We start from the raw sequence: 121,852 nt of genomic DNA, 5'->3' as shown, positions 1-121,852 counted from the left end.
ATCGGATTAGCTGTGCAAGAGATTTATTGAGAGAAAGGCTTGTGAGGGAATATTGGGGAGGGGCAGCACAGGAGAGTCTAGGAGAGCTGTCAGACTGAGGATATCTGATCTGACTCCCTGTAGAGGAGAGAAGAAGGGAAGAAAGTTTAGGTGGAAGTGTCTTAGACTTCAGTGCAGTTTACAGAGACTTCAACAAGGTTCTTCAGGGGTCCTTGAGCCAAAGTTGTCCTATCATAGGAATCCTACCTCTGCCAGGAACTTGCCTGCCTTAGTACTCCTACCATACTCACTCACTGGCTGGGAGCCAATGGGCTATGGGTTTGCCTTAGTATTCCTATCTTGCCTGCCTTAGTATTCCTGCCTGCCTTAGTATTCCTACCATACTCACTCACTGGCTAGGAGCCAATGGACTATGGGTCACTTCTACACCCTACAGTCAGAGATCTAAAAAGGGCATTCTCATGGCTGCCTGTGTACTTCTCGTACTACACAGAACTACCTCACACAAATTCAGAGAACAGATACTCCATGGTGACCATGGGCCATATTTCCTGAGGGGAAATATCAGAAAAGAAGGGTTAGTGGGCCAAATTGTAACCCCTGTTTCTACAGTTGGTCTTGGACCTGCAATTAGAATTTATCATCTCTCTTCTCTACTATCCACTCTAAATTTCTCTCACCCTCAACTATGATCTCTGTTAGGTCTTACTGGCTTTACCTGATGGTATAACCAAAGCTTTCACTCCTGAGATATCTAAGCCTTTGGGAATCATACTCTTCTGAAGCTAGAATTGCTACACTTGCCTATTCATACTTATAGTCGGGTAAAAGCATACCAAGAGGTGCCCAAGTGGTTCTCCTGGGTAACACACATATTCCTCCCTACTGCCATAATGTAAAAGCAGCCCTACTTCCTCCTGATGATCAGTGTCTGTTACTTTTGCCATGACTGTGACCCCTCTTCTTGCCTTCTGATCTCTGGGCACAGGAAGTTCACAGTGTCCTGGTAGTAGCCATAGCTTAGAGTTCAGTGGGACCCTTCCTGTATCCTCTGGCAAGAGCGTGCCCCACCTTTTTTTGTTTAAAGATTTTATTTATTTATTCATGAGAGGCACAGAGAGAGGCAGAGACATACACAGAGGGAGAAGCAGGCTCGGTCCCAGGACCCCGGGATAATGACCTGAGCCAAAGGCAGATGCTCAACCCAAGAGTGTGCCCTTTTTGAGGATCATGGCCACCAATCTTGTCATTCCCAGAGCTGATGGGCCTGGAAGCAGAGTCCTCCAGTGGTAAGCACATACTTCCACCCCTTAGCCTCTGGATCCATGTCTTCCTTTTTTTATTATTATTAATTTTTTTTTATTTTTAAAGAGGGAGGAGGGGCAGAGGGAGAGGAAGAGAGAAACTCTAAGTAGACTCTGTGCACTGAGTACAGAGCCTGACGCAGGGCTTGATCTTACTACCCTGAGATCACAACCTGAGCTGAAACCAAGAGTCAGACGCTTAACCAACTGCACCACCCAGGTACCCCTGGATCCATGTATTCTTCCTACTGGGGACACAGCACCAGATAGAGTTCTCTGATTTAATATAAACACTGTGTCCTGAAGGTCCCCCTTCTTTTAGAGTATTGCCTCAAAACTGGCACTTTAGTTACTATTTTCAAAAGCAATTCCAATGTTCTATGAGGCTGGCTGCTTCTGGATAATATGGTGCATTGTATGACCAGTGAATCCCATGGTCATGGGCTCATTTCCACTCCACCTTCACTCTAAAATGAGTCCCTTGGTCAGATGCTATGTTGCATGCTTGTGGATTGGTCCTTACATGATACCCTGGATAGTGCTACTGACTGAGGCTCTATAGGCAGGAAATATGAACCCATACCAACTCTTCCAGGATGTAATGACTTAACACCAAATGACCAAGGGATAGTGCCATACCTGAGAGTTCAGTATGGGTCTCTGTTGCCAACACGTTGGATATTCAGCAGCAGTAATTAGATCAGCTTTGATAAGTGGGAATCTATGTTTTGGGCTTATATCTTGGTCACCATGGCCATTTCATGAATATGCCTATCATGCCAATTCTGAGGTGGCTGATGACAAAGGCTAGCTGATGTCAACTAGCTGAGTCATTTTGCCTCCTGGGTTATTGATGCCTCTTCTGCGGTGTATGCTTTCTGGTGGACATTTACATGTTACACAAAGATCTCACATTTTATACCCACTCCTATATTTCCATCCATATTGCTCTACCCCAGAACTCCTTGTATTTGATCTTTGAGTCTTTCCTCTGAGGCCATTGGTCACTGCCCATGAATCTAAATATTCTCATCTTAGACCATTGTTCTCTCCACATGAAGTGGATGACCTGTTGTACCACTTATTTTCTACTCATTGGGAAAATTCTTCCTCTCACTATTATTCAGGGATATTCCTAAATATAGTGTAATATAGCCACCATCCATTTTCAGGTTTCATTCACACACTGAACCAAACTATCTATAAACCAAGCAAGAGCTTTATTCTCTTCCTTCAGCTGGTCATATGAGAACCTCCCCCATATGGCTATAGGTTCAAGCCTTGGTAGGGCACTGGTACAACTCTTATGGGTGACATGGGCATCTGGGATGCTCACTTATGGAGTTTATTTCTTTCCTCTCATTTTGCCCAGGTCCTATCCTGTATGTACCACTTCCATGTTGTTATGGGCTGATGCTAGGCCTATCTGACTTTACAACTTGACAGTTCAGAAAAAACTCAACTCAATGAGTAGCTCCAGCTGCATTGTCACTTAGTACCTGTAGTCAAACATTTTGTTTCTACTAGGGCCCAGTGACATATCAGGACTTGTTTCTTAAAAGGCATACCATATTCTGCTATGAATGGCCCTTGCTTCTGATTCCCAGGGTCTGCATTGCTTTTCTCCTGTTGGAGTTTACATAAGTTCCATAACCGTATCGTTTTCCACCTCTGATACCTGTAACATTATAAGGTCTTTCCACTTGGGCTATACAATCCAGCAGACCTTATGGTGTTACAAAAACCTGGAGCTGCTGCAGAACCCTTTTCTTCTCTGGACCCTACTGAAAGCTGGCAGTCGTTAAGTTACTACTTTGTGCCAGCAACAGTCTGTGTCCCACCTACCAACTAGGACAGTGTCATATTCAACTGCAGGGCAGTGAAAGAGTTTTAATTATATGTCTTACTGCCTATACTCTCAGACTCCTGGTACTACTTATATAGGCCTCATGAGAAGTAGATGCCACATGAGAAGTAGATACCCAATGGAACTGGCCACATAAGAGATTTATTAGGGACTGTGCCTGTGAGAGGAAATAGGGAACTGGGAGGGGCTGGAACCCTCAAAGCAGATCTAACTCTGGGTGAAAGAGAGAGAGAAGGAAGAAGGAAGGTAGGACAGTTGGGTCTTAGACTGCAATGCAGTTCTGAAGGCATTCTGCAAAGCTGTCAGGGAGTCCTTGAGCCAGAGGTACCATCAGAGAGGTCCTGCATCATTGGCTTGGAGCAGGCCATGGGAAGCATGGCCTTGGCATCAACACAGTCATAGATTTCAGAGTGCAGCAGCTAGAACCATCAGTCACTTACTTATGTTCCTTGCAGTGGATTTGAGAGGTCCATTTTCATGGCACAAATGCTTTGTTACCCTTCACAGAAAAATACTAATATACATGAAAAATGTGTGTAACTTCGTGGGGTTCATGGACCCCTTCAAGTCCATTTGTTGGGCCATGTGGATGGTTAAGAACACCTGTTTACAGAATTTATTGCTGATCTCATTAAAAGGAGACTTCTGTGAGCCTTTATCTGAAAGATAACACATCTTCAAAAGACACTAACTTTCTTAAGGATGTATTCCTCTTCATTCAAAAGGGAAGAGCCGGAGGAGGGGCAAGATGGCGGAAGAGTAGGGTCCCCAAATCATCTGTCCCCACCAGATTGCCTAGATAACCTTCAAATTATCCTGAAAATCTATGAATTCGGCCTGAGATTTAAAGAGAGACCAGCTGGAATGCTACAGTGAGAAGAGTTCGCGCTTCTATCAAGGTAGGAAGACGGGGAAAAAGAAATAAAGAAACAAAAGGCCTCCAAGGGGGAGGGGCCCCGCGAGGAGCCGGGCTGAGGCCGGGGCGAGTGTCCCCAGGACAGGAAAGCCCCGTCCCGGAGAAGCAGGAGCTACACCAACCCTCCCGGGCGGAAAGGCCTCACAGGGAGTTGGAGCAGGACCCAGGAGGGCGGGGGTGCCCTCGGGCTCCCTGGGACATTAACAGCACCTGCGGCACATGCAGGAGAGTGCGCCGAGCTCCCTAAGGGCTGCAGCGTGCATGGCGGGACCTGGAGCAGCTCGGGGGGCGCTCGGGCGGCGGCTCCGTGGAGGGGGCTGCGGGCCAGGAGCAGCTCGGAGGGGCTCGGGCAGAGGAAGAGGCTCCGCGGAGGGGGCTGCAGGGCCGGGAGCCCGAATCCAACAGCGCAGGCCCCGGACCACAGGGCGCCGGGACACAGCCCAGGATCCGGCCTCCCCCCGGGACAGGCAGAGGCCGGGAGGGCCCAGGACCGCAAGGACGCTCCTGCCCCCTGCCCCGAGCTGACCAGATCAGCGGCCCTGCCTCGGAGCCTCCAGGCCCAGTTCCTGCGGGAGCTGAATCCAGGTTTCCAGAGCTGGCCCCGCCACTGGGGTTGTTCCTCCTGGGGCCTCACGGGGTAAACAACCCCCACTGAGTCCTGCACCACCAGGAGGCACAGCAGCTCCCCAAGTGCTAACACCTGAAAATCAGCACAACAGGCCCCTCCCCCAGAAGACCCCTAGACGGACAAGTTCCAGGGGAAGTCAAGAGACTTAAAGTATACAGAATCAGAAGATACTCCCCCGTGTTTTTTTTTCTTCTTGATTTTTTCTTTTTGATTTCTGATTGCTTCCCCCACCCTTTTTTCCACCTTTCTTTCTTTTTCTTTCTCTTTTTCTTCTCTTTTTTCCTTTTTTTCTTCCTCTTTTCTTTTTTCTTTCCTTCTCTCTCTCTCTTTTTCTACTTTTCCCAATACAACTTGTTTTTGGCCACTCTGCACTGAGCAAAATGACTGGAAGGAAAACCTCACCTCAAAAGAAAGAATCAGAAATAGTCCTCTCTCCCACAGAGTTACAAAATCTGGATTACAATTCAATGTCAGAAAGCCAGTTCAGAAGCACTATTATACAGCTACTGGTGGCTCTAGAAAAAAAAGCATAAAGGACTCAAGAGACTTCATGACTGCAGAATTTAGATCCAATCAGGCAGAAATTAAAAATCAATGGAATGAGATGCAATCCAAACTAGAAGTCCTAACAATGAGGGTTAACAAGGTGGAAGAACGGGTGAGTGACATAGAAGACAAGTTGATGGCAAAGAGGGAAACTGAGGAAAAAAGAGACAGACAATTAAAAGACCATGAAGACAGATTAAGGGAAATAAACGACGGCCTGAGGAAGAAAAACCTACGTTTAATTGGGGTTCCCGAGGGCGCCGAAAGAGACAGAGGGCCAGAATATGTATTTAAACAAATCCTAGCTGAAAACTTTCCTAATCTGGGAAGGGAAACAGGCATTCAGATCCAGGAAATAGAGAGATCCCCCCCTAAAATCAATAAAAACCGTTCAACACCTCGACATTTAATAGTGAAGCTTGCAAATTCCAAAGACAAAGAGAAGATCCTTAAAGCAGCAAGAGACAAGAAAGCCCTGACTTTTATGGGGAGGAATATTAGGGTAACAGCAGACCTCTCCACAGAGACCTGGCAGGCCAGAAAGGGCTGGCAGAATATATTCAGGGTCCTAAATGAGAAGAACATGCAACCAAGAATACTTTATCCAGCAAGGCTCTCATTCAAAATGGAAGGAGAGATAAAGAGCTTCCAAGACAGGCAGGAACTGAAAGAATATGTGACCTCCAAACCAGCTCTGCAAGAAATTTTAAGGGGGACTCTTAAAATTCCCCTTTAAGAAGAAGTTCAGTGGAACAATCCACAAAAACAAGGACTGAATAGATATCATGATGACACTAAACTCATAACTGTCAATAGTAACTCTGAATGTGAACGGGCTTAATGACCCCATCAAAAGGCGCAGGGTTTCAGACTGGATAAAAAAGCAGGACCCATCTATTTGCTGTCTACAAGAGACTCATTTTAGACAGAAGGACACCTACAACCTGAAAATAAAAGGTTGGAGAACCATTTATCATTCGAATGGTCCTCAAAAGAAAGCAGGAGTAGCCATCCTTATATCAGATAAACTAAAATTTACCCGAAGACTGCAGTGAGAGATGAAGAGGGACACTATCTCATACTTAAAGGATCTATCCAACAAGAGGACTTAACAATCCTCAATATATATGCCCCGAATGTGGGAGCTGCCAAATATTTAAACCAATTAATAACCAAAGTGAAGAAATACTTAGATAATAATACACTTATACTTGGTGACTTCAATCTAGCTCTTTCTACCCTCGATAGGTCTTCTAAGCACAACATCTCCAAAGAAACAAGAGCTTTAAATGATACACTGGACCAGATGGATTTCACAGATATCTACAGAACTTTACATCCAAACTCAAAACTGAATACACATTCTTCTCAAATGCACATGGAACTTTCTCCAGAATAGACCACATACTGGGTCACAAATCGGGTCTGAACCGATACCAAAAGATTGGGATCGTCCCCTGCATATTCTCAGACCATAATGCCTTGAAATTAGAACTAAATCACAACAAGAAGTTTGGAAGGACCTCAAACACGTGGAGGTTAAGGACCATCCTGCTAAAAGATGAAAGGATCAACCAGGAAATTAAGGAAGAATTAAAAAGATTCATGGAAACTAATGAGAATGAAGATACAACCGTTCAAAATCTTTGGGATGCAGCAAAAGCAGTCCTAAGGGGGAAATACATCGCAATACAAGTATCCATTGAAAAACTGGAAAGAACTCAAATACAAAAGCTAACCTTACACATAAAGGAGCTAGAGAAAAAACAGCAGATTGACCCCACACCCAGCAGAAGAAGATAATTAATTAAAATTCAAGCAGAACTCAACCAAATTGAGACCAGAAGAACTGTGGAACAGATCAACAGAACCGGGAGTTGGTTCTTTGAATGAATTAATAAGATAGATAAACCATTAGCCAACCTTATTAAAAAGAAGAGAGAGGAGACTCAAATTAATAAAATCATGAATGAGAAAGGAGAGATCACTACCAACACCAAGGAAATACAAACGATTTTAAAAACATATTATGAACAGCTATACGCCAATAAATTAGGCAATCTAGAAGAAATGGACGCATTCCTGGAAAGCCACAAACTACCAAAACTGGAACAGGAAGAAATAGAAAACCTGAACAGGCCAATAACCAGGGAGGAAATTGAAGCAGTCATCAAAAACCTCCCAAGACACAAGAGTCCAGGGCCAGATGGCTTCCCAGGGGAATTCTATCAAACGTTTAAAGAAGAAACCATACCTATTCTCTTAAAGCTGTTTGGAAAGATAGAAAGAGATGGAGTACTTCCAATTTCGTTCTATGAGGCCAGCATCACCTTAATTCCAAAACCAGACAAAGACCCCACCAAAAAGGAGAATTACAGACCAATATCCCTGATGAACATGGATGCAAAAATTCTCAACAAGATACTAGCCAATAGGATCCAACAGCACATTAAGAAAATTATTCACCACGACCAAGTAGGATTTATCCCCGGGACACAAGGCTGGTTCAACACTTGTAAAACAATCAATGTGATTCATCATATCAGCAAGAGAAAAACCAAGAACCATATGATCCTCTCATTAGATGCAGAGAAAGAATTTGACAAAATACAGCATCCATTCCTGATCAAAACTGTTCAGAGTGTAGGGATAGAGGGAACTTTCCTCCACATCTTAAAAGCCATCTACGAAAAGCCCACAGCAAACATCATTCTCAATGGGGGAGCACTGGGAGCCTTTCCCCTAAGATCAGGAACAAGACAGGGATGTACACTCTCACCACTGCTGTTCAACATAGTATTGGAAGTCCAGCCTCAGCAATCAGACAACAAAAAGACATTAAAGGCATTCAAATTGGCAAAGAAGAAGTCAAACTCTCCCTCTTCGCCGATGACATGATACTCTACATAGAAAACCCAAAAGCCTCCACCCCAAGATTGATAGAACTCATACAGCAATTCGGTAGCGTGGCAGGATACAAAATCAATGCCCATAAATCAATGGCATTTCTATACACTAACAATGAGACTGAAGAAAGAGAAATTAAGGAGTCAATCCCATTTACAATTGCACCCAAAAGCATAAGATACCTAGGAATAAACCTCACCAAAGATGTAAAGGATCTATACCCTAAAAACTATAGAACACTTCTGAAAGAAATTGAGGAAGGCACAAAGAGATGGAAAAATATTCCATGCTCATGGATTGGCAGAATTAATATTGTGAAAATGTCAATGTTACCCAGGGGAATTTACACGTTTAATGCAATCCCTATCAAAATACCATAGACTTTCTTCAGAGAGTTAGAACAAATTATTTTAAGATTTGTGTGGAATCAGAAAAGACCCCGAATAGCCAGGGGAATTTTAAAAAAGAAAACCATATCTGGGGGCATCACAATGCCAGATTTCAGGTTGTACTACAAAGCTGTGGTCATCAAGACAGTGTGGTACTGGCACAAAAACAGACACATAGATCAATGGAACAGAATAGAGAACCCAGAAGTGGATCCTGAACTTTATGGCCAACTAATATTTGATAAAGGAGGAAAGACTATCCATTGGAAGAAAGACAGTCTCTTCAATAAATGGTGCTGGGCAAATTGGACATCCACATGCAGAAGAATGAAACTAGACCACTCTCTTTCACCATACACAAAGATAAATTCAAAATGGATGAAAGATCTAAATGTGAGACAAGATTCCATCAAAATCCTAGAGGAGAACACAGGCAATACCCTTTTTGAACTCAGCCACAGTAACTTCTTGCAAGATACATCCACGAAGGCAAAAGAAACAAAAGCAAAAATGAACTATTGGGACTTCATCAAGATAAGAAGCTTTTGCACAGCAAAGGATACAGTCAACAAAACTAAAAGACAACCTACAGAATGGGAGAAGATATTTGCAAATGACATATCAGATAAAGGGCTAGTTTCCAAGATCTATAAAGAACTTCTTAAACTCAACACCAAAGAAACAAACAATCCAATCGTGAAATGGGCAAAAGACATGAAGAGAAATCTCACAGAGGAAGACATAGACATGGCCAACACGCACATGAGAAAATGCTCTGCATCACTGGCCATCAGGGAAATACAAATCAAAACCACGATGAGATACCACCTCACACCAGTGAGAATGGGGAAAATTAACAAGGCAGGAAACCACAAATGTTGGAGAGGATGCGGAGAAAAGGGAACCCTCTTACACTGTTGGTGGGAATGTGAACTGGTGCAGCCACTCTGGAAAACTGTGTGGAGGTTCCTCAAAGAGTTAAAAATAGACCTGCCCTATGACCCAGCAATTGCACTGTTGGGGATTTACCCCAAAGATTCAGATGCAATGAAACGCCGGGACACCTGCACCCCGATGTTTCTAGCAGCAATGTCCACAATAGCCAAACTGTGGAAAGAGCCTCGGTGTCCATCGAAAGATGAATGGATAAAGAAGATGTGGTTTATGTATACAATGGAATATTACTCAGCCATTAGAAACGACAAATACCCACCATTTGCTTCAAAGTGGATGGAACTGGAGGGTATTATGCTGAGTGAAGTAAGTCATTCGGAGAAGGACAAACAGTGTATGTTCTCATTCATTTGGGGAATATAAATAATAGTGAAAGGGAATATAGGGGAAGGGAAAAGAAATGTGTGGGAAATATCAGAAAGGGAGACAGAACATAAAGACTCCTAACTCTGGGAAATGAACTGGGGGTGGTGGAAGGGGATGAGGGCGGGGGGTGGGGGTGAGTGGGTGATGGGCACTGAGGGGGACACTTGGCGGGATGAGCACTGGGTGTTATTCTGTATGTTGGTAAATTGAACACCAATAAAAATTATTTTATTAAAAAAAATAAAAATAAATAAAAAGGGAAGAGCCTATATCCTCTTAATATAAAATATAGTTCTAAATACATTATAGGTAATCTAAATATGTTGGATGGGTATCCAATAAGGATCCCAGCCAAAATAGTCCCATTCGGGGGGTAGTTTTAACACTAGGATTGGGAAACAGCAATGGCTTTTCAATTTTGAAGCCCTCTCTTGTTTCATAGTTTGGAAGAGCAGAAAGTTGGTCAATCTACCAATTGCAGAAGGTTCAGGCTTTCATTCTAATACAGATGACCAATTTCTGTAATCAAATAAAATGTTTTAAAAATATAATTCCACTTTGGTAAACAGTATAGTCTAAGCAATGCAGTGGAATACATATCCAAAGCCGAAGGATGACCTTGGGCAACTCATTTAATTCCTGTGCTTTGGATCCCCCTACATTTTTAATGTTTAAAAATATAAATACATTCATTTATTTTTAATTGTAATTGATTAAAATTTATATGCTTCAAAGTGCACAAATATTAAAAGAATGGCAGTGAGTTTTTACATAACACCTATGTAACCACAATCAGGACAAAATATAGAACATATCGAAAACCCCCAAGGTATTCTCATGCTCCTTCCCAGTCAGTACCCATCCATGTAAAAGTAACCACTATTCTGACTTTTATAACCATATATTAACATTGCCTGTCCTTTAATTTTATGAGCTACTTTGTGCCTGGGTTCTTTGACATTGCATTATGTTTGTCAGTTTCACTTTTTATTTTTTTAAAAGATTTTCTTTATTTATTCATAAGAGACACAGAGAGAGAGAGAGACAGAGACACAGAGGGAGAAGCAGGCTCCATGCAGGGAGCCCGACATAGGACTCGATCCTGGGTCTCCAGGATCAGGCCCTGGGCCGAAGGTGGCGCTAAACCATTGAGCCACCTGGGCTGCCCCACACTTATGTTTTTTTAGGTGACTGTACTTCATTTCTTTTCATTGCTATGTAGTATTACATTGCATAAATATGCTATCATTTACTGACCCATTTTACTGTTGATGAATCTTATGGTTATTGCCAGTTTGGGGCTATTATAAAAAAAGCTGCTCCAGATTCTTGAACATGTCTTTTGATGAACATGAACACTCATTTCTCTTGAGTGCATATCCAGAAGTGAAATTGCTGGGTCATGGGACATAGTATGTTTGATTTTGTTAGATATTGTCAAATAGTTCTGTAATGTGGTAGCACCAGTTACATTCCCATCAGCAAGGTATGAGAGTTTTAGTTATTCCTTATCCAATCTGAGCCTCACAGACAAGAAGTACTATAATTCCTTTAAATTTTAGCCATTCTGGCAGAGATTCTCCACTTTTAAGTAAGACTAACTGGGCTATTACTTGGCAATAAAAAGGCATGTTAATGCTCTCAGAACCTCTTAGAGAGCTTGGTCTGGTTTTACCCTGCTAGATATACAGGGTTTTGATGTAGATTTATTTTATTGACTATTTATTACAGTATTCTTGGTTCTTTGGAAGCATGCCTTTAGAAATAACAGTTTTACAAATACAAAGGCCCTTAGAAATGCCACTGGATATGATTCCCGGATACTGAAATTTGAGTCTATGGCCCAAACTGAAGTGGGATGAGGGGGAAAATGGTCACCTTAGGGATCAGAGAAGGAGCCATCGTCAGAGGAAAAAATGGACCCTGTATTTTAAAACTGAGAATAACTGTCCACTCTTACTTAAAAATGTATAAGTTCTTCTCAATGGCAATTAAAGGATCAATAATTTAATTATCAAAGAACTTGGACTTTGTTAGGTCAGAGAAACAGATGAGGTCCATGAGGTTTATATCCATGAGTTTCTGCTGTTCTGATCTTTTACTTAAGAAAGAGGAAAGTCAGGGAAACCATTAATAATTATAACTAAGTAGTTTCCCTACTTTATTCTACTCAGGCCCATGAGCAGGAAATATATTTGTTTCATCTATTAATCTGTAAATGGGGATTTGAAGGCAAGAAATACAGACTTAGCATTTCTTTTAATCCTTTTGATCTAGTGCTACTGTATAAAACTGGCTTGATTTGAATATGGGGCTCTATTTCTAAGGTATCAAAATAACTAAAAATGAACAAGTGTTTATTCATTGCTTTTCTTGTCCTGGGCAAGGGGCTAGGGGTCCTTGCATCTGCTTTATTTATGCTTCACACTGAGTATCTTAAGTTCTTCTCATCCCTGTGTAGCTGAGAGAGGAGATGTTATTAACACTGCTTTAAAGATAGAATTACAGAGGCAAAGAGGCAAAGCGACCTGCTTTTATATGTTTCATAATGATTTCAAGTTCAAAGTGTTTCTTGTTCTTCTTTAACTTTTATTTTTATTTTTATTTTTTTTAACTTTTAGATTCAATGGCCAAATCCTGTCCATTTTCTCCTAGATCAAATCTTCCATTTCCCCAACTGCTACTCCAGTTCAGGCAGTAAAATAGCCATGAAACTAGTTTCTCAAATAAATCTACATAGTATCCTCAGATCCATATTGCTGAAAGACTCCTTTCATTATGTCTCTCTCGCGTGTCAAACTGTCCAATGGCACTCCGAAGCCTGCAGGAAAAATTCTAAACTTAGTATCTTATTGATGAAGGTGCTCCTCAGTTTTGCACCAACATACTTTTCTGAATACCTCCACACACAAATTCTCCATTTCTAATAATTTGGACTATTCACTGACCATCAAATAAGAATTCTCATCTTGCACTTTCTCAACTCACACATTTGATTACAATCCTGTCAACTTGAATGCCTTTTTTGTCTTTGCCTATTCAAATGTTGCCAGCTCTTCAGTGATGGAGTCATATCCATCTACTCACCTGAAGGATTTTCTTACCCGTCCTAAGAGAGGTATTTTCTCCCTTCTCTGAAGTCTTTGTGGCATTTCACAGTTCTATCAAACAGACAGCAAATTATTTACAGAGTAATAACAGAGTGAAAGGTGGCATGATAGATTTGAAAATAAATTATGTACTCATTAAACAGAAAGAACTCGATATGTGAGAGGACAACATAAATGGAAAATTTAATTAGAAAATTAGAGATATATTAGTAATATTTTTGAGCAGGTACTATGCAGCAGGCCATACATTGTTTTCCCTGAATTTGCACGTATATATCTGTAAGTAGGCACTATTATTATCCTCTATTTACAGATAAGGAATCTGAGACTTAGATATGTTATAGGTCATCCAGCTAATAAGAGGAGAGGTAGGATTTGAATAGCCCATATCCCTTAGGCTATAGTGCATTTAAAATGTGTTCTCAAGGGGGAAGAAAGGGAGATTGGGAGAAGTAACCCATTGAAAGACTAATAGAAAGATGAATACAGAGAAACACAATGCAAGAATTAACGATGGAGAAATAAAAAGATGGAGTGACACATAAGTTAATAAAATGGAGCTTAGGATTCTGGAGCTGGTTCTGTTAACATTTGTCTTCTACGGTCCTCCTTTTAGAAGCAGATCTGTTGTAGATTCTTCAATGGCTCAAATTCAGTCAGATATTTAGTTTTCAGCTTTAAAGCTGTAGATATGCCATCTTATTGGTTTGTCAATAGTTGAGTAGACTTTAAGGACTAATAAATACCCACCAAGTATCTAAGAGATCCATGGATAAGCCAGATACCAGCGTATTTATATACAGCAACACTATTTTACAATACATTCAACTCATAGCTGTCATCACAGAATACCCATAATGGCTATGTCCTATCATTGGCTTCTCATTGCATTTAGAATAAAAGCCAAAATCCTTGTATTGGCCTCAAAGACCTACATGGGCTAACCTCAGTTGAACTTTCCAGACTTGTCTTGTGTTCCTCTCTCCCTTGCCCACTACACTCTGGCGATGGCCATCTTCTTCAAGTTCCTTGAAGAAGCCAAGCCCCTTTTCTCCTCAAGGCCAAACCTGTATACTATTTCTTCTAGCTGGAATATTCTTACCCTCCATTTTTCACTTAATTATATGAGGATCAGAAATTAAATACCTTAATTTCTTTTACTGATTTTAGTTAAAGAAATGTAATTTTTACAATTATATTTAATGAAAAGCCTTGAGGGGAGATAATCTTATTAGCATAAGTACTCTGAGAATTAATTCAAAGTGTCATGATGACTGTACAATTCTCAGGAAGATAACAGAAGTCAGAGGCCTTTTACATTCCAGTGACCATGTAAAAAGGCACTGCTGGAAAATAGCCAGTAGGGGCATAAATTTTAAAAATAAAGATATGTGCTGTGTCCCTTGTTAATGGGATAAGATCTTCAGAGAGATGTTCTATGACAAGGCTTGTAAATACAAAATGTCTAATGTAACCACTTCTGCTCATAAAACTGTTTGTTATAGGAACTTATAGTTCACTAAAGTGATAAAATGTTTTTGTAATAAGAAATAAAATGGGCTTACTTAAGCAATAAATGAACTTACCATCCCTAAAGCTCAACCTACAACTGTAGAAGAATTGGCATCACCTCAGACAAATCTGATCCCAATACAGTGAAAAGTCTATTCACCCCTCTCCTCCAATTATTCTCATCAGTCAGGGCTCAGTTTTAAGATCATCTTCTCAGGGGATCCCTGGGTGGCACAGCGGTTTAGCGCCTGCCTTTGGCCCAGGGCGTGATCCTGGAGACCCGGGATCAAATCCCATGTCGGGCTCCCGGTGCATGGAGCCTGCTTCTCCCTCTGCCTATGTCTCTGCCTTTCTCTCTCTCTCTCTCTCTGTGTGTGACTATCATAAAAAAAAAATTAATGTCATCTTCTCAGAGGCTTTCTCTGGACACTGTATTTAAAGCAGCACTGGGGATCCCTGGGTGGCACAGTGGTTTGGCACCTGCCTTTGGCCCAGGGCGCGATCCTGGAGAGCCGGGATCGAATCCCACATCGGGTTCCTGGTGCATGGAGCCTGCTTCTCCCTCTGCCTGTGTCTCTGCCTCTCTCTCTCTCTGTGACTATCATAAATAAATAAAAATTTAAAAAAATTAAAAAAAAATAAAGCAGCACTGCTCAAATTTTAGAAAATCACTTGGTAAAACTACAGAGGCCCAGGCCCTCCCTGCTTCAATAAATGAGGACCTCTGGATTCTTTATTAGCTCTTCAGGTCATTCTGATACTCACCAAAGCTTGAGAACTTCTGATTCAAATGTGTATCATTTCTTTCATATCTTTGTACCCTATTAGAACATCCCATTTGCTTCCTTTAGCTCTATGCAGAATCTGTTTATATGTTGTTGTCTGCGTCTCCTGCTAGACTATAAGCACCATGTGGGCAGGGACCGTGTTCTTATCTTCAGTGTCCAACACAGTGCCTGGCACAAAGCAGGAACTCAAAATGATAGATAGATTGGTATGCACAGGATGAATAAAAAGTATTTTATTTTTTAAAAAAGATTTTATTTATTCATTCATGAGAGACACAGAGAGAGAGGCAGAGAGGCCGAAGGCAGGCACCAAACCACTGAGCCACCAGGGATCCCCAGTACTTTCTTTTTTATTTATTTTTTTAAAAGATTTTATTTATTTATTCATGAGAGACAGAGAGACCTAGAGAGAGAGAAGCAGACTCCCTGCAAAGGAGCCCAATGTGGGACTTGATCTCGGACCCCAGGATCACAGCCTGAGCCAGAGAGATGCTCAACTACTGAGCCACCCAGGCATCCCAAAATTTCTTAAAAAAAAAAAAACAAAAAACAAAAAAACTCAACAGTTGAGTGTCTGCCTTTGGCTCAGGGTGTGATCCTGGAGTCCCAGAATCAAGTCCTATGTCGGGTTCCCTGCATGGAACCTGCTTCTCCCTCTGCCTATGTCTCTGCCTTTCTCTCTCTGTGTCTCTCATGAATGAATAAATAAAATCTTAAAGGAAATTTCAATATGGATTTTAGCCATAGTTAGTACAGCCAAGACTTGCTTTATAGAAGTGAGTCATAAATTTTTTATTTTCCACCAGAATCTTTTTAGTGATGTTACTAATTAATCAGAGTACAGTCAGCTGTTGTGATTTAATCAGGAATAAGTGTTTCAAAGTTCTTCCCACTTGGCCTTCCTTGTATTCCCAAAAACCCTATAGGACCTTGCTTCACAATGGTTGGTCTCTGGACCAGCAGCATCAATGGATGGTACAAAAGGAATGGTAGGTAAACTGCTGACACCTTAGCACAAATCAAAGCAGTAGAACCAAAAGTCATTTTATTCTTCACTAGCACATTCAGGCAGTGCTTTTAAAAACCAGATTCACGGGGATCCCTGGGTGGCTCAGTGGTTTAGCACCTGCCTTCGGCCCAGGGCATGATCCTGGAGTCCTGGGATCAAGTCCCACATTGGGCTCCCTGCATGGAGCCTGCATCTCCCTCTGCCTGTGTCTCTGCCTCTCTCCCTCTCTCTCTCTGTCTCTCATGAATAAATAAATAAAATCTTTAAAAAAACAGATTCACTTATGAATATCCTTGATGAAGCGGTAAATATTATTATTTATAATAATATTATTAATATTAAATTTCAACCCTTGAATACATGTCTCTTTAATATTCTGTATAATGATATAAGACACAAGCATTACAAAATATTGTAATTGTCTTGAAGAAAAGCACCTGTGCAATTCCTTGAGTTGTGTGTTGAACTAGCTGCCTTTTGCATGCTACACCAGTTTTAATCACGAATAAAAAACAACAACAACAACTGACAAACTATGGTCATTAGGTCTTGGATATTTGGCAGACAGCTTGAAAATGAATGAGGTAAACCTGTCACTTCAATGAAACTAACTGACAGTGTTTATTGCCAAAGACAAAATTTAAGCTTTCAAGAGAAAATAAGATTTGTATAAAATTTGTATCTGCTTTGTAATACCTAAAAGATTTTTCTAATGGGAGAGGTGGTTATCTTAGTCTATTTGGGCTGCTGCAACAAACCACTACATACTGGGTAGCTCATAAACAGCAGACATTTACTACTCAAAGTCCTGGAGGTTGGGAAGTACAAGGTTAAGGTGCTGGCAGATTCAATGTCTGGTGAGGGCCCACTTCTCAATTAATAGAAGGCTGATGTCTGGCTGTGCTCTAAAGGTAGAAGGGGCTAGGGAGCTCTGTAGGGTCTCTTTTTATCAGACAGTAAGTAATTCCATTTGTGAATAGAAAAGCCTCGTGACTTAAATACTTCCCAAAGGCCCCACCTCCTAATACCATAATCTTTAGGGGTTAGGATTTCAGTATATGAAATTTGGGGGGACACATTCAGACCATAGCAGTGGTGATATTAACAAATGTGATTTTAAAAATTTTATGTGATGTGGGACACCTGGGTGACTCAGTGGTTGAGCGTCTGCCTTTGGCTCAGGATGTGATCCCGGGGTTCAGGATCGAGTCCCACATTAGGCTCCTGCATGGAGCCTGCTTCTCCTCCCTCTGCCTATGTCTCTGCCTCTCTCTGTGTGTCTCTCATGAATAAATAAATAAAATCTTTAAAAAAATTTATGTGATGTAATATGCCATCATTTGGGAAGATCTGCATAATTCAGTGAACTAATATTTTCCAAATGACCAATGTGGAATCACACACATATAAAAATCTATTCAAAGTGTAAGACAGGCATGAAACTTAATATAATGGTGTAGAAAATTTCATTGATGTGGTTTCAAATTCCAAATTGCAATTAATCTTTAAGGAGTTATGACTTGAGGAGTTTCAGTGTAACATCAAAGAATATCCATGATTATTTGAAAATGCTATTAAAATTGCCCTCCGTTTTCAACTACTTATCTGTGTGAGGCTGGATGTTCTTCCTATACTTCAAACTAACATAGCACCACAGATGGAATACGGAAGCAGATATGAGAATTCAGCTGTCTTCTATTAAGGCGAGCATCAAAGACATGTGCAGAAGTATAACACAGTATTAGTCATTCTATTCGTTAACTTTGTTTTGGAAGATATATTTGTATAAAGATATATTATTTATGTTAACCTGTAATGGGTTTACTATTGTTATTTTAAATGACTAAATAATTATTTCTAAAATTTCTGTCTTAATTTCTGCTGTGTGTATGAGATACATATATCCCACACAAACAAAACCTCTTTGAGATTTTAATAATTTATGAGAGTGTAAAAAGGTCCTAGAACAAAATGTTCAAGAACTGCTACCTTAACAGTTTGAAAACTTCTTTCTGTGAGGAGCTCTAGTCTCAGAGATGGATAAATCCTGAGGAGTTCTTTCTAATCCCTTTCTCCTTTTATCAACTAGACCCAAAGTCTGACAAGTACAGAATACCTCTGGTTTATTTCACATAAAAATACATTCCTATCATGCTTTCCTAAGCAAAATCTAATCAAAATGATTAGATTTTTGAACTTGTTGGCATCAATTATTTGACTTGGCAAAGAGCCAGGTTCCTCACCTGTAACATATTCACACACCAGCTCATAGACATAGCTCAAATGAAACATCATCTGGGTTCTGCCAACTTCAGAAGGCAAGCTGATTCCTTGCAATTGTTTTGGATACTAACTGTTCTATTCAATATATTTCTGATGGTGGAATATAATTTTGTTATGAAGGGCCAAAGAAAAATATAAAGTATTAGAAATAATAGATCAAATAAAAAGAGGCTAATATTTATTTAGCACTTGCTCTAATCCAAATACTCTTATATGTGTTACTTCATTTAATCCTCCCAACATCCTATAATGCCCATCCTATGAGCATTATTATTCCCATTTTACAGATAAAGAGAGCAGAGAGATAGCTGTTATATAGCAGAGGAGGGATGAAATACAGGCCTCAGTAGCTCCAAAGATAGATTAATAGAGGATCTGGGTTGTGTCATATGCTTTATGGTGGTGCTTTGTGGTTGTGGGGATAAAAATACTTCAAATAAGTCTTTAGAATTGCCTCAGACCAATGATTCTCAAAGTATGGTCCCTGGACCAGCAGCAGCAGCATCTTTGGGAACTTGTTAAAAACACAGATTCTCAGGCCCCAATCCAGACCTGCTGAATAAGAAGCTTTGGGGGAAGGCAAGAAGCAAACACAAAGGGCAGACCAACTAAACTAAATCTATAAAGATACTAAAATATTACAGAAATAAACCAGAAATATTGTGTCAGTTAAGTCAGCTCTACTCTTCTGTGGGGAAAGCAAATTGATCTCCTATTCCATGCAGCTAATAAATTCCTTATTTTGAATTTGAACATGTGGCAGAAAAATAATATTTGCTATGTATAATGTTCTGCTTCCTTCTAAGAAAGGCTGATCCTGGTAACCAGAAAACTTTTTGCTTGCTAAGCATGAGCTCTTTACCATTTTTCCAGTGGTTTCTCAACTCCCTACTCCTTCTTTGATGCCTGAAGGATGAAGTCTGTATTGTACTGCTCATCCTTCAGGCATCAAAGGAGGAGTAGGGGGTTGAGATTATTTTAGATCAGATTCCCTATAAGCAGAGGCTGTGAGAGAGGGATTCTTGTGCAAGTTATCTATTGAGGAAGCATTCTCAGGAGAAGGAACACAGAGTAAGCAGCAGGGGAAGCTAACCAAGGATGTGTTCTTAAACAGATACTTGCTTCAGCCTGGTCCCATGGGGATCTCTAGAGCACTAATTTTACCAGAATTGGTCCTACCTGGAGGGAAGAGAGCCAAGTCATTGTACACCCCTCTCTTAGTCACTCATTGATGATAGGTTGCTGGTGATGGGATGAGGGTGAGAGTCTAATTTCCTGGGCTAAGTGGTTCCTGGTAGCTGAGGGTAGCACTTCAGAAAAAGGGGCAGCTGTGAGACATTAGCAAACAACCCTGACAGCAAGTGGAGGAATGGGCAAACTTGGACAAAAGGGATCTGGATGGGGCACCAACAGTATCTACTACATCAGTGTTTTTTAGATCTCTGTTGATATCCCTGGATATCTATATCCACGCCTGCCTTGAGTATGAACTCTCCTCTCTATGCCTTGGCCTCACAGAACCATAATCCTAGACCAACCAGCTTTCTGTTCCCCTCTCATCCTATAAGATAAATCAGGTCAAGTGGCTACATTTGTAGGATCCTGGATAATTTGCAGAGAGTGTTAAAGATATATGCACTATCCCTCTCTGTAGAATATATTTCCATCCTAGAAACATTTGGTTTTTATTTCCTATTTTCTTTTTCTGCAAAATGAAAGGATAGCCTGGCTTATTTCTAAACTTTATTCCAATTTAAAAATTCATTTGTCTAATGATTTTGCTCCAGAAGGCAGTTGTGCTTGCATTCTTTGGGAACACGTTTTACAAAAGCATTGATTAGAAATTAAGTCTGATGTCACTGATAGAACTCAGGCACTATTGAAACTGAGATTTCATTTGTATCAGGAATTCACTTCCATTTGCTGTGGCCAAGATTTTTTTTTAAGATTTTATTTATTTATTTGAGAGACAGAGCATGAGTGGGGGCAGTGGGCAGGCAGAGGGAGAAGGAGAAACAGGCCTCCTGCTTAGGAAGGATCCCAGGACCCAGGGATCATGACCTGAGCCGAAGGCAGATGCTTAATAAATGAGCCATCCAGGCACTTCTTTTTTTAAAAAAATTTTAACAGGAAGGGATGCTGTATTTTATCAAGTGCTTTTTCTCCATCTATTGATGTAATCATATACTTCTTATCCTTTTGTTTATCAATATGGTGTATCATGTTGATTGATTTGCAAATACTGAATCATCCCTACAACCCAGGAATAAATCCTGCTTGATTGTGCCAAACAATTCTTTTAATGTACTGTTGAATTTGATTTGCTAGTATTTTATTGGGAATTTTTGCATCTGTGTTCATCAGGGATATTGGCCTGTAATTTTCCTTTTTAGTGGGGTCTTTGTCTGATTTTGGAATCAAGGTAATGCTGGATTCATAGAATGAGTTTGGAAGTTTTCCACTTCTTTTTTGTTTGGAACAGTTTGAGAAGAATAGGTATTAACTCTTCTTTAAATGTCTAGTAGAATTCTCCTGGGAACCATCTGGCCCAGGATTCTTGTCTATTGGGAGATTTTTTGATTACTGAGTCCATTTGTTTGCAGGTTATAGGTCTGTTCGGATTTTCTATTTCTTCCTGTTTCAGTTCTGGTAGTTTGTAAGGTTCTAGGAATTTGTCCATTTCTTCCAGATTGCCCAGTTTGTTGGTATATAATTATTCATAGTATTCTCTTATAATTGTTTCTACTTCTGTGGTGTTGATTATGGTCTCTCCTCTTTCATTTGTGATTTTATTCATTTGGGTCCTTTCTTTTTTCTTTTTGATAAGTCTGGCTAGGGGCTTATCAATTTTATTTTTTATTTTTTTGAAGAACCAGCTCTTATTTTCATTAATCTGTTCTACTAGGGTTTTTTTTTTTTGCTTCTATATCATTTATTTCTGCTCTAATCTTTATTATTTCCTTTTTCTGCTGGCTTTAGACTTTATTTGCTGTTCATTTTCTAGCTCCTTTAGGTGTAAGGTTAGGTTGTGTATTTGAGACTTCTTGCTCTTTAAGGAAGGGCCATACTGCAATATATATCCCTCTTAGGACTGCCTTTGCTGCATCCCAAAGGTTTTTTAAAGATTTTATTTATTTATTCATAATACACACACACACACAGAGGCAGAGAGAGACAAAGACACAGGCAGAGGGAGAAGCAGGCTCCATGCAGGGAGCCGATGTGGGACTCAATCCTGGGACTCCAGGATCGCGCCCTGGGCTGAAGGCGGCGCTAAACTGCTGAGCCACATGGGCTGCCCTGCATCCCAAAGGTTTTGAATTGTTGTGTTTTCATTTTCATTTGCTTCCATGTATTTTTAAATTTCTTCTTTAGTTCCCCATTTAACCCATTCATTATTTAGTCAGATGTTCTTTAACCTCCATGTAGTTGAGGTCTTTCCAAATTTTTTCTTGTGGTTGAATTCAAGTTTCATAGTGTTGTGGTCTGAAAATAGGCATGGTATGATCTCAATCTTTTTTTTAAAATAATAAATTTATTTTTTATTGGTGTTCAATTTGCCAACATACAGAATAACACCCAGTGCTCATCCCGTCAAGTGCCCCCCTCAGTGCCCATCACCCATTCTCCCCCACCCCCCGCCCTCCTCCCCTTCCACCTCCCCTAGTTCGTTTCCCAGAGTTAGGAGTCTTCATGTTCTGTCTCCGTTTCTGATATTTCCTACCCATTTCTTCTCCCTTCCCTTCCATTCCCTTTCACTATTACTTATATTCCCCAAATGAATGAGAACATTCAGAGAAGGACAAACATTATATGATCCCAATCTTTTTGAGGGCTGATTTGTGACTCAGTGGTTATCTATTCTGGAAAATGTTCCATGTAGACTTGAAAAAAATGTGTATTTTGCTGCTTTAGTTTGAAATGTTCTGAATATATCTGTGAAGTCCATCTGGTCCAGTGTGTCATTCAAAGCCATTGTTTCCTTGTAGTTCTTCTGCTTAGATGATCTGTCCATTGCTGTGAGTGAGGTGTTTAAGCCCCATGCTATTATTGTATTATTATGATCAATGAGTTTCTTTATGTTTATTGTTAATTAATTTATATATTTGGGTGCTCCCAAGTTGGGGGCATAAATGTTTGTAATTGTTAGATCTTCTAGGTGGATAGATTCCTTAATTATGATATAATGCTCCTCTTAATCTCTTGTTAAAGTCTTTGTTTTAAAGTCCAGTTTGGGGGTATCTAGATGACTCAGTCAGTTAGGTTTCCATCTCTTGGCTTTGGTTCAGGTCGTGATCTCAGGGTTGTGGGATCCAGCCCCACACTGGGCTCTGTACTCAGGATGAAGTCTGCTGATTATCTCCTCTCCCTCTCTTCCTCCCCTGCTTGCTGCTTTCTCTCTCTCTTTAAATAAATAAAATCTTTAAAAGAATAAATAAAATCGGGCAGCCTGGGTGGCTCAGCGGTTTAGTGCTGCCTTCAGCCCAGGGCCTGGTCCTGGAGACCCGGGATCGAGTCCCACATCGGGCTCCCTGCATGGAGCTTGCTTCCCCCTCTGCCTGTGTCTCTGCCTCTCTATCTCTCTGTGTCTCTCATGAATAAATAAATAAAATCTTAAAAAAAAGAATAAATAAAATCTAGTTTGTCTTATGTAAGTATGGCTTATATTTGGCTTTCTTTTGACATCCATTAACCTGATAAGTGGTTTTCCATCCCCTCACTTTCAATCTGCAGGTGTTGTTAGGTCTAAAATGAATCTCTTTTAGGCAGCATATAGGTGGATCTTGATTTTTAAAATCTATTCTGATACCATGTCTTTTGATTGGATCATTTAGCTCATTTACATTCAGAGTAATTATTGAAAGATATGAATTTACTGTCATTGTATTATCTTTAGAGTTGGTATTTCTGGTGATGTTCTCTTGTTCTTTCTAGTCTCTGTTTCTTTTTTTTTAAGATTTTATTTATTTATTCATAGAGAGAGAGAGAGAGGCAGAGACACAGGCAGAGGGAGAAGCAGGCATCATACAGAGAGCCGACGTGGGACTCGATCCAGGGTCTCCAGGATCACGCCCTGGGCTGCAGGCGGCGCTAAACCGCTGCGCCACCGGGGCTGCCCCTCTGTTTCTTTTATATCCTTTTTTTCTCCACTCAGAGAGTTCCCCTTAAAATTCTTGCAGTGCTAGTTTAGTTGTCACAAATTCCTTTATTTTTTGTTTGTCTGGGAAACTCTTCGTTTCTCCTTCTATTCTGAATGACAGCCTTGCTGGATAAAGAATTCTTGGCTGCAGGGGTGCCTAAGTAGTACAGTCAGTTAAGCATCTGACTCTTAGTTTTGGCTCAGGTTATGATCTCAAGGTTATGATATTGAGCCCTTCATCAGGCTCTGTGCTCAGCATGGAGTTTCCTTGCTCCTCTTCCTCTGCCCCTCATGCTCATGGTCTCTCTCTCATTCTCAGATAGATAGATAGATGATAGGTAGATAGATAGATAGATAGATAGATAGATAGATAGATAGATAGAAAGAATTCTTGGCTACTTATTTTCCCCATTCAGCACCTTGAATATATCCTGCCACTCTTTTCTGGCCTGCCAAGTTTTTGTGGGCAGATCTACTGCAAACCTGATCTGTCTTCTCTCATAGGTTAAGGGCTTTTTTCCCCCTTGCTGCTTTCAGGATTCTTTCTTTGTATATTTTGTAAATTTGACTATGATATGCCTTGGCAATGGTCAGCTTTTGTTGAATTTAATGGGAGTTCTCTGTGCGTCTTGGATCTTGATGTCTGTGTCCTTCCACAGATTAGGGAAGTTTTCATCTATAATTTGAATAAACCTTCTGCCTCTTTTTCTTTCTCTTCATCTTCTGGGGCTCCTATGATACAAACATTATTACATTTTAATAAGTTATGATTTTCCTGAATCTACATTTGTGATCCATTGCCTTTCTTTTCCTCTCTTTTCAGCTTCATTACTGACCAAGATTCTTATTTTTTTTTTCAAGATTCTTTTACCTTTAATTGATACTAAATTTTCTGGACAAGGGATCAATTTATTCAAAAGATTAAAGAATTGCAGAGTTGATCTCAAACTCCTGCTTTAATGATCTGTGTTATGTTTACCACACAAAGATAAACAGACACTTCCATTTCCATTGTGAAGTCTTAATAAAACTGTGGCAGAAACAGGCAAGACACTGAAGTGTCCATATGTGTCTTATTTCAGCCAAGTATAAGGTAGTATCGAAAGAAATTCTTCATGTAAATAGTTGACGGTAGGGCCACCCCTACCAGATACTGGCCCTTTGTGTGACTTAAAATAAAACACCTATTCAGGTTTATGAAATGCTGAAAAGTGCCCCCCCCCCCCCGGGTGGACAGCTTTCAAATAAGTCACTCCTTCCTCCTGGCTGTCAGGCCTGTAAGGAAGCACAAGACTCAGTAACTGAAGTACAAACCATGTTTCAGCCCTACTCAAACCTTTCACCTGACACCTTTGCACAGAGTACAACTTTCATATCAGTATACGGTATTCCTAGTTGTAGGAGTCTGATCATTGTGACTGAACTGGTCTTCCATTCTTTGATACAACCTTTTATATTTGTCAAATGACATCAGTCCTACAAAATTGCTGAGTGGTGCCATGTCTCAAGATATGCCTCAACCACCTCCATAATCTAGATATTGATGAAAGCTTCCAAAACAGAAAGGCACCCCCCAAAAATGTATTCTGGATATACCTTCTCTGTATGTATTCTTTGCTTATTTTTATCATATGAGGAGACTTGCCTTGAAACTTTGGCATGCAAATCGAACTTAAATAAAAACAAATGTAAAAAAAAAAAAAAGAAACTTTGGCAGTAGACCAAGGAGCCTCTGCCCTTTTAACTTAGGTTCTAGGGTCACTTGCTTGTGTAGAAAGTCTAATGTGGCATTGCCATGCTAATCTGTGCAGCTCTGCCTGGGGATTTTACAGTAGTCAAATCATTAGTGCAATATCCATTAGAAATATTTGACAATGAATTACTTTTCTAAAGTCCCTAGAAACTTATAATTGGAAAAAAACCTGTTGATTCCTCTCTGACACTGAAATCATTGCAGTGTAATTACTTGATGATTTATTTACAATGTTGCAGTAAAGAAACTCTGGAAGAAAGGAACTCTTTGTCTAGTTATATTAAGTGGATAGGCTCTATTATGTACACCAGAGACACAGGGTCATTGCTGGAGTTTTTGTTAATCTTTGTTGATGCAGTAGTTATATAGGAAAGGTGATGAAGGAGGAAAGCATAAAAAGAAACAGGAGATTAAAAATAGCTTTGGAAAAAAGTTAAGGCTAAATCTTCCTTCCCTGTTTTCTTTATTCCTAATATTACAAATAATGTCTTCTTAAGATGAAAGTTAAGTAAGTAAAGAAAGTCCTGAAGATTGGGGTTGAGAAAGATACTAAGTTGTGTGCATACAAAAAAAAAAAAAAACCTTTGGGGTTTTTGAGGTAAAGTGATTATATTATGACAAGAAAATGATTAGAAGTTCTTTCTGATTGAATGAAGATTATACCTTCCATTTGATTCTGAGAGTAACCAGTAAAGAGAATAGAGGTCATTATCACTGGCAACCATTTACAAAGGAGAAGGATACTCAGGATTATGACCTTTATATGTAGGCAATTTGAGGGACGGCCTCCACAGTCTATATGGCACCTTCTGGTTAAATCATTCTATACTCTCTGCTGAAACAAGATAGTCTGTTAAACTCCACTCTTTCTTTCTTAAGTGGTCCCAAGTAATTACCTATAGACAAGAAAGTCAAACTGTGATATTTACTAGAAAAGTTGATTTTTCTCTTATAAATTATCAGCCTTCTTCCCCCTAAAATATGTTTTATTGCATGTTCATTACAAATCTAATTTATAATTCATCTCTTACTCATTTAAGTCATAGCTATCAGTTAAAGAATATCTGTCAACCAGCTTGGAAACATTCTTCTCATAGTAGAGGTGGAATGTAAAGATGGTTACTTTTTTTTTTGTCCTCTGCAAAATACATTATTTTCTTAAAGTTCCTCTTATGTTATTTAATATTTTAACTAAAAATGTTTAATTTGTATCATAATAATTCAACAATACAAATTTCAGTCACCCACAAAAGTATGTAGCTTTAATTACATTATAATAATCCAGTAATGCAAATTTTTATTTTCCTGAACAAAAGTTGGAGAGAAAAGAATGGATTGAAATGTGGCAAGCAGTAGATTTATAGAAACATCCAGCCTGTGGTATGAGTAGATATATGATAAGCATAAACATGAAAAAATTAAATCACTCCTGCTGGAGAATTTGAACCTACAAAAATATCACTCTGTAATGGATCTTATGTTCCTAGCTAGGTTTCCATGGTTTTGCCACTTGTTCACAAAGGCTTCTTTAGGCTTTTGATATTAAGTATTCATTACAGAGAAGAGACGTGTGCTCTTGAAAAATCCTCCTTCCCACCTATGATCGGAAAAAAACTCTTAGAGTTTGGGCACAGTTATAGCTGTTTTTTTTGAGAATTTCATCATTTGCTTCTATAAGTGAGTATCTGCCCACTTCATTTGCCTGAAAATTGTACTACATCAGCAAGATGGATCATTTGGTTTCCTTGTTGGTCCTGGGGGATCTGAACACAGCCCACACATCTACCAGCAGCTGACTGCCTGGTAAATGTTTACTTATAAATTAGCATGGGTGATAATTTATTAAGGTAATAAGCATAGATTACATTTAATGGCTTAGACATTATGCATTATGAACACAGTATTTTATGTTCAGTTGAAGCAAATGTATATGACTATTAATATGATACCCAAATGTAACTCAGAAATTGTGCATTAGAGAATTTAAACCAAGTCAAGCCATGTACTGTAGTGCCTCGGCACTTTAACTAAGGCCTTCAGGAAGGTTTCACAATGATAAAGTAATATCATATCATTCACCTATACTGTGTATCAGGATTTGTTTATTTCTTAGATTCTCTTCTTCCTCCATAAATTGACTCATTCAGTTACTGAAGAACATTGTTTCTCTCTTGACAAACATCACTCCATCAAAACTTCGGTTTCTGAAGCTGAGGTGAATAATCTGTCAGCAGGGACACCATGACAGCCTGGATAACACAACAAAGAAAAAGAAAGAAATGGGTAAACATTAGCAAGAGTCTGCTTAGGGACCTAAGGAACTGGATTGCCGCTTTGAAGGCCTGTGGTTAAAATGTGTTTTCCCAAGGAAATGATAAGGGGACAGTTCTGAAATAATACTTTTTTATTTAAATTCATTTAGCCAACATACAGTACATCATTAGTTTCAGATATAGAGTTCAATAATTCATCACTTGCATATAACACCCAGTTATTTTTATTTGGAGAGAGAAAGGTCAGGAGGGATCAGGCTGACCCAAATATATGCAGAAATACCATGCTTACTTAGGCATGGTATTTGGAATGACTAGCAAGGGAGAGAGTTGAAATGAGACACCATGGTGGTAGCCATGATTGGATTTTCCAGGCATAAATGAAACCTAGTATTGGCTGGTTTTAGAGAAATATAATCCCTCTCATCCTCATGTTTATGCTGTGGTTTGGTCACTTGTAGCCTAGAGAAGTTTAGAATCAATCAAATATAGAGTAAGAAAAGTAAATCATTTGGGCCAATGAATAATGTCTATCTGAATCTGGGTCCTCATGAAGGAATATTTATAACCAAGAGTATATAGCTTCCCATTAGGCTGTCACTCACAAATGGTAAGCACTTTTACTATTCCCAATTTCTACAATAATGACAATAGTAATAGTATTAGAAACAACCATGAGGAATGCTTACTGAGTGCTTACTATGTACCAGACTGAGTGCCTTATCATGTGTTGGTCACGTAAAAAATATTTGCCAGGCACTGTGCTAGCTGCTGTTAGGTTAGAGAGAAATGTCTATGCATTATCTCATTTAATGCAACAAGCTTCTAAGGTAACTTCTGTTATTATCATTTGTAGATGGGAAAATCAATCCTGGAAATAACAGGTAGTACACAACTGGGTTTGGACTCAGGTTTCGCTGACTTCACCCTTAGGAGGTGGTTTTACTGCCTTATGGCTACTTACTCTCTCCTTTTGACTGTACCATACATGTGTGTCCCTAGCATATATCAGAAATGCAGGTCTTATATTTTGTAGGTATTCATTGAATATATTTATTGAACAGATACCATGTTGGGCCCTGTACTGAATGCTTTATGTGCATCATGCCATTTAATATCCTTCCCCACTTGTGTGAGGTGGTAAGAGAGAAAATCCAGAGGAGGAAGATATAGGTATTTTCCTGGGGATGGTAGTAGGGGGTGGATCCTTTCTCTAAAAACTTAACCACTATGCTCAGATGACTCTTACCCCCATTTAATCCTCATAAACTTATGAAGTTGTCCCTATTTTTATCTCCATTATCATATGAATAAACTGGACTTATACTTGCTCAAAGTCACACAGAGGGCCAGAATTTTAACTTGATTTCCAAAGTTTGTGTACTAGAACCAATACCCTATATCGCCTTTTAAGCTACAAAAATGTATTGGGCACATAGAGTGTCAGGCACCATTCCAGGTATAATGAAGAACTTATCAAGTTTTCATATGGTAGGGGGACAGGCAACAAACAAAAAAAAATCAAATAGTGATAAATGTCATTAGAATATAAAACAAAGGACAGCAGGGCATCTGGGTGGTTCATTTGATTGGGCATCTGCCTTCGGCTCAAGTCATTATCCTGGGGTACTGGGGTAGAGTCCCTGTGTCAGGCTCCCTGCTCAGTGAGTGGTCTGCTTCTCCCTTTCCCTCTGACCTTCCCTCCTGCTCTCACTCGTTCTTTCTCTTTATCTCTCTCAAATGAATAAATTTAAAAATCTTTTTAAAAAAATAAAATAAAATAAGAAATGGGATAAAGGAGGCTGGAGACCCTCTTTAAGAGTGGGTGGCCAGGGAAGGCTTTGTTAAAGGAATGACATTTGAGATCTGGATAACAAGAAGAAACTAGGAAGGCCAAACTCTGTGATAAGAGCATCTTCCTGTTAAAGTATTTTAAGCAGCTTTATGGATTTCTAGGATCACATCTCAGGTTTGGTTTTATTGTTAATCATCTACATGTGTCAAATTTATTTTCAAATGTAAAATCTTAGGAAGTCAGCTTGGAGCACCGTTGCTGGATTTGGTTAAATAAATAAAAAGACAGTTAAATTGGCATTTCAGGAAGCAACTTTAAAAAAAAAAAACTGTAAGCATGTTCCAGTAAGCACAGGACGTACTTACTCTAAGAAATTATTTTTTATTTATCTAAAATTCCAATTTAACTGGGTACCCTATATTTGATATGGCACCCCTAACATGAAAAGAAATAAAGGACTGAAATGCTTGGATTAGATTTGCAGTGGTGTTATATGTCTAAGGACCATCCTGATAGCAGTGCTTTGAAGTGTCAGCTCTTTTGCAGGGTCCCTTTAGGTTACTTTAGCTCCATAGCAAAAATTGTAGGCAGAGGAAGAAAGGTACCTGACATTTTATGAGTCCTACAGCCTTACTAATTATTGAAAAATGCAAAAGCAACCTTTGTGGGGGAGGAGAGGGAATATTTAAAAAACAAAACAAAGGGATCCAAAAGCTTGTGCACTATGGAGAGAATGATGTGATTGCTAGGGTGTTCTGCACAGCACAGCTGGAATTCACCCAACATGGAGGCCTTGAAAAGCTCCTCTAAGTACTGAAAGAGTATGCATTTGGTTTAAAAATGTCATATGCTTTTAGAACAAGTCCCACCCTATATAGTTACATACTTGCCATCAGTCATTATGGGCACATTAGAACTTGAGGTATTTTTCCTTTCTTCTTCCATCCTGATTTTATTTTATTTTTTTCCATCCTGATTTTAAATGAAATTGTGTGTGAAAATCATTCTCTAGACAGTAGTTCTGTCCAGTAGAACATTCTGCAATGATCGAAATATTCTGTGTCTGTGATGTCAAATACAAATAATGTAGCCACCAGCCATGTGTGGCTATTGAACACTTAAAATGTAGTTAGTATGTCTAGAGAATTGACTCATGTATAATATTATATTTTAATTAGTTTAAATTTAAATAGAAATAGCCACATGTGCCTAGTGGCTACTGTATTGGATAGGGAAGTTCTAGAGGAAAACATGTATTGTACCTTTAAAACATCCCAGAGAAATATGTCTCAGCAGTGCTGAGCCTGAATGCCATTCTAAATAAGCTATCTAAGAATAATTTCTTTGCACATAAAATAGGAATTTAGACTAGATAATCTCTAGGGTCTCATCTCTTTTGAAAATGCCATATTCCTATGAATTGTACAGGCTGAGTGGGGGCTGCATGCTATTCATTTTTTAAAATCTCCAATGCCTGGCAGAGGGACTAGCACACAGTATATGCACAGTATATGATTGCCAAAATGAATTTAACTCAAAGAGATCTCCAGTCGTCTAGCTCAGAGAGCTAGAGCAGAGTGCAGAGCAGCTCCATAAATGAATGAGTGTAGCATGTGTGTCACCACCTCCCTTCCAGAATCCATGTCAGGTATCACTAGTCAGTTACACCATTTTCTTTCTGAGACCACAGGCAGGCTTAGAACCTTCTGAACATTGGACTTCAAGTTGCCTGTTGGTGAGATTGAGGACCTAAGATTAAAAATCATTTGCCATCTATATAGCTTGATCTGTTTATCTTATATGTGAGGAAACCAGGACCCAAAGAGGTAACGCTTATCCAAGATAGCACAGCTGACTAGTACTAAACACTACATAAGGTATATAAAGTATGCAGTATATAAAGAATGCAGCTGGGATACAAGTCTCCTCACTCCCAGACAAGTATTCTTTCTATTTTAGATGCTCTACCTTCTTTTTAACATGGCTATGCCTCTTGTTTTCTTTTAAATATGTGTTTCCATGATAATAGTGGGCACTTCAGGAAGGTGGGGTATGGAGAGATGGTGGTAGGGCTTAGATGGATGGAAAATAGGTGGGCATAAGATTTCACTTTGTGTATGTATGTGTGCATGTATATACACACACACATATATATACAGATATGTATACATATATATTTATCCTTGCAAGCATTTCAACAATGTGAATATATGATGTATTTATTTTTTTGTATACTTTTTATTGGAGTTCAATTTGCCAACATATAGTATAATACCCAGTGCTCATCCCAAGTGCCCACATCAGTACCTGTCATCCAGTCACCCCATCCACCTGCCCAATTTAATTTTTTAAAGTAAATTCAATTTAAATATGTTGTTTAATAAGCTTTCCAAAAATTTGAAAGCTCAGAGCATCTCCATAAATGATATTTTAACATTTCTTTTAATTTTTCTCCACTGAATTTCTACAAAGATCATATTTTAACAGATTTAGGTTGATTTATCTTTGTAACTTCAATCATCTTCTGAGAAAGAATAGAGCTTGAGGAAAATTTTTGCCATGTCTCTTCCTGAGGTATAGGGTTGGAGAGCTCCCATCTTCTTTTTTGTCATCTAGATCTTTGCTACTCAAAAAGTGATCTACAGGACAGCAACATCTGCATTACCTAGGTGCTTGTTAGAAATGCTGAATCTTGGGCCTCAATGTCAGGCCTACAGAATCTGAATCTGCAGTTTTAACAAGATCCCTAAGTGATTCAAATAGACATTAAAGCTCTAAAAGCACAGGTCTAGATAACATGGCAATTGCCATTTTGGCCAAAGCTAGTGTCCTGAGGTGGCAAGCTAGAAGGTATAGTAAAAAGGAAAGAAGCATCCCTCTTATTAGATATGACATATAACTTTTCATTGGAAAGGGAGTCATGATTGGCTTTCAAGCAGCCATAGTGGAGCTCAAACCCCTGCTGGTCACTGTATTAAATCAACAATGAAGATGATGTCAGTGATAATAATTATAATAATATTTACAGTGTATTAGATACCATACTAAAGGCTCTACATGTATTATTTCACTGTTCACAATAACCCATTTCTAGATTAGATTTAAAAATTACCAGAATCTTTCCAGCTTGTTTTTTGTACTCCAGAAGTTGAAAGCTATAAACTACATTTCCAAGAAGCTAAAATGTAGACATACCACTCAACTGTACCTACTCAAGATTTAGAGCCATAAGTGAATGATACTTAGTGGAAGCCATCCTCTGGGAGATTAGATCTTCTTGTCTATATATAGGCGAGGGCATCTAGTTCGGCTGGGGCAGCAATAATGGAGTATCTGGCATTTAGTTTCATGGGCCTTAAGTACCAAGCTTTGGGTAGCTGTGTAAATGGGTTTGGCTACTAAAGAATCACAATGTTATTGGGGGATTTTTCTGCCTGTGTTGTTTCTATGTGGTATCCAAGAATGATTTGCTGCACCTTCTTTCCCCAGAGATTCTAAGTACTGCTAAATGTCTTTTAATAAATTTATATATTATCCTTTTAACTTTCCTAGAGTAGACTCTGTTTGCCAGTAAGACCCCAACTGGTACAATAATTGAGATCAGTTAAATCACTAAAAACTAAAAAACGGTGGTGCTAAATTATGACCCTTGAATATCAGTTTTCCAGAGAAGAAGGTGATGTTTGGAATTTTGTAACACACAGATGTAAAGTTAATATTTCCTAGAATAGCAGTGATAAAGATGAAACTTATGTTAAAGGGACCAGTAGTTTTTAAGATTAGTTTTGCTGCAATTCTGGAAATGTTCAGTATCTAAAACAGATGTATCTCTCAGGCCAAGCCAAGTAGAGAACCAAAGCAACTATCTAGGTAAGTCGTGAAAGGAAGAAAGAGAAAAGAAAGGAAAAAAGATTTTTTTGGAATACACATTTTGTGCCAGGCACTGACCTTGTGGCCTCTATAAACATTAGCAAGGGGATTGTAAAATAAGAATTATAAAATATAATGGTTAGCAGGCAGTAGTGGCTGGCATTCAGGCTCATCAAAAGCAGTCAGAATTTTTATTAAAACAGATATATTTGGGGGCATATGAGTGGTTCATTTGGTTGAGCATCCAATTCTTGATTTCAGCTCAGGTCATTATCTCAAGATCATGAGATTGAGCTCAGTGTCAGGCTCCGTGCTAGATGTAAGGCCTGCTTGGGATTCTTTCTCTCTTCCTCTACCTCTGCCCCTTCACCCTGTGCATGCCCCCCCTCTAAAAAGTAACAAAATGAAATAAATATATTTGGAAGGAGATCAGTTTTATCACATTAAAAATATACTATAAATGCTAATAAGCAATAATTATAATGAACTTTTTGGGAAAAAATAGATGCCATATGAGCAAGTCATGTGCATGGATAATCTTGTTTATGATTTACCAAAAGGCATAAATGGCCAAGTTAGGGCCACATAGAGAACCCATTCTAAGCTTCCATTCCCCCATTGCCTGCTTACCATGATTGTCCACTTCCTGTTTTCAGCCTCTGGGAACACTAGTGATCGTGGAGAATAAAACACTTCATCATCCACTTCTTCTGGCTTTCTGGGCAAGCAGTGTAAAAATGTCCAGTCAGAGGCAGCAACTTTAGCAGTCTAAAGAAAAGATGGAATGAGACAATGTTTGACTAGTATATGGGGCTATCAAATTTGTCATCTTCAATATTTAAACACACATGTGATGTGGAGTCAGAAACCAAATGCAAAGGGAGAGACAACAAGGCAGAGTGGCGGTTTAAATTCAAGGCACCAAAGGGAAACGTAAATGGTACTTTCAACTTATGGAATTTTATAGTCATTTTTGTTTGATTTGGGAGATCATCACTCCAAACTAAATCACTGACTCAGTTGCTGGTCCTCTGTCTAGAAGGATTGTGGACATTTCAGTAAAGAGCTCTAGTGGTACAATATGTGGCTGATAACAAAAGTCACCTATTTTACCCCAATATATTTTTTATTTATTTATTCATAGAGACAGAGAGAGAGAGAGAGAGAGACAGGCAGAGACACAGGCAGAGGAAGAAGCAGGCTCCACGCAGGGAGCCCGACGTGGGACTTGATCTCGGGTCTCCAAGATCACGCCCCAGGCCAAAGGCGGTGCTAAACTGCTGAGCCACCTGGGCTGCCCTACCCCAATATATTTTAAAAGTTGCTCTTATGGTATTGTTATATTTTGAACTTATCTCCAAGTTATAGTTTTTGTGGTTGAAGCATACTTCACTAATTTAAACACTTTTGAAAGAGAGCATGCGGAGAGAGGAGTGCATTAAACAGGATTCTTAATGCAAAAGTCCTAATAGTTTTTTTCTCCAGCTATTAATTCTGAAAGCTACAATTTTCCATCCATTTCTGTTGTTCACTTACATATTCAAAACTTCATTCCCTCATAATTTCTTACTTCAAAATTATTACCTTTGTACTACAATTTTGTTTTACTTCCCATACTTGTTCTAGGTTCAGAACCTTCTGAATTTCTAAAATAATGGCAAAGTAATATGGGAAAGGACTAACATTTGAACCAGTCACACATCACTGAAATGAATGTTCTTCAAGCCTGCAGTTTCAACACCACAACAATGCCTATGGTTGATCAAGGCAAGTACAAGGTAAACTGCAAGGAATTTAGAATTTCTCCATGAACATATTTGCCACATATATAACAATGGATTAACCATTATATGTAAATAATTCCTATAACCAATAATGGCAAAAAAAAAGAAATGAGTAAAGGATATGATAGCATTTTATAGAAAAACACACAGAAATGCCCAATAAACATGAAAAGATGTTTAGCTTTATTAGTAATAAAGGAAATTCAAAATTTAAAAAGCATGAGATACAGATTTTTTAAATTAGAAATGAGAATAACAAGGGGCACTTGGGTGGCTCAGTGGTTGAGCATCTGCCTTTGGCCCAGGTCATGATCCTGTGGTCCTGGGATCAAGTCCACATCAGGTTCCCTGCAGGGAGCCTGCTTCTACCTCTGCCTATATTTTTGCCTTTCTCTCTGTGCCTCTCATGAATAAATAAATAAAATCTTTTTAAAAAAAGGAAATGAGAATAACAAGAATGGAAAGAGTGTGGAGAGAGTATAAAGTATCGATTCTTTTTGCATGGCTATTTAGCAGCATTTATCATATTTTTAAAGTATATACCACTTTACCCAGAAATTCTTTTTCCAGGGATCTATTCTCCAATCATGCTTGCACAAAGAGATATGTATAAGGATATTCATTGCAGCATGGTTTACATTTGGGATAATTGGAAACAGCCTAATTTATCAACATAAATCACAATCCAACCAAAACTTTGGAATTTTATGCAGCCATTAAAAGTAATGAAAAATATCCAAATAAGTGGACAAGAAAGTCTAAGATTTGTTAAGTAGAAAAAGTAATTCAGAATAATATGTCTAATATGCCATTTATGAGAAATCCATACTTGCGTGTGTATATGTGAAGGCACATATAAACACACAGGAAAGGTCTGCAAAGAGACGCATCAAATTGTTGATCAGTGGCTACTTCTGGGAATAATCACTGTTAAAGGGATGAAGGAAAGACTTTTTCACTTTTTATTTTTCAAAGTTCATTCTGTTGACATGGATAAATAAGGAGCTTGTATTTTATATTGCTTTATCAATGAAATATTTATTGTAATTGTTCAGTCCCTTTCTCCACCAAAACAGACAAGCTGCTCTGCTGACAAAATCCCAATGTGCACTTGTCTGGTAGAGTATTCCTCCAGAACAGCAGTTCTCAAAGTGTGACCCTGGAGCAGCAATATTGCCTCACCTGGGAACTTGGTAAAAATGCCAGTTATTGGGTCCCTCTCCTGTCCTACTATTTCAGAACTCTAAGGGAAGTGGGGTTCTGCCAGCCATGTATTAACAGCTCCAGGCAATTTGGAGGCATGTTCAATACTGAGAAGCATTGCTTTGGATTTTAATGAAAGGCATCAGGTTAGATGGGATTCCCCTAGGAATGCCCTGGAAGTAGTAAGCAAAGCTAAACTGGACTTGAGAGTCCTTAACAACTAGAGGCAAGGACTGGCCTGAAGAACATACTTATGCAGCTTTTCTTAAAGGAGAAATCAGATGAAACTGCATGCAACAGAAGTAATAGTGTCTCTAGACACGCATGGAGCAAAGCATTCCCATGCCTCCTTGCCTCCATTGCTGTGAGAGGGAAAAGCTTGCTTCTCTTTTCTGCCTGGGTTGCAAATTCCTGCATCCAGGACAAAAGTATCTTTCCAAAGGACATAGCTAAGCTTCAGGAGGAGAGAAATCCCTGGAGGATGCAGTCAACGAGTCCTTTATAGGGAACAAAAGGACAGTCTGCTCTCCCCAAAGCAAACGAGTGATTAGATGGTAGGGCCCTTTATGAATGGAATTAATGAACCTTCAGAGAGACATGAATTTGTACCTTCATTGTAACCTGGTAACCTTGGAAAGCCTGGAGCCGCTTTTTCTTCTCCTCTTCTTGTCCCATGCTTATCCACGTGTCTGTAATTAATACATTGCCTCCACGAGCCGCTTCCAATGGATCATTCGTCAGCGACAGCTTGGTGCCATTCTAGCATACATAAGCATGCCAGTTAAACAACTTCACGGGACAGAGAAAGGCAATTCTAACTTTACGTATAAGGAGCATACCTCCTTGGCATACTGCTCTGCCAACTTGGTTACACTGGGATCTGGCTCATAACCCTGCAGGGGAAAGAATTCAACTGTTATTTAGGCAATTGTATTGTATTAGGCTGTCTTATATCTGTATTAATTTCCTTTCAACAGTATTCTCATTGTCCTTTCCTTTTCTGCCTCAAGTTGTAGGTCAGCCGCCTTCAGTAGAATACAATATTTACATCTAGAATTCCAAACTATAACAGTGCTTTTGGGTATTCAAAAAGGTACCCAGCTGCCCCATCTTTCTCTTATTATCCTTGACCTCTTTAATTCTCAACATAAACAGGGCATAGTGCTTTCCAGCTCCTGGTAGTGCCTCTTCTTGTTCGTCTAATAGCCTAAGAGGATTATATACATAATTCTATGAGCTGATGCAGTTTTGTCTCTGCCTTCCCATGAGCTGTGTGGGGTTTGTGTTTTTAATGCTTTTTTAAAAAAAGTTTTTATTCATGAGAGACACACAGAGAAAGGCAGAGACATAGGCAGAGGGAGAAACAGGCTCCCAATGGGGAGCCCAATGTGGGACTCGATCCCAGGACCCTGGAATCAGGACCTGAGCCAAAGGCAGACACTCAACCACTGAACCACCGAGGCATCCCTTTGATGCTTTTTTGTCTGGAATACTTTTCTCCACTCACTTCCTGTGGATAATGTTTTTGGGTCTTGGCACAAGGGTTTCCTCTTCAGCGGAACCTTCCCTGAGCATCCCAGCTAAATACTAACAGGCCACATGCATACCTCTTTCTCTTCCGTACTCGCCAACAAGTGTTCAGAGTGTGGGGCATGGGCTTTGAAGTGGCATTTATGCAGCAAGTACACTGTCTGTGGTCAAATCTGTTTGTGTGGGATGGTTTGGAGAGAGCAGGGCCAGGGCTCAAGTGAAGCAAGCAAGGTACCTGGGACACAGGGTTAAGCAGGCCTGTAGGAAGTCTTTGTGAGTACAAATGGTACACCAGAGAAGTCTAGCTTGCTTAGTCTAGTTCCAGCTTTGGGTGAGGGGATATTATGGGGGCATTAAAGCCCCCTCACAGCCCTGAGTTATTCTAGACCCCCCAGGTAGCCCTGCTGCCTCCCTCTTCACCCTCCAATCTATTCTGTACACAGCAGCCTGCAATAGTTACTCCTTGTTCCTGAAGTCAAAGCTCATTAACCGTATCAAGGCTTTCCCCCTCCCCACATTCCCTGTTTCTGTCTCTTTTAATTCTTCTCAACATCTTGCTGCAGGAGAGCCAATCTTATTGTTATCCCTGTACATGTCTTGCCCTTTTCTGCCACCTTAGCCTTTCACCCTCGAACACTCCCCCCCTCCAGTTTTCTCCTGGGTGTGTTCATTGGAACATGTCAGCTCCTCTTTTGTCAAACCTCTAGTCCAGCCTCACCTCCAGACCCTCCATATGGAGGTCTTGTCAGTCCAAACACCACGATTATTCTCACCTTCCTCCATCCTTCTCATTTTCCTGAATTCTTAGCATTTATTATAAGTTGTTTTTTAAATAAATTCTCAGTAGAGCATTGTGGTGCATACTGTGATATGCCACTCAGATCCCTCGTTCGTGAATAAAGGCCTTATTCCCCCAGCTGCTGGGCGTGCTGCCAGAAGATGGCTTTCAGCCATCAGTCCTCTTTGGGTACTGCCTCAGCTGCAGAGGGCTGACTCATCCAAGGTCACACACCCTTCTGGGGTGACCTACATTCAATGACTGATTGACAGGAGGGGATGGAAACTTGATTCCCTCCTCCCAACTTGGAACAGCTCTAAATGGACATCTCAGGTCTAGAAGTCTCTATAAGGTCAGACAAGGCTGTTGTTGGGCCCAAATTGCGGCTCAGCTTCTTCCTCTACCCACTGCTGCTTCCTTCCCTTCCCTTCCACAGGTGTTGATCTCAAGGGTATGTCCTAATAAACATCCTGCACACCAAACTCTGTCTCGGAGTCTACTCCCAGTAATCTCAACCTGTGACAGGCATGTTCAGGCTCACTCATTTGAAACTGTGTCTATTTGCACATGATTGTCTATCGTAGTTCCTTCTCTCCTTACAAAATTCTTGAAAGAAACTATGCATGACACTGCTGATGATTGCTGTAGACATTTTAGCAGCTTTACTACCTTTAAACAGCATAAGTTCTGGAGCTTCTTTACTGGGATTTGGAGAAGGTAATTAATAAAGTTTTGCTAATTTAGTAACTACTGTTGTGATCATTCATACGTAAACATAAATGAAGAGGTTTGGCCATTACCCCGTGTGCCTCCTGCTCTGAAAATTTAGCCTTCCCTTTAGAGAGCAGATTTTATACTCCCCACATATAATCATTCGTACAGAAGGAATCAATAAGTACTTAGAGAACCAACAGCAAGGTTTGGAAATTAGAAAATTACCCAACCTTGCATGTACTAGGCCATGACTAAGAATACAAAGAGAATTCTTTACTCACAGCTCAGCTTTCAATACTAAATCACTCATTGGCTTTTACATAAATCTTAAAACTGGAGGGATAAGGTGATTAACAAACCCTGTTCAGTCTAAATATTCACTTAGAACAATGTTAAAATCATTACCATCAATAGTTTATAGACCAATTTTACAATCAAGGAGAAAATTATGTTTTCTTGAACATGTAAGTTATTCTCAGTTGAAGAATGGGGAAATAGATTAATTATGGCTTTGGAAACTTCAGGGCTTCTTAAATTTACAATAAATCTCGTAGCTTTATCTTGGAAAGAAGTAGGCCTACTTATAAATTAACTGAACAACGTCTGCACTATCACACTTTCCCAAAGGGTTTTTAAAACTCTTACTCCCACCAAGATTCAGGAAAGTTTTAGCACTCTCTATCATTTCAATGAGTTTCTGCATAAGAACTTTGAAATTACTTTGTAAGATTCAAATTTTTCCCTTTGGTGTTAATAAGACATCTTTGACACTCCATAAAATGTTTAAATCCTATATTTCTCCAAAAGAATAGAGCCTTTCCAGCAACATCTTCTAGTAGAGATCAGTTATTGTTAATATATGTTTTCTCTGTAGAAGCTAAATGCAGTCATAGTTTGCATTAATACAGAGCCTTTCTTCAAACTAGATTTGTAGTGACAGTGTGCGAACTCTTACCATAAAGTGAAGAAGAACTGCCTTAAGCACATATCGGATCTGACCCTTCATTTCAGTTTATACCGAATAAAATTAAATTATCTGCTGTAAGAGTTCTGATTCCCAAAGTTTACTATAATAGGATGGCTTCTAATACGTGCTATTGTCCGTGCCCACCATTTCTCCTATGGCAAGTGTATTAGGTAGAATAGTATCCCCCCAAAATTCCCTCTTGGCCAGAACCTCAGAATGTGATCTTACTGAGGAGGGTCCTCACAGATGTAAAACTTAGTTAAGATGAAGTCGTACTGGATTAGGGTGGGCCTAAATTGAACATGACTGATGTCCTCATATAAAGAGGGGCATTTGTACGGAGAAACACAGACATAAGGGCAAGAATATGGATGCAGCAATGGGAGGGATGCAGCCACAAGCCCAGGAAGCTGGGGGTAAGGGGAGACAAGGAGGATCCTCTCCTAGAGGCTTCAGAGAGCACGTGGCTCTGCCAACATCTCGATTTTGGACTTCTAGTCTCCAGAACTGTAAACAATAAATTTCTGTTGTTTGAAACCACCCTGTTTGCGGCAATTTGTTACGGCAGCCCTTGCAAACTAAGGCAGTAGGGCTCACTGACTCAAACTGGTTCAGCAAGAGCACTGCGGAAAAGCATTTAGTTTTCTTTTAATTTGGCAGAATGCAGCTGACAATGCTGGTGCTCTACCCAGATCCTGGGATTCCTTTTTACAGCTTTTGCTCCCTCTCCCCATTTCAGTGGGCTTTTATCAGTGCTTGCAGCTCTTCCTCAGAAGACAGCCCTCTGGCTACCCAGCTGCCTTTCCTGCTGCCCTTGACCAATGACTGGTTAAAAGGATGAAATCCCACCTTCTGGAGCACCTGGGTGGTTCACTTGGTTAAGCATCTGACTCTTGGTTTGGGCTCAGGTCATGATCTCAGGGTCCTGGGATCGAGTCCCATGTCGGGCTTGGTGCTCAAGGCAGACTCCACTTGTGATTCTCTCTTTGCACCCTCACTCATGCTCTATCTCTCTCTAAAATAAATGATTTCTTTTTAAAAAGATGGTATACCTAGGTGGCTCAGTCAGTTAAGCATCTGCCTTCAGCTCTGGTCATGATCCCAGGGTTCTGGGATGGAGCCCTGCTTAGGGCTCCTTGCTCAACGGGGAGCCTGCTTCTCCCTCTCCCACTTCTACTGCTTATGCTTTCTCTCTCTCTCTCTCTCATAAATAAATAAAATCTTAAAAAAAGGAAGAAAGCCCACCTTCCTTGCCTCAGGTTGAGATAAATATGGGGCCTAAGTGTTGCTCCTGAGCTCACCTGTGGGATCAGGGCTGAAGCTTCCTTCTGTAGGATGGTGCCTGACATGGCACCAGAGTGACCAAATCATGCTGGTTTGCCTAGGAGTCTCCCAGCTTTAGCACCAATAGTTGGATGTCCCTGGAAATTCCTCAGTCTTATGCAAACTGGGATGGCCGATCACTATAAATGACCCTCTTGCTCATATTCTTCCCTTTCTCCGTCCTTATCCTATTCTCCTATAGGTCTTCCTTAGGAATACTTCATTAATAAATCACTTGTACACTAATCCTCATCAAATCCCTTGTGGGGAGCCTGGACCAAGAAACTGGTGTAGGAAGGAGTGAAGAGTGCACAAAAGTCTTGGGGATTTGGGTGTTTCCTATTAGAGAAATTCAGCCATTAATCCACATTGTGTAATTCATGTTCCTGGTGATTGGCAAATAAACATCTCAAACTCAAGAAGCAGAAGCAGGGAGTAATTTTTAAGCCTCTGGATGTCTTAGCTCATCAGAGTGAACTCTTGCACTGACTAGTGAGATAAGAACAAACACATGCCTGGCCAGAAATACACTACTGCATGGTAATTGTGAATAGTTTCTTAATGAGAGGGCGAACTATATCTTTCACTTTGTTTCTGAAATGGTCTCTGTTTAGGAGAGTTTTCCCTTCAAAGACTCCTGATTGGATATTAGTAGCCAATCAGAAACATAGTGGGGAAAATACTCCATAGCAACAGAGTATCTAAAAGGTTCTGTGGGAATCCTTTAGGACTGGTTTGTATATGAGTCTCCTGTAGGGTTAATTTTTGTCCTCTAAAAGGCCTATTCATTTTATATAAGGCTAAGGGTATCTTAACATAGGGCTTCTTCTAGGGGCATCTATACTTTTTTATTTGAGTGTATTTATTTATGGATTTCTGTCATTATATAGGTAAAACATTAACATGTTAAGAAATTCAAACCACATAAAAGAATATACCATGAAAATAAAATCTCCCTCCTATCTTTGCTCTTGAACCTCCCAGTTCCCCTTCTCAGAGGCAACAACCATTGCCAGCTTCTTACATATCAAAAGGGTTACTTTGGATCTATGAAAGAAGTCGTGCTTCCTGTACATTTTGTGTGAGATTAGCAGCAAGGTAAGAAGTATATTGGGGAGCATTTTCACAGCCATATGGGACTCAGTTTTAAAATGCTGAAGGGCCCCCTGGAATTGAGTTTGAAATATTAAGCTGATAGAGATGCCTTCACTGTGACCTTCACATTAGATTGACATTTTCCTACTAAATTGCAGTATTAGAAAAATGATAAGATTCTTTCCATGCCTTGGGAATTCTATGCTGTCTGCATTTCACTGCTTTCTTCAGTTTTTGTGGTAGCACAAAGATGCTAGTCATCATAATGGCTGGTTTCAGGGCATTCAAAGGGATAATTCAGGGAGGTTTTTAAGAAAGACTAATGGATGAAAAGGCATTAGCCAAGACTATCTCTTATCATATAGATGGGAAATTGGGCACTCAAGAGGCCACATAACTGTGATAGTAAGGTCAGTAACATAGCCTAAATTTTGTGGTCTCACCTGTGCTTTCCTTGAATGGAAAAGAGGTTTGTTCTCACTGGGTGGTTGCAACTGGGATGATTTAAGAGGGGCTTAGTTTCAGGGCAGGAAGTTCCCCTACCTTTGGAGTAGCTGCCTGAAGATGCATCCCGAATTTTGCAGCACTCATCATGATGGAATGCAGAATGTTGTTCCCATCCCCAATCCAGCTGAGGGTAAGGCCTTTCAGAGAGCCATAGTGTTCCTAAAAGACAAGGGAGGAGGAGATTGCATCCAAGAGGAAATCTACTCACGTGAAACAATTGTTAGGGATAAAATAAAGGAAACAGTCCTCACCTCATTTTTAATGCTTTGTTGAAATGAATAAGCTACTAGGTTTCTTTTTTTGCATTTTACAGAGCAATTCAATAACATGAATGTGTAATCACAAAAAATATCAAAATGACTTAATATCTTAAACTATGACATCGTATGAACTCATACAGACACTCATATTTTCATACATTTAAAATCTGAATCTTTGTTGTATTCATTCATTCATTCAACAAATTGAGTGCCATCAATGTCCAGAGGCTTTCCTTGGCCGTGGTGATAGAACAATGAAGAAAGGAGACCAAAAAAAAAAAAAATTACTGCTTTTATGGAGCTTACATTCATTTGTATTAGAATGGGGAAGCGCAATGCATCTGTAACAGTGGAACATGGTGCTATGTTCACATGTATATAAAGTTAAAAAACATGCCCATTAATATTCTTTGTTGTTTAGGGATATAGGCATGTGTAGGTAAGTATAAATACATGCCTGGGAATTATAAATATAAACATCAGGATAATGATTTCTTTATGAGATGAAAGGAAATGGGATCAGGGAGAGTTATACAATAGGCTTCAACTCTATTTGTAATATTTTACTTAAAAACAACAAAAAATTCTAAAGTAAGATTTGACAGAACTATGTAATGGGCCCAAAGCTGTTTGTTTTCTGTTTCTTGAAGTATCTGTAGGTTTCATATGTTATCTATTCATAAAGATAATATTTTAAAAAGAGAAAGGTTAAGCAACTTTGAGATCACAGAACTACTACATGGTGAACCTAGGATTTAAATCCAAGTCCATCTGATTTAGATTCCATGTTCTAATAAGCTGCTATTATTCATACAACTCTGACTTTGAGTATCTTCTATATGAAGGCATTGTACCAGGTCCTTCAGGGGACAATATGATGAATAGGACATTTTGTTGTCCTTCAATGAATTTGAAATCTAGTAATGATGAAGCCCCAGGGGGAAGAATTAAATTATCTGGCATATATGTAAAGCCATACCTGCAAGCAGCCACTTGGTATCTAAATTATTGTATCATGTTCTCTGCATGAATCTTATCCTCATCACCAAAGAGTTTCATTTTAAGTTTAACTTCACATTCATACGAGTGTGGCTTTTTCAAATAAGGAAGAATATGGACCTATCCAGTTTTCCCTGTTTCCTCAGAATAATCCACTGACACAGAAACCATGATTTTCAGGATTCCCAGTGGCAACACCAGGTAGATTGGCTGTGGCAAAACAAATGAGATGTATCTTTCAAAGTTTTTCACATTTCTAATTTAAGGGGGCACGGCTACATTTGCCTCAATTCTATAAATTCTATGTTCTTAACTCCAGTCTCAAACAGTTTATTAAAATGATAGAAAATGGCCTCCTCAGAAAGTGATTTAGTAGTTGACCATTTTGAATATTCAAAACCTACTCCACCAGTCTTCACTCTCAAGCCACAGAGCCAGATGTATGTAGGATTACATAAAGCTTTTCTATTCTATAGGCCCCAGCATTCTCTATTCATCCATTGTGTTAAATATGTCACCAAAAAAGCAAAGTGATTGAGAGAAGAGGGCATGAGAGGGAGAGTGATTAAAAGAGGTTGGGAATTAAGTTGAGAACAGAAGGATATAATGATCTATTCTTAACAATGCCCTGATTTCCTTTGAGATATAGTATTCACACATATGCTATAATTCTTTGCCAAGATGATATTTGAAAACAAAACACCATGATTTAACGGTTCCATTTAGAGCTAGTTGGGAACAATTTGTTGATTTTGGTCTTGTGTAAGGCAAAGAAATAAGCCAACCTGGAGCGTGAGGTAATCAGCCAAGATCTGGATAGGATGGTACGAATCTGATAGCCCATTGATGATTGGGATGGATGCTTCTTTAGCCAAGATATCCAGATCTGATTGTTTATACACTCGAGCCAGCACTGCATCTGTCATGCTAGACAACACACTGCAGGAAACCAAGAAATGATAATCTAAGTTAATTATGCTTAATAATTCCTTTTTAAATACATGATCTTAAACAGGAATAAGAAATGCTAACAAATTAGAATTTTTACCAAGTTACAGCTACCTATCAACATGACAGATTTAAAAGCTAATATTAAGCATGCAGTCATTATAGAAGCCAGATGTTGTTCCACAAATCTTATCCAGTGACCACTGATTTTACTATTTTTTACAGAGATAAGAAATCAGTTGTGGGCCTAACAAGTTATGATGATGAATTATAATTGACAAGGGACAGTTGGTAAAGTTAAAAGGGACAAGACCAAAAACCAGGTATACCAAGAAAAATTAATGATCTAGTATGTGGCTAATTTTCTTTTACATCATCCCACACACATACATTTTCAATGTAAAATTGAAAGTGCCAGTGCAAGAGACTTGAAGGTGCACACACAGATTGCCACACAAGAGAGAACCTTCTGGGAGGAGTCCCATTAGCAGACAACCCCAGCAGCTGCACTTTTGGGATATACTGCAGTGTTCCTACTAAGGCCACACTCCCCCCGGGCACCAGAGCTGAGCTATTCTGCCTGACATGGGACAGCTCCAATGGGCAGTCTTTGCTCTGAGGTTCCCCACTGGCCTGGCCAAGACTTTCTCAAAGCTGTCCTGCAGTCTCAGATTCCTTTTACCCTATTCCTTCCTCCTCCTTCTCCTTTCCCTGCGGTCAAACCTGCAGTGTGGTCTGAAGGCTTTCCCTGCCTACTCCTGCTTCCTCCCTCTTTCATCTTTCACAGTTGTTTCCTCCTATAAATCTCTTGCATGTCTAATTCCATTTTAGAGTCTGCTTCTCCATGAGCTTGAATGATACAGCCCATGATAAACTCCTGTAGGGGCTGAGCCTGAGAAGGCATGTAGTCCTTGTCCCTGCACCCTGTATAACTATCATCATCTCTGAAAAAAGAAAGTGTTCAACATCATAAACTCAAAAACCCACCAAAAAGGCAAGACAAACCAAATCATGGCCATGAATTGAAACCACACACACAGAAAGACGGATGTTATTATTCTCATTTTATAGCTGAAGGACCTGAGTCACAAGGTAAGTAACTTGCCCCAAATCACACAGTTAATTAGGTTGGAGGAACTCATATTCAAACCAAAGTCAATTTAAGTCAAAAGTCCATGTTCTTGGGGCTCAGTGAGTTGAGTGTCTGACTCTCTGTTTCCACTCAAGTCACGATCTTAGGGTCGTTTAGCCTTACAAAACTAGCAAGGATGGTCTTTGGTTTAAAATCTTGGTTTCTTATAACAGAGGCTTCTAACCATTTCAGCTTTAAAGAATTATTTTTCATGACAAAAAATTTGGAAACCTCTCATGATAGTAGAGTAAATAGAGTCATGATTATAAAGTATCCACTTTGGGGTTCTTTTTTTTTAAAGATTTTATTTTTTTATATTATTTATTTATGATAGTCACACAGAGAGAGAGAGAGAGAGAGAGAGAGGCAGAGACACAGGCAGAGGGAGAAGCAGGCTCCATGCACCGGAAGCCCGATGTGGGATTCGATTCCGGGTCTCCAGGATTGCGCCCTGGGCCAAAGGCAGGCGCCAAACCGCTGTGCCACCCAGGGATCCCTACTTTGGGGTTCTTATTATGGTTCTGTAACTTACTAGTTGTGTGACCTTGGACATGTTATTTAATTTCTCTGTGACTTAGTTTCTTTATCTGTAAAACCATAATAATAATAGCTATCCTATTGAGTTGTGAAGATTACATGAGATTACCTATTTAAAGTGAATAGTATAATGCCTTATTCATAGTAAGAGGTCAAAAAGTAGATATTATTACCATGTCAAAGAAACTGCAACTCAACACCAATAAAACTAATCCAATTAAAAAATCGGCAGAGGAACTGAATAGACATTTTTCCAAAGAAGACATACAGATGGCCAACAGACACATGAAAAAGATGCTCAACATCACTAATCATTAGGGAAATGCAAATCAAAACCATAATAAGGTATCACTTTATACATGTCCAAATGGCTAAAATCAAAAACAAAAACACAAGAAATAGTAAGTGTTGGTGAGGATATGGAAAAAATAGAATGCTCATGCACTGTTGATAGGAATGCAATTTGGTGCAACTACTGTGGAAAAGAGTATGGATAGTTCTCAGAAAGTTAAAAATAGAATTACTATATGATCCAGTAATTCTAGTATTGGGTACTCACCCAAAGTAAAAACACTAATTCAAAAAATATATATGCACCCCTGTGTTTATTGCAGCTTTATTTACAATAGTCCAATTATGGAAGCAACCCAAGTGTCCACCAATAGATGAATGGATAAAGAAGATGTGGTACATATATACAATGGAATGTTACTCAGCCATAAAAGGAATGAAATCTTGCTGTTTGCAATAACATCTAGAAGGTATAATACTAAGTGAAATAAGTCAGAGAAAGACAAATACCACATGATTTCACTTAGATGTGGAATTTAAGAAACAAAACAAATGAACAAAGAAAAAAGACAAACAATAAAACAAACTCTTAAATCTAGTGAACAAACTAGTGGCTTCCAGAAGGGGAGGTTGGTGGAGGGATGGGTGAAATAGATAAAGGGGATAAGAGTACACTTATCTTGATGAGCACTGAGAAATGTATAGGATATTGAACCATTATATTATACACCTGAAAGTAATATAACACTATGTTAATTTATACTTGAATAAAAAGATTTAACATTTTTTAAATGTATAAAAACTAAAGCTAGTATATATTCAGTAAGGTCTTCATAGATTTTCATATATTTGGAAAATGAGTCCCTCTTACATATCTGAAATATGTTATTTACCTCAAACTGTAGAAAATTACTGGTGCTTATAAAATTCAAGGACCACTAAAAAAGCTTCTTGCCCCCAGGGATTAGAGAATCAAACACTGAAAACCATTTCCCTATAACAATATCTTCTAGATTCAGATTTTTTTAAAAAATTTTTATAGATTTCTCATACCCATTGATCTCAGGTTTTCAGATTTCATGGATCAGCCCAATTTCCAAAAACATGGAGATCATCAGATTCCCAACTTTTTGTTTAGCAAATTAAAGGCATAAAACAACAAGCAATTATACACATATAATACGTTGATATCTTCATTTAATAAAAGGACATTTTAACACCAAAAGAGGTGTGAATGACCTAATCTAAAAGAATGATCTCTTACATTGAATTAATTTGAATTATGAAATTTACTATATTGTCTTTATGTTTCGTATTTTACCATGTCTAATGAAAACTTCCCATAGCAGGGCATCAGTGGAGGAGCCAAGATTTGGAAACCAGTGCTCTTAACAATCTAAGCACATTGTATATTGTAGCATGAAAGAGCCATTTTAGTTTTTCTTGTAAAACATGGGGTTTGATGGTTAAGACATAGGTTTTCAAATATTTGCTGCATATAAAAGTCACCTAGAGAGTTTTTAAATTCTTGGTGCCCAAACCATAATCTCTATCAATTATTGTCAGAAAAAAAAAAAAACAGAATCTCTGGGGATAGGCCTTTAGGGATCAATATTTTAAAAACTTTCCAGGAGGGACGCCTGGGTGGCTCAGTGGTTGAGCATCTGCCTTCAGCTCAGGGCATGATCCCAGAGTCCTCGGATCGAGTCCCGCATCGGGCTCCCTGCATGGAGCCTGCTTCTCCCTCTACCTCTCTCTCTCTCTCTCTCTCTCTCTCTCATGAATAAATAAATAAAATCTTAAAAAAAAAACTTGCCAGGAGATTCCAATGTGCATCTAAGGTTGACAACCAAAGCTAGCACCTCACTCCTCAGATCAACAGCATCACCATCATCTGGGAACTTGTTAGAAATGCAGAATCAAAAACAAACAAAACTGCAGAATCACAGGCGCCACTTAGATTTCAATGAATCATAATCTGCATTTTAACAAGGTTTCCAGGTGATTAATTTGCATGTTAAAGTTTGAGATTCCTAATAAAGACAGAATTGAGGTCACCATATTTTTAAAAGTACCATCCAACCTTTCCTTAGAACTCTAACTAGGCCAAAAACAAAAAACAAAACAAAACAAAAAACCGAAACAACAACAACGAATATCTATCAAGAGATGGGAGCCCACAAAAGCAGGATTTTGTCCATAATCTCTGACAGAGAGTGCTTTCTAGTTCAATTGAAGGAAAAAGGCATCTCAAATCCTGAGAAATGAATAATCCACTCCACTGAGACCTCCCACATTAGAATAACTAGTCACCCTTAAGCCATCTGATGCTGTAAGGCAATAGTTCCCAAACTTTAGTGTGTATCAGAACTAAATGAAGAAATAATAAACTACAGAGGCCCAAGCTCCTGAAATAGGAGATGAGTCTGGGTCTTTGTACTGTTACCAAGTTTCCTAGGTAATTCAGATAACCTTACAAATGTTAAGAACTACAATGAGATACCACCTCACACCAGTGAGAATGGGGAAAATTAACAAGGCAGGAAACTACAAATGTTGGAGAGGATGTGGAGAAAGGGGAACCCTCTTGCACTGTTGGTGGGAATGTGAATTGGTGCAGCCACTCTGGAAAACTGTGTGGAGGTTCCTAAGAGAGTTAAAAATAGAACTGCCCTACGACCCAACAATTGCACTGCTGGGGATTTACCCCAAAGATACAGATGCAATGAAACGCCGGGACACCTGCACCCCGATGTTTCTAGCAGCAATGTCCACAATAGCCAAACTGTGGAAGGAGCCTCGGTGTCCATCGAAAGATGAATGGATAAAGAAGATGTGGTCTATGTATACAATGGAATATTCCTCAGCCATTAGAAATGACAAATACCCACCATTTGCTTCGACGTGGATGGAACTGGAGGGTATTATGCTGAGTGAAATAAGTCAGTCGGAGAAGGACAAACATTATATGGTCTCATTCATTTGGGGAATATAAAAAATAGTGAAAGGGAATAAAGGGGAAAGGAGAAAAATGAGTGGGAAATATCAGAGAGGGAGACAGAACATGAAAGACTCCTAACTCTGGGAAACGAACTAGGGGTGGTGGAAGGGGAGGTGGGCAGGGGGTGGGGGTGACTGGGTGACAGGCACTGAGGGGGGCACTTGATGGGATGAGCACTGGGTGTTATTCTATATGTTGGCAAATTGAACACCAATAAAAAATAAATTTATATAAAAAAGAAAGAACCACTGTCCTAAAGCATAAGCTTTATGCTAAAAGAATTTTAAATCTTCTTCCTTTTCTTCAAGATCTTAGTAAAAATTCTCTCCCCCTTACAGATACAGTTGTGCTTCATAGTATAGAATGCAGGCTTTTAACTCTATTATGACGAAGTTTCTTAGATGGAAGTAGATATCCCACTAAGGTTTATAACCATAATCACTTCCCTATTCCAGAAGAATTGGTTAATTTTATGATACCTAAAATCCTATGACAGAGAGAGAGGTAGAGGCGAGTTTGATTGGAAAGGGCTTCTTAAAATATGCATCACCTCCTAAAGTGTATACAAATAGGATAAAAAATCTGGATTAATCACTGCAGTTGACCTTCTAGAATCTCATAGAAGGAAAATCAGATATTACTTCTATTGTAGCTTCTCAAATAATTTTATGGAGCTAGAACCATGGGCCTTCAACCTCTTATGATTTCAAGAACTTTATGATGTATTGTTGAGTTTTGCTAGATTTAGTCTGTATTACGTGTAAATGTTATTTTAACCTCAGAGGTGAGAAAACCAAGGCCTTGCAAACCTTGGAATAATTATAGCAAGGTTAGGAAAGAATGAAGAAAGATGAGACTGAAAGAGGGAGACATGAGGGGAGCAATTGGAGAAGTCACTACCCTATAGAAATGAATTTTTCAAGATGATTGAAAAAGGGCAATTGTGATTCCCTACCTTGAACAATCCCAAGAGCTCTCAAAGCAAAGCAGCCAAAAGGCAAGGATGCATTTATTTGCCCTATTTATAATGTGGAATTGATATCCCTGGAACCTGTATGGTATAATCTTATAGGAGAGTACCTGGTCTGCTTTACTGAGGTTGCCCAATATCTCCTAGAACAGAGGTTCTGACCTTGGCTGCCCATTAAGATCACCTGTGGAGCTGTAAAAATCCTGACGTCACATTCTGCCTTTTGGAAAGTTAAAGCAGAAGATATGGTGGGGGACTCACATTGATATTTTTAAAGCTTTCCAAGTTATTCCAATATGAAGACAAGACTGAGAACCATTGTCCTCAAAAACAGAGAAAGGAGGTGGGGGAAGAGTAGGATATTCTGCTGCAGGATGGAGCAACAGATCAATGTAGAGGAGGAAAGTCTTCATAGTTGCTGAAATCCCATCATATAAGAAAAATAAGAGCTAACAAAGTGATATGGCTACACTGGAAAGAACAAGATATTATACACTTATGAAAGGTATTTTCGGGGTGCCTAAGTAGCTCAGTTGGTTGAGTGGACAGCTCTTGATTTTAGCTCAAGTCATGATCTAGGGGTTGTGAGTTTGAACACCACTCAGGCTGTGTGCTCAGCATGGAATCTGCTTTAGAATCTTTCTCTCTATATAATCTTTTTTTTTTAAAGATTTTAATGTATGTAAAAATAATCTTTTTTTTTAAAGATAGATATTTTCCTTTCAGCCTAGTAACTACCAGGAACAGTCCTATGGCAGCAGTAATAGCTATAATCTTTTCCCCTTCAACACTTGTAAGTACCCCTAGTGCCCAGAATTTGGTCTTAATATTGTTCTATTTTAAAAAGGGGGGGAACCAGAAGCTATTATAGGATAGTTAATAACATGTCCTTGGGCTAGACAAATCAGTATTCCCTGTTGTTTCCAGGAAGCAAAAGCAATTTTTAAATGGCAGAGGCAGTGCTAGAAGGAAAAAAATCAACTTAAAGAAGCTCCCATTTGTCCAGTTGTGATCACTTATAGTAATGAAAATCATCAAATAAAACAAGTACTTGTAAAAGTCCATCACGCCAATAAGGACAAAATCAATACAAAGAAAAATGTATGAAAGTATAATTATAGTGTCAATAAAGAATGACTGTTACCATGTACATTTAAATTTCTTTGCTTAAGTAAGAAAGTGTTTATAAATAAGTGTATATATACAGATGGATATGTTGTGGGTTATTAAGTATATTTCTGTTTATAAAGCATAGATTCATACCATTTTTAATGTGTGTAAATCATAAAAAATTACATTAACTTATAAGCCAAACTCCTAGAAATGGTAGAAACTGTAACGTAAATGAACACATGCCATCAGCATTTGTGGTTTTATATAAAGTAAAGTAGAAGAGTCCAGCAGTTAACTAGCATCAGTTACCATATACAATTTACAATTAGAATGCCAATATAACCATTTATTCCAAAATAACTTAGTTAACTGTCCTGAAGAAGAATAAAAATTTTCAGACTCACCTTTCTGTCTCCCTGGGAATAAAACTTCCTGATGACCTGACTACTTACAAAACAATGTCATTAAAAAAGGCATATATTTTAAAATATCCAAACTGGCCAGGATAATATATCATGAAAACATTACAGCAGGTCTGCCAGAGTTTAAAAACAAAGAAAATAAAACTTAAGGAATACCTTATCTTTTAATTTCTGTGAAAAGTCAGAATCTATATGAAAAACTACAATTAAGATCCTATGGTAGCCAGAGAAGTGCCCCCCACAAAAATGCCTATGTCCTAATCCCCAGGACCTGTGATTATGTTCCCTTCGATGGCAAAAGGAACTTTGTAGATATGATTAAATTAAGGATCTTGAGACAGATTATCCTGGGATAGGCCCAATGTAAATACAAGGGTCCTCATAAGAGAGAGGCAAGAGGTCAGAAAGAAGATGCTAGCTAGCTATGCTGCTAGCTTTGAAGATGGAGGAAAGCTAGAAAGCATAAGGACTTGGATTCTCCCCAGGAGCTTCCAGAAGGAACACAACTCTGTGGACTCATTTTAGACATCTGACCTCCAGAAGTGTAAGATAAGAAATTTGTGTTGTTTTAAGTCACTCAATTTGCAGTAATTTGTTAAGGCACCAAAGGAAACCAATATAGATCCATGATAAACAATGAAAGTGATGTGCTAAAGATATTCAGCCTACTGGCCCGCAGCTTGAATTTAGTTTATTTTGAACTTAGTAGCCAGTTCCTAAAACCCAACCAAAATGGAGTGTTTGGCAAACCACTTAACCTGCATTCCTAGCCTCCTGAGATGATTTTTTTTTCTTTCCAATCTGATAAAATCACAGACCGAGGTCCTGAAAAGGTATCAAAATAATCTTTTGTAGAATTCCTGACAAGCCAGCAATGTATAGAGGTTTTAATTCCAGGGCCATATAAGGATAAGAATAAAAGGAGGCATAAGGATGTAAAACAACATCTATGATATTAATAGCATTGTGCCCAGTTTTGTTAAAATATTAAACAGCTCTGTAACCAGTATGCTATTTTACATGTATCTTTTCCTTTTTAAGATATTTAGAGCATCCAAGGAAATCCAAAATGCTAGGCTTGTGATTAAGTTAAATGTTTAAAAGCATTTGATTAAGTTTGCAATCAGTGGTTAAATGGTTGAGGGGACTTGTTTTGTTCATTTAATATGTATTTGATTTATTGGATAAGTAGTATGTGACTGTTCAAAACAGTTGTTCTGAAACTTGAACATATATCAGAATCACCAGGAGGGCTGGTTGGAACATAGTCAGCTGTGTTTCTGATTCAGTAGGTGTGGTTTGGGGCCCAGAAGAATTTTGCATTTCTAACAAACTCTCAGGTACTGCTTATGCTTCTAGTTTGGGGACCACACTTTGAGAACCACTAAAGAATGTTAGCTATTTTATGTTTAAAGGAATGCTAAATGCTTGATAAATTCATAAGATTAATATTTTTGACTATCAACAAAGTACAAAAAGTAGGGTGCATTCCTTTAGGTACAGAAAGCCCCTTGCACATTAAAGCATCTATGGGCAAAAGGGAGTACAACAAAGCTTGATAGAAAATGCCACTTCGATCCTTCCACCACAGAAGCTGAAGGTGAAATAGAATTAATAATACAAGTGGAAAAGGAACTGCTCCAAGGTTGTTTTCACATTGGAATCACTTGTGGAAACAAAGATATTAAAGACCTTTAGTTAGTTCGTATATTTTGTCAATGACGCTGCTTTCTACTTAATGTTTAAAGCTGCTATAAATCATACAAGAAATACTGAAAGGGACCATAAGGGAAAGGGGACAAATTGAGTGGGGAAAAATTAGAGAGGAAGACAAACCATGAGAAACTCCTGACTCTGGGAAACAAAGGGTTGCAGAAGGGAAGGTGGGTGGGGGGATGGGGTAAATGGGTGACGGACACTAAGGAGGGCACATTATGAGATGACACTTGGTGTTATACTATATGTTGGCAAATTGAATTTAAATTTTAAAAATCACAAATAAATCACCATTCTTATTTTTCATCTTCCAGGTTACTAAAGGTCTTTAAAAAAAAAACAGCTTTTCACTGGAAACAATGACAAACCTATAACTAGAGTTGGGCTTACAGAGCCATTAACAGTAATCTGGGCTTTTTATGGTTCTCCATCAATTTAAAACCCCAGATTTCAATATTGTAAAAGCTGTGTTATATGTAGTACAAATGAAAGGTTGACAAGTTAAAATACTTTCTCTAGCTCTATAATGACTTGATTTTTGTCTCTTTTCATTTCCATTGAATATATAAAGTTCTGTTTGCCTTCTGGTGGATTCCTGCAGCTTGGTAGACAATCTTGGGCATCTGTCAACAATGGCAGCAAAACTGCTTTTGCAATATCCAAATTACCCAAAGTTAAAGTTTCTCACACATATCAGTTTCCTCTGGATGTTCAATAGCCAATGTTAGGGTTTTAAAAAAATAATCCACAAGTTAAAACATTTATTCAACTTGATTTTACCCAAATGTTTAAAATGTAGTCTATTCCCTGCATCCCCACCCCCATCATCTCTTTTCCTACTGTGTCAAAAAAGAGAAGCATGGCATAGGACTTTAAATGGAAAGATGGTTCAGGAGATAAAATGTTAACATTGATTATTTCAGAAAAATGACAGTATTGGTGGTTCTCTCTCTCTTTTTACATCTCTTTTAGTATTTTCTACCAAAAGGACTATTACTGTAATAACCAGAGAAAAAACCCTCATATCATTCAAATAAGAACATTTTTTCCAAACATGATTTTGAAAGTAATTGAGAATGAACTAGGGCTTCTTAGAGCAATGGCTAATTCTAGGCCTTGGAAAAGAAATGTACAAGACGAGCCTGGAACATCTTGCCATATCAAGCAGTAAGGGAGTTATCAAAGACTAATAGAGGTATGTCAAAATGACCCAGCAGCCAACTTGAGGACAGGTCACATTGGCCAAATATGGGATAATTTGAGCAACAATAGGAATAATAACTGCAATGAATTGAAGCCTTCAAATATATTAAAATACATGAGTTTGAACAGAAGAACACTGACAAGAGTCATAATAAGACCAATTTCAATTTAATGAAGAAGAGAACTCTCAGTCAGTTTGTATAAACTCTCATAGGAACCGTCAGACTGCATAAAAATGAAACAAGATAGCACAGTATGTAGAGTGCCCTGATAAAGGATATTTTCATGGAAGCTCGAGAACAATTTTAAAGAAATTGGTATGGAGGAGGCATGAAGAAGATGGTTGATCTAAATAACCCATAAAGACACTCTGACCTCGAATTTCTACTATTCTTTTACATGTTTCCCTTTGGTATAAGATCAAAAAAAAATTTTAGGAATTAATTAAAACACTCAGAAGGCCAAAACGAAATAAAGCAAAACAAAGCAAAAAATACCATAAGCAAAGTCCCCCATGGCCCCAGGAAGGCCTGATGCAGAGTCAATGTGGTTGAGTGAACAGATACAAAACAAAACCAAAAAACCTGAAAAACTAAAGAAGCAACAAAACAAAAAAGAAAACACCAATCATGTGCTGGACCAGATCTTAAGAGCAAACATGGATATTGGTGAGATGGTCAATCATACAGCAATCCTGATACTGTTAGAAGTTGAGCTATTCCTAAACTTATTGAAACACAGTAAATGTGTTGCAAAAGCCAAAGGCAAACAGAACTTGTATTCTCATGGGATCCTGCCACACAGTCTTCCTTTTGTCCATATCCTGCCTTGAATAAGACTGTGTGCCACCCCAAATTTCAGTTTGTTATTAGTGACACCTCCAATCAGTTGAATAGCTGACTGTCAAGCAGTGGGAGGAATTTTGGGTTGTGCATAATGCCACTGAGAAATCTATAATTATTTAAAAATGAATATTTCATATTTTTACCTTTTATTGAAGCAAGCCAAGGCCTTAGAGGAGACATATATTTTATCCCCAGTGTAAATTGGTCAGGGAAGAAACTTATTAACTGAGTCTGCCTCCAGGAGGGAGAATATTCCAGTGCTCTGATATCTCTATCCAGGTTATAATTTTAGTTCTATCAATATAAGAATAATGAGGAAACAAAATAATACCTTTAGCAAACCTAGATGGGCTCCTCTCAAATGGGCTGGTGTTGGAGGAAATCCAGGGAGGTTGAATAATTGCCACATGCAATTTATTCACAAAAGCTTCTATAATGGCCGGATTATTTTGATTTAAGTATTAGTACCTAGTTTTGAGGACCTCAGGGATAAATGGGTAGGGCATAATGGCATTGAGAATGACCTCTTCAAAGTGAGCTATAGGAGTCTCAGTGGTAGGTCACGGTAAGCTGAATAGGAGACCCCAGTGATGTCTCGAATTTAATCAGAGCTTTCCTGAGATTGAATCAGGCCATAACTTGGTTCCATCAATATTACCTGAATATATTCCGTGTGGCTGTCCTTTATAAACATTATCTCATTCATCCTCATGTAACTCATTGAGATAAGTGTATTTGTACCTCCATTTTACGCTGTGGAACCTAAGACTTGGAAGCAACTGGTCCAAACCACAGAGCCAGTGTGGCATGAGTTGTGACTTAAAATGAAGCCCAGCCCTGCTTCAAAGCCCTTGAAGTTTACACTATGGCAAACTGCCTCTATACTATGAAGAGTCATTGATCATGTTGTGAAGGGCTGGGTTTTGTTACCATTTACCCAAGGACATACAACTGCCATGCCTGCTAGCTTTTTGGTGAACTCTGTAAAGATTCATGGAGATATCATATTTTCAATCTATAGATACACCAATCCTTTAGTACCTAATGAGGTGCAATATTTTAAAACATTTCAGTAAGAAACCTAAGAAAGATTGCCTTTTTTCAGTCTTAATATCACTGGCATAAATACCTTTTTTATATATATTTTTATTTATTCATTTATGAGAGAGAGAGGCAGAGATAACAGGCAGAGGGAGAAGCAGGCTCCATGCAGGGAGCCCGACGCGGGATTCGATCCCAGAACTCCAGGATCAGGCCCTGGGCCAAAGGCAGGCACCAAACCACTGAGCCACCCAGGGATCCCCTTTGTATTTTTTATTGAAGTTTGATTTGCCAACATATAGTATGTTGGCATCATCCTGTGATGGGTGCTCATCCCGTCAAGTGCCCCCCTCAGTGCCCGTCACCCAGTCACCCATCCCCCCCACCCGCCTCCCCATCCACTCCCCCTTGTTCATCTCCCAGAGTTAGGAGTCTCTCATGTTTTGTCACCTTCTCTAATTTTTCCCACTCATTTTCCCTCCTTTCCCCTATAATCCCTTTCACTATTTCTTATATTCACCATATTAAGTGAAACCATATAATGATTGTCCTTCTCCAATTGACTTACTTCACTCAGCATAATAGCCTCATAAATACCTTTAATAATAGTATTGCAGCTTTTTAAAAAGCATTCCTTTCAATATGACAGTGTTCACTCCTTCTCTTGAGGACTGTGCCTCATCCACAAATCCCTCTGTAACTTCCCTTGTTTGAGCCATCAGAATGACAATGATTTGAAACCTTTCCATGTTGTTGCGGGGGCATGTGGATGTGTGATTGTGTAGGCAGTTGAATAGTGTACCCTGAATTTATAGCCACCTGGAAACTCAAAATGTGACCTTGTTTGGAAATAGGGTCTCTGCAGAAGTAATTCATTAAGATGATGTCATACTAGAGGAGGGCGGGCCCTACATCTGAGAACTGGTGTCCTCATAAGAAAAGGAGGGGATTCACAGAGACATACAGAGAAGAAGCCCAGGTGAACAGAGAGGCAGAGTTTGAAGTGATTCAACTACAAGCCAAGGAATGCCAAGGATTGCTGAGAGCCATCAGAAGCTAGGCAGGGCAAGGAAGGATTCTACCCAGAACCTTCAGAGAAAGCATGGCTTTGCTTACACATTGATTTTGGACTTCTAGCCTCTAGAACTGTGAACGAATAAATAATCTCTGTCGTTTTAAGCCACCAGGTTTGTGGTAATTTGTATGACAGCCCTAAGAAACAAATACAGAGGTTTATGCTGATTTTCCTTTCTACTAGTTTTATATTAGTAGAATACATTTTAGCAATCAATACCATAAGCAAATTACATCTATAGGGAAAGTAATTAGAGTAGAACAATGTTACATTGTTTGGTTTTCCATGGAGCCTTTCATACACATGGTTCCTGAAGCTATATCACTAAGGTGCTGTATGAAAGTGAAAATGAGTGTGAACCTATTATGCCCCTTTTGGCTGTGGACTCAGAACATTAGGCACCAACAGCTATCATTATGGAAGGCACAGAAAGCCTTGAATCTGGAGAGAGAAGGTCCCACTGCTGTTGTGAAGTTCCATCCGATTTTAAACTTCCTAGGTATCCGTGATAGTCATGCTAAGGTGTCATTTCTGGTGTCATATCTAAAAGGACAAGCCCAGGGCAGCCCTGGTGGCGCAGCGGTTTAGCACTGCCTGCAGCCCAGGGTGTGATCCTGGAGACCCGGGATTGAGTCCCACGTGGGGCTCCCTGCATGGAGCCTGCTTCTCCCTCTGCCTGTGTCTCTGCCTCTCTCTCTGTGTATCTCTCATGAATAAACAAATAAAATCTTTTTTAAAAAAAACTATAAAAAATAAAAGGACAAGCCCAGAGTGAAGGCAAAAATGTACTGTCCAACTCTTAACCCCAGCAGAGAATTGACAAAATCTGAAAACATCCTCAAATTTGAAGCAAATTTAAATGAAAAAAATAAAGTATTTTGTGTGTGTGTCTTCCGATATGTTAGGGGGTAGAAAAGAATTGCTAAGAGAGACTTCCCAAAATAGAGAAGTGAGCAATGATTGATTCTGTCTGTTGGGGGTTTGGCCCTACAGGGATCCACCCTGAACTAAGGAAACAGTTCAAATCTTGAAGCTGTGCTCCTAATGGTGCAATATTTACTCCCTTACCAGTTAGAGTGTATCTAGGTGAAGGACATTTAGCAAAATCCAGAAGAGATGAGAGCCCAGTGGTGCATAAAATGAATTAACACAGCAGTCCTGAGATGACTGTCTTTGAAAGGCCTACTTCCAGGGTTGGCCCTTGGCTGGCATCTGGGAACTTGAACTTCTGCAGGGCTTCCACCATTCCTGGAAATAGTAAGGATAGCTCACTGCCTAAATTGTATAAATGCTGTGGATTATGCCAAACACTTCCCTTCCTTCTGGGAGTCTAGAATTTGGTTTATGCTAGGGTGAGGGTGCTATGTCACCAGTCCTCAATAAAAATCTTGGGCACAGAGTCTCTAACAAGCTTCCCTGATAGGCAACATTTCACATGTGTTGACACAACTCATTGCTGGGAGTAATTAAGCATGTCCTGTATGACTCCACAGGGAGAGGACCCTTGGAAGCTTGTTCCTGGTCTCCCCCAGACTTGACACCATGCACCTTTTCCCTTTGCTGATTTTGCTTTGTATCTTTTTTTTTCTCCTGGTAATGGATCTCAGCCATTACTATAACCATATGCTATGTCCTATGAGTGAGCCCTCCTCATGAATTCTTGAACTTGGGGGTGATCTTGGGGACCCTGACACACCAGCTTTTACAAAATATCATTCAATGTCTCAGTGCTTCCCTTATTCCTCATTAGCACCCTCAGATTACACAATACTGAACTCAGACTTAGCTAGGGAGAATTTGCCCACAGTATTTTGAAGAATGGACAGGTTTTATTCTTGTAATCAAGAATATAAAGAGCTGGGCAGCCCAGGTGGCTTAGTGGTTTAGCGCCACCTTCGGCCCAGGGCCTGGTCCTTGAGACCCGGGGTCAAGTCCCACATCAGGCTCCCCTCATGGAGCCTGCTTCTCCCTCTGCCTGTGTCTCTGCCTCTCTCTCTCTCTCTCTCTCTCTCTCTCTCAGGAATAAATAAAATCTTTAAAAAAAGAATATAAAGAGCAGTACATTTTATTTTGATGGCATATTAAGGTACTTCTTGGTCTGATTTACCTTTCTTTTGATGGCTGAAACAGGACCAACTTGTGAGGGTATTTTTTTTTTCATTCTTTGAAGATCTAAAATATGTTTACTTGCAAATTTTAAACATTGCTTTCTATCCTTCTGTTCCTGAATACATGAAACTTGGTCTTGCCTTAAGCTTTTGTGCCAGCAGTTCCTTCTGTCTGCAATGCTTTCCCCACAGGTTTGCATACCTGCTTCTGTCTTTTCAGTCAGTTCCCAAATGTCATCTCCTCAGAGAGGCCCTTCCTGACCACCCTAACTACAGTAACCCCCACCCCACCCACACATCACCCTGCTTTTGCTTCATCATAGCACTTACGCCAACCTGCTATTCTCATCATGCTTTATTTATTGGTTTAGTGCAAGCCTCCTCCCACTAAAATATAATTTCCACCCAAACAGAGATTTTGTTTGATTTGATCATTTTATTCTCAGTGCTAAAACAATTCCTGGAAGAAAAACTAGGCATTCAATAAATATTTTTGAATAAATGAATAATTAAGTCATTTGCTTAATAATTAACACTTTGGAAATTGCACTTAACAGCTTTTAGGAGACTAGCCCAGTTTTGCCTTTTTTTTCTTTTTGTTTCCACATTCACTGTGTTCCCCCCTTAGGTTCTTCTTTCACCAATGGGCACTTTTTTTTTATTCCACCAGGCCCCCAAAGTAGCCGGACAGGCAGATGGAGAAGCAATGCCATCAATCAGTGTCAGGTGTGCACTATTCTCTTGATTTGAAAAGGCCAGCACTGTCATTTAAACATCATCCAATCTCTTTGCATCTTACAAAGTTTAACTTCCAGGAAAAGCAAGGAGGCAATTGCTATGGATTGTATGGTACATATTGGCAGGGTAGATGTCATTAAGATTCACTTCTTCGCTTCTCCTGTTCAATTGCTTCTGTGAAAGGCAGTGGATTTCTCTTGTCTTCTTCAATTTAGATTTATTGAATTTCTGAATCTCAGCCATATCTGGTTTGTCAGATATTTTGGCAGATTAAGCAGCAATGAGGTACACAAAAGAAAGTCTGCTTCTGCAGTAGCTAGTATGCCCACCTTTCTGACATCCCCATTTACCATTTTAGCCTTTTCTGTTATTGCACTATCCTTATTCTCCTTGGACTCTAAGTATTTCCTTCTCCCCCTCCCTCACTGCACCTCAAGGTTCAGCCTTCTCCAATTCTCCCACAAGGAAATTCAGGAGCTCATTTTCTACCACTGAGCTTACAGTTCTGTTTATCCAGCTCTCAACTTCACCCAAGGTCTATCTCCAGTGGCTGGTGGACGTTTGTTTTGGAGCTTCAACCTCCAATATGTCTAACACCTAATCTAGCACCTTGTCTCCAAAGCAGAAACTCCTTTCACTTTTCTGCTTCTGCTAACATATCCATATATTTTAAGAATAACAAATCTGAAATTATTTTGCATCCACTATCACTGTACCCTTCACAATCAGTTATCATGACACCATATAAATATTTTATTAGCTGTCCCTTCTTTAGCATTCCCTTCACTCACACATTAGCATAGATTAACAGCACAACACCCCAGGATTACTACACAGCCTTCTCATTCAGGATTTCACAAAGCCACCCAGGAAACAGAACCATTTGAGGAACTTGTTAAAGTATAATTTCCTCAAAACTATCTGAGCTCTCATTGCTGAATTAGAATTTCTGATTGTGGGGCCCAGAATTCTGCATTTTTCTGCATTGGGATACACCTCTTGTAAGGACCACCACTTGATATCTAATACATTCACATGCACTGGAGAGTATAAATTGGACCGTAAGGATCAGAACACCCTCATTTTATAGAAAAGGAAACTAAGATCCAGGGAAGTTTGCACCTATGAATCACAGTCTCAAGCCTTTTGATTTTCAAGCCATGCCTAACTGATAGCCTTTTCAAGGCCTGTGTGGGGCATCTAGGTGGCTCAGTCGGTTGAGCTTCTGATTCTTATCTTTTCCGCTTAGGTCATGACCTCAGAGTTTTGAGATGGAGCCCTGTGTCAGGCTCAGTGCTCAGTGAGGAGTCTTGGAATCTGCTTGAGATCCTCTCCCTCTGCCCCTCCCTCTTTACCCCCCTCAAATAAATAAATAAGTCTTAAAAAATTTTTAAAAAGAGAAAGGTCTGCATGTTAGGTTTGGCCTTTGGGTGTGATCTGGGAACTTTGATTTGAGGAAGGTTCCAGGACTGATGAGAGTTGCTCACTATGACTAATTTTTTTAAAATTTTACAAACAGTATGGTTTAAAGTAAATATCCGCTTTCCTTCTGAGAGTCTGGATTTGGGTATGTGTCAAACAGAGGATGCTATGTGACACCAGCCCTCAATAAAAACCCTGAGTACTGAATCTCTAAGGAGCTTCCCTGGTTGGCAACATTTCACACGTGTTATCATAACTCATTACTAAGGGAATTAAACATGTCCTGAGTGTCTCCACTGGGAAAGGACTCTTGGAATTTTACACCTGGTTTCCCTTGGATTTTGCTACATGTGCCTTTTCCCTTCATCGATTGTGCTTGGTATACTTTCACTGTAGTAAATCATAGCTGTGAGTATTATGACTATATGCTGAGTCCATGAATCCTCCTAGTGAATCATCAAACATGGCAGTGCAAGCTGATGTTTTCCATAATGTATTTCACTGCCCCTCTTGTGGGCTATATATAAAAGGTAGTGCGGGTAATCAAAGCAGCATGGCCTTTTAAAAAAATGATCTAAATGCCGACTTAGCTGCTAAGCTCCATTACTTTTCTGAGTCATGGTTTTGTCATCTATAAAACTGGCCAGTAATATGTAATTTTTAAGGTTTTTACAAAGATTTAGAGATAATTGTACAAGAAATCCACCCTTTAGGGAGGAGCTATTATTTTTATTCAATGTTTTGGATAAAATGGAATGATCAGAATGAATTCTGTGGATCCACTTTATGTATCCATATATCCATGTAGCAATGGAACTAATTATATAGAGCAAAAGATTCCAATTATGTTGGAACTTGTGAGCAGATTGTTTTTCTCAGAATCTATGTAGAGCTCCTTTAATAAGGACTTGCAGTGGGAATTGAGTGGAGAGCAAGCACAGCAAAGAACATGTTTATTTTCATTCTTAGCTTTCAACCCATGCTTCATTATTTGTCTCTTACTTTTGGGGTCCTGATTTCTGGGTCCTGACCTCTTTCTGGCTGCCAATCTGTACCTCTTAACTCTTTATTGGATACTCAGCTATTCCTCTAACTTTATCCTTTTCCAACCACTACTTTACACATGATTTATTCACCATCGTTCACTTGGTTCTATATGGAAGATCCCCACTGAAACTTCTCGCCTGGATGTACCCCTGGCTTCCTCCCTTAACCAGCTTTAATATTTGCTTTTGAATAAAGTTTAGTTCACTTTTGTGGAAGCAGAATTATTAGAAAAATGTAATCCCAGTCAGTGGCAGCATAGTTGGAAAAAAAACTCATTTATGTTTATTTATTCTTTTAGTTCCGTGTTTCCAGAACATGAACACAACATTTCCAAATACTAACATTGTCCCATCTGAAATAATGTCACTAAAAGGCTTAAAGATGATTTATTTCAAAACTCTTTAGCAATTCAAATTGGGTAGATTCTTTAGTATATACTAGGGCAGCTGCCATAAATAGTGTCATAAGGAGTTACTTATGGCATATCATTTTCAGAAAAAAGTCATTAGTCTTTGATATCAAGGGTGAAATATTTAAACAAAGACATTTGCTTTGTATTTCTCAACCAAACATGATATAATGGTGACAGCATTGCTTGGGGAATTAGGGAGCCTATGTTTCAGTCTTTATGGTATAATGGTTAAGAGGCTTTTCCTACCTTGACTTTTATCTGAGTAGGGGTGAGATACTAGTACTTGCCAATAGACTATGAGTGGAAGTGATTATGTCACTTCTCTGCTAAGGTGAGTTTGAAGCAAGTATCCCAAACTCATATTCTCTTCCCATAGCTTCTGGCTGGATGTTAACTAACACCCAGGACAGTCTTGGAGGCTACACACTGAGAATGCTAGAGCCATCCTCATCCAGAATCCCTGAAGAGCCACATAAATAATTAAGCCTTCCTTCTTACCCATTAGGAATATCCACACTATGTTAGCCACTGGCATTTTGAGATTTTATCTTATAGTAGCTAGTACATTCCTAATTAAGTTGTTTCACCTCTTTATGCCAATCTATTTGGATTGTTATAGGATTGTTATAGGATTAAATGACTTAGAACAATGCCTAACATACAATAAATGCTCAATAAATTAATATTATTACCTTAATATCATTATTAATATTATAATGATTATTAACTACTCAATATTATTAATATTATACTTAATATTATTACCTACTCTGTTGCTAACTAGTTATGTGTCATTGAACATGTCGGTTTCCGTGGACATCTGTTTCTTCAACTGTCAAATATGAATTACACCTGATGCATTCTAAGTTTCCCTAAGTTCGACATTTTGTAATCGGAAACCTCTTCAAATTGCTAAGATGATGTGGGGAGAAGCATTCAGAACATCAGGTAAAGAGAGAAAGGAGGAAACAGAGAACAGTATAAAGGATGCTGAGAGGACAAAAACCTTATTTAAAGAGAAGCATATTTTCTTTTTGAAATTCATCAATTCTGAAATAAACTTTGAAGAGAAAAAGATTTACAAACCGGGCTGTGTCCATGAGACTTTCATTCACACCCAAATGAATATCTTGTGTGGTAAGAAAACAAGGGTGTCCTCCCAGAAGAGCAAAACCTACAAGCAAAGAAAAAGGAAAAAATAGCATTTTGAAAAAAAAGAACTGAAGTAGAAAACAAAATTATGAGGAATTGGCACCATCTCAATGGAAAAGTCAATCTTACTGAAGCTCTCTAATGTCTCTGGTAGGGAATTCCCAGGTAAAGCAACATGAGAAACTGAGACAGGTAGATGAAGTTTTCTGTAAAAGCACTCAACTATCCTTCAGATGTGTGCCCATTTCTCTACTTTATTGTTCAGAACCTGGCAATAATGGGGCACTGTTCACTTTTGGAAGCCATGCCTGGTTTTGGTTCTTTAAAATATATAATGATTTTCATCCCCCAAAAATGGAAAAATAAACTGTAATATAGGATATCATGGATTACAATGGAACACTACTCAGTAATAAAAAGGAAGGAACTACTAATACATACAACATGGATGAATCCCACAAACATTATTGCTAGATGAAAGAAGCTAGATACAAAAGAGTAGATAATGTATAATTCCATTTATATGAAGTTGTGTAACAGGAAAAACTACCATAGAGTGGCAGAAAATAAAAGAGCAGTTGCTTCTGGAGAGGACGATTGGCTGGGGAGGAGCATTGGTGAACTTTCTAGGGTAATGGGAATGTTTTATTTATTTATATATATTTTTAAAGATTTTATTTATTTATTCATCAAAGAGTCAGAGACATAGGCAGAGGGAGAAGCAAGCTTCCTGCTTGGACTTGATCCTAGGACCCCAGGATCATGACCTGAGCCAAAGGCAGATGCTCAACCACTGAGCCACCCAGGCACCCCAATGAGAATGTTTTATACCTTGATAGAGTTTGTAGGTCAAAAAAATAGAAAAAGTAAGTAGTTCTTTCTGAAATGGAATGAAATAACTGTATTCTACTTATATTATTCAAGAGTGTTCTCTTAAATATGTCCAGACCAAATGGATTTTACCTAGAGGGTACTGTGTTCTGACTCTAGCAATGACTATTCATGGAGCACTACCATGGGCGGGCCCTTTATAAACATTCTTCCATTGAAACCTTTATTCTAACAAAAGCACAGTAGTATTACCATAAGAACTGTATAGACAAACATTCTGAGAGTCAAGAGTTTAAACCTTGTTCAAGATTGTTTTTAAGAGATGCCGGGCAAGATGGAGGAGGAGTAGGGTCCCCAAGTCACCTGTCCCCCCCCCCCCAACTTACCTAGATAACTTTCAAATCCTGAACACCTACGAATTCAACCTGAGATTTAAAGAGAGAATAGCGAGAACGCTACAGAGAGAAGGATTTTCTCTTCTAACAAGGTAGGAAGGCAGAAAAAAATTAAAAGTATACAGTGGGGGAGGGCCCCCGCGAGGATCCGGACTAAGGGGGCAGCGAGAGTCTCTGGGAGGGGAAAGCCTAGCCCCGGAGAAGCGGGAACTTTAACAATCGGCCCAGATTCTTCCCGGAGGGAAAAGTGCTCACAGGGAACTCGGGCAGGATCCCAGGAGGGGCAGTGGAGCCTCCAGGTTCCCAGGGTCACTAACAGGAGGTGCACCCAGGGGAGAGCACCCCACACACCGCGGGCCGAGCTTGGTAAAGGGCTGGAGCACAAGCCTGGCGGGGCCTCGGGGAAAAGCCAGTCGGTCAGGCGGCAGCTCCAGGAGGAGGGGGCTGCGCCTGCTGCCTTGGGGATCCAGGGGCTGGGAGCGCGATTCCAGAAGCGCAGGCCCCGGATCCCAGGGCGCCGGGGGACACAGCCCAGGATCCTGCACTCCACCCAGGACAGGCGGAGGCGGGGAGGGCCCAGGACAGCGAGGACGCTCCTGCTGCCGGGTGCCCCCGAACTGTGCAGATCAGCGCCACCCGCCCCGGGAGCATCCAGGCCAGTGCGGAGGGGAGCTGCAGTAGTTACTGCGGGAGCTGACTCTAGGGCTGGGGAGCTGGCTGCCGCCAGTGGTGGTGTTCCTCCTGGTGTCACCTCCTGCCTGGGGCGGGGCGGGGCCGCCAGGGAACAGAGGCCTCATGGGGTCAACGGCTCCCACTGAGCCCAGCACCTGGTGGGGGGCGGGACAGCTCCCCCAGGTGCACACACCTGAGAGCACAGCAGGCCCCTCCCCCCAGAAGACCCACTGGAAGAACAGCAGAAGAGCAAGTTCTTGACCAAGCAGTGCTGGAAAGTTCCAGGGGAAGTGGAAGGATTTACAGTATATAGAACCAGAGGGTACCCCTCCTTCCCCCCCCTTTTCCGGTACAACTCATTTTTGTATGACTAAAAATTTCCAATATTTTTTCTCTTTCTCCACCTTAACTACAATATTTTACCAGCTCTTCATTTTTAAGTTTCTTCCTTTTTGACTTTCATACTTCTACAACTACATGTCTTAGATATATTTTCCACTTCTAGATTCCCTTCGACATACTCAATTTAATTTTGGGAGATATACAAGGTAGGATTCTTTGTTTTGTGGTTTTTGGTTTTTCTGCCTCATTTTGTTCTACAACGGCGGAAGTTAATACCTTCTAAAACGTGACCAGCATGCACCCAGAACCAACTGGAATACTGTACTGGTTCATTCTATGAGATTATATTCTCTCTTCATTCCCATTCTGCCCCCCTCTTTTTTTCTAAGATTTTTTTTATTTATTCATGAGAGGAACAGAGAGAGAGAGAGAGAGAGGCAGAGACACAGGCAGAGGGAGAAGCAGGCTCCATGCGGGAAGCCTGATGTGGGACTCAATCCTGTGTCTCCAGAATCAGGCCCTGGGCTGAAGGAGGCGCTAAACCGCTGGGCCACCCAGGCTGCCTTGCCCCCCTCTTTTAACTTGTATATGTTTTGGTGGTCAGTGGTGGGGCTTTCTATGAGTATTGCTGGTTTATATAAATTTGAGATTGAGCATCTTCTAATATACAGAACAAAATACACTCAGAACCAAGAGGATCATCCTTTAGGACCCCTCAAGTAGACTACATTCTCTTTCCACTGCCACTTCTCCACCACCACCATCCCTCAGTCCCTCTTCCCCCCCTTTTTTCCTTTTTCCTCTTTATTTTTTCCCTTTAATTCATTTTCTTTTTTCTTCTTTGGGGTTTTTGGCTGTTTGTTTACTACTTTGTTTTCAAACATGTTTTCCATTTTAGTGGTACTTTTGTTTTATTTTGTTCTGATCTTTTTCATTTTCTGGTCTCTGACCTTGCCAGAATCATCTAGGGTAGAATCTGCTTAGGTTGTGGTTGCTATTTTTGGCTCAGCCTGCTCATACAGCCACTCTTTACTGAACAAAATGACTAGAAGGAAGAATTCACCACAAAAGAAAGAATCAGAAACAGTACTCTCTGCCACAGAGTTACAGAATATGGATTTCAATTTGATGTCAGAAAGCCAATTCAGAAGCACAATCATAAAACTACTGGTGGCTCTGGAAAAAAGCATAAAGGACTCTAGAGACTTTGTTATGGCAGAATTGAGATCTAATCAGGCTGAAATTAAAAATAAATGAGATGCAATCCAAACTGGAGGTCCTAACTGCTAGGGTTAATGAGGTAGAAGAAAGAGTGGGTGACATAGAAGACAAGTTGATGGTAAGGAAGGAAGCTGAGGAAAAAAGAGAAAAACAAAAGATCATGAGGAAAGGTTAAGGGAAATAAAAGGTACCTTCAGAAGGAAGAGTCTACATATAATTGGGGTTTGAGAAGATGCCGAGAAGGAGAGAGGGCCAGAAAGTATTCTTCTTTCTGAAGAACTTCCCTAATTTGGGGAGGGAAACAGGCATTCAGATCCAGGAGATAGAGCCCACACATACAAAACAAAAAAACAAAAAACAAAACAATAAAAACCGTTCAATACCACGACATTTAATAGTGAAACTTCCAAATTCCAAAGATAAAGAGAAAATCCTTAAAGCAGCAAGAGACAAAAGATTCTTAAGTTATATGGGGAAAAATATCAGATTAACAACAGACCTCTCCACAGAGACCTGGCAGGCCAGAAAGGTCTGACATGATATATTCAGTGCCCTAAATGAGAAGAACATGCAGCCTAGAATACTATATCTAGCAAGGATCTCATTCAGAATAGAAGGAGAGAGTAAAGAGCTTCATGATAGGCAGAAACTGAAAGAATATGTGACCACCAAATCGGCTCGCCAAAAATATTAAGGAGGACTCTGTAAAAGAAAGAGGAAGCACAAAGAAATAATTGACAGAAATAGGGACTGAATAGGTATTATGATGACACTAAATTCATATCTTTCAAAAGTTACTCTGAATGTGAATGGGCTAAATGATCCCATCAAAAGACACAGGTTATCAGACTGGATAAAAAAGCAAGACCATCTATTTGCTGTCTACAAGGACTCATTTTAGATGTAAGGACACCTCTAGCCTGAAAATGAAAGGGTGGAGAACTATTTACCATTGAAATGGTCCTCAAAAGGAAGCAGGAGTAGCCATCCTCATATCAGATAAATTAAAGTTTATCCCAAAGACTGTAGTAAGAGATGAAGAGGGACACTATACCATACTTAAAGGGTCTATCCAACAAGAAGACCTAATGATCATGAATATCTATGCCCCTAATGTGGGAGTTGCCAAGTATATCAATCAATTAATAACTAAAGCAAAGAGATATGTAGTTAATAATACACTAATAGTAGGAGACTTCAACATGAAACTTTCTGCAAATGACAGATTTTCTAAGCAGAACATCACCAAAGAAACAAGGGCCTTAAATGATACACTGGACCAGATGGAGTTCACAGATATTTACAGAACTTTACATCTAAATGCAACTGAATACACATTCTTCTCAAGTGTAAATGGAACTTTCTCCAGAACCACATACTGGATCACAAATCAGGTCTCAACCAATACCAAAAGATTGGGATTGTCCCCTGCATATTTTCAGACCACAATGCTATGAAACTAGAACTCACTCACAAGAAGAAATTTGGAAGAAACTCAATCACATGGAGGTTAAAGAGCATCCTACTAAAAGATGAATGGGTAAACCAGGAAATTAGAGAAGAATTAAAAAGATTCATGGAAACTAATGAAAATGAAGATACAATCACTCAAAATCTTTGGGATACAGCAAAAGCAGTCCTTAGAGGGAAATACATCGCAATACAAGCATCCCTCAAAAAATTGGAAAAAATTCAAATACACAAGCTAACCTTGCACCTAAAGGAACTGGAGAAAAAACAGCAAATAAAACGTACTCTAAGCAGAAAAAAAGAGAAATAATAAAGATTCGAGCAGAACTCAATGAAATAGAGACCACAAGAACTGTAGAACAGATCAACAAAACCAGGAGTTGGTTCTTTGAAAGAATTAATAAGACAGATGAACACTAGCCAGAATTATTAAAAAGAAAAAAGATTCAAATTAATAAAATCATAAATGAAAAAGGAGAGATCACAACCAATACTAAGGAAATACAAACAATTTTAAAAACGTATTATGAGCAGCTATATGCCAACAAATTAGGCAATCTAGAAGAAATGGATGCATTTCTGGAAACCCACAAACTACCAAAACTGGAACAGGAAAAAAAAGAAAACCTGAACAGGACAATAACCAGGGAGGAAATTGAAGCAGTTGTCAAAAACCTCCCAAGACACAAAAGTCCAGGACCAGATGGCTTCTCAGGGGAATTCTATCAAATGTTTAAGGAAGAAATAATATCTATTCTACTTAAGTGTTCCAGTAGATAGAAAGGGATGGAATACTTCCAAACTGGTTTTATGAGGCCAGCATTACCTTGATTCCAGAACCAAAGATCCCACCAAAAAGGAGCATTATAGACCAATATCCCCGATGAACACGGATGCAAAAATTCTCAACAAGATACTAACCAATAGGATCCAACAGTACATTAAGAAGATTATTCACCATGACAAAGTGGGATTTATCCCCGGGATGCAAGGATGGTTCAACACTCGTAAAACAATCAACATAATAGATCACATCAACAAGAGAAAAAACAAGAACCATATGATCCTCTCAATAGATGCAGAGAAAGCATTTGACAAAATACAGCATCCATTCCTGATCAAAACCCCTGAGAATATGGGGATACAGGGAACATTCATCAATATCTTAAAAGCTATCTATGAAAAGCCCACAGTGAGTATCATTCTCAATGGGGAAAAACTGAGAGCCTTTCCCCTAAGATCAGGAACACAACAGGGATGTCCACTCTCACCACTGCTATTCAACATAGTACTAAAAGTCCTAGTCTCAGCAATCAGGCAACAAAAAGAAATAAAAGGCATTCCAATTGGCAAAGAAGAAGTCAAACTCTCCGTCTTCGCAGATGACATGATGTTGTATATAGAAAACCCAAAAGACTCTACCCCATGATGGCTAGAACTCATACAGCAGTTCAGTAATGTGGCAGGATACAAACTCAATGCCAAGAAATCAGTGGCATTTCTCTACTGAGAATGAAGAAAGAGAAATTAAGGAGTCAATCCCATTTACAATTGCACCCAAAGGCATAAGATACCTAGGAATAAACCTAACCAAAGAGGTAAAGGATCTATACCCTAAAAGCTACAGAACGCTTCTGAAAGAAATTGGGGAAGACACAAAGAGATGAAAAAATATTCCATGCTCATGGATTGGAAGAATTAATATTGTGAAAATGTCAATGCTACCCAGGGCAATATGTTCAATGCAATCCCTATCAAAATACGATGGACTTTCTTCAGAGAGTTGGAACAAATCATCTTAAGATTTGTGTGGAATCAGAAAAGACCCTGAATAGCCAGGGGAATATTAAAAAAGAAAACCAGAGCCAGAGGCATCACAATGTCGTATTTCAAATTATACTACAAAGCTGGTATCATCAAGACACTGTGGTACTGGCACAAAAAGCAGACACATAGATCAATGGAACAGAATAGAGAACCGAGAAATGGGCCCTCAACTCTATGGTCAACTAATATTCAACAAAGCAGGAAAGACTATCCACTGGAAAAAGGACACAGTCTCTTCAATAAATGGTGCTGGGAAAATTGGACAGCCACGTGCAGAAGAATGACACTGGACCATTCTCTTACACCATACACGAAGATAAACTCAAAATGGATAGAAGATCTAAATGTGAAATGAGAATCCATCAAAATCCTAGAGGAGAACACAGGCAACACCCTTTCTGAACTTGGCCACAGCAACTTCTTGCAAGATACATCAATGAAGGCAAGGGAAACAAAAGCAAAAATGAACAATTGGGGGAATTAATCAACATAAAAAGCTTCTGCACAGCAAAAGAAACAGTCAAAAAAACTAAAAGACAACCTACAGAATGGGAGAAGATATTTGCAAATGACCTATCAGATAAAGGGCTAGTGTCCAAGATCTATAGAGAACTTATTAAACTCAACAGCAAAGAAACAAACAATCCAATCATGAAATGGGCAAAAGACATGAAGAGAAATCTCACAGAGGAAGACATAGACATGACCAACAAGCACATGAGAACATGTTCCGTGTCGCTTGCCATCAGGGAAATACAAATCAAAACCACAATGAGATACCACCTCACACCAGTGAGAATGGGGAAAATTAACAAGACAGGAAACCACAAGTGTTGGAGAGGATGCGGAGAAAGGGGAACCCTCTTGCACTGTTGGTGGGAATGAGAACTGGTGCAGCCACTCTGGAAAACTGTGTGGAGGTTCCTCAAAGAGTTAAAAATAAAACTGCCCTATGACCTAGCAATTGCACTGCTGGGGATTTACCCCAGAGATACAGATGCAGTGAAAAGCCAAGTCACCTGCACCCCGATGTTTATAGCAGCAATGTCCACGATAGCCAAACTGTGGAAGGAGCCTCAGTGTCCATCGAAAGATGAATGCATAAAGAAGATGTGGTCTATATATACAATGGAATATTCCTCAGCCATCAGAAAGGATGAATACCCACCATTTGCTTCAGCGTGGATGGAACTGGAGGGTATTATGCTGAGTGAAGTCAATTGGAGGAGGACAAACATTATATGGTCTCATTCATTTGGAGAATATAAAAAATAGTGAAAGGGAATAAAGGGGAAAGGAAAGAAAATGAGTGGGAAATATCAGAGAGGGTGAGAGAACATGAGAGGCTCCTAACTCTGGGAAACGAACAAGGGGTAGTGGAAAGGGAGGTGGGCAGGGGGATGGAGTGACTGGGTGGCGGGCACTGAAGGGGGCACTGGACGGGATGAGCACCGGGTGTTATACTATATGTTGGCAAGTCGAACTCCAAAAAATATATGTACGAAAAAAAGAGATTGTTTTTAAGAACTTATAGCCTTAGGGCTTGCCATAGATTAGCCAGCCCCTGAGCCAACTTACACTGGAATTTGCAAAGATAGGACAATAGAGTGGATCTGGACTCATTCTTCTTCATCTTAAAAATCAAGCAATTTGCCTAGAGCCCTGAGATCCCTTGCAGTTGTGATGTGTTACATCCCAGGTAGAATCAAAGAACTTGAAACACACTAACGATCCTACTTGCAATGGGTCCTATAATAAAGAGTCTGACTCCATTTATGATGCTTAAATGCTACCAATTTTCAAGCCAACCATCACTCTCCCTTCTTCTTCTTCTGCCCTATATCTGGGCAAGCTGTTAAGAAAATCCACATGCCCCCTCCTTTGGCACTAGCAGTGGGTTCAAACTAAACAAGACCTGGCCTGTGCATGGGAATCTTCTCCCCAGCCCCACTCTCTAGCCACAATAAAAGCCCAGGCTAGTATCATTTCTCCACTGTCTAATGCTACTTGAGACCAGTATGGGAGACAGTCCTACCCTACACAGGAAGCCACGTTATGTGAGTAACAAACCTTTCCATACTCTCTTGGTGCATGTGTGGCATCCTCAATGTCACCAATCAAACCAAATTTTGGTAGAAGGCACATTTTGTCTCTGTGGAGTGATCACAGTAGGCCCTGGCATCACAGTGTAATTCTGAAATTTATTCATTCATTCTAAAATTATGAGCCTGGTGATATTCTAGACATTGAGAAAAGCATTATAAGCAGCAGGATACAAGTGCCTGCTTACACAGTCCTTACATTCCAATGGGGAGAGACCAATAATAAACTGAATGAGTAAATTTAAAATATGTTGGATGTTGATAAGTTCCATAAGAAAAATAGAAGAGGGAGAGGAGATAGGAAATGTAAGGAATATGAGCTGTATTTTTAATGTGGTCATGGAAGTCACACTGAAACATATCAGACAGTGGAAAGAGCATGTCTTGAGGTCCTTAGGAAGGTCATGACTGGTGGGTTCAAGGAACAAAAAGAAGATTGGCATGGAAGGTGCAGAGTTTGTCAGGAGGAAAGTAGTAGGAGGTGAGGCTACAGAAGGAAGGTAGAGAGGAAGCAACAAATTTGACTTTTGTCTGAATAAGACAGAAAGCCATTGGAGGATGAGAGCAGAAGAGTCACATGATGGACTTATATTTGAACATAACATCTGTAGTGGGGCAAGGGTGGAAGCAGAGAGGCCAGTCACTAGACCCATTTGCAAAACTCGGGGTGAGCGTTGATAGCTTGGACCAGGGTGGTGGCAACTGAAATGAGAGTGATTGGCTAAGAAGAGATATGGTGTCCATCGAAAGATGAATGGATAAAGAAGCTGTGGTTTATGTATATAATGGAATTTTCCTCAGCCATTAGAAACGACAAATACCCACCATTTGATTCGAAGTGGATGGAACTGGAGGGTATTATGCTGAGTGAAGTAAGTCAATCGGAGAAGGACAAACAGTATATGTTCTCATTCATTTGGGGAATATAAATAATAGTGAAAGGGAATATAAGGGAAGGGAGAAGAAATGTGTGGGAAATATCAGAAAGGGAGACAGAACATAAAGACTCCTAACTCTGGGAAATAAACTAGGGGTGGTGGAAGGGGAGGAGGGCGGGGGGTGGGGGTGAATGGGTGACGGGCACTGAGGGGGGCACTTGACGGGATAAGCACTGGGTGTTGTTCTGTATGTTGGTAAATTGAACACCAATAAAAATAAATTTATTATAACAAAAAGAAAAAGAATAGATATATATATCAGGAGATATATTTTGAAAGTAGAGCCAGCATTCAGCTGATGACCTTGCTTCATCCCTCACCGAAAGGATGGTAGCAGATGGAGAACTTCCACATTCCACCACTCCATTTCCCTAGCTGTATACCCATATATTCTGCTTTTCTTCCTATTAAGCATAGATGAACTTTTCATGCCCTATGTATGTACTAGAAGCCATACCTTCTTGCATACTCAAGAATATTGGTCTAGCAGTTCTTTCCTATCTCCCGTACATATATTCATCATGAATATACTATTCTCATTTTTTTCACTCATTAATAAAAAACAAATGCAGATTTTTCTCTATATTTCCCTATTTCCCCTGCTAAGTATCCCTTCAACTCTTTGCTCCCTTTGCAAGAAAACTTTGTTTTTTCTTTCTCTCTTCAGTTCCTCTTTTCTCATTTCCCTCAAACATATCCCCATAAGGCTTTGTGCCAACCCCTCCCCAGCAACACTGTACCAAAACTTCTCTCACCAAAGTTATCAATGATACATCTAGTAACCATTTCAGTTCTCAGTTTTCTTAAATTAGCAGCATTTAACAAAGTTGTTCACCATCTTCATGATAAACTTTCTTCACACACTGTCCAGGACACCACACCTTCTTGCCTTCACATCTACCTTAGAAGTTGCTCCTTCTCAATCTCTATTGCTGGTTGCCTCTCTTTTCCTTGGCCTCTTAATGTTGGTGTCCCTCAAGGCTGGTCCTTGGTCCTCTTGTCTCCATCTATACTCATTCCCTTTCTAATCATATCCAATTTCGTGGCCTGAAATACCATCTATATGCTGATGACTCCCAAATATCTCTAGGTCAAATCTCAATTCCATACTCCAAACTAATAGCTAATTGTCTTTTCAACATCTTTGCTCATGTGTCTGACAAACATCTTAAATTCAAGACTTCCAAAGAAACTGAACTCCTGATTTTCCTCTCTATTCTCCACCTGGTCCATCCTGCTCACAGCTGCTCAGGCAAACACCATGAAGTCATCTTTAATGTCTCTTCTCTACCCAATGCATCAGAAATCTTGTGAGCTATCCCTTCAAAACATATCCAGAATCTTTCCCTTTTACCTCTTCTACTGCTACCACTCTGGCCCTTGCCTCCATGTATTATAGCTACCTACTGATGGATTTCACTGCTTCTATCTTGTCTCCACCCCCAACCCCTGCAGTTTATTTTCAACAGAGCAGTCCAAGAGAGCCTTTTAAAATGCAAGTTAGATCATGTCAACCCTCCAAAGAGTCTTCATTTCACTCAGAATAAAAGCCAATTCCAAATAATGGAGAACATGTTTTGCCCTCACTTCCAGGAACATTCTTCTCTTTATTTCCAACATACTCTATCATCCACTTACTTAGTATGTCTATTGCTTATTGTCTGTGTACCCACTAGAACATAAGCTCCATGAAGGCAGGAATTTTCCTCTGTTTTGTTCACTGATTTAGCACTCTCAAGAACCTAGAATAAATACTGGTATATAGTAAGGGCTCAACAAATATTTATTAAATGAATGTAGGAGGGATTTTGACTCTGGGGAGAGGACCCATTCTTTTCACTTGCAAATATCTCCTAATATTGTTAACAGAAGGAACAAAATTTTCTATTACGTGTAAAGTGAGCTAATGGAATTTAGTGATAATTTTAATCACTAATCACTCTTGAGTATTTAATCTGTTTCTATACATAACCTATACAAATGTGAAAACTGCATATTCATCAATAAAGTATTTATTGCGCGCCTACTATGTGTCTAGCACAGAGATGAATGTCACTGAGAGTTGAAAGCTATGGAGAAAGGTTTAAACAGTTTACTGGCAGGTCTACTCCAAGTCATGCTCTCATTTTTACCAGAAGTCATTTTGCTGTAACAGTGCAGGATTAGGTTGCTGCCTTGTCACTTTTCTCTTTGTACTATAAAGAAGATTCATATCAAGCCTGGACTTATGAGGTAGGGGTAGGAAGAGGGGTTACAGAAAATGTTAAGAAGTAGGAGTCTAAGCCTTCAGCAGTTCTCAAAGGAGATAAGATGGGGGGACATTGCCTCTGAGAAGGAATTACCTCTGCAGTTGTGGTCACTGGTCAGAAAGGAGCCTCAGACCCCAATTTAAAAGCACAGGTCAAATATTTGCCAGCTTATCAGACCTGGCTGGTGATAAGTGCTTCGGTGGGAGCAGGGGGGGCTGTCACAGGTTCAGAAAAGCTTCCAGGAGCCACCATTGCTGAGGAGAGGAGGGCAGAGGCAGAGGGCTCTCCTCTCTCTTTCACCCTTCATCCAGAGAACTCTGCTGTTAACTGTCATTTGTTTATGCATTCACATTGGGTATATTTGAACAAAGGGTTTCTTCTATTAATATCTTAATTTCTGCCTGGGAAAATAAGAGTACATCTGATTTTGCTCTTTTCCTCACAGATCCCTGCAAGCTTTGGAAGGAGGCATATAAATAGAATTCAGGCACTGGAAATATGAGGGCTCTGAGGGCTCTTGCTGGTAGAACTAACGCAGTCATGAGCCTCTCTGTGCTTCACTTTCATATCTGCAGAATAGTATCATGATTTTTATATTGTCACCTTTGTAAAGATGATACAACTGAAATAGCTGGAAAGCACCAGCTTCTATGTCACCTTGAAAGTGAAATACCAGTTAAATAATGAAAAGAACCATCTCTTAAGATGCCTTGTGCATTTTTTTCTATCAGCTACTGCACTTACCGAGATTAATAAATGTATCCGGCTATCTGCTCAATTAATTTGCAATAAAAGAATATAATCATCAGTAGACACACGAGAGAATTGCACAGTTTGCCTGGCAGGCATACACAAAGAGTGGAGGAGGAATAAATGATCTACAACTATACACAGCGACGCCGGTACATCTCACAAGCATAATGCTGAGCAAAAGAAACCACACACAAAAGAGCATATGCTGAATGATCCCATCATGGGCAAAACTAATCTGTGATGTTAGAAACCAGGATAATGGTTACCCTTGGGTAGGGGGAGTAGCAACTAGAAGGAGATACAAGGGAGGGCTTCTGAAATGCCCTTAATGTCCTATTTCTCTATCTGGGTATTAGTTACAAGGATGTATGTACTGTAAGAATTCATTGAACGCTATATATTTAATGATTTGTGCACTTTTCTGTAGGCATGTTACACTTAATAAAAATATTACATGAGCAATTAATATGGCTTAAAGTTGAGTGGCAATTTTATTCTGTCCTCTGAGATAAGTAGAAATACAGTTATATCTCTGCAACTCAGGCTTGGGATGGAATCCTCAAGGACTTTCCTGTGAGGAGGCTGGCACAAATCTGAAGCAATAATAGACAGTTTTAATTACATTCTATTTTCATTCTAAATACCAAGGTAACAGGTTTTGATGGAAAATTGTGCCAAAGGACAACTAATAAGATACATATGTTCATTATAGAAATGCTCTGCTATGGTTTTGGTTGAGGTTTACTGTTTCTGTAAGCATTTAAAGCAACTACTTACTCTGACAGATTCTCCTCCTGTTGAGTTTGGCAGGATGCCACATATAATTAGACTCATGGATATTTATTGAAGATAATGATGAATACTCTGTGAACCATAACTTTTTATGGTCAGATGTTGCTTTTCTCATGTATTTGTCATTACAGTTTGCAATTCTGTGCAGGTTTCAGAACACTTCTACATAGAAAACCATCATCTAACAAAATGCTTAATGCCATCTGTAGAAACAATTTTACTGGAATAAAACACGACTATTACCTCTCTAAATTAAATTAGATACTTAAAAAATACATTTAATAATAGCTTCCAGTCCTAGGTCTGCCATTTATTAGCAATGTGACTGTGGGCCATTTGCTGAACTTGGTTCAGCCTGTTTTCCTCAATGGTCTTATCCTCATAGAATTGTCATAAGGATTAAGTGAAATAATCCCTGTAATTAATATAGAGCACTTGTCACAGGGTCTGCACCCAAAGGCTTATTAAGTCTTCACTTTTGGTTTTATTAATAGCTTAACTACCATATTATATGTGAATGGTAAAACTGATCACTTATTTGAGGATATTTGACACCAAAAATAGCATAGCATCTGAATAAAGAAAAGTTGTAGAAAACAACTAAGAAAAATTAATTTAAAAAAAACTTAAAATTGAGAAATGCCTGTGTATTAATCCATTCTTTTGATGACTTCAAAAAAGAATACCTCTTTTAAGTACTAATGATAAAATAAAATTCTGCTCAACTCCTAGAAGGCCAATGCTGAAAAGGAGCAGAATTTGAGAATTACTGACTGGTTTAAGCAATATTCACTTTTCCTTTACTGTATGTCAGATGTCAACATGATTTCTTAAAGGAGCCATCTTTAAAGAGCAGAATGTTCTCATCTGTTTTCTTCCTGGAACTTAAAGGTTAGGTGACACCTTATATGGTTCCCCTCACCCTCCTTTCTTCTCTCCAGGGGCAAGGGGAGTATATTAGTAAGAAAAGTGACTTCGATATCTGAATCCTGGTGCTATTTGTATTACCAAGTCATTTAATCCCTCTGAATTTTATTTTGCTATATATTTGATGAACCTCATTACTGATTATTACAAGGCAAGAATTGCATGGAGTAGTTGTTTGCTTCTAAATCCTAGGAAACTTTTATGGGGCACCTGGTTGGCTCAGTTGGTTAGGTGTCTGACTCTTGATTTCAGTTCAGGTCATGATCTCAGGGTTTTGAGATCAAGTCCCACATCAAGCTCCATGCTGGGTGTGGGGCCTGCTTAAGATTCTCTCTCTGCCTCCCTCTCCCTCTCCCTCTCCCTCTCCCTCTCCTTCTCCCTCTCCCTCTCCCTCTCTATCTTTCCCTCCCTCTCTAAAATAAACAAACAAAGCCTTGAAAGCTCTGATGCTTGTATATAGGATGAAATATTTGAAGAATCAACCAATATGGTTTTGTTTCTGGTACCTTGTCCTTGATCCTATCCATTTGTCCATTTGGGTAGTCATGTTATTGATTCAAAAGAGGTCTAACAAAGCAGAAATGCAGAGCAAAAGAAAACCGGTGATGTATAGCTTATGAGTTTCAAAATGGACTTTTTGAAACATAACAGAGATAATAGTTTGAGAAGAAATTTTGAGTCTCAATAGCTTACAATTCCAGGCACAAACAGTAGATTCGAAAGAAATCTTGGAATAGTCAGAACCAGTTTTTTCTTCCTGCTTTATCACCTACCCTCTAATACTAAGAACTGAGAGGGGGAAAAGAAGAGCAAGAGAGAGGCAGCAACAGAAATAGAAATTGACAAATATTTGACACTGTACCCTGCTGTCTGTCCCCCAGGCCAAGTACCAAAGGGTGGGAAGCATGATGGAATTTTCAGATGAGTTTGGGAAACCCCAGAGCTGATAACACCTGTGTCTTGCTTTTAACACAGAGCTCTAGGAGGCAACACATTTTACAAAACTCCCTGGCACCCAGTCTGAGGAAGGAATGATAGAGAAAGCCTTGCAGTATCTCTGTAGCCAGTATGACATGGAGAGCTGCCAAGAGGTTGAGAGTCAAACCGAGAAATATTTTAGTCTTGTGATCCAAGTGAAGCAAACTCCAGTGAATGGGAGACAGCCAAGGTCCAATGGGGATAAAGAAGTCCCAGAAGACTCCAACGTGAATGTTTGATGATGATGTCCTGATTACCAATGCCCAGATCCCCATAGCCCTAGGTGTCTTATTCACATACTCTCCAGGGCTTAGCCATGACTGTGGGGAAAGAGACAGGAGAGCCTAAATTGACAAAGTAAACCCTGAAATGACTGAGGATTGCATAACATTGCAGAGATTTGGTTTCCACCATCCAGCAAAATTGGTACAAGCAAGAAAAAAGTCTTTACATATTAGGAAAATAGACATTTCTTGCCCACATGAGTTTGAGGGCTGAGAATTTGTGTTCACTCACATTTTGAACTGTACGTAAAAAACTCCTTGGGACTTCTAATCAATTCTTCATGGAATTCCTATAGATGACGCTAATCTTTCTGCTTACAGCTTCTTTGAGAATTGGAAAGAGCATTCAGAGCCTTGCACTGCTACACGCGGTGACAATGTTTTCCCTTTGTGGTTGCTAACAAGACAGATTCCCCCACTGGGTGACTCCTTCCAGATCTTCATCCTTTGGCCCCCTTTTCAGCACAAGTGCGAGTTTCTCTGTGGACTCACCTGTTTCTGTGGACAGTCTTGTTCGAGTACTTCTTTTTTCAAAAATCATGCCTAAGGACTTCCCTTGTAATAAAGGCAAATACTGAAAATTAAGGACAAGAATACAATTAAAATGAAAAAATATATTTTGTATCCAGTATCAAAGATTATGTTTCAAAAGTTATTCTTTACATTATCAGAAAACGTAGAATATTCACTGCTTCCAAAGAAGCATTCAAAATGTTACTTAAGAAGTGAATTTAAAATGTTTTTTTTTCATGTTCTAATCAAATGGAGGAAAGGAACAGGAACTCCTACAGCTTAATGGCATGTAATTAGAAAATATTAGTTGCTCTGGGTTCAACCTGAGCACTTGTTCCAAAGTATGTTAATGTTTCCTACTGGAACCATCTTTTTACCTAAATCCATGGAAATCCATATCAATGTTCAATGACCTTGAAGATGATTGTTTCAGAGCTGTTTTCTCAGCTAGAAACAATGCTACTCTCTCACAACATGAGGCATTAAGACTCCTAAAGATGAAACCCCAGCTACAATTTTATCATGCATCCCTGTGGGAGTGCAAAGGCTTTGTTTCTGGAAGTCATTTGGAAACAATCTGGAGAGTTTGGGTGTGGGGTGGGGCTTTTCCTCCTTCCTCTTCTTGTAGATAGACTTCCTGATAGGATGAGTTCTGGAACAAGTACATTCCTGCCAGCTAACCTTCCTTATACACAAAGTATGAAGAAAAGGCCTGGGATCTTGGGGGGCGTTTTCTCTTTATTTCAGGTCTTATATGGGAATGTCAACTCATAGCATTTGGAGTCACTCTTGTTTTCAGAACTTGGAGAGCTAGTGAACTAGATAAGAAAACCAAGGTCATGTAAAACTTCCTCAACCTGAAACCAACTCTTTAAAGTGCTTTTGAACAAGCTTGGAACACAAAAATGCTTTCACAATTAAGCAGTCTAAATGAAGCTGCTGCATTAATTAAGCGTGTTTCAAACATCAATTGCTCAAAATGCAGAATAATGCTTATAGCTAAGCACTATATCCCATCTCTTCTCCTACTTGGTTACCACTTGTTTCTTTGCTAATCTAAATTATTTTTAACACTGTAAAATCATTGTGAATTTTTGGACATTATCCTAAGGATCATATATCTGATAGTCATCCACAATTGAATTTGTTGCCAGGAAAAAAATATCATCCTTATTTTTAACTTGATAGATAACACACAGAGAAAAGAATGAAGGTATAAAAATAAAATCTGTCAAGAGAAATGATTCCTTAGGTTCTGATCCAATTAATAATGAATTTCAACATTCCACATGAAAGAAGTACAATGATTTGTCATTGAACAACTGATTTTTATGCTTTTTTATGTTTGTACACTCAGTGATAATCAATTACCTTGATTGTGTGGTTTCATTACTTAGCTACAGTTTAGGACTTTTAATATATTTCATTTTCCCTCTTTCTTTGGAAAGGCTGTCTTTAAAAGGTTGGTTGATAGAATCAGAAAATAAGATGAAATGCTACATACCTCTCCTTTCTCTTTTATCCTAAATTTTAGATCTGCTGATAGCCATAACATATACTTAATTTCTTCTCCTGTAAAGTTCTTTAGAGTAAGGAGGTCACGACCCTTCAGCTGTACTTTATTTTGTAGTGGTTGTCCACATCTACAAAAAAAAGAAAAATGAAAGAGAAATAATATATTTAAGAAAAAAACCCATGCTATGGTGATTCATAGTTTTAAAACATAGCAAATCACATGGAGCCTCACGTGTCTCTGCAAAGTGCTAATCCATTAAAATTGATATGGCTTTGGTTTACATTTTAGGTATCCAATATTTTGGATGTTGATAGAAAAGAACCATTTGAGGAAGTAGTTGAATTCTTATTTGCTGGGAATAGTATCAGTGGCTTTGCCACTTATTAACTGTACAACTTCAGGCAGGTTACCTAATCTCTCTCTGTACCTAAATTTCTCACCTAGAAATTAAGTATAACAATCTTATAGGGTTATGAAGTTGAAATGATTTAATTCATGGAAATCATACAGTGTCTGGCATATAATAAGCCTTTGATAAATTTTAGCTATTATTATTGAGATCATAAGATTATACAAACAATATACAATGTCCATACAATAGAAAACATTGTGATTCTTTTTCCCCTACTGCCCTACAAATCTGTTCTTGGAGATTTGTTCTTTACTTGTTCCCAGTCAAATACAATGGGCCTTGTGGCTTTTCTAGTTCCTTTCAGAAAATAAAATTTAAAAAATCCTCTGTGCCTACTTTATTTCCCCCAAAGAGTCTCAGTAAAATAATGTGTAATAATAATAATAATAATTTTTTAACTTTAAGAAATGTACTGTAAGCTAGCACCCTTTTCCCTTCCAGCTCATGCCTAATTCAAGCTGGCCACCTCTAGAGGGAAAAGGGATGACCATGAGGCTGATTCCTCTATTTCCTTGCCATTATTCCCTCCAAGTTAAGCCTAGGGAAGGTGAGGAGTTAAGGGTCAAGCAAAGTCTGATTCTGTTCTAGCAATCTAGCATTGGTATAGGTGCTTGAGGCTGACTCTCTTCTGGGATGCTTTTGAGCATCCTTGGGAAAATTCTGCCATCATTGAGAATTTCTCACGGTAGTCCTTGGTGGTGGACAATTATACTTCTAATGCCACCCAAGGGAATACATCCAGACTCCTTTTGCAAAGATCTCCCCACCCTTCAGGAGGTCTCGTGGCCATCATGTGAAACACTACCCTGTTAGGTCTCTCTCTCAGTCTGTATTAGTTCATGGGAAGCCCTTCATGTTCTTTGCTCTGACAAGGGTCAGTTTCATTCCAGTATAAACAGCTGTCTTGTTCTGCTGTCAAAACTTCTAGGCAGCCCGTCCCTCTTACTCAAGATTTCCCAAGTATAGGCCTGGATTTGGTGTATGGCATCCTCAAGATCTCCTATTGGGGATATTGATGCCATTGGAGCCACATCCCCAGGCTCGAGGTGAGGGGAGAGTACCTCTCCCTGTCATACATAGTAGTAGCACTTTAAAAACTCTCTTCTAATATACAACCCATCTCTTGGTTTCTGAAGTCCATTTTAGAAGCTGGAAGTGATCACCAGTGGGATGCAAAAATAATTCTTGAGTATCTCTTTTCACGGAGTTCAGGAACACTCCTGTTTTAGTGGCATAGCATCTCACTTTGGAATGAGGAAAGAGTCAACACCTATTGGGCCTGAGCAGAAACTGAGATGGAAAGAGTCTCATTTTAACATTTTGTTATATCATGATGACAATAATTATTATTTGGGAATCAGTATCTAAAATAGAAAACAGGGACATTTGGGTGGCTCCTGGTTGAGCATCTGCCTTTGGCTCAGGTCAGGATCCTGGGATCCTGGGATTGAGACCTGCGTCAGGCTCCCCATGGAAAGCCTGCTTCTCCCTCTGCCCATGTCTCTGCCTCTCTCTGTGTCTCTCATAAATGAATAAATAAATAAATAAATAAATAAATAAACAAACAAACAAACAAAATCTTTAAAAATAAATAACACTTATTATTTCATTTTCCCAGTGTTATCTCTATTTAACAATAACTATATTGTATACAATTGGAAATTATGAATAATGAAAGGCAAATTGTGGTTCACCACAGGTACTAAATATTAATTTTACTAGAAGTAAAACAACTGTCACAAAATGATCATGCTTGAATTTCAGCCTAAGTAAAGAGCTTGGGCTACCTGAGATGAAGAGTAAATTCTTTGGTGGGATTTATTTATGTCTTACAATAATGACAAGAAGATAGTCAAGAAAATCACAAATGTACTCAATTTGTTGTCTCCAATGCAATGTCAAATAACATAGACAAAGGAATATTTCACTTAACATCCAACTTTCTGGTAGAGTTGATTGATTCATTTAATCTTTGATAGATGAATAGATTTTTTTCAGTTGACTTTTTGTGATGTTAAGCCCTTCAGAGATTCTAGTTAGTAAGGAAAGAAACTTCCATAAAGATTGAGGGTTTATGAGTTAGTGGGCTAATGGTTGACTGATTTAATGTAAGATACTAATGACAGGGGCTCCTGGGTGGCTCAGTCAGTTAAGCAGCAGCCTTTGGCTCAGGTCATGATCCCAAGGTACTGGGATCAAGCCCCAAGTCAGGCACCCTGCTCAATGGGGAATCTGCTTCTCCCTCTCTCTCTGATCCTCCCCGTACTCACACTCTCACTTGCTCTCTCTCTCTCTCTCTCTCTCTCTCTCTCTCCCTCCCTCTCACAAATGAATAAATAAATAAAATCTTTTTTTTAAGATTTTATTTATTCATGAGAGACACTTAGAGAGAGAGAGAGAGAGAGAGAGAGAGAAAGGCACAGACACAGGCAGAGGGAGAAGCAGGCTCCATGCAGGGAGCCTGACGTGGGACTCGATCCCGGGTCTCCAGGACCAGGCCCTGGGCTGAAGGCGGCACTAAACCACCGAACCACCAGGGCTGCCCTAAAAAATCTTTTTAAAAAAGATGCTAATGACACATTCAATTCCAATAGAAATTAGTGTTTTCAGCTTATATGTGGATCAAAATTTTGGTCACCATTCTTGTTTCAAAGATGTACCATAGTGTTTAACTTTTATTTTACTTTTTTATTATTTTTAAATTTTTTATTTAAATTTTAGTTAGCACAGTGCCATATTGGTTTTAGGAATAGAATTCAGTGATTCATCACTTACATTTCAACTTTTAAAAATTTGTCATTCATCTACTCTCTAAATTTTGAACATGGATCTATGATGTATGTTTACTTATTTATATATGTGTTGCTTCTCTAATAGTGTATAAAACAAAACATTAAAAAATGTTAAAGTTTAGACTAAGAAGAACCAAATATTTTAAAAATAAATTTATAAATATACAAAAATATTTTGCTGGCTAAGCAAGTTTCTAGAATAGACCTTCATTTTCTTCCTTCCACTGGAACCCTAGTAAAAATCTTACAAAACTATGTTCAAGATTTGGATAATACTATTCAGAAACTTGATAATTTAAAGACAGCATTTAGGCAGAACATGTATTTTTACATATGTATTTTGGTTATGTGTTTGGTTCTGATAACATTAGTTAGTGATAAAATTAAACACTTGGAATATACAAGTAGTGATATTGTTGAGAAGTAAACCCTTAGATTGTTTTTCATGCAGTTTTTAGAGTCAGCTGGGTTTGAGGCTCTGTAACAGGTGTAACATGTCTGACCTGAAATGGAGGCATAGCAGCTTAAACTTACTCAATTCATGTTTAGGGCATCTTGCAAATATTTTTCTCTGGAATAAGGTCCAAGTAAGATAAAATCACAGAGTATTAACTCTCTTGACTCTGTGTCTCACAATAAAATATTAATATTCAATGGCTTAAGACTTCCTCCAATATTATTTTTAAAAGGGAAAAAAGCTTTGCTGGAAAACCCTGCTCCCCAGGATTTCAGAAATTTGTGAAACATCACTATAGTTGTTGAACTCACATCCAATGACAAGAGGAGAAACCACTCATATGCGAATTTTGAAGACTTATTTTTAGCGGAGAGCTCAAGCTCATTCTTCTGGCTGTTTTGGAGCCCACAAAATCCGAGTCATCAAATGGCGACACTTAAGGGATTCAGTACCCTCCCCCACTCTCAGCCCTTGCAGGATTGTGTTGTATCTACTTCCTTCTAAATACTCACAGGACTACAAGTTTCATTCAAGAGACTCTCACGGATCTTGGAATTGTGGTGGTGGTGGTGGTGGTGGTGGTGTTGAGTCTCAGAGAAAAAGAATTTAAAAAGAAAGGAAAGGAAAGGATGCAGAGAACTTAATTTTTCTCCCCCCTTCCCATGAAAGGAAGCAGGAAAATAATGGTGAAAGAGGAGACCCAACACCACCTTCAGCTACTTCAAAAAAGCTCCAGCTTCCAGTTTTCACAAGCAGGAGACAGATTGGGAGAAGTGAAAGGTCTCTGGGTCTTTCTCAGGTTTGTCCTTATACTCCAAGAAGTCAGAATTAGGGTTGGATTTAGGGTAGGGTGAATGTTCTGCTGTTGGGATTGCACTGGGAGATGCTGCTCTTGTTATTTCTCCATTGACAGATTGAAGTTTAAAGATAAAAAGAAGACACAAACATTCTGCTTGAATCTTCCCATTTTGTCCAGACCTTTCATTTAAAAATGTATATAGCAATAGAAACCTTATTTCAAATTATTTCTCTTAGACCACAATTAATCAGAATACTTCTTTGTGACTCCAATCTCTATACGGCAGTCACTGATAATATTGCCTTCACTCTTGCCCTGTGATCACGCCTCCAATAAATGTTAGCAGATAAGCTTTTTTTCCCTTAAATACAGATAGTTCTGGCTTTGCATGGTAGTATGCATGGTAGTAGGACTGTAAATGACCATTAAATCTGCAACCATGCAAAACAACCTTAATAATAAGTTGGAAAAATCACAATTGTTCTGCGACTTTTAATTTTTGGTCAAAACATTAAACACTCTCATATTGTCAGTTACAAATGTGTAGGGAAGTGAAAAAATAGTAAAGCAAATATATTTATTACACTGTAATTTAAAACATTAGAAATATTGAGAATTATAGTGTTTTATTTTTTGTAAAAACTGTCAAGACCAGTTTGAACCGTGCATGCTATCTTCTTATAATATAACATATGTTACAGAGCAAACATATTGTCTGTGCTTTGGTGAATTGTCATACTTTCTAAGTTTGGATAGACTTCTAACATTTATCCTTTGTACTTTCAATATGTAAAAAATATCTGATAATTCCTTGAATGTGAAGTGTTTTGCTGGTGTCACTTCCTCTGGAACATCTTTATACTTTGTGTCACAGCCACTTTCCTCATTTATGTCAGTAAATTTGTCTTCGCTAAATTCCTCTGGCTGCATAGCTAGAGTCTCTTAACCAGTAGCAGAGTCAACAATCCCACCATCAGCTATTTCTTCTATAAATGCATTCCCATTTGATTCAAATGTAGCTGCCAGTGTGATTCTTTACTTCTCTACTGCCCTTTGGTCTCTGTCAGACAATTCCTCCTTTCAGTTATTCATTTTTATAAAATGGCACATCAGTTTATCATTGGGGAAAAAAGAAGGCAGCGCAACTATACTCTTTGCTGTTTGTATGTAAACTGAATAACAGATGTGCAGTGAACAATCACCAAAACTTTGAAAGAAGTGATGCAATTGGTCACGGATCATGATGTGCAGCTGTTATTTACATAGTGATTTGGGTACAAAAGTGCTAGCCATGAAGTTTTTACTTTATGCAACTACTCACAATTAATACACTGTGGCAGCTGAAATTTGAACTGTGTACTTGAAAGACTGGTGTTATGTGATTCAACTGTGGTAATTGAAATTCCTGCATATTGGGACCTTGCAAAGGAAGGACTGCCTATGCTCCAAATGCTTTCTCATTGTGGGACTCTTTCACATATCATTCTTTCTGTCCAGAACACTATCTCCTTAGCTCTCAATGCTGGCTCCTTCTTGCCCTTAGGTTTAAATACCACCTCCTGGGAGATTCCTTTCCTGTCTGTACTAAGTAGTCTCTACTTTGTCTTCATTTTGTTCATGATACTTATCACAATTTTTAAATATGTATTTTTTGTATCTGTTTATATTACTTACTTTTTATCTTCCCATTGAACTTTATGATCCATGCTGGCAAGGATCCTGCCTGTTTTGTTTATTAATATATACCCAGGGCTTATTGTAATGTCTGGGATATGGTAGGTATTCAATAAATACTTCTTAGGTAAAAGGACGAATGAATCATATTATGTCTCTGGACAGAAGTATAACAATTTGCATAAGAATGAATTTAGCAGATTTCTGAGAATGAACTTAGATTTGCCATGATGGATTTTCAATATCCTGATCAAAGTCTGATGACCAGAAAAAGATACCAAGAGCCCCCAAAACAAAATTAATGTTGAGAGAAAAGCATGTATGGGGTATGGCCCAGGCTGAACACAAGATTTGAGTCTCAGGGAGGAAAACTGATTGTGGCCTAGTGTGTGGATAAAGCTGAAATTCCCCAGGGCTCAAATACTCTGGCATAGTATTTACACTCCTGGGAACAACAGTTAGACATATACATGTGAAAAAAGAGCATTATAACCTTGGATCTCAGGCACAGTAGTCTGAGTCAAGTGCAATAACCCAGAAAACTGGGGATCCCTAGGTGGCTCAGCGGTTTAGCACCTGCCTTTGGCCCAGGGCGTGATCCTGGAGTCCTGGGATCAAGTCCCGCGTTGGGCTACCAGCATGGGGCTTGCTTCTCCCTCTGCCTGTGTCTCTGCCCCCCTCTCTCTCTTTCTATGTCTATCAGGAATAAATAAATAAAATCTAAAAAAAACCCCAGAAAACTGGTAAGAGGACCTGGTGGGACAAGCTTTTGCCCATAGCATCATGAGAGCCAAATCCAAAGTAGAGTAATAGTATACTGATATATACCAATACTTTGGTTCCATCTCTCCATGAGCCCTTCTTGTATAGAATAAGTCCCCAGGGTTCTTAGGGACAAAAAAGGTAGAGAGGTAGATACTGGAAAAAAATTTTTTTTTAAATTTTTTTATTTATTTATGATAGTCATACAGAGAGAGAGAGAGGCAGAGACAGAGGCAGAGGGAGAAGCAGGCTCCATGCACAGGGAGCCCGACGTGGGATTCGATCCCGGGTCTCCAGGATCGCGCCCTGGGCCAAAGGCAGGCGCCAAACCGCTGCGCCACCCAGGGATCCCCGATACTGGAAAATTTTTAAATTGCATCTCAACCAGTGAAGATCAGTCATATTGTTCAAACCATTGAAAAATCATTAAAGTGGTCACCACCTTTCCCAATTCTATCCAGGAGGTGGGGCAGGAAATGTTTGCATAGGAAAAATAGCTGTTTTTCATAGATATCGAGAACTAACCAGGAAAATTTATCACTGGAAGGAAAGCAAACACAATGGTTTGAGTTTAAGTTCCTATCCTGTTTACCTCAAAGACCTCCTCTTGGCTCTGAAATGGAGCTGCCACACCTCTTTCCTAAGCTACTTAAAGATTAGAGAAAAGTAGAAGAGCTCCATAATTGTACCATATTGAAATGCCTCTGCCACATGTCCCCACCTTTTTTCTCTGGTCTGTATCAAGCATTTCTTGCATTTCTGGTGATTAATCCATACTCGAATTAGGCAGCTCAAACCACTGGCATAAATGGCTTCTAAGTTCTTATAGAGACCCCATGCCTCAGTTGGAGGCAGCTTCCTCTGGTTCCAGAGCACCTGAACCAGGACCAGGACTGTTGTTTTAGTGTTCCCATAAAATACTTAGTTTTCTTATACTTCAGTGTGTCTCCTTGGTAAACAGACCTGAATACACATTATCATTCTTCAGCCAACACACAATGGGGAGAATACAATATGGGAGAAAACAATGGGAACCATGTACAGATTTTCTGTCAAAACTGTCATTGCACTCTGGGTAAAGCCAGGGCTTTTAAAAAAGCAAGACTAGTTCCTTACATTAATTTTATCCCTTGAAAAAATAATTACAGAGATTTCTCAACCCCAAATCATTGAATGCTAAGAAGTTAAGCCAAGGTAATAGTAGATTTTTGTGTTAGCTTTACCGAAATATCTTCCTAGCTAGAAAATGGAAGCATATTCTGTATTGGCAGAATAAAACCTTTCATTGCAAGAGGCTGCATTTTCCAACTCTGGTTAATTGTTTGGAGCACGGGAGGAGACCTGGATGTGTTCCTTTGTATAATTGTATTTTATTAGAAGAGAAAGTGCTTGATTCGAGTAAACTGTGGTTAGTCAGAGCAGGCTTTGCCAGAATAGGAAAAAATTCAGTGTTAAATGGTATTTTAATCCCCATGGAAAATTTGAGATGAAGACTTTATCTTCTGGAGGCATGAGAGGGAGTCAGTGGGTCTGATGGCTGAGATTTTTGTGTTTCTTTAACGTTGCAGATTGGTGCAACCATTAAGGCATATTTTCTTTGTTTTTGTTTTTGTTTTTTTTTACTCAGATATTTTTGTTGTATTTTTAAAAAGGAGATTGTGCAAGGATAGGATGGCCAACTTGATCAGTTTGAAAGGATCAAAGTAATCAAAGCAGTGGAATAAATAGGGCAGTGGTTTTTAATTATTCCAGTTCTAGTCCTAGTTCAGCTATGACCTTGGGAAGATCATTTTCCATCTTTGGCCTCAATTCCTCATCTGAAAAATTAAGAAAATGAACTCAAAATCAGTGATCCATCTTGACTTTGTCTTCCACAACACTCATGAAATTTATAAACACAAGATTTCCCAAGGCCATACTGGAGCCATCTGAATTCTCAGTGGCCTGTTTTTAATTTCATCACTTTCTTGCCATCTCAGGAAATCATACTGCAATCCATGCAAGGGAGACTGACTTTATTTTCATAAAATCCTTGAATCTCATCCAATTAATTTGAAAAAAAGCACTAATTACCTCCAAATTTCTTTACTTCATTAACAACAGTAATAATAGTCTATTGCTAAAAATGGACTTGCAGCCTTTCTCACGGTTGCCACATGCTCATATGTGGTATAAGTAAGTCACTCTTGCAACTGACTGACTAGGTGGTCTCTAAGAAACCTGAGATCATCAATCTTCTAAAATGGTGCGACTTCCTATTTGTCTGAAAATTGAAGAGGGTTAGCTTTGTGCACATGTTCTTAAAGGGCTGGAACCCTAAACTGTTGAAAATCTGTATCTGCCTCTACTTCTTCTATCTCAGTTAAATCACTAAATTACTAAAAATAACAAACTATAAATAGACCCAAATTTTATTGTTGGTCAAGGGAAACATCATGACCCCATTCCATGCCTGGTCTCAGACCTTGTACAGTTTTCTGAAGTCAGGAAACATATTTTTAAAACGGCATTCATTTTCAGTTATGACAGAAGATGCGAATAGTCAAAGAGGACTGTTTTCTGTCCTCTAGAAGAGCATGGATGGCCTATAATTGCTTCATCCATGTGTCCACGTGTGTAGAGATAGTATGTGTGTGGGATGAAGGGAGCATAATGAGTTATGTAAGCCCTTAGAAAGGTCTGGAATGAAATACCTGAAAACCAGTCACCTCCACTCCAATCCATAACCTCCACAAAATTGGGTGGCTTAGCTCAATATTCTCTGAAGAAATTTCTATTTGTGAGATGAAATTGAACTGCACTTACAAATTGGTCTTCTCTGATAAAAAAAGAGATTTTTTAGTGGTTTCTTTAAAAGCTATAAGTGGTTTCCCTAATAGGCAACAAATCATAGGACACTGTCTATTATCCATACACCGCCAGGCTCTAGAGCCTTGTTTGTGAGATGAAAAGCCTATGGATTGGGTGTTTTCGGCAGTCTTGGTGTCTGATTCTATTGATTTTGGAGGAAAAAAGAAATAATAATTGACTAAAATGATTGATTCAGGAGCCTGCATGAATGTCTTCAGCCACACTTAAGCTGTTATTTTTATCCTGTCCATGGCGATATGGCGGCTCACTTAAAAACTGCAGTCCCTATTTTGTGGCATTGCCACACCCTAACCACACATTTTCTTATTACTCTCTAGTGTTAAGATCATGTGGTATGTTCTGTAGTAAGATCTCTCTACCTTTCCCAAGAGATATGGGGGAAATAAAGACCTCGGATCTCTGTGGAAGGCTGAAAATCAAAGTAAAGGTACAATACAGGAAGAGTTGACAGGGAGCTTTTCTCTGTTGTTGAGAGGTCATCAAAGGCCATAGGTCTTACTGGAGACAGCAATTCTCAGATCATCTAGCTGGCAGGTAGCGTAGCTAACTAAAAGAGTTGGAAAGAAAAACGCCCATGCCACATGAGAACAACACCATTTCAACATTATCCCATTTTCATGAGACTTATGCTCTTAAATTCCTAATGACATGGGTGATTTGAGGCTTTCATATTTCAAATAACCGGTATAGAGTTGGGCTGATTTGGCCATGCTTTTGCCTCAGCCCCCATTCACTGTGAGAGATGGCTAGCCAAGACTCTGTGAGTTACAGTCTGGCTACTGGATATAGATGATAGAATATTACTAAATACCAAAGAAGCCCAAATATTTGGAAGGGGTTTTATTTGCAAAATTTGAACTTGTTATCAGTATTTTAAAAATCAATCATCACTGTAATTTTCAAAGAAGAGTATAAGTTCCAAACTTTGGTTATTCATTCAGTTGACTATTTTCAGCTCAGTGATGATTCTTTTTTAAAAACTATGGAATAAAATTTCATCATACTTTTCTCTGATGTAATGCAGTGGGATGGAATAATAAAATAATGAACATTCATCTGTCACTTTACAGTTTTCACACATTATCTCACTATCACTAGACTGTGACTTCATGTGTCTGGTATGAAATACCCTCTTTACCTTCTTTACCACTGTATTCCCTAACACCTTGCATACAGTGTGGCACAAAGTAAGTGCTCAATAAATATTTATTAAATGAATTGTTGAACTACCTTGTGATGTAAAAAGAGCAGATATTACTCTTTTTTCCCATTTTATAGGTGAAGCAACATTACAGAAAAGTTTAGTGACTTGCTCAAGGTCAATAGAACCAGCAAGTGGTAGTACCAGGCCTTGAATCTAGTTCTTTAGACTCCAAAACCTGAACTTTCCTCCACATTCCTGGATTATGTGGTCTGATTCTAGTACTTATTGGTTAAGTGCCATAATCTGTTTGGGCCTTATTGACTCTATCTGTAAATTAAGAGAGGGCTAATACTATTCTGTGGCTCCAAAGTCCCATCTAGGTCTAAGATTATGGGCTTTATTTACAGTATTATTTACAATGTCATCTGACTTCTAAAAGTCTTCTATTAACCAAGGAAATGGTACTCGTGGTAGAGTCCGGAGAGAGAGGGCTGCCAGGTAGCCCAGAGGAGGGACTCAGGGCCATTGTCACAGGTCTACTTCCTAACAGTGGGAGAAACTCCAGACTAGAAGCTTCTCCCTTCAGAAAGCCAGTGAGGTTGTTTTGAGGTCGGTTGTAAAGGGTCTCTGGGAAAATTCTATGTGATTATTAACGTGCAATTACTCTAGAAGCTTTCTGGCAATAATGTGCAGCTTTGATGGCCTTCCTTCCTTGGTTAACTTATTATCCCTGTCCCCTTCCCCACAGACACACTCCACACCACCTTCCACTGCATGTTCAATAGCTGTAAGCAGGATGTAGCTTTTATAATGAATTCATTGGAAACAGCTTCCTTTTTTTCACATGCTACCAAGAATTTCAGGGATAGATTTCAAATGTGGATTTTATTTTTAAAATATCATTATCCTCATCACACATAAGGCTCCTTTGCATCAGCTTTGTAAATATTTATCCAGTTGTTATTTGGGGTCTGGTATTTTTTTTTAAAAGAACTGAATAATCCCCATTCCCTAGAATGATAGATTATTTTCAAGCAAACCCAAATACAAACTGAAGGCCCTGTATAAATTAGTTCTCATTTTCTTCAGCCATTAGCCCATTTAAAACGTACACAAACAGAAGATGTCAAGAACATTTAGTCTATTTTACCTGCCGAGGGTAGCCCCCACCCCCAGCCTGCTATGAAATCTGATTACAGAGGACTGAGAAATGAAAGCTCAGCTGGAATTAGAAATAGCTGTCTCAAATAAGGTTAGAACCTGGCCCTACACCCTGCAGAATGAGGCCTTTTCAGGCTGCACTCCTTTGCAGAAGAGAACTTCATTTATCACCATTGTTCCTAAGTCAGACTCAAATCTCTGGCCATCACTTACCGAAAATTTCGAACCACGAAATTGTGACCGTTTCTAAGAGCTGCATTGTTCAACAGGATCCTCAAATTAAACAGCATCTTCGTTTGATAATGAAAAAGATTGTATGCTCTTGAAAATGCCTCACCAAGGTAGACAGTGGGGTCCACCTAAAAGCTAAGAACGATTTCAATTGCAGTAAGAGAGCAAAGGTAATATCACCCTTCAGCTACCTTATCAAATTCTCCTGGTTAGAGATACTGCAGGGCAGGGTACAGGAGCACCTGAACTTTAAGCCGAGCTCTACCACTGTGTGTGTGTGTGTGTGTGTGTGTGTGTGTGTGTGTGTTTAGCAGGAATCCTGATTCTTTTGTGCCCAGGCTCCTCATTTTTCATAATATATTTATACTGTCACATACTTGTACCAAATCAATTGATAAGTACTCATTGAGCATATAATACATGCAAGGTACTGCAGTACTGGCTGGTGTGAAGGTACATAGAAATAGCCTTTTCAGAAAATGAATCATCAGTGTAAAATCCCAGATGTAGACACAATATCCCTGCATATTTCCAATGATAGTACTTTTGTAACTCTAAGTCTCTACTTTCCCACAAAAACAAATAGAAGTGCCCTGGAACTATTTTTTGGTGGCATGAAGCTGGAGTGGGGATAGAGGTATAATAAAAAGATCTCAATCCTGTAGCTCCCACTGTGCCTTGCACATAGTAGGTCTTCAACAGAAAAGTCATTGCCTATTCAAGTGAGAACCCACAATCAATAGAAGTGGGGAGGGAGTACCATATGTTTCTCCCCTGGTAGCCTCTCCAGATCACTAAGAGGTCATCCAGCACTTTAGATTCATTCATTCATTCATCCACAGTTATAAGTTAGATATTTTCAAAATCTGTTCTGTGTCAGATATTGGACTAGGCTGAAATTTCAGTGAAGGAAGATGACCTCACTCTCACATAGTTTACAGTTCAGTAAGGGTGATATGATTTGTAAATATCCATAATACAAACCCATAGGAGAGGTCCAGATAAAGTGCTGCCATATAACAGGGAAGAGAAAGTACGTTAAGCTGTGAAGGGTGGGAGGCAAGGAAAGAACAAAAGAGATGAGGGCTGCCTCTTCTGATCAATTTATACAATTTTAGCAAACCCAGGTAAGCACTTGCTAGAAGTTTATGCAATGCAAAAAAAAAAAGTGCTATTTAAAAACCAATTACAGCCACTTCAAGGGCAGGAATGGTTGTGACATCATAATACCATCAGGGAAATCTTGATACTATTTCCTTCTACTTACAAAGAATGATATGGGACAGAGAGGGAAAGACAGAAATATCCAAACCTTTACTAAATCTTCTGTTCTGGAAAGAATATTCCAGGTAGAAGCAAGTGTTTGCAAGGGTACAAAGGTAAGAAGGTATAAAGTGAATGTTCCAAGTGGGAGAATAGATGGCTGCTTTGTTGGAAAAGACTGTAAAGCATCTTTGAAGAGGCAAGAGCAGCCAGTTGTTGGATAGGTTTCAGAGAGTGAAATTGTTCTACGTAATACAAGAAAGGAAATCGAATGTTTGCAGTGAGACTGAGGGAAGAGTTGAAACTGCATGCTAATGTAAAACCTGTATCTTCAGTCAAGTGTGCTACCTACACAAACAACTTGTGTTAACAATGCTTAGGGAGAAATCAAGAAGTGTCTGCTGTGCTGTGGTATAGAAAGTGGGCGATACTTCTGAGATGCCAGAGCAACTCAGAAACCCTTGTAATTCTATGGAGGTAGGAGCTCCATCCCCCAGAGGGGACTGAGAAAACTGAAACCACTCATAACCCCTAGCAAGATTGGAAGACAGGAGTTGTACCACAAGTGGGATGAGGTTAGATGCAATTTCATTAAATCTCAAGAGACAAGATATCTGGGTCACATTTGGAGAAGCACCTTACAGGACTTGACATTGGTCCTCAGAATTCATCCAGAGGCTTTTATTGATCCATACCTGACTCCTCTCATTCCACTTCAGCTGCCTGGTTTGGCTCCCTACCTTGTTCCCTTTGTACGTTCAGCCCTCCATTCACTCATTTTTCTGCAGTTAATGCAGGCTGGGTCTCTGTACTAGTGGGCTCTGAGCGATATAGTGATAAACAGGAGTGATGAGTACTTTCCCATGTGGGAATGGAGTCAATCCTTTGGAATGACTCCAGAGGACAACTTTTGTCTCTGTCCCCTGACCCCAGGCATTCTAACCAAGGAGGAGGGGCTTGTTTTCTGCTTCCTTGCATCAGGCCCTCTGAGACCTCCAGCTTGGCTTGCTCTTCATCCAGTGTCCATCATTGGGAGGGGGCGGTAGAGTAGGGATTAGATGGGGTTCCTGGTGGGCAAGGATCTGTGATGAATTAGGAAGAATTATGGAGTTGTCAAAGCTGGAGGAAGCAACAAAGGATATTACAGCAAAGAAAGGAACCTGTGAGTTGACCCAGAGGAAGGAATAAATAGGGTGTGTCGGGTAACAACAACTTCCACAGTGATGAATCCACCTTATCATTGACCATTTAAATGAGCCCCCACTACCACCCAGCAAATTATGAAAACCATAAAACCATGAGTGTCCATGTCCTGTTTATATTGCCTTGCATTCAGTACTCTCCTACCTACCTGCCACTTCTTAATGTGAACAACCACAGCTTTCTGCCTGAGAACACTCGTCACCCCTGTGTGGCAACCGTGAGGCACGTTTTACACAATCCCCCAAAGGTCTCTGCTGGAATGGCGCATTGGTTGCCCACAGTGGTAATCTGCTCATCAATGTACCCTGTATCAGCTACCATCCCTTCATTGTCTCACTTCCCTTGTTCCCCTACCAGTGTTTCCTGGGGTAATCTTCCAAATAAATCACTTGACCTCAAATTGCTTTCTCAACATCTGCTTCTGTGGGAACTCAATATTTGCCCAGATATAACCTCTCAACAATTTTTCAGTATTGTTTCTTATTCTTTTCCTCCAGACCCTTTTATCTCTTATTTGGTACCTGGGCTTTCAGTGTCAACATCTTTGTTCCCCACACCATATGGAACCTTCACTCTCAGATAGCCCTGGTTACCTTGAAACTGGTAATGTGCTAGTAAATGTTTAATAACCAGCTCTTCAAAAAAAAAAAAAAAAAGGAAGAGAAAAAAAGCTCTGGTCTGTGACATTGACCAATCTGTGTGGTGTAAATGCTCCTGCGTTGGCCAGATTCAGGCTACCAAAGTGACATCACTGAACATGGGAGTTGGCAAGAGAGGTGTAACATTGGCTCTTGCAAGGCATTGTGAGCACACTACTGCCTGCAACTCCCACCCAGAATATTCTCTCTGGATTTGGAAAGGAATATTGGAGCCAGATTGTTCAGGGCCTTGAAAGCCAGATGATGAGGTTAAGTATTTAATCTGTAGTCAAAGGAAGATTACTAAAGTTTTAGCGTTGGGGCAGACAGATGGACATATGTCATTATCTGCATTGTATTAAGAAAATATTCATTCAGCAGCATTCACATTCAGCAGCTTTCACATTCTTGTGTTAGAAATAGGGTGGACATTTGCTTCGACGTGGATGGAACTGGAGGGTATTATGCTGAGTGAAATAAGTCAATTGTAGAAGGACAAACATTATATGGTCTCATTCACTTGGGGAATATAAGAAATAGTGAAAGGGGAAAGGAGAAAGGAGAAAAAATGAGTGGGAAATATCAGAAAGGGAGACAGAACATGAGAGACTCCTAACTCTGGGAAATGAACAAGGGGTGGTGGAAGGGGAGGTGGGCGGGGGGTAGGGGTGACTGGGTGACGGGCACTGAGGGGGGCACTTGATGGGATGAGCACTGGGTGTTATTCTATATGTTGGCAAATTGAACACCAATAAAAATAAATTTATTTTTAAAAAAGAAGTAGGCTGGAGAGAAAATTGAGGTAAAGACAAAGGTTATTATGTTATAACAAGAACATGAGCACATACTGGGGATGTGGAAATAGAAAATAGGATGGATGTAAGAGAGATTTAGTGATTAGATTCTACCTATCAGAACAATTGATAGGATGTTAGCAGAAAGGAGATGATAAAGTTAATGAGACTCCAGGATTTCAAGTATATCCTGTCATTTGACATTTGAGTCTGAAATCCCAAATAGCCACATGTTACTACTGAGGACATAGAAAATGTTAGTTTCTTGCCAGTTAAACCTTAGAAGTATCAGGACACCTGGGTGGCTCAGTGGTTGAGCATCTGCCTTTGGCTAGGGCGTGATCCTGGGGTCCTGGGATCAAGTCTCACATCCAGCTCCTTGCAGCGAGTCTGCTTCTCCCTCTGCCTATGTCTCTGCCTCTCTCTGTGTCTCTTGTGAATAGATAAATAAAATCTTTTTTTTAAAGAGCTTTTAAGTATCATGTATGAACTTGCAGTATTCCTTTGAGATTGCTACTGTTTCCCTAGTGAAGTCCAGGCATTGAAGGGGGAATCAATGTGGTGTAAATAATTGTGGGAAGGACGCTTTAAGATCAAATGTGACCTCTGGCTGGGTTGCTAACAAATAATGAATTTGGTCAAATCGCTTGGTTCCCTTAAGACTCTCAGAGTCCTCACCTGTCTAAATAAAGGTTTTACAAAACGAGCTATTATACTACTTAGGAAATTTTAGCATGCTAACCAAGCATGAGGTATGGTGTCTAAGAGCCTTGGCATAGCTATTGCCAAAGATCTATTGCAAATTTCAGCTCTGTACAAATAAGACATATGGCTGTTACTGCAGTGAGAAACTCTGTTTATTTCAGTGTTACTAATTACATAAATACTTTTTATAGCTTGTTGTCTAGAATCTTTAGGATCCTAAGAAACATGAAGTATTTGCATGCAGTATACACTTTAGTTACCAGCACTAAGGGATTGTTGCTGGTGCTCTTACACTTGATAAGGACAAAAAAAACCATGGGTCCCTGTCTGACACCAGAAGCCATCCAGTGACCATGAGGAAAAGCAGCCTTAGAATGAAGCTGTGGTTTGCCAGAATGTAAGAAGGAAGGAATCTTGGTCATTTATGACATCAGTGAGTTGCAAAATCAACTAATCTCATGACCCTTCCTACCACTAGACACCTCGTTATATAAAATAATAAATGTCCTTCTTAAATCACTTTGAATTGAGGTTTTGTTACTTACAACCAAATGCATGCTAATACACAATTTGGCTTAGGTATTTGAAGGTTTACTTCTCATATAACAACAGGAAAATAATAACATCCTTCAAAGATGTGGGTTCTAGTTCAGAACCCATCACTTATTCATTGAATGACATTGGGCAAGTCAGTTTCATTATCCGCAAACAAAAACAATGCTCTTTTTCTAAAAAAAGGTTTATTTATTTATTTTAGAGAGTGCAAGAGAGCACAAGCGAGAAGAGGAAGGGGGAGAGAGAATCTCAAGCCATCTCCACAATGAGCGCAGAGCCCCACATAAGGCTCAATCTCATGACCCTGAGATCATGAACTGAGCCAAAACTTAGAATCTGACTCTTAACAAACTGTCCCACCCAGGTGCCCCATCTTCTTTATTTTTTTTCATTTTGATTCCATCTCCTCCCAAAATTTCCCTTAAAATTCTTTTGTAGTCAAGCCCTCTTCTTACCCCCAATTCCTGGCACAGTGATTTTTTTCTTTCTCTCCTGTGCTTTTGCCATTTACAGAAGGTAACATAAATGGAATTATACAGTATACAATCTTCTGACATTAGCTTCTTTCACTCAGGATAATGCCTTTGAGTTTCATTGTATTACTGTGCTTATCACTAATTTGGTACTTCTTATTGCTGAATAGTATTCCAGTGTGTGTGTGTGTGTGTGTGTGTGTGTGTGTGTGTGTATGTGTGTGTGTGTGTGTGTACATGCCTGTGTGTATGTGTATTATAGTTTGTTTATTCATTCCCCATTAAAGGACATTTGAGTTGTTTCTTGGTTTTAGAACTTATAAATAGAGCTGTCACAAACATTTGTATATAGGTTTTTGTGTGAACATAAGTTTTATTTCACTAGGGTAATATATTTAGGGAGTAGAGTGGTTGGATTATATGGTAGGTATATGTTTAACTTTTGAAAAAGTGCCAAAATATCTTCCAGAGTGGCTATACCATTTTGCAGTTTCCCTAGTAATGCAGGAGAGCTTCAGTTGCTCTGCATTGTTGGCCAGCACTTGGTATTGCCAATAGTTTTCACCTTCCAGAAAGGTGTATAGTAGTTTCTAATTGTAGTTTTAGTTTGCATTTCCCTAAAGGCTAATGATGTTAACTAAACACCTTTCCATGTGCTTATTTGCCATCAATATATCTTCTTTGGTGAAGTGTCTATCAAATCTTTTGCCCTACTTCATTTTTTTCCCAGTTTTATTTAGAAATGATTGACATAAATCACTACATATGCTTAAGGCATACAGCATGATGATTTGATTTATATATGTTGAGAAATGATCACCACAATAGGTTCAGTTAACATCCATCTTCTTATATACATACAATAAAAAGAATAGAAAAAAGGGAAAAAGTTTCTCGTTGTGATGAGAACCCTTACTTTCCTACATCTCATACAGCATACCTACTTTATTTTGTAATTGACTCATTTGTTTTTTTAGTTTTAAGAGTTCTTTACATATTCTTGATATAAGATATTTTTTAAATATTTTATTTATTTATTCATGAGAGACAGAGAGGGAGAGAGAAACAGAGAGAGAGAGAGAGAGGCAGAGACATAGGCAGAGGGAGAAGCAGGCTCCATTCAGGGAGCCCAATGTGGGACTCAGTCCTGGGACTCCAGGATCACACCCTGAGCCTAAGGCAGATGCTTAACCACTGAGCCACCCAGGCATCCCTTGATATAAGATCTTTATTGGGTACATGATTTGCAAATATTTTCTCCCAGTCTGCAGCTTATCTTTTCATTCTCTTGTATAGTGTCTTTTTACAGTTTTACATTTTTTTTACAGTTTTACATTTTGATCAAGTTCAACTTAACCATTTTTTCTTTCTATAGACTATGCTGTCAATGCTCTATGAGCTCTTTGCCTAAGCCAAGATCACAAAGATTTTCTTCTTTCTTCTGAAAGTTTTATAACCTTACAAATTACATTTATCCCTATGATCCAATCTGAATTAAGTTTTGTCTAAGGTATGAAGTTTTGGTTGAGGGTTTGGGGGAGGGGCATATTAGGTATCCAATTTCCCTTTCCTTAAAAGCCTTCTGTGTCCTAGGTCATATCCAATTTGCTGAAGAATCAAAGAAAATCCTTTTATCTTAATGTCCCTGGAATGCATTGTGAACTGTAAAGCTGTATCCTATTGTAAGAATGTATTTTTATGTGGCTTGGATATGCATGGGAATTGACAATATAAAATAAATTAGAGATATGATTATGAAATAAATCACCCATCAGCTGGCTACTGTTTTTATCTCTTGTATGTATGTCACCCACAGAGCCCCTGCTTTACAGAGAATTTGAAAATTACTTTTTAATTAACAGATAGTACTAGGACTTTGTCAAAATATTGATTCAGGGGTGTTTTCTTGCTCTTGCTGCATCACTGCTAAGTATTTGTTCAAACATGCAGGCCCTAGGGGAAATTGTGAAATCAGTGAAGATTATCTCTGATCCCCTCTCCACCTCTTTTCCCACCATATCCTTTCAATTGAGGCATTTGAAGAAGGTAGACAGTCTTATATGAAAACTGAAATTCTGAATCAGAGCGTGAAATGCTGATTATCAAATTCAAGTGTAATCTCTTTTTTCTCTCATCATAAAATCACATTTCCATTGAAGTCACTCTTCTGTTAATCATTTACTCTGGCAGTTGGTGATTTTAAGCAGGACCTAGAATTTTTCAGAGCTTAGATAGGGATAGAAATCTCAAGTTTTCCTACCTGGTGTTCTTTGTTTTGTGATCTGGTAAATTCTAGCATTAGAAGGCAGTATTAGGAAATGCACACACACAATTTATGAGGTAGGAAAAGGGCAAGTAAATATGGTTAATGATCCAACCCTAGTGTCAGAGGCAGATGAGATGCAAAAGGTGAGGTTATCTTTTATAGGTGCCCTTTTATTTGCTTTAACTCCCACCCAGAATCCTAGAGTCATCTCTTTTCCAATAGGCTGATTCCAATTCCTCCCCTTGGAAGCATAGAGTCAATCTGTGCATAAAGGAGATTAGCAGGCCAAAGGCTATCAGGCATTAAGCAAACAGGGAAATCACAGAGGTTCAAAGCTCACCAGGGGCCTCAACAATAATATCTGATGCTCCCTAGGACTGCCAGATACTTCTAGAGTTTGAGTGATGTGTGGGCCCTGTGATGCTAATGGCATTGCTTCCTGCTGCCCAGCACTTGGTCTAGAAGCAATGTCCCAAAAGTAATTTCCATTGCCATGGACCCTGAGCCCAGGACACATATCCTGAATGTCCTCAAAAATCACTGTTTGTTGAGGGAACCTGGTGCTAAACCATTTGTAGATGATCTTCTAGGTCAGGGTTTCGTACATAGCAGAGCAGCTCTCTCACTGTGATTTATTGAAAGTTAGCCCTTGACATAAGGGTTTGTAAAAAAAATAATCAAATAAATAGGAAAGAAATAAAAAGAAAAAAGTAAAGATAAGTAAAGGGTAATTTTAAAAAAAGAAAAAAAGAAAAATCACTGTTTGGTGAATGCCTTCCTCACCTTTCTGGCTCGTGATGAAAGCTACAATCCTCTTTGTGGCTGGTGCCTCTCTCTAGGCACTACCTGCAAAGTCCTCTTTATCTGCTCATAATTGTTTTATTTGACCACATCTTCTAAGTAAGGGCTCTGCCCTAACCTTAAGTGACCTTAAGTGACTAGCTAAACATAGCCTTCTTCTTTTAAGACTGCTCTACTGGTAGCAATTCTGTAGCCTATAAATATGGGACCTAACCAGGGTCCAGAAGATAAACTATGAGAATCTTGTCTCTAAAGCAAGAGAGCAACAAGCCCTTTTCCTAGAGCTTTGTTAACTATTTGGAATCTGGGTCACAAGGATTAGGCACTCACAATGACCAATTCCATCTTCCAGAATTCTTCACCTGAGGTTCAATATCCTTTCTTCCAAAGAACCAAGGAGTTAATGGATTCCCAGGTCATCCTCTACTGTTACCCAGTGTATTACCATTAAGAGTTAAGCAAATCATCTGGGAAGCCATACAAAGATAATTAATCTAGAAATTTTAGAGTCAATTACAGTAGAAGAGCTATTTATTGTGAGCAAATTCCTCAGCCTTTCTAAACTTGTTCCTTCCTCTGTTAACGGTGGCACTACTCATGACTTTCTTGTGAAGATGAAATGTGATTAATGGATACTGAGTACTATAGCAGTACTCTATACTCTATGCTACTATATATCATCCTGCAGTAGTGTACCTAGCTCAGTGTTCAATAAATTATTGTGTTAGCTTTTAGTAGTTACTGGCACCAGAACATGTGATGAGAGCCCCCGTACCCTACCCTATTGTTGGTTTATGACAGTCACTTTCCTCGAAATAAAAGAGAGATGTTGTGCTTTTTTTTTTAACCCTTGTCCTCTAAGATAATAAAAATAAGAAAGAAACCAAACCAGTGTTTCTCAGTGAGGACCTATGATGTGTTTTATTTTCTCTTTTCCTTCTCCCCCTAAATGATGGGAAAACCAGGGACTTTGTTCTCCCTCAGTACTTCAACTAAATTTTCATGTTTCTAATCTTTTACTGCCTGATAGTATTTTTAGTCTATAACCCTGCTGTGCTAACCAACCTATCCCATTTGAGATGGATGTAAGATAAAGTAATTAATGATTAAGCACTTTGAAAATACAAAGGACTCTGTAAATGCCAACAGCCAGTGTTGCTTTCCAGTCTAATGAAACAGTGTAATAAAAACAGATCATAAAATCTTTTTTGCCTCCATGGTCACTACTCTTTTTGCCAGTTAAAATTTATAATTATTGTCTGCCTGTTCAAAGCAACGAGGGACATGATACAGTCCAGTCAATTTTCTAAAGTAGGTGTACCTAATCAATTGAACACAAAAGTCTGGAGACATCAGTAATACATTTTGCAAAGTTGATATGAGAATACTGCATCATGATCACCTTCAGTTTCCAATGACATGACTGACTCTTCCCCTACCCACAAGCTCTTTTTCTGCAATGAATGTGCCATTCACCTCTCATATCATATGAGTTAATTTATATCATTACCAGGTGTTTTTATGCACCATGCGTCATAACAGCTGGACACTGGACACAGAGGATAAATAGTCCAGGTAACCTTAGGTTAGGTAGGGGGCAAAGAGTAAATGCATTATTGAGTTTAGAAGAAACTGTTTGATCAACTTAAAGTGAAAGCTATTTGCTAGTTTTTCCTATTGTAATTCCAAATGGGACAACACTTTGAAGCTAGGTGTAACTCCATACCTGGAAGGCCCTCTATTTCTTTGGGTTTGGGGAAGCCTGGGAACTTTAATATGATTCTACAAATGACTAAGACATAGCGAAGGATCCAAAGAATTGGGTTTCCATTAGAGAGTCTGGACATATTCACCACCCAGGATTCAGGGTTGTTATGGAACCCAATTCATATAAAAATGTTTGAAAATTTTGAAATTGACCACAATTTTCAGAACATTCTGTGCCATTTTTTTCTTTTTAATCCCAACACTACCCTTTTATTTAACAAAGTAATATTGGCACCTGACACTCTTCCTTAATTCTATTAAGTAAGTATAATTAAAAGTTATTTAGGTTCAATTATTTGCTTATCTGCTTCTTTGATTGTGCTTTCTCTTTTCATCAATACCAATTTTGGCTTCATTTAATCAAAGTGGTGAAATAATTAGATAGATAAGAGATTTAAAGTAAAACTGATGTATCAACCTTGATAAGACCCTAAGGCCTCTTGGAATATTAACTTCCTTTATCACTGTTCTCCCAAGGTTCACCTTGATTTTTTATATGCCTCTTAACTTGGATGAGGGATACTGGGAAAGCTATTAAAATTAACATGAAATGTCAAAAGGCAAGTAAGATTAGAGTGCTTCAATATCTAATGTCATAGGAGGAATTCCACAAATATTATGACTTGCTGATATATGTAGAAGTTTCATAGACAATGAGAAACTGGGTCAAACTGACCATTTAGAACTACTCATTAGACAAAAGGAAAGATTTTAGATGATGCATTTATTACATGCTTAATGCAAACATAGTATCTTCTTTACTAGATTTTGAGAGGTCTGAGATCATAGAGTATTAGACATAGATGGACCCTGAATATCTTAATCCAACTCTTTGGATTAAATTCGCCTTTCGAAAGGACCAGGGAAGTACAGTGACTTTCTCAAAGTCAGTTTAAGGAGGGAGAAAGAGAGAAAAAGCAAGTGAGGAAGCAAGAAATAGAAAGTGGCTTCTCGATTGCTAGGGAATTTCTGATTAACAGAAAAGGAAGGGTCTTCTCTGCCCAGCATTGGAAACCCCCTCTAATTCTCATTGTGTTAATCTTAGTGTAAAGTCTTCGTGTAAAACTCTTCCCTTCCTCCCTCTCCCTGCAGAGCCAGGTCGTGGACACATACTTTAGCAGACATTCTCACCTGGGGCTTTGAATCTTGAAGGAATGAAGAAAAGAGCCAGGGAGATGAGATTTACAATGCCGTGATCTACCAGCATTTCTGGCTGTGTCCAGTGGCTAACACTCTCTTGCCATAGTGACTAAGGCCCAGTGGTAGCTGTGGGCTACAGTGAAGTCAGGAGCAACATCCTCACCCAATCTCTGGCTGCCTCACCTCTCTAGTCTCCCCCCTTTGCCTAAGCATTCCTCTCCAGACCCTCTGTTAATTCTATGGGTTTTTTGATGATTTCCCACTAATCCTCTGCTCCACTTCCCTGCAAGAACTCTAGCTGATTCAGAAATTGGTACCACAAAGTGGTACTGATCTGAGTACTGGATCCAAAATCCACTGAGCTGCAGACAACTAATCCTCAGGGAGAACTGATGAAATCAGGCTGGTTGACTGACATTAAAATCTCCCCTTCGAAATACAGTGGCAAAACAGCTGATTAAACAATTGCTTATGGTCACCTGGAATGCTGGTTGAGAGTACAATTTGAGGAGAAGTGTGTGAAGAGTATGAGGAGTTCAATGACAGCCAATGAGGTAGATGGTTCTTATAGTGGTGAAAAAAGTCATCTGCCTCAGCAGATCTGAGATGGTCAAAGATAAACTCAGACTTTGGTTTGATCCTATGTGCTGATGAATTACAGTATCAGTGGTATTCACAGCTCTGGGTTTCATAGGTGCATATTGTGGCATTATCTGGATTAGATGGAAAGCTGGAAAATTCACATGGAAATATATGAGAGGATTTAGAGAACCCTGAGCATGCTGAACCTTTGGTTCTCTTTGACTCTCCCTTGCCAGCTCTAGAAATGTCTCCTACCTTGTCTAGTGACCCTGTTGTTCCCTTGATTGAAGATGATCTTTTACTGAAAGGAGTTACCTTGTAAGATGAAGGCAATTCTCTTCATCCTCCCCACACAAATTACCAAGATTATCAGATCTCATCATAATTCTGGTAGGGGGTGGCAATGACAAAGTCAGAAGCCAAGGATAACAAAGAACTCCTGGATTTCTATTTTATATTGAAAAAAAAAAAAAACCTCTGTAAAGTGTGTATGGGACTAGATAGAGTAAAAGAATACTTGATCAAGGATGATAAATGTAATTTGGGGTTGGTCTGGATCCAACAGTTCAAGATTCACTGTAGATTGGGCAGCTATATTGAGTCCAAGGAGTAAAAAAGGGAAATGCTCCCAGTGGGCAAAACTTCAAGTACTATACCTTGACCGGCATTTTACCTGGAGGGAAAGCCCTGAGGCATTGATTTATAGGAATTCATAAGCAGTTGTTAATGGTTTGGCCAGATGATTAGGGACATGAAAGGGACAAGAATAAAGACTAGAGGCAAGTGTTTCCTATATGAATAGCAGCTGAAAAACACCAACATTGTATTGAGAGAAATATATGTTCAATGAAGTTTAGGTATTAACAGCCCAAGAGGTTTAGGTGTTCTATCAGGAAAACACTGATTTGGGCATTCTATTGGGTGGGCTAATATATATTTTTTGGCTGCCTAACATTTGAGCCCTCAACTAGATTTAAAAATCTTATTCCTTCTCTCTTATGTAAAGATCTAGAGACATAAAGGGAACTTCCTAAAATCAGGAAATACAGGAAGGAAGGAAATGAGAGAGAGAAAGAGAAGAGAACTGGAAATAAAAATCAAATCTCTGTACTCTTGCTGATAGTCTTATTGATACAGATTAATAAAGGATATCTAGGAGGTCATTTGTTAATGGAGATTTGTCTTTTTTTAAGAGGAGACAGAATTGTCCTGTTTCTGAGCTCTTTCCAAATTTCTAGAAATCCCCAAATGTGTGAATTTTGAAAGAAGACAGCAGCCCAGTTCCCATCAAGGAAGCTAAAGGAGCAATATTCCTTGTCTTCTCTCCCCTTGGCAAAAGGCGAAATAGTAGGTGAACTAGCCCCAGCCAATTGGATGCTTCCACTGAGGACTTTGCTCACAAGAATGTGACCAAAAGACGAAGGGACAATGAGATTAGAAGCTCAGTGAAAGCAGTGGCTTTGTCTAGCAGTGGTGTCCTAGCCCAATTGCTCTTGCTGGATAGTTTTCCTTGATCTATGCCTTTGTTTATAAGTCCCATTACTCAATCTTCCCCCTGATTCTCTGTACAGGTTGATAGCCTCGAGTGCTAGATATCCACCCAGGAAAGTTGATTTGCACGGGCTACATCAAATTTGGCTATTGGAACCTGAGCTGGAGAATAGAAGGAGGGAGTAGAGTGAAATAAAAATAATTATCCTTTTGGTTTCGCCTGAGGTCATCTTGGATTGGCTATTCCTCAACAGAAATTCACTGTTCCTCCCAAGGTGGCTACTCTATACAACTCTCTCTCCTTCCAAGTTCTAATAAGCTCACCATCTCTTTGCCTTTTGGGGCCAAAACTGTCAGCTCTGGGTCCTTGCACTACGCCTTTTGGTTGCCCCAACCCCATTCCAACCCTTTGAAATTAGTTCTTTTGTAAATAAACCCTTCTCCAGTTATCCTAATAGGAGGGTGTCATCTTTTCATCAGAAACCTGACTGATATGCCTTCATTTTCTGGTTAACTTTGTGCCAAAGAAACCCAACAGACTTAGTATTCTGACAAGAAGATAAAGAGGGAACAAAAGCCCAGAGTTGGGGTCAAAGGTGAAACTTTCAGTGAATGGTAATAAATGCGACTGAATGTAGCCAAGGAACTCTTAGGAAAAAGTCACCCATGGAAAGTCATACATAAAAATAGCTCAAAATCCACTGAGCCTTCAAACCTGACCCCCAATCATAAAGGGCAATGACTAACAGTTAATGTAAAAGGAAGCTTCTGTTCACAGACATACAATTGCTGAATAGTTAGGCCGTTCATTTTTAAGTGTCTGGACAGTCATTAAGTCCTCCCTCCCTCTCTCCCAATTCCTATGGTGTTTTACACAAAGGAAAATGCACATGGGTTCTTCCACATGTTTCCTCTACAGTTTTCTTCACTGTCAGAGAGAGACACAGCTGCACCATATTTAGAATGATGCAGCACGAAAAAGCTATTAATCTAGCTCCATCTAGATGCACCACGTCTAACTGCAGGGCTGCCTCCAGCTTCGTTATAAGAGTATGTACAAAGTAATGAAATTCTAAAAACATGGACCATGAAACAAAAACTGGGAATTAAAGTCATGGGAGAAAGTAAATAATATGTGAAGAGCTTACTGAAAGCCAGGCATCACAGATTTTGTACACATAATCTCATTTAAACCATACAGTCTTGCAAATTAGTAGTTATTCTCCTGATTTAACAGGTGGAGAATCAGAGGCACAGTGTTAGCAACTTTCCCAGATTACTCACATAACAAGTGGTAAAGCCACAATTCAAAGCCATGCTATTCCAAGTCTATTCTCAAAATTGAGGCTTATGCCCTCCGGGGAATGCTCCAGACAATCCATTCTGGTAGAGCAAAGCAAATGTTAGAACTTCCAGTTATTTTAATTTTTATCAGACTATTTGAAATCTTTTTGTGTATGTTTTACAATATACGTAATATGTTAGTACAGTAGTACCTGCAAATATGCAAATACCCATATATTGCTTCTGCTGGGTAGTTTTCCTTGATCTTTGTCTTTACCTTTTCTGAGCCTCATTCCTCAAATTACTCACTGATTCTGTACACCAGCTGATAGCCACAAGTATTAAATATATACCCAGGAAAACTGATTGACATGGGCCACATGAATGAGCTTTTATATCTTCTAACTTCTTGTTGATTGTAAGTGATGTGTGATCTAAAAATTTTGAAGACCGCTGCTCTGCACTCTTTCAAAACGCAGTATAGTGTAGCTGTTAGGAGCTAAGATTCTGGACTAGACTGACCGCATGTGTTCAGACCTCAGCTACCATGTTTTAGCCAAGAGACATTGGTTAACTTAAGCTCTCTGTACCTCAATTTTTTCTTCTAAAATAGGCAGATTTAAATAATTAACACATAGAGTGCTTTGACCAATATCTGGAAAAAATAAGAGCATAATAATCTAAGGCATTATCATCACATTGCGTGATCCTTCAAAGTCATCACCCAGGAAAGTGCCTTGTCACACAACTACTGCCATATTTCCCTTACAGCTCTTCTTTAGGAACTGACTCCTGAATTAGTTTGTAAGCCACCTGAGATCATCAGATCCATTTTTTAATAGTCACACTTTATCACCTCAGGGGATATTTTGCTTCCTGAAAAATTTTTAGACTTTACATCAACTTAAGTTTCAAATTATTTTTCAAAACAAATCTAATTTCTAAAATCTAATATAAATGCAAAGATTAAGGATTTACATTTCTGTAGCTCGTTACAGACACATATCTCAAGTTCTGGAGTTTCCTCCAAGACAGTCAAAGTACGTTCTCCACAATTTCAGTGATGCTAGACTAAGTGACCTCCCAAAGGAGGGGAAATGTCTCATTTGGTTGTCTAAGTTATGTCTAGCAAAAGTAATGGTCATTTTACTGCAAAAAATTAACCATTTTATTATAGCATGGTGTATATTATAGAGAGTCCAATCATCAGTGTCAAATAAAACTAGGTTTGGTTCCTGTTTCAATATTTGCTAATAGAATCACTTACAGATCATTAACATCTGTAAAGTGATTTAAAAATTCCTTGCTGCAGGTTTGGGGTGAGAGATGAGCTCAGTGAGGTAGAAAGCCAGATGATATAGACTACTGTTAGGACTATGGTTTTTATTTTCGGTGAACAGGGAGGCCATTAGAGGGTCTTGAGAAAAAGGAAGGCATATCATGCTCTTAAAAAGATCCTTCTGACTCCTGAGTTGTGAATGCTTGTTAGGATGGAAGCAGGGACAGAAATTAAGAAGTGATGGCAATGGTCCAGGTGAGAGGTGATGGTGTCTTGGGATAGGGAAGTGATAGTGGAAGTGATGAGACATAATGAGCTTGCAGGTATTATATACATATACATATATCCTTTTATTTGAGCATAGTTGGCACACGATGTTATGTTAGTTTAAGATGAATTTGACAAGCTTATACACTATGTTATCTATGCTCACCACAAGTATAGCTGCCATCTGTCACCATACACTATTACAATATCATTGAGTGTATTCCCTATGCAGTACCTTTTATTCCCATGACTTATTCATTTCATAACTGGAAGCTTATACCTCCCACTCCCCTTCAACCATTTTGCCCATCCCCCCATCACTCGTCCCTCTGACAACCATCAGGCTGTTCTCTGTATTTATAGATCTGGCTCTGCTTTTTGTTTGTTTATTCATTTGTTTTGTTTTTTTAGATTCCACATATGAGTGAAATCATATGGTATTTGTCTCTCAATCTGATAATTAAAAATAGAAATAACATATGATCCAATAATTTCACTATTGGGTATTTACCCAAAGAACATGAAAACACTAATTCAAAAAGGTATATGTTTATTGCGACATTATTTACAATAGCCAAGATATGGAAGCAACTTAAGTGTTCATCAATAGATGAATGAATAAAGAAGATAACACATACACACACACACACACACACACTCACTCACTCACTCACTAGAATATTATGCAGCCATACAAATGATGAGATCTTGCCACTTGTGACAACATGGATGGACCCAGAGGGTATTATGCTAAGCTCACAGATATATTTTGAAGCTAGATCTTTCTGAACATACGTTTAAAGGGATAATGTTGGTAAAAGGCTTCAATAACGTATGTGCTATACAATAAAACCAATAAAGGGATATAATCATTACTACTTTATGCTCAAAACTTATACAATAATCAGTGGATGATGGCCAGTTGAGTATTGGTATGAACTAAGATATTTTTTCCTTCCTGACATGTTTTAATTTTTCCTTAATAGGCAAATAGCATGGTCCTGAGAACTAGGGTTCTGTAGCCAGACAGATATGGTTTCAAATCTTGGCTCTACCTCTTACTAACTGTTTGACCTAGAGCTAGTTACTTAACCTCTCTGTACCACAGTGTTTTTATCTATAAAATGAGGAGACTCAGTAAAATATACCCCAGAGAGTATTGTGAGGATTCACTAAGGTAATGTAGGTAAAGAACTTAGAACTGTGCCTGCCATATATAGCAAATGCTCATTAAATATTAGCTATTATAATTGACAACTTCTATTAGTGGTTTGATTTCTTATTTTTTATTTTGAACTCTTTTGTTTTGATTGAAAAGTAAATTAATTGTAAAAAAAATTAAAACCGTATAGATATGTATGACTTAGAAATTAGAAGGCCTCTTTAATTCCAAACCCCAGAGGGAACTACTACTAAATAGTGTAGTAAATGTTGCTCCAGATTTTTACCTATGTGTTTTTCACACCTATCCATATATGCATATATGTTAATATAGTTTTTATGAAATGAGGTAATACTCTGCATATTATTTTGCAATGTGTTTTTATCACTTAAAATTTGATCTTAGATATTGTCCATTTAAGGTCACATAAAACTATTACTCTTTTTTTAAGATTTTATTTATTTATTCATGAGAGACACACAGAGAGAGGCAGAGACACAGGCAGAGGGAGAAGCAGGCTCCATGCAGGGAGCCCGACAGGGACAGGATCCTGGGTCTCCAGGATCACACCCTGGGCCGAAGACAGACGCTCAATCCCTGAGCCACCTGGGCTGCCCCACATAAAACTACTATATTGAATTTTGTGATTGCATAGTATCCCATTATATGGAAGTCCAAAAATGTGCTCATTCGTAGCAAGCTTATTGAAGTCATTTAGTTGTCTTTATTTTCTTTTTTACTGTAACAAACAATGCTGCGGTAACATCCTTGCCCATATTCTTTGTGCAAATTTCTATATTTCTATAGGAAAAAGCTCTGAGAGAATTTATCTATAGAAATGGTTATGATAAATAAGAATGATAAACCTTCTTTAAAAAAAATGTAATTTATATTACCGAATGACCTTTCGAAAAGATCATATTTTTTTTTGAATTCCCACAAACTGAATAAATGTGCTTATTCTCCTACTGACTATATCCTGGCAATATTTTTCATCTTTGCTAGTTTAATAGGAAAAAATGAATTTTATGGCTTTCTTTGGACTTTTAATAGTAGGGTTCATTGTCTTTTCAAATGTTTAAAGTTAAAATTTTTTGTATAAACTATTTTTGTAAAAAAAAAAAACTATTTTTGTCCATTGATTTTTTTCTTGGTTGGGTTCTTTTTATTTATTTTTTCCTTTTCTCCTCTTTATGATTTGGAAAAGGCAAGCCATAGGATGAGAGAAAATATTCACAATATATAAAACTGACAACAGACACTAAGTATCTACCCAGAAGAAGTTTGAGCATTTGTCCACAAAAAACCTGTGAATAGCTATAACAGCTTTATTTGTGAGTGCCCTAACCCGAAAATGATCCAAAGGTCCATCAACAGATAAGTGGATAAATAAATTAAGGCATATCCATAAAAACCTCAAATCACTGACACACACAACATGAAATCATTTCAAAAACACTATGTTGAGAAGAAGAAACTAGACATGAAAGAAATTATACAAAAGGTAATACTAATCTATGATTAATGAAAAATCAAAATGAGATTTTTTTCCTAGGAGGTGGGAATGGGAGGGGGAAATGTTTGTCTAGCTTAGGGTGGTGGTCACATGGTGTAATGGTATAAACCTCTGGCAAAGCTCATCAAAGTATACACTTAACTGGCTGCATTTATTTTATTTAGGTTATGTCCAATCAAGTAGACTTAAAATGAAAATTGTTTTCTTATTTTTTAAAAGATTTTATTTATTTATTAGAGAGAGAGAGCACAGCAGGGGGAGCAGCAGAGGGAAAGGGAGAAGGAGGCACCTCACTGAGCAGGGAGCCTGACATGGGGCTCACTCCCAGGACCTTGGGATCATGACTTGAGCCAAAGAAAGATGCTTAACTGAGCCACCCAGGCACCCCAAAATTGTTTTTTTTTCAATTAAAAACATTTCAATTGTGCATTTAGGTACAGAAAATAATATAAGTCATTCACATATCCACCACTCTGATTGAGAAGATGTTCACGTTTTGCATATTTGCTTTAGATCTCTGTTCTTTTTAATTTTTTTTAAAGACTTCATTTATTTATTTGAGAGAGAGCATGGGGAGGGGGAGAGGCAGAGGGAGAAGCAGATTCCCCGCTGCAGGGAGCCCAACTTGGGGCTTGATCCCAGGACCCCAGGATCATGACCTGAGCCAAAGACACTTAATCAACTGAGCCACCCAGAGGCCCATACAAATATTCTATTTTCATGTTTAAATGATTTTCAACAAAATAGCATCATATAGTGCATATAATTTTGTAATTTTATTTTTCTCAACATTACATTTCTGAGAATTCTTCGTGTCCATATATGTAGAATTGGTTCATTTGTTACAACTGCTATACAATATTAATTCCCATGTGAATAAACAGTCTTTCCATTCCTCTACTGGATATTAAGGTTATTTCCACTTTTTTCTAGGATAAACAGTGCTGCTGTGAACAACCTTATGTATGACCCTTTGGGCACGGTTACCTGTTCAGCTTTATTTTGTTTTTGCAAATTATTTAAATAATGGTATTTTACTAATTTGCATTCTCACTAGCAAGCTTCCTATATTCCTAAATACTTAAACACACTCAAAGTTAATAACATTTTTTTACAGTAATATGAGTATAAAATGTTATCTCATTATTACTTATTTTGCATTTTCCTTATTCCAATAAGGTTAAATCTCTTTTTATATGTTTATTGGCCATTTGGATTTTTATCTCTGTGAATGCAATATCCTTTGATTATTTTATATTTCTTATATTTTTGTCTTTTTCTTATTGGTTCATTAGTATTCTATACATATTCTGAATACTAGATACTTTATCCAGCAAATGATTTATAGTCACATTTACCAATCTGTTCATTTATTGCTTCTATAAAGTACTTCATAGGCTTTTCTGTGAGTTAAACTCTTGCTACGTAAAGTGTGATCCATGGATCAAGAGCATTAGCATCACCTGGGAATTTGTTAAAAATGCACATTCCTAGGACCCACCTGAGATCTACTAAATCAGAGCCTGAATTTTAACAAGACCACTAGATGATTTGGATTAAATGATTAAGAAAAGTGCAAACTTTCTTTCCTGGGTAATAGCATAGTAGTCCCCACCTGCCTTCTGCTGCTTTTTTATAGATGAAATTCCCTGGCTTTGGACCTATGTGTAATACAGTTCATATATCCTGGAGCTGCACCACAAAATCTCAGAAATCAAAGAAGCTATTAGAATCTGATTTATTGATCTCAGGGTCATTAAATTGAGCCCCTTATTGGGTTCCATGCTCAGCATGGAGTCTGCTTAAGATTCTCTCTCCCTGGGACGCCTGGGTGACTCAGTCGGTTAAGCATCTGCCTTCAGTTCAGGCCATGATTCCAGGGTCCTGGGATGGGCAGGGAGTCTGCTTCTCCCTCTCCTTCCCGCTTGTGCTCTCTCTTGCTGTCTCTGTCACTATCTTTGTCTCTCTCTCTCTAAAAAAGAAAAAAAAAGATTCTCTCTCCTTCTGCCTCCCCCCACCCCCCAGCATGTATGTGCACTCTCTTGCTCTCTCAGTTAAATACATAAATAAACCTTAAATATAAGAAAAAGAATCGGATTTGTAAATGTGGATGTTTGTGGGAGTTCATAGTGGGGTTTTCAAAGTGGAGATACACCTGTTTATCAGATTCCCAAGAAATGAACAGTATTGGCAGCTGCATTGTAATGCAATTTAAAATGCAAGCCTTGGAGGTTTTTGTTGAATGCTGCCAAGAAAGGAACTAGTTCAGCAAGAAAGCATAATCCATCAAATGTCTTCCTTGTTTGTACATGCTTCTATTTTTAAGTTGACACAGAATGCCCCAGAAATGAAAAACAACTAGAATTAATAGGGGAAATTGCCAAGAGTTGTGCATGTTGTCAGACATGTGATGACTTCTCTGTATCAACATGATTTCCTGAGGTTAGCCAGCTAGGCAGGGGGCACTCACAGCAAGAGCACAGGACTACATCCGAGAGTCATAAAATTGTACCTTAGAACTCCCCGCCTTTTCCAACACAAGGGAAGTGACTTCACAGGTCGAAACCATCTGGCTATGGGGAGGTAGTGGAGATATTTACTACTTACTGCATGTCATGGATGCCCCCACATTTCCCCACCAGCCTGTAGTGTGCAGGGGCATGAGAACTAGATCTGGCCAAGGGGTGGTAAGAAGCAGAAACATGTTACCTCTGGCCTGAAACATTTCAGTTCCTGCTTCCTCCACCCACTCTCTAGACCTGCCACAGTAACCAAAGAGGTCAGGAGTCACAAATGGTGCAGCTACAAGATGTTGAGCCTCCATCAGTAGTCTCAGCCCGAGTGTGGTAAAGCAGATCCCCCCGCTGACCCATGTTGGACATGTAGCATGAGTGGAGAAAAAACACTTTTGTTTGTGTTAAGCCACTGAGATTTGAGCATTGCTTGCAATGCAGCATAGCCTGGGTTACACTGATACAGTGAGCGTAGCTGACTCTGCCTTATTAATGAGAGCTAACACTGTTGAGTGTGACTCTCTAGTCCAGGTACCACGCTCTAAATTCCACATGCATGATCTGGTATCTCGCTCCTATTTGCTTTGCCCTTCAGCATCTTCAAGTCTCTCCAAACTTAACAGAGCCCTCCATCTACCTCCCTTCCTCCTTCAAATCCTGTCTCCTGTCCCCTCCTATCCCATGTCGATCTCCGATGTCTAAAGTGTTTACCCTCACTTACTTCGCTCACCCACTGTGACTCACTACTCCAGTATTGTTTCTTCCTCCATCACTCTACCAAACACCTCTTTCCAGCACCAGTAATGATCCCTGCGTCATGAAATTCAGGGGGCAATTTTCACCTTATTTCATTTCCCAGCATCATGTGACACAACTGACCACACTCTCCTGTTGAAACCGTATTCTGGTCAACTCTCCCTCTGTGGCTCCTTTCTGCTTATCAGCTTCATCATCTCTTGCTGGGCTCTTAAATGTTGGCCCTCAGCAAGACTCATCCCAGACTCTCTTTGCTTTTTGTTCTATAGCCACTTTCCAGTCTTTCACCTAGAAGTCTTTCCCAAGGCTATTTACACCCAGGCACCCCCACTTTGATGCCTTAGTGTGCTCAAGGCTGAACCATAATGTTCTCTTCACCCCACCTACCTAATTCTACCCTTCCTTCTCTTTTCTCACTGTTCCCCATCTTAGTAAATGGTACCACCCTTCCCCTACTTGCTTATGTTGGAAACCCGGGAGTAGAGTTGTATCAATACCTTCTGGAATGCTCAGCAGCAAAACATGCTTTCTCTTTTTGAAAATAAATGTTTTTTTAAAAAACCTAACCATAACTAAAGAAAGTCTTTAAAAAAAATCTTATCTCCTCATAGTGACTATTATGATGCTTTCATAACGAATATCCAAGCTTTCCCAAGATAATTTAGGGCCCTTCTTTGCTGTCATTCTAAGAGCCTTTTGTTAGTCCTGTGCTGCCTAAGAGTTAATAGTCAGATAGCATTTCCTGTTGACTCTATCTCCTAAGACATTTTCAAATCTGCCTGCTCCAGATCTGCCAATACACCATATTTCAATCCATAGTGACGGTTGTCTGTATATCTGCAATAACTTCTGAACCCTCATCCATTGCTCCAATTTATTCCCCACAAATCAGCCAGGTAGAATGATTCCAGGAATACACATAGCTGATCCTGTCGCTCCACTACCTAAAAACCCTTAATGGCTTCCCATTGTCCTTAGGATGAAACACAAGATCCTTAACAGGCCCACCACCCTGCCACTTTGCCATGAGCCAGTGTCACCTCTTTGAGCTCCTGGAAAGAGCTATGTTCTTTATGAGCCTTTGCCCACGATTTACTTTCTGCCCAGAGCTCTCTCACCTTTCCCAATTCCTCCTTCAGTTCTTAGATTAATGATGTTTCTTCAGATAAGTGTTTCTTAACCTCTCATACCAGGTCATTGCTCCCCCTTAAACACTTTCTTAGTACCTCCCACTTTGCTTTGCATGTAAATGATTATTTGTGTATTGCATCGTTTAATATCTTCATCCAGTTTTAATCTAACTCCCTGAGAAAGTCAGTAACATGCTCTAGTACCCACAAGGTCCTTGAGTCCAGCTTGGATTCTACAGCTGATGTCCACAACTACCACATGTACATACATTTACTCATCCTGGAAAATGACTTTTTGCCTCTTTGTTTTATGAGGCATGGGAAACTATCATTTGGCTGTAGAAAGGTAGCTCTGGATGAATTCTAAAGCATTTTCTGTCAGTGATGGATTGCACATCTCAGCTTTCTTCTGTGGGAGGACAGAGGGGGCCATTCAAAGGACAGGTTGGGCTGGATAAGCTAGACCCCAGGTCTCCTCCATTATATATAATCGCCACATCCATAAAAGGGAGTGACATGAACCACGCTAGGGGACTGCAGTAGGACTCATTCATTCGATAAAGATTTAATGAGCATCTAGTATATGGAAGGTCTCGCTTTACAGGCTGGGAATCCAAATGCGTTTTGAACGTTTAGCAGAGTCCCTCTTTCAGTTAGTTATAGACGGTCACTGGTATTGTTAGTTATGTGTCTACGTTTGCGTCGGTCACACAGCCTGAGTGAGAGAGCAACTGATATTTGTGAAGTTTGTCATTATCCATACAGGGCAGGGTCCCCGCGGGGCCTAGATATCCACAGACCTCAACGCCGCGCGCCCTCAGAAGCGCCACTGCGCGGCGTGGCCGTCCCTCCCCTTTCCTCCCCTCCCGGCCACCAGAGGGCGCGCGGCCTCTACCGCCCCGCCCGCCGCGTGTACGCCTGCGCCTGCGCCGAGCCGGCCGCCCAGCCTCCGTTCCCCTCCCCCGGCGCGGCCCCGCCCTGCGCCCTAATGTTCCGCCTCCGTTGCCCCTAGCGGCTTTTTGTTGACTTCCGGGACCACGGTGGTAACCTATGTCCGGGTTGTCGCGATGGGGGCCTGGGGGGCTCCCGCGACCCGCGTCGGGTCTGAGGCGCTGCCATAGACCCCACCGAATAGCCCCTGGCACCTTCCCGGTTCAGGCGCAGGCTCCCCGCACCGCCCTCGGCATGGGGGAACCCGAGGAGGTGATGCCCGGTGAGTCGCGTCCGCGGTGGTGGCGGCGGGCCGGGAGGGAGGGTCCGCGGGCTGCGGGCCGGCGGCCAGGTCCCGCCTCCGGGCCGCCCCGTCGGGGGACAGGCCCAGGCGGCGGCCGCCGGCCTGCGTCCGGAGCTCCGGGCCGCGCCTCGGGGAAAGCCTGAGAGGAGCGGAAAGGGAGGAAGGGGGGGGCGGGGAGCACAGGGAAGGGGGTGCTTGTGTTTCTTCTCTTTCTTTTAAAATAGGCTTTAGGTGTGTGGGAAATATCAGGGAGGGAGACAGAACATGAAGACTCCTAACTCTGGGAAACGAACGAGGGGTGGTGGGAGGGGAGGAGGGCGGGGGGTGGGGGTGACTGGGTGACGGGCACTGGGGGGGGCACTTGACGGGATGAGCACTGGGTGTTATGCTGTATGTTGGCAAATTGAACACCAATAAAAAATAAATTCATTATTAAAAAAAATTCTTGAGAAAAAAATGGAATCAGTAATCAAAAATAAAAAAAATATGTGTACGTTCATTGTATGTTAAACTTACATTTGTTGTGTAGTATGTATGAATGCATGTGTATGTATAATGAATGTATGTATTTCTAAGTGAAAAAAATAAAATAGGCTTTAGATGAGCTTCTCGGAGGCAGAGGCAGTTTTTATCTCCCTATAAACTTCCCCACAGTACCTCCTTCGAGGTCCCCAGAATCCAGTTGTGTACTGAATGCGGTAAAGAGTGCGTTACTACGGGGCGTGGAGTAAAAAAGGGGAAAACGCCTTTGGGAAAGGGGGCACGGGGGCAGCCATTATTGAGTGCTTGTTAAGACTTTTTCCCTTAGCTCCGAAATATATTTGCCATTGCGACCTTGTACCACGTATATAGTGTAACAGAAATAGACGTTTCATGAAATACTGCTTACTCTAACCGCTTGGTATGCTCTCAGATCTTCTCTATAGTACACTCCTTTAAAAATGGTAATCGTGATCCACTAAATTGATTTTCTGACCCACCAATGGATCAAGACCAACAATTTGAAAAAACACTGCATTACAGAATCAAGTGTGTGTGTAGCGTTTTCTGCCAAGCTCTTGGCTCTAAGGTGATTATATTCCTGACCTCCTGGAGTTCACATCTGGTGAGAGATACTAGAAAGTAAACAAAATGACAGTACTATGTCACAATAGATACCAGTGGACAGAGCAGAGCC

General features: G+C 39.3%; 1 protein-coding gene and 1 pseudogene across 1 annotated transcript; both read right to left on the bottom strand.

Moving 5' to 3' along the window:
• Nucleotides 1–26,706: 26,706 nt before the first annotated feature.
• On the bottom strand, nucleotides 26,707–96,087 carry OTC (ornithine transcarbamylase). The gene is made up of 10 exons (XM_038587168.1): nucleotides 95,839–96,087; nucleotides 83,542–83,680; nucleotides 82,017–82,098; nucleotides 65,678–65,765; nucleotides 45,356–45,509; nucleotides 43,348–43,470; nucleotides 37,237–37,290; nucleotides 37,007–37,156; nucleotides 34,041–34,178; nucleotides 26,707–27,721 (listed from the first exon to the last, which is right to left on the bottom strand). The coding sequence occupies exons 1-10, from the start codon at nucleotides 95,913–95,915 to the stop codon at nucleotides 27,662–27,664; spliced, it is 1,065 nt and encodes a 354-aa protein (XP_038443096.1). The 5' UTR covers nucleotides 95,916–96,087; the 3' UTR covers nucleotides 26,707–27,661.
• On the bottom strand, nucleotides 61,847–61,968 carry LOC111094802 (annotated as a pseudogene).
• Nucleotides 96,088–121,852: the final 25,765 nt, after the last annotated feature.

Source organism: Canis lupus, chromosome X (assembly GCF_011100685.1).
Source record: "Canis lupus familiaris isolate Mischka breed German Shepherd chromosome X, alternate assembly UU_Cfam_GSD_1.0, whole genome shotgun sequence".
NCBI lineage: Eukaryota > Metazoa > Chordata > Mammalia > Carnivora > Canidae > Canis > Canis lupus.
The sequence above is the reverse complement of the archived record's forward strand: the minus strand, read 5'-3'. Positions and strand labels throughout refer to the sequence as shown.

Bases quoted from the DNA above. Each gene is read 5' to 3' on its own strand.
- OTC (XM_038587168.1), bottom strand. From the start codon at position 95,915: ATGCTGTTTAATTTGAGGATCCTGTTGAACAATGCAGCTCTTAGAAAC. The intron at 43,471-45,355 runs GTTGGCTTATTT...CTTGTCTTTTAG, and splicing joins CTGATTACCTCACGCTCCAG to GAACACTATGGCTCTCTGAA. The intron at 34,179-37,006 runs GTACAAATTCAT...TCTTTTCTTTAG, and splicing joins GTTACCAGGTTACAATGAAG to ACTGCTAAAGTTGCTGCCTC.